Below are 126,051 nucleotides of genomic sequence, written 5' to 3' on the forward strand. Positions count from 1 at the left end.
CTACCATCAGCAAATCGAAGATTAAATCGGGATTCATCTCTGAAGACGACTTGATTCCAATTCCTCTGAGTCCATCGTAAGTGTCGCTGTGCCCACAATTGACGTTGACGTCTGTGTAATTGAGTTAGAATCGGCCCGCAGTATCGCCGGCGTGCTTGAAGGTTTCGAACAGTTTGCGCACTCAGTCTACCCCTAAACAGTTCATTCCTGGTTTATGGAGCCGTCAAAAATCTGTTACGGAGGTGACGTAAGACAATCTGACGATCCTCTGCATGTGACGTCACACTTGGTCGACCTGGCCGAGGGCGATCAGCGGTGGTACCCGTTGCTGTAGACGCGTCTGTAAATCATAGACAGTCCGTCGACTACAACCCATCGTCCTTGCGACCTTAGCTACGGACGTTCCCGTCTGCAACATGCCGATGGCACGTTCACGATGCACATTTGAAAGGCGTGGCATGACAAATGGCCGTAAAGACTTTTGTTTTCTTGTTTTTTTCTTTTTTTGTTAATGACTGACAAGTATGGCTGAACACACGTGCGGTATTATGGCCACGTGACCAGTTGCATGTGAAATTGATTTGAAAATAAGAATAAGACAGACTTTTTACAACAAAATATATAATGGCGTGAATTAAGTAGAGAAATGTTGTTGTTTTTAATGTATTATTTTTATTCATTAATTCTGGTGAAAATGATTGATGGAATTGGTTGAATCATGGATTACGATTGTTAAAGGATACTATCTAAAGCCTTATCCACAGAGGAATGTGCTGTGTCTGTAGCCACGATTCAACAGTGCGAGAATTTGTCTCTACATAAATACCTGTTAAGATAAACTAACAATATCTAAGAATGATAAGCAATGATGACAAAACAATCAGAAAGTGATAAACAGAGGATTTTTTTCATGTAAACACTCGTTCACAGAGAATCAGAAACAAATGACTGTTCAACTATAAAACACAGCACACTTCAACGTATGACATATTCTTATATCGACACCACCACCGTCATGTAACGTATGGATGTGATATTTTAATAGTGTCGTTATCCGCTCGTTTAGACCTTGGCTTTCGCGTAACTGTTCAAGCAATTTCTCCTATCATTACATGAAAGTATTTTATTCGTGTAAACATGGCTACAACTCTGTGCGCGCTAAATTCAATGACATGTAGTTTTTCATTGATGAACATAGTAAACGTCGAGTACTTTCTTCTTCTTTTCATCGTCTTTTATTTGATTGTTGATAGCCTAAATATATAATATAAATTGTTCGCGGATATCATTCAGGCAGTGTTCGTTTATTCATTGTCCATTCATTCATGGAGCTGATTTGTGCAGGGATGAAAGGTTTTAGAGGTAACGTCATTTTCCATTATCGCCCTGAGGAAGCATTATACGTTTTATTGTTGGTTTCTCATTCAGAAACTGTCTCACGTCAAGTCTTGGTCGACTGTTGACTGAGGGTTGGTTCAATAGGATGGTCGTCAAAAAATAGTTCACTATCTATTTGCTGTGAAGTTTTGATTTTCCAATTCGAAATAGTAATCGCGATAGTCAAAATGGAGATTGCTAACATCAGTAAACGAACCAGAGCTCCGACTGCAGCGTCCTTCTTGCGAAAGGGTCTGATACATATGCCTCTTCTACGTTCATCAGCAACTTGACGATTAACCTCAGATCTCGCCAATATATCTTGGACGCACTTTCCATCGGGGGATGACATGTTGTACAATTTTCGTTTTGTTACAAAAACAGGAAGTAAACATGAACCTCAACGGAAGACGATGAATATTGCTTCCACTCCAAGCCAAGAACCAAACTGGACAGATTGTTAACTTTTAAACATAGTATATTTCAATGTCGCTGTAGTATGTTTATATAAAATATACAAAAGATGTGAAAGAAATATATTGCTTCTACTCCCAAGCCTCAGTGACTCATGATTGAGTTTAAATATGGCATAATAGATATAGGCTTTTGTATATCGTCTTCGCGAGAGCTCGTGGAAACTGTGCGCAATTGTTTACCTTGTGCTACATTCCGTCAGCTGTGGTTGTTGGATACTTAACATTTCAATCTAACATTGTTGTCGACACGCGGTTCCTAGTTGCAATACAATTGCAGTCATTCCTTTCAAATCCATATTTCATATTTTTTCTACTACTAGCGGAAGAGTGGCTTGACTATCGCGGCAAACGAGGTAATGTTTTGACTGATTGTCTCAATATGCAGATCAAAGGGATTGTAGGAGAGAAAGGGACGAACCCAATGAGGCTGTATACACTAATTATGTGTAGGACGTGTATCTAGGCTTACACTCAAGACATTGACACTTTACTGTAACGTAGTAGGAGAGATTCAGTGTTATGGTCGTTGAGATAGGGGACAGTGCATCTTCCCGAGGCAAGAGTGTAAACTGACTATAAAAGTCTAGTTTCCACCCTTGCCGAACTAGGCTGGTATTATGGAGTTACATATTGTCTGGACTAACGAGTCTATGCATAGTCCAATCAAAATCTCGCACCGAAATCAAAATCCGGTTTGTAAACTGTCGTGCAGATTTCGATCGATTGCAGTATTTGCAAAGCATGTGCACTGCCAACTCGTTGTCAGCAGATATTTTCCAAATCTTTTGATGTTTTTAATCAAGGTGCTCACGTGATTTGATGCATTTCGCGATGTAAGACCCGTTTTATCACAATGTAGATCTTGATTACCAATCAGATCGTCCTGACTGAGTGCCACCATTTTGTGTGAAGCAAACACAAGTGATACGAGAGGTGGAATCTGATTGGTCCATAGGAGAGGCTTAGAAGGGATATAATTGGTAATAGCCACTGGTGGCGCAACGATCGAGCCCAGGAATTACAGCCTAGTTCGGCAAGGGTGGAAACTGGACTTTTAAAGTCAGTTAACTCCCTTGCTTCGGGAAGATGGGGACAGTGTTGCATGTGATGGAAAAGGAAGATGATAGACAAATACTTAGATAACTGCTCGATGTCTTCATCAGCTTTAAGTTTTCTTCACGTACATAGCTTTTGTTGAATATATCTGTGCACTGAAACTGGGGATACGCATTCCCGACATTCTATAATAAATTAGGTGCGTTAGGACAGTTTTGACAGTTTTGACACTCCAGACATTCAACAACATTCCATAAAAAAACAGACGTGGTATAACATTTCAGACGTTCCATACCCATTCTTAACATTCCATAACAGAACAGATGTACCATACGATTAAAGCGTGAATGAGTACATTCTCCTCTTTGTCTCGATGATGACATTCTACGTATTCATTGTGTAGCTATATCAAGAGATCGAGGACTGTTTTACCCTTTTACGATAGGGTGACATTCTAGTATGTATTTGAAGATATCTACCCCGACTACATTCCAAATAGCTGGCATTCCTAAAGAATTCCTAGGCTGAGCCATTTTAACAAAGGCCACATTCTTCACATTCTTAACATTCATGCATAATGACCCCGTTCTCATTGTGACGTCATGCATGTCTATTAGCATAAAACTAGGCTCATGAATATTCATAGGGCGCCTTCCACGGAAGGCGCTCAAGGTCCACAAAAACATCTACTCTGGTCCAGACTGCGACAATTGCGAGTGAAATGGTATACTTTACAGGTATATCGAATGGTATATTCATAGAATGGTATATGCATAGACTGGTTTATGGAAATGAAAATTATCCTTAGCTTTTGTTTTCTTTGTTAGGAACAAGCAGTGCCTTCCTGAGTTTAAAACCTGAAATATTGGCCCGCTGATGTGGTTTAATGCCCTAACTGATGAGTGAGTGACTTTTGCCTCCCTTGGTATGTATGACAGACAACGCTGGCGATTTGATCCAGAAGAACCAAAATAAGATTTTCTTCTGTGCTCAAAAAACATTTCCCGTAACTACTAGTTCCTATGTTTGTGAAATGTTAGTTATGAAATACATAGCTTTGCATCGTTGCAATTTGTTTACAGTAAAACTTATATCGACTGGTCTAGTCATCGCATCCCAATTGCATGGATCGATGCTCATGGTGTCAATCACTGGATTGTCTGGTCGAGACTCGATTATTGTACAGACCGCCGTCATAAAGCTAAATATTGCTGAGTTCGGCGTTAAACAAACAAACAAACAAACCAAAAATAAGTGTGCACCCCCCTCCTTTAACCGTTCCCTTTCGATTGATAAACACTTGATGCGCACGTAAAATCCCGTCTGTTACTCGCGTGTCCTTCCACCAGTCTCCTGGCACAATCTATCAACAATGATCTGCTCAGTCATGTTCAGTTTGGCATGTAATAAATTCACGTTTACTGCAAGCTTGATCGCAAGTTCAAAATATGTTCATTTTTTATTCATGTGAAAATGTTAATATATGTATATTGTTCGAACCAATTTCTAAAACATGACAAAAGTAAAAAAAACAACAAATGCTTATGGAAAACACATGTAGCACATGTATCAGTCCATGTTTGTCGAGAGCGGCTTTAACACCCATTGAGGACAGGTCTGGGGAGGTATTCATAACAAACTAAAATTATTCTTTAAGTCGTTTTTTTTCACACTTAAGTTGTTTTAGATGTCAATCTGCGTATGCATCGGCGTGAGAACATCAAGGTTAATCGTCGTGGAAAACTCACTAAAGGTATGTTGTTGTTCACCGGGAGAGTGCGCCTGTGTATAGGCCTGTTGTGTTGGAAGAAAGAACTGTCTGACAAGCACGATGATGTCATTTGTGCTGTGGAACGTTTTTATGGCACCAGTGGGAAGTTTTCTGCACCAGTGGGATCCACGCACTCTGGCATCAATGGCAGAAGCGTGTGGAGGTCGGGGATTATGTCGTCAAATAAATATCAACCAACTCCTCCACTCATCCCCGAGTTCACCCCTCATAGTTGAGGTACAGCTACGCCTTGGATGGCGGTGCAACGGTGGATCAAACATTTTTAAAAGGGAGGGGTCCAATCTCATTAAAATCAGATCTTAGTTCTAGCTATCCCATTACTGATCACGTCAGAACGACCTTTCATCCGACCAATCAAAGCGTCGCTTACCAGATCATGAAAGTGACAGTCGGAATGTGTTTTCTAATCATGCAACCTGGAAAACGTTAACACGGGGTATGACAGTTTCGGCCCGTAGTACGACTGATTCCGTCAAAATTCTCTTTCGCTTCCGTGCGATGAACATTTGAACGGAGTCGAGGAGGCGTTGCACACTACGTGGGAAGTACTGCCATACAATCGCAACCATATATAAGACATTCAGAATTATTCGTTTGTTCAGTTTTTGAAAATTTTAATCGAGACTGTGTCAACATATCTAGGCTATTCTCAAACACTCGCGGGCAAACAAACACTCTTGGCCGACACTCGGCGGGAACTCTTGGTGTAACACTTGGAAATGCCGCCTTTGCCGTTGAAGGTTTGATACATCGGTCTCTCCACCGTATAATGTACGCCTGTACTTGTCGTTATCAATCCAAAACTTAATGATAAATTGTCTCCCGAACACTTTTGACAACCTGTAGCTGTGGTAACTTGTGAATGATCAGTCGGAACGAAGCTTTAATGGCGTGCAAGGCATGACGTGGAAGGCATTCACACGGGGCGTACACTACTGAATATCTGACCGTTCAGTTCAACATCCCTGAACATACCCATATCTGCAGCTTGTTTTGTTCTGGAGACAGTAAGAGAAGCACATGGTGAGTGAGTGAGTGAGTGAGTTTGGTTTAACGCCGCTTGTAACAGTATTCCAGTCATATCACGGCGTGAAGCACATGGTGAGTGGGTGAGTGGGTGAGTGGGTGAGTGGGTGAGTGAGTTTGGTTTAACGCCGCTTGTAACAGTATTCCAGTCATATCACGGCGTGAAGCACATGGTGAGTGAGTGAGTGAGTGAGTTTGGTTTAACGCCGCTTGTAACAGTTTTCCAGTCATATCACGGCGTGAAGCACATGGTGAGTGAGTGAGTGAGTGAGTTTGGTTTAACGCCGCTTGTAACAGTATTCCAGTCATATCACGGCGTGAAGCACATGGTGAGTGGGTGAGTGGGTGAGTGGGTGAGTGGGTGAGTGAGTTTGGTTTAACGCCGCTTGTAACAGTATTCCAGTCATATCACGGCGTGAATCACATGGTGAGTGAGTGAGTGAGTGAGTTTGGTTTAACGCCGCTTGTAACAGTATTCCAGTCATATCACGGCGTGAAGCACATGGTGAGTAAGTGAGTGAGTGAGTGAGTTTGGTTTAACGCCGCTTGTAACAGTATTCCAGTCATATCACGGCGTGAAGCACATGGTGAGTGAGTGGGTGAGTGAGTTTGGTGTAACGCCGCTTGTTACAGTATTCCAGTCATATCACGGCGTGAAGCACATGGTGAGTGAGTGAGTGAGTGAGTTTGGTTTAACGCCGCTTTTAACAGTATTCCAGTCATATCACGACGTGAAGCACATGGCCACCAGTGTTGTATTTGATATTCGTGACATAAGAGACAGTTGTGAAGTGTTGCTTATTAGCATGCAAATTTATCGTATGTGTGCTGTACATACATTGAAATACAAATGAACTAATTGCAGCTCAAACGGCAGCACGTGTATTGTCATGGAGTCACAAAGATACACAAGGATTTACAGGCGTGTACAGAGTGTATCAATACAACGTTTTGAATGTGGAAGGGTGCATTATGTTTACCACCTTACCTCTTCACCATCTGACCACTTCACCACCTCTACAATCTTACCACTTCACCTTCGTACCATTTCACCATCTTACCCCCTTACCATCTTTCTCCTTTACCATCCTACAACTTGATCATCTTACTTCTTTTTCATCTTACTCCTTTACCATCTTACAACTTCACAATCTTACCACTTTACCATCTTACCCCTTAACATATGAACACTTTACCATCTTTCCCCTTCACCACATTTCCACTTTATCATCTTACACCTTTACTTTCTTACCCCTCCATCATCTTACCACTTTACCGCCTCCGTGGTCCACTTTACCATCTTGCCCCTTTACTAGTTTACCATCTTTTTCAACTTTCGTAGCATGACAAATCAACATAGTACCATCTTTCCACTCTACCATCTTATCCCTTCACAATCTTACCACGTTACTGGGGTGTGTTACAAAATTTCGTAGCATGACAAAGGAACATAGACAAATTTCTGTACAATCCCATTGATATTATTTTACAAACTTCTGATATTAAGGAATATCCAAATAAACGAACAAAAAATACAATACAAATTCAGCCTGTTTATTCACAAACTTCTGTTCCATCAGACATTTGACACGTGCAGGTTGCACAATGAAATACAAACAATGCTTACAAAACTTCAGTTATTGTACAATATAACTTGAGCCTGTAATGGCAACATTATATTTCAATATTTCTGAATAATTGTAAGTAGTACAGTTGTGTGAGAGTATTCCACGACACGTTTTACACTGTCCCAATCATTAACAAGGTCTTCACAAGTTAAACGTGCTTTCCGCGAAGTAGGGCGTGTTTTATCGATAAAACCCTCCTGATTACATCATTGGACATACACATAGAAAGTGATATTCCTCTTTAATACAACCTTTTCTTCACAGTCTTTGTTCTCTTAAAATACCAACAAATGTACCTGTTTCAACAAATAAATCATGTCAGCTACAACGAAATCGAAAACGGGCTACTCTATAAGTTCGTAAATGTACATTCTACTATCATAGTAGCCTTAAATATAGTGTTTATTGCTTCTATCTTTCATTGCTGTTACACAAGCTGGTGCATCCTATTGATCAACTACCAATGGACATCCACCAACCCCACACATCCCACCACAATCAACCAACTATAAACTACCAATGGACATCCACCAACCCCACACACTGCACCACAACCAACCAACTATAAACTACCAACTGGTTGATATCATGAGCATCGATCCACGCAATTTGGATACGATGACATGCATCAACCAAGTCAGCGAGCCTGACCACCCGATTCCGATTCCGCATGGGTCACTGAAGACCTTTTCTACCCCGGATCTTCACCTTACACACTGCACCATAGTTTACCAACCTCACACACTGCACCATAATCACCAACTATCACACACACACAGACCCCACACACTCAAACACACACGTATCCGTGCACGTTGTGGTTAATCACTCCATTCCTATCCACCCAGGATAGAAAAAATCCGAGTAATCCTTTGAAAACTGCTTCCTTAAACTACTTCCGTTTCTGGCCGGATGTTTGTAGTAGATTGTCTCCCCTCCAGCCAGGAACGAGGCCCACCAGCCGAATGTTCCCACGGACATTATGGAATGATTGCAGTGAGCTAATATAGCTAGATCTACTTCGAATGAGTTATCTTCCATAAACATGACGTCACTTCCGTTAATGTTCTCCTTACACCACGTGACGTGATCCGAGCACACCAGGAACAAGGTTCTGTTGTATTTGTTCCTGTAATACGTCATTGCTGCGGAGAAGTACTGCGGGGAGGCAACCGTATATCCGTAAGCAACAAATTGCTTGTTCTTGGTGATATCCCCTTTACGCACGTGCACGCCCACAATCGTCACGTTGTCATGGTCACTGCCTCTTTGTCGGTTAACAAATGCTTCTCTACTGCCCTGAAACAGGAATACATCCTTTGACTCTGTGTTGCTTATTCATAGTTGTGCGAGGTAGTGAACCTCAGCGCAAACAACAGTTTTGGACTAAATGTATTGGGATTGCCAGAAGTCCGGCTGAGGAAAGTCAGGCCGCGCTAGCGGGTAATACTAAAAACGGATTTCAGACTATTAACGAAAGGTTCGTATCTTGGCAAATATAGATGGGTGTGTGTGATTGTGTGTGTGTTTAAGCGCGCGTGCGTGTGCAGTGATGCACTTAAAACCAAACCAAGGCTACAAAAATGGTGTACGTAAGTGGGGCTTATTGAAAGAATATTCAATGTTTTTTTCAGTTTTGCTTTTTAAATGATTTTGCTTTGGACAAACATGCTGATCACTCCATTTAACGCCGCCACCCACTCACCCATCCAACAGACCCCACCCATTATCTTAAGGCATTATATGTATAGGGAGAGTGTTAATCAAGAATTTGATGTAAAGACAGATGGTAGAGATATTTGTTTAATGGTCAGTCGTGAACAATTAAAAAAATACATATATTAAAGATCATTATTATACATTTTCTTATCACATTTAGCAGTGTCATGTGCATTTGTTTCCATGGAAACTTCAACAATAATTGTTTGAGATGTCCCAGGGTGAAGTATCATGTTGTATGTGTACTCATTACATGGAATATATACATTTTTAAAAGTAATCCCATATATGATATACAACGGACAAATGTATCAGAGAAGGTAATTTTTAATTATTAATGTCCAAAGAAGGATTTTAATTAACGGTGGTAACCATAATTTGTTCCGTGTTCAATGGGATTGAGGTCAGGAGACCTTGACGGCCAGTCCATGACGTTGACTCCCGCATTCTGAAGGAAATTCCTTGTCAAAATTGCTGTGTGGGGTCTGGCATTGTCGTGTTGGAAGATCAAACCGGGTCCATGTGCTGCCATAAAAGGCAGAAGTTCTGGTGCCAGTACCTGGTCGCGGTAAGCAGCAGCGTTGAGGTTGCCACGGATGACAAGAAGCCTGGAACGTGCATTGCCACTGAAAGCACCCTACACCATGACACTTCCGCCTCGAAATCTGTCGACTTCCTGTACACTACATTGGGCGTAACGTTCATGGCGGCGCCTCCACACCCTCGCCCTACCATAAGCAAATCGAAGATTAAATCGGGATTCATCAATGAAGACGACTTGATTCCAACTCTCTGAGTCCATCGTAAGTGTCGCTGTGCCCAAAATTGACGTTGACGTCTGTGTAATTGAGTCAGAATCGGCCCGCAGTATGGCCGTCGTGCTTGAAGGTGAGCAGTTCTCAGACGGTTTCGAACATTTTGCGCACTCAGTCTACCCCTAAACAGTTCATTTCTGGTTGATGTAGCCGTCAAAAATCGGTTACGGAGGTGACGTAAGACAATCTGACGATCCTCTGCATGTGACGTCACACGTGGTCGACCTGGCCGAGGGCGATCGGCGGTGGTACCCGTTTGCTGTAGGCGCGTCTGTAAATCATAAACAGTCCGTGTACTACAACCCATCGTCCTTGCGACCTCAGCTACAGACGTTCCCGTCTGCAACATGCCGATGGCACGTTCACGTTGCACATTTGAAAGGCGTGGCATGACAAATGGCCGTAAAGACTTTTGTTTCCTTGTGTTTTACTTTTTTTGTTAATGACTGCTTACAAGTATGGCTGAAAACACGTGCGGTATTATGGCCACGTGACCAGTTGCACGTGAAAAAACACTTTTGCTACTAAAGTGCTGTGCACATGATATTGATCGATTCACCTGCACAAAAACGGGTGTTATCTGAAGACAATACGTGGTACCCAATACGTGGCCTTTACTGTTTAAATACACAATAAGGGCCCACAATGAAAACTGGTCAAAATGTTAAAATTTTAGGTTTGTGAAGTTTTTAATTGGTTCAGTATATATAGTTTGATTTGTTTTCTATTTAATCAGCAGTATAAGTTTTCGGAACTTTATACACACAGAGCGTTAGAGTATTAAAAAATCAACAGATTGTTTTCAGATACGGGTTGCTGGAACCGTAAATTTAAACATTGAAAAAGGTGCAGCCTGAGGATAAAAAAAACTCGACAAAGAATTATACAGTTCCTATTGTTCCCATTGAGCCAACAGCGTCATATAACAATATAATCTTAGATAGGAATATCGCATTTTTGAAAGAAACAAACATCTCAATAAAAGCGCGTCAATAGGGCAACGTAACAATTTGTAAAACATCGCATTGTTGCGATGTCACGCTTTGGTTAATCTGGTCTGTTTGGGTTTCGTAAGGGCAAAATCGGATTCCATAGATTTCTCTTTCTTTGTTGTTTAACGCCGCATTCAGCAATATTCCGAACAGTGGTCTGTAAATAAAGAAAAGTAACAGAAGCAGTCCACATTCGCCACCACAGGCCTTCAATCAACAGAAATCAAGGTGATTTGATCCCATCCACCTACTATGTACTCATTAAACAATAACCACCACGCCTATGTAAAACTTATCTTGTTTCATAGGCTTCATGTCTCTTTGGGTTCCACCTATGTGTTCATAGTCCATCATGTTGTTGCAGTATTATCCTTCTGCTGTCATTACTTTACCTACTCATGTTATCCGGCTCTTGCATGCAACTGTATGCAATTGTGGACCGACTGCCTTGACTGATCGTGTCATGAAATCTATTTCCTCTTGGCAAGAACAAATCAGAGGATTGGCCATAAACTAAAGTATTGTCCCTCCTAAAAAGACTCGATTATTTACAGACCACCGTCATATAGTTGAGACCCGTGAAGATTCCGGGGTAGAATAGGTCTTCAGCAACCCATCTTGCTGAAAAAGGTGACTATGCTTGTCGTAAAAGGCGACTAACGGGATCGAGTGGTCAGGCTCGCTGACTTGATTGATGCATGTCATCGATCCCAATTGCGTGGATCGATGCTCATGAAATTAATCACTGGATTGTCTGGTCCAGACTCGATTATATACAGACCGCCGTCATATAGCTGGAATATTGCTGACTGCGGCGTTAAACAACCAACCAACCATATAGTTGAGTGCGGCGTTAAACAACTAACAAACAGAAATAATTTATGAATTTATGAATATTTGGTACATGGTTACTTAAATGATGATCTCAGCATCGGTCATGTACAATGACAGGGTCCGGACTGCAGGGGTTCACTGTGCCAGCGTCATGTGATATGATGTTTTCTCCTAACATATGCTTTGACGTTTGCATGTATTTGTTTGCTCATTACATGGACACCTACATATCATCAAAGGGGAAGTAGGTGTCCATGGAATGAGCAAATAAATACATGCAAGCGTCAAAGTTCATGATGTCAATCACTGGATTGTCTGGTCCAGATTCGGTGTTTTACAGACCGCCTTCATATAGCTGGAATATTGCTGAGTGCGGCGTTAAACAACAAACCAAAAAACAGACAAACAACATCAAAGGAGAAGGTTTAGGCCATATTGTGGAACACAGAACTAGACAATACTCAAAAGCTCGTCTTGTTACAATTCAAGTGTACAGGTGCTTGGTTGGACAAACGACCCATAGACTTTGTAAATTTTAAAGCTCCGATTTGTGTGTGTTCTTTATAAAAGAACGATGAACAATGTAGGATATTTTCTTTTGGGACTTTCTTAGGAACCCAATTAGCATCACACAACTTAATTGACATCCCTCAAACAAACTGACATCACGGTACCCAACTGACATCTCACTAAAGTCGGACTTATGTTAAAATGAGGGTAGGGTACATTTATTGAGCAGAACTCGTGTCTTCCTCCCTCTGTGCTGGTTCCTTATACAAAGCTACAACTGCAGAAATAAATTAGATCGAGGTGTCATCAGTTTTGTATTAGATGGTTTTGTTTGTTTGTTTTGTTGTTTAACGCCGCACTCGGCAATATGCCAGCTATATGGCGGCGGTCTGTAAATAATCGAGTCCGGACCAGACAATCTAGTGATTGACATCAAGTCACTGCGAGACCTACCCCTTTAGACAGAATATAAAGCATGGTCGCAGTTACTGCGAGAGATACTCTCGCACACTACTGATATCATAAGTGATGGAACTTAACGTTAATCTGCCTTCCACAAACAGTTTTATGTAGCACATGTATCTCTGAAAGAAAGATTTTGTCAAATTACCTTGATTAAACTGATGGCCTTCTGACGCACATCGTCTTTGAACTTGAACTGTTGGCGTATCTCCTCTGCAACATGTCGGAAGTACATCCATGATTGAAAATACCAGCCAGGCCGATAATTTGTATTTTCACTCAAGTTCAGCAAATCCTTATTAAACTGGCAATGCCGACCCTCGTTGACAAATTTCGCGGTGTTGCATATACAAAGGTCATTGACAACGTTGGCCTTAACCCGGAAGTACTTCAAGAGAGGGTTATCCTTTTGGATCACCACCGACTTGTTGACCTTTGAGGCCATTCCGTACACCGAGGCGTATGCAAACATGAAGTTTCCCAGTCCGCCTTGCACGTGAGAACATATATATCGCTTCTCTCTCTCAAAGATTTCTTTAAAATCATCGCGGCAAGGTTTAGGTGTTGTCGTTGATGTTGTGGAAAATGGAATCTGTTTCAATGCCTGTTCCAGCTGTATCTCTAATTCCGCTACCCGCCTCTTGTATTCCTGAACCTCGTTTAATTGCGTTCTTGACCTTGATGAAGACTTCAAGGTGAAGGTCACCAGGATCATTCCCAGGCAAATGACCGTTACAGTGCCACCTAGATCAAACACAGAAGAACATCAGTGGACGGTGTCGACCATTTGCTATTCAAAGGTTGTTTAAAGAAATATCGTTCCCAAAGCATACTGGAAATAATTAATATTTTCTCAAGGTTCACGACAATATATCTTTCTAAAACTAATGTGGGACAACAGACTTGTTTCGCTACTCCTTGCTCCCACATAACAGCAGGGTTTCCCCTGACGCAGGATTCCTGCGTATTTGACTCTCAATTAAGGAAAAATACGTCCAGAAATAAATGACTGCGTCGTGACTGACGCAATTAAAAAATATCCGCTCGGCATATGGTTTCTGGTTCTTGTTTATCAGCTTTGGATTGTAAATATTACAACTACCTACCTGAACTTATTCATAAACATTTTCCGTAGACAACATATTGTCTTAAAAGTTATGTCTTGTTTTTAATTAATCGTCGTTTTTAGAAATAACATAACTTCGCAAATCACCGCTGCCGCGGGCTAATTTGCATAGCCTATCACATGACCAGACTTTTCTCTCGTTTCTAGACAAACGCTAAAATCAGAACAGACGGGGGCTTTACATATTGTATCACATAATTGTATAGATATGCTACACAACTTTGCGACTGTGAGATACACGACAAAATATATTTGTTCATTAAAGTGATCGTAACACTCACACATCGTGTGGCTTCGATGACAGCACGTGATGTATACTAATCAAAGGAAAACTACGCAAATGGATTTTTTTTTTACGTTTGGGCATATTTTCTCACATGTTTATCTACATGTGTAGACTCGTAAGAACGAAAAAGAATAAAATATTAACATTGGTGCTGTGAATAATGTGTGATGAGTAATGCGGTCATGGTATGTGGTTAAGCGGACCCTATGGAACGGGGTAAATGGAAGTTGTTAGTATCATAGGGACACACGATTTTGCCGAAGGTTAGGTAAACATTATCGAATGAAATTTTAAATAAAATTTATATAATAGATGACAAACATAATGTCAGATATACAGAGAACACATTCTTATTACCAGATATAGTGTAACACCAAGATTAACTTGCGTAATTCAATTCGGATTTGTTATGCTATTTCCGCCTGAAATGATTCTAAAGCCTGCGTGTATTGTACACGAGACATATTTTATCCAGAAGTTAATTGCCCCTAATAAATATGGTATATACTAAATACAAAGCTTCGGGCGTGTTTTTTGTTGCTAATAAACTGTATTCAACCAGAAAATATTACAAGTGTTAAAACGCAACGTCGATTCGCTATTTGGGATTTCCCCGGCCTAATATCAATTCTAAATTAAGCCATTGACCCCTCTAGAGAGTAATATTTAGCGCTATTGATTGGTTGAACCATTGCTTCCCAGAGGGGACAATACATTCGTTGTGTTTGACAGTTCTGTGTGTCGCGATGGCCGACAAAAAGAAACAACTTGGTTTGGGACAATTTCTCAAATTTAGAGAAAACATGAATGAAAAGTCTTCAAAGAAAACGGAAGAGATACGCGATAAAAGCAATTCAAGTACTGTGAGTGACACAGAAGCGGCTAGTCCAAAGAAACCGAAAGTATGTCGCGTTTTCCGGACGGAATGGCTGTCAAAATTCTTGTGGCTAAGATACGAGCGTGGGACAGGTGGAATGACATGTGACATTTGTTTGAATGCAAAACAAAACAATCCTTTTGTGCAAGGCTGCACAAATTACCAACATTCAACTCTCACCCGCCATGAACAGTCGAAAGATCATGTTGATTCCATTAAGATTTTAGAATTGCAAAGACAATTTGAAACCGCGAAAGCAAACGTACAGAATGTTGTGGAAGACAATAGAAATGCACAAACCGAATCACATGTAAAACAACTAAGAACTGTTTATGTGATGGCAAAACGTAACATTTCGTCAGATGCATTTGGAGATTTGATGGAAATGCAAGTTGAAAACGGGATTAGCAATTGCAACAATTTTTACAGAAAGCACGGAATTGTTGACGAGATGGAACAGTGTGTGTTTGATGTGCTAGAAAAAAATCAAATCAAAGCTATCCGAGACAGTCCCTTCTTTGGTGTCATGCTAGATGAAACATGTGATGTGAATGTAGAAAAAAAACTTGCTATCTATGTTAGATACGTTGATGTAAACACTGGCGAAGTTAAGGTTGGTTTTGCTGGAAATGAACACGTTCATGATTGTACTGCTGCAGGGATAGAGGAAAGTCTGATCGAATTTCTTCACAGAAAACATCTAGTAAATGAGAACAATGACAATTTCTACAGAGTAATGGGCCTTGGCACAGACGGTGCCGCTGTCATGACTGGGCGATTAAATGGGTTGGGGGCGAGGCTGAAAAGAAGAAATCCCAAATTGGTGCAGGTCCATTGCGCAGCTCACAGATTAAACTTAGCGGCATCACAAGCAGCTCGTGATGTCCCCTACCTAAACGACTATCACAGACACATCGGCATCTTATACAGATATTATACAGATTCTTCTGTGAAGTATGATAAACTACGAGAGCGGCAAGACCTGTTACATGGTAACAGAAGACAGGTTCAAGAACCTACCTCACTAAGATGGTTATCAGTGGAAGCAGCAGTGAAAATGATTATGCAGACATATGATGCCATTATTATGTCATTGGAAGATGTACATGCAGTGCGAGATCCTAAAGCAGTTGGCTTACATAATTTCATGGCTAGCTCCTTGTTCATTCTTGTAACGGCTTTACTCTTAGATGTCTTGTCCGTAATTGGGATTTTAAGCCTTATATTCCAAAAGGACAAAGTCAATTTGTCTGCGGTTAGACACTGTGTGAATGCAACGATGGAGACATTGGAAACCATGAAACAGGGATCACACCATGTCAATACTGTCCTTCAAGACCTAGGCGCTCCACAACAGGGGCAGAAGACGAATTACAAAAATGTGGAGGTAGTTGACAATGGCCCAATGAGAGACAGGTTTAATTCTCTTCGTGTCAATTACATTAAATCTCTTAAGAATAAACTGTCAGAGAGGTTCCCTCAAGATGATCTAGATATCTTGGAGCGTTTGACATGCTTCTCAACCCTTCAAGATATCCAGACGATCTTGTCACCTATGGTCAGGAACAGCTTGAGAAGCTTTTGGAAAACTATGGAGAACTTTTACAGAGGGACAGAGCCTTGAACCAGTTCCTCTTGTTTAAACATTATGTTAGAGGCTACAAGGGTGTGTTTACTTTTGACCAACTGTGTAAACATCTCATCAGAGATGATGCAGATACATATCCTGATTTTGTGAAGCTAGCTATATTAGCGTGCATTATACCTGTTTCTTCAGCGCCCTGTGAGAGGGGGTTCAGTGTTCAGAATGCCATAAAGAATCCTGTACGCAATCGACTGACTCAACAGACTTATGTTCATAAGATTACAAGGACCGCCACGAGTGACACAATTTGACTTTGGAAAAGCTGTCGAACTATTTCAAACAAGAGAAAGGAGAAAGTAGACCAAGATACTAGTACATGTAGTAGTTAAATACTACTGAGCACTATTTAACACAAATGTGATAATGCTTCACAAGTTCAGTTCAACTTCACTGATCAATGAATGAGTTGGTGATATTATATCATAATCTAAACATGAAATTTATTTTAATAGTTAAGACTGATGTTATTTTTTCGTCCTGACATTACTGTTACTTTAAATTGTTTTATGATCTGTGAAATAATTAAAGATAGTGAAAAAATAAAACCAACAAACTTTGATTTTCATTCATATATCCTTTATTTCTCTGTGGTACAATCAGCTGAGTACACTGACTAGTACTTGTCAACTTAAACTAAAGACTTTAAGTGTAAAATTAACAGTGAACACTTTAAATTTCATTTATCATACAATAAAACATTTGACTCTCAAAAAATATTTTTGACTCCCAAAAATGCATAGGCTGAGTCAAGGTGACTCTCAGATATTGGTGTCTAGGGGGAACCCTGTAACAGTCAGTCCTACGGGTATCGTGATAATCTAGCTCCGTTTGAAGCTGATCCAGAAACTTTTTACCAATGAATGCAAAGACTATCCCATCAGTGGAAAGGAAATGATCTCCGTGTTCTGGGATGCCGAGGGTGTCATCATCTTCCAAAAGACAATACACGGAAGGAGTTATGCTGCAGCTTTGATGCAATTACAGTAAACAATTAAGAGATGGGTCAAACTGAGAGTGTGCTCTTGCATAAGGGCAATGCGCCAGTGCACAAATCAGTCGTAGCCATGGCTGCAATCCACGAGTATGGCTTTGAACTTTGAACACCCATCATATTCTCCCATTTCCAAAACCGAAGAAAAGCTCCATCCTGAATCCATTTCGAATCAAACGATGAGGTCTTGGCAACAGTGGACAACCTAATGGACACCCAAGAGGACTATGAATGGGAGCAAGTGCCTCCAACATGCTCAAATGTCTTTAGGTCTATGTGAAGCTCCGAACATATCAACAGGCCGGAGAAGCTCTAGGTAACTTTTTAAGCAATTGAGTTTTTACTCGACATATCTATTTTTATTGGGTTATTACATTTGTCAATGGGTAACCAATATTTGTTCACTCATCTGTTCATCACTCTTTTGGGTTTTTCCCAAAATGAGTAAACATTTTGAGATTTTAAAAAAAGGAAGTAAAGTTTTGGATGTAATATAATGGTTCTAAATGTAGGCTTGACTCGGAAAGTAAATTAGCTCGTAAATGTGTTTCGTAAATTAGCTCCGTTCTTGCTTGCCGAAAAAGCTTCATTGGGTATTCATGCGTGATGTTTTCAAACAAATGAGTTTTCCATTTAATGCATGCGTTTCTGTACGCAAGTTAATTGAAAATAATTTGGTTTTGAATAGTTTGGAGGGTATTTTACGCAAAAACGCAGCTTATCTGTAGCTCTGAGACCCTCGTAAATACTCCTACATTGCGACGGAAGACAATCTAAAGCCTGTTGACGCTTCATGATCCGCAAGGCTGTTAGATTATTAGTATCAGAGTGGTTACTAATTAAAGAATCTAGTTATCTGTTTAGGGGGACGCCGTACGAGATGCCATAACGTCATAATGGTTGATGTTAATTGGCAGTATATTTTATTGTTTAACAGTGATTGTAACTGTGTTGCGTTGTTTCTGTTGGGAGTCGGAAGATGCTCATTGCATTGTGTTTTGACAGTGATCAGTCGGGAAGTTACTATATTTAGATGCCAGTATAGTGCGTCAATTTCCGGTCCGGTTTCCCGCGGACGGTGATAGTATGTTATGGAAATGTTACGGGGATTTCTATTTGTATTGGGATTAGATATGTTTCAGCTTCAACTGCAAAAAGATTTCGTTAATCCAAAACTATGAGCTGATTTGTCTAAAACAAAACACCTTGCAAGTACTTTTTGTGGCAGGCAACTTCTTTTTTAAAAGGCATCAAGGCACGTCCTGGGCTTAGTGACCCCTGATATGAGGGCGAAAAGGTAGTTTGTTTGTTTGTGTGTTGTTTAACGCCGCACTCACCAATATTCCACCTATATGACGGAGGTCTGGAAATAACCGAGTCGGGACCAGACAATCCTGTGATTAACATCATGCGCATCGATCCACGCAAGTGGGATACGATGACACGCATCAACCAAGTCAGCGAGCCTGACCACCCGATCTCGTTAGTCGCCTCTTACGACAAGCATAGTCGCCTTTTACAGTGAGCATGGGTTGACCTATTCTAACCCGGATCTTCTCGAGGGGAGACAAGTAGGGTTGCTGAAGACCTATTCTAACCCGGTTCTCCCACGGGGGAGACAAGCATGAGTTGCTGAAGACCTATTCTAACCCGGATCTTCACGGGTCCCACCATGAAAATGCTGTAGGTGCAGCATCGTACATATATTGATAGCGTTATTGATGCTTCGCCACTGTGCCTGATCATGTGGTCAAATGTAAAGCATGCTGTCTGTCATTCTCCAGCGGTTCGGGTGTGAATGAACAGTTCATTGTATCCGAACTTTTGTTGGTTAGCATGCTGCACGTGCACCTCGTCAGTTTAGTCCATTGATAATATCTTTGTGACTTGTGGTGTACAACCCCGTTAACCTTGACACACACACATAAGTCATGTCAGTTATTGTCGGGCCCACACCGCCACACAAAAATGTTCTTATGCTGTCTTGATTACCTTATTTTCCAAGTTACAAAATCAATAACGCACCCGAGTGCATTCTTCATGGGGTGTCAAATGACACGTGCTGTTTCTAAATCGAACATAATCTCGCAGATTAGCGAACGACGTATCTATTCAAACTACACGATGTTTTTTTGTCTTCAGAAGACAAGTTGTTGACGCGTAGGAACAAAGCACTCAGTTCACCTCAGGACGCTCTGATATCACCTCACAGCTTGGTTCTGTCTGTGTCCGCAGTAACCCCACATAACAGGTGCGTGTTATCAGCAGAGGGCAGGCAGACAGACGTGTGCAGTCTGAAGTAAAAATGTCAGACTTCTTTATCTTAAACTTTGTTTTGCGGATACTTTTTTTCAAAGTTTTAAAGTCATTTCTGTCATGAATTGGGCTGTGGCAGCAATACAAACACATATTCCTGTACAGTTTCGGTGTCAAACCGGAAAATAGTCTGTAAAAAAAGTTAGTAAAACACGTTATTTATACTTGAGTAACAATTTAATGCTTTATTTGTACAAATTGCAGTAGTTTGGTGTGTTCAGTCCGTCTGGTCTTTGTGTACCGCTCTGGTAAATGTAAAAGTGGAACGGCTCCCAGGCCGAAAGCTATGAATATACAATGCCTATTTGGAAAGTGGTCAAATGTAGCAAATGTTATATTTGGTGTCACCCTTTTTTGGTACAGGATTTTTGAAGGTTGTTAAATCTTTGGCAGATATGGGGTATGATTGGGGTGTTAACCACAGGACAAAAGGCGTCTGAACGTGTAGCTGATAGAGGCTGTTAATCGAATCACAATCCATGAGTACTGTTTTTATCAAATGCTTTCTTGTGGGCGTTTGGGGAGATGCATTGTTTGCATAGATAGAGCGTCTTAACAACGACTTAATGCTTTCATTTTTTTCAACTTCATCAAGAAAAATGAACGATTCTAGACAAAATACAACATTACTTCCCGCGATCTGTTTGTTTTGTTTACTGATGCACTCTGGAGATAATCGAATCTACCCGATCCCGTTAGTCGCCTCTTTATCGTGGCAAGCATGGGTTGCTGAAGACCTATTGTAACCCGGATCTCCAAGGGTATTCTTTTACAATGTTTGTACTATGCTAAAGTATGTTTCAAATATTGTTTTTACATTTAACTTTGATGGCATTGATGACATGGTGTTTTAATTCCATAACTTGTTCTCTGTTCAGACGATATGGCTGAAATATTGCCGACTATAAATCTTAACTCACTAAGTCACTCTCTGTTCAGATGAACATTCTTATTACGGTGATTAATTGATCGTATACGACACAAGCCCCGCCATTCTTTTATCTGGATGAGAGGGTAGTCCTTTAGTTGACGCGGACTGCTATTTAAAAAACTGCAACGAATCACTTGCAATCTATTGTTTACCATATGATTACTGCAAACCGGCTTTATGTATTACATTCATGGGGTGTGAATGGTAAAATGTATAATGTATTAAGTAGTATGTATAGTAAAGTTCAAGCTTGTATTAGAGCAGACAATTGCATGCGGAGTACGACAAGGTTGTATGCTCAGTCCAGTTTTGTTTATCCATACTTGTTTCACAGGACATTGATGACATCTTATCATTGTTGTTTGTTGATGATGTATCTTTACTTGATGATTGTGTTATTGGCTTGCAAAGAAGGCTGGATGCCCTTCATATGTTTTGTAGTAAATGACGCTCAGAGGTTAACATGGCTAAATCTGATAATATTGTCTTCAGAAATGGTGGTTACATCTAGATTTATTTGTGTGAGACATTATCAATACCGGCAAGAAAGGCAGCGTTTCTTGTGTATTCACTCCTTAAAAGATATCAGTCATTACCATTTCACGCTGTTGAGACTATCTTTGATACGGAGAGAGATCCTCTTTTATTGTATTGTTCCTGGGGTTTCGAATAGTTGTCGAAAGAGTTAAAAGCTCGTTTTTCAAACGTTATTTATATGTATCTGAAACAGTTTCAAATACGACTGTGTTTGAAGGGGTTGGACAGGCATTATATGTATGTAAACAAGTGTACACGTTGCTATGAATGGATCGAAAACGATATCCACGCGCGCGTTATGCTGAAATGCTGAAAGTATTTGACGACGATGGTGAAATAACTTGGGTATCCAAAATCAGAATGCTGTTCTTTCAGACAGGGTACTCCTATGTTTGGATTGCTCAACATTGTGGAAAAGTATACCTTTTTATTCATCAATTTGTAAAACGATGTAAAAATATACAGTTCTGGACTTGGCTCGACAAATTTACTAACTCACCTTGTCTCAATACGTGCTCCTGTTACAAAACAATTCTTCAGTCTGAACAATATGTATCACATCTTACAGGTAGAAGGGACCTTGTCCGAATAACATGTAAATTTCATTGCTTGTCAGACAATTTAAAAAAATCAGCAATGTCCCTCAGTGGATATTAATGCACTCATTTTTATGAAGGGGCAATTTGCAGCTTATAAAAGATGAATATCACTTCCTTCTTGTTTGTCCTTTTAATGCAGTTAACCACAAAAAGTTGATTAAAACATTCTTCTCTATCTATGTAGCGGCAATAAAATTTCCGAGTACCGTGATGGGATTCGAACCAAGGACCTTCTGGTCAGAAGTCGGACGCCTTGTCCATATGACCAAAGAGGTTAACCCCGTCAGCAAGCTGACGAGGTAAGGATGTCATCTGTGGGATGACTCCACGCCCTGCTACATCTACCTCACGAAAGATAAATGTCAGTTAATATCTTCGCAAGATGTCAAACATATTGAATGGTTGCGAATGTATTTAAAAAGAAACCTACCTATCTAGAAACACATGTATATAAATGATATTGCTACGTTCTATTTAAAATGATGTTGCTGGGCACATCGCTATTTGTCACATTGCATTTAGTACCATGGGCCACGAGGCCGGAAATTCCAATTTAAAATAAAATTTGTCATTTGTCACTTGACTGCAGAACGGCAAGTGTACTAATCCTATAGTCTTCAGTGTTAGTGTCCCCTCAATTTATGATTGATTAGACATTCCACAGCGTGGGACATTTGATATATGAGGTACTTTTCACGTTACTGTTATTGAAGTCAAATTCGCAACACCATGCAATATACATGTATTTTGCGTTAACTAATCCACATGTATTCCCCAATCATTATCTAGAAGTCTCCTTATTTACAGAATTGGAATGGGGCACGGGTGGCCCAGTCGTCTAAGGCGCCGCGATTCGCTGTGCAAAGTTGCGTCCCTTGGGCACGCCAGAAACCTATGATTGTGGGTTCGAATCCCGGTTCGCCCCGATTATGTTTCTAGGTTTCACCGAAGTGGTAAACGTCTGAGACCTGCATCATTTCGGGCTTTCCTCCAACATTAAGCTGACACGCCGTGATATAACTGGAATAGTGTTAAAAGCGGCGTTAAACCCAACTCATTCATTCACTCACTACAGAACTGGAGGCCACGGGAACAAAATTACAATAAAAATTAATACGCAATATGTGTATTACGTTTCAACAACAAGGATCATAAAGTAGAAGTTTTTATTGACGTTAGTTTGTTTTTAAGGGGAATACCTTTATGTTGTTATAGTACTGAACACATCAGTTCAGTGAGCTTTGGTGGGTAAGGGCAGTTGTGGTGATAATTTGGGATAAGCCTCGTTCTACACTCTGCGACTGATACTCATCTTTCTTACCAAATGATCACAGTTTGACATTTTAAAATATTTTTGTCTTCATCTACTTTACCATTACGCATTTTCGTACTTTTGGATTATAGGCAGGAATACGAAATTTTGTTAAATATGAACCAAATCTGTTCCTACCAAAGGTGATGTAAGATACAATACTGGAGCAAGCATGCACTTAGAGGAATTATTAAGAGACAGAAATAATGAAGTATCCATTTTCTTATCCAACTGTTTCATATTGATACACTCTCGGACACTCCAAACATTGGCATGGACGGTCTGAAACAACATAGTTCTAACATGAAAAACCCAATATGTACGGCCGTGATCATCATATGATGTAAACCTCATGTAACAAACGTGGGAATACCTTTGTGGGTGCAACTGAATCATTGTCCAGAGACTGACCGCAACTGAAGCCACGTCATACAAACTTTCCATGAGTTTCACTCGCCTCTAGTTATATAACAAGCATAAACAGTAACGTAACATACAACCCTGCCAAATACCACTAGAAGTTGTAAAAATAGCTGTTCTGCACACTTGCACGTGCATTTTAACAATGCTTTGTATTAAATGAAACATTTATACATGAAGGCCTTTGTAACAAAATATATTTGAGATTCTGTCCATCAACTTAGTCAAAAGCATATTTAAAATCCTCGAAGGCAGTATAAAAGGTGTTTTTGTAAGTACTTATGACAGGGGGAATATAGCACAAAAATAGTGTCTGTTGTTAAGTGATTTTCTCCGAAGCCTGTTTGAGATTCTGATAACATCTCGTTCAATTGAGTCAATATTCTTAATCTTTTTTCAACAATAGATATAAATATTTTCCCTATAACGTTTAATAGATATATACCCCTATAATTATTCGGAATTGTGGTGTCGCCAGATTTGTATATGGGTATAATTAAACCAATGTTTGACCATTCATCCCGGATGATTTGCCAGATTTGAGATTTGAAAGAGCTTTGCGAAATTCACTGTCTGTCATCTATCTGACTGCATATCCACTATTACATTGATCACACTTCAACAATTGTGATTACGGACTTTTCCAAAATGTCTTAAGTAAGAGCCGAGCTGACGTTGTCAATAGCATTTGGGTTAAATAATTCTTTGTTTCCTAAAATGTCTTTTGGATCCAATGTAAAGATTAAGAATTTGAACATTCCCTGATTTCAGAAGGAGATGTGAGCATATATATTTGAACCAATTTAATTCTCTGCATTCTTTGTCAACATATGGGTTATTTCTTTGAAAATGCGTTATCATGTCTTGTTTTCATAGGTCTTTCAAAATGCAATCCAGCAAAATGGAATAACTTCGTTAATTTCTCCTCGCTATCAAGCCATGCGTTGCCACTACTTGATATTACACAACTTTGAATGTTTTATTGACCGTCTGTACTATCATGCCTATGTATTGGCACTATTTAACACTAGTCATCTTTGTATCTGTTATTGACCAACTTCACTTCAAGCCTATGTATTTTGTAATGTTTAATACTACTCAACGTTGAATGTGCTACTGATCAACGGCACTATCAAGCTATTTATTTTCACTATTTAACTTCCCAACGTTGTACGTGTTAACTGTGACTAACTGTACTATCAAGGCTGTGTGTTTGGACTTTAAACGGAAGTAAAAAAGTGAACTTTATACTTTATTTGTCTAGCGCAAACAAGTGACATATTTAACATACTAACGCCTAAGAGATCTCCATTATATGTTCTTATTATTTCCTTTTCGCTCACTAAAGTGATTTGTAATGGCTATCTGCGTTGCTAAAAAATTGTTGAATCCAGTTTCAACTAATGCGAAATTTAGTGTGACGCTTCAAAGACTGCTCGACCACGCCCCCCGGGTGTGTGACAGATGTAGGCCCATCATGGCGGAGTACAGGTTGATGTGCCTTCCGTGTTCCCCGAGCCAAGTGGCGGATGAACCTACAACCATGTTATCATTTACCCCAATTTGAAATTAACGGAGATTAAGACCGATTTTGTTTGTGGCCATGATTGACGTCAATATTAATATACGATATACACTATATGCGACGGCGGGGTGTCCGTATTCCAGTTGCACACTTAAATATAAAACTGTAAAAATGAGGAAGAGGGGTTGAAAACCTTTTAAATACAAGATATGTTTCACATTTTCTGTAATAATTTTGTTTCAAAACAAGGGGAGTCATTTGGGCCCAGTAGGGAAGTTAGCTGAGTCTAGAGGGAGAGTTGTTATCCTGGCAAGGGGAGTCATGTGAGCCTAGAGGGAGAGTTGTTATCCTGGCAAGGGGAGTCATGTGAGCCTAGAGGGAGAGTTGTTATCCTGGCAAGGGGAGTCATGTGAGCCTAGAGGGAGAGTTGTTATCCTGGCAAGGGGACTCATGTGAGCCTAGAGGGAGAGTTGTTATCCTGGCAAGAGGAGTCATGTGAGCCTAGAGGGAGAGTTGTTATCCTGGCAAGGGGAGTCATGTGAGCCTAGAGGGAGAGTTGTTATCCTGGCAAGAGGAGTCATGTGAGCCTAGAGGGAGAGTTGCTATCCTGGCAAGGGCAGTCATGTGAGCCTAGAGGGAGAGTTGTTATCCTGGCAAGGGGAGTCATGTGAGCCTAGAGGGAGAGTTGTTATCCTGGCAAGGAGAGTCATGTGAGCCTAGAGGGAGAGTTGTTATCCTGGCAAGGGGAGTCATGTGAGCCTAGAGGGAGAGTTGTTATCCTGGCAAGGGGAGTCATGTGAGCCTAGTCACTAGAGTCAAGTTCAGGGGGAGTCGTTTGAGCCTACTACACCGGTTTAAGGACATTTATCAATCATCATATCAAGCATCATTTGCACAATACAATTCAAGTAATTTTACATGCAAGGTAAGGTTATGATGTCGTAAGGGCGATACATATTATAATAAACAGTCGCAATCTAAATTGTACCAAAACAATTCTGGTGTCTGAGCGGAATACAGTCAATGGTAATTCGTTTTACACAATACTGCAGTTAGGAAAGTTAGATATTAGGTTAGGTGTCTACTCACCTCGATAGTGTCTGGATCTCAAACAATCTGCCAGAAACATTGTCCTTGCAGCAATGGAGATGGAGCCTATCTGTAACACTGGAGCCTCTACGTTGTTCTGTAATTGGTCTCCCTGACTGGAGTCTTTCTGTAGTAAGGTAGCTGGCCGCTTGTACCTTTTCGGGTATCTAGCAGTAGAGCCTTCCTGTAACAGTGGAGTCGATCTCAAGTCTTGGAGCCTGTCTGTATTAGGAGTTGCGTCCTCAATCTATGAAGAGACGCCCTACTTCACCAGTAGCTAGCAACACACTAGATGCTGAACATTTGACGGCCAACACCCTCACAGACTACAAAGCTCAATACGCGGGTTTGTTATCTTGTCGGTCTGTAGTTCAGATGTCGATGTGGGTGTTCAGGTGTGGGTGTATGTGTTCAGATGTGGGTGTGTGTGTTCAGATGTGGGTGTGTATGTTCAGATGTCGGTGTATGTGTTCAGGTATCAGTCTGTGAGTTAAGATGTCAGTGTATGTGTTCAGATGTCGGTGTGTGCATTCAGATGTTGATTTGTGTGTTCAGATGTGGGTGTGTGAGTTCACATTTTGATGTGTGTTCAGATGTCAATGTGTATTTTCAGAGGTCGGTGTGTTCGTTTAGATGTTAATCTATATGATCAGAGGTCGGTGTGTGTGTGTGTGTTTTCAGATGTCGGTGTGTGTGTTCAGATGTGGGTGTGTATGTTCTGAAATGGGTGTGTGCGTTCAGATGTTGGTATGTCTGTTCAGATATCAAGTGTATGTTCAGAGGTCGATGTGGGTGTTCAGGTGTGGGTGTATGTGTTCAGATGTGGGTGTGTGTGTTCAGATGTGGGTGTGTGTGTTCAGATGTGGGTGTGTGTGTTCAGATGTGGGTGTATGTGTTCAGATGTGGGTGTGTGTGTTCAGATGTGGGTGTGTGTGTTCAGATGTGGGTGTGTATGTTCAGAGGTCGATGTGTGTATTCAGAGGTCGGTGTGTGTTCAGAGGTCGGTGTGTGTATTCAGAGGTCGGTGTGTGTTCAGAGGTCAGTGTGTGTATTCAGAGGTCGGTGTGTGTTCAGAGGTCGGTGTGTGTTCAGAGGTCGGTGTGTGTATTCAGAGGTCGGTGTATGTTCAGAGGTCGGTGTGTGTATTCAGAGGTCGGTGTGTGTTAAGAGGTCGGTGTGTATTCAGAGGTCGGTGTGTGTTCAGAGGTCGGTGTATGTTCAGAGGTCGGTGTGTGTATTCAGAGGTCGGTGTGTGTATTCAGAGGTCGGTGTGTGTTCAGAGGTCTGGGTGTGTTTAGATGTCAATGCGTGTGTTCAGATGTCGGTGTGTAATTGAGATGTTTGTTTGTTTGTTGTTTAACGCCGCACTCAGCAATATTCCAGCCATATGACGGCGGTTTGTAAATAATCTAGTCTGCACCAGGCCATCCAGTGATTGACAATATGAGCACTGATCCACGCAATTGGGATCGATGACATGCATCAACCAAGTCAGAGAGCATGTCCACCCGATCCCGTTAGTCGCTTCTTACGACAAGCAGAGTCGCCTCTTACGGCAAGCATGGGTTGCTGAAGACCTAATCTACCCCGGATCTTCACGGGCCGTATGTTGAGATGTTAATCTTGTGTTTGTGTTCAGATGTCAGTGTGTGCGTGAGTGTGTGCGTGCGTGCGTGCGTGCGTGCGTGCGTGCGTGTGTGTTCAGAGGTCGGTGTTTATGCTTAGATGTCAGTCTGTGTGTTCAGATGTTGATGTGTATGTTCAGATGTCAATGTGTGTGTATTCAGAGGTCGGTGTGTATGTTGAGATGTCAGTGTGTGTTCAGATGTCAATGCGTGTCTTCAGATGTTGATGCGTATGTTCAGATGTCAGTGTGTGTGTTCAGATGTCAATGCGTGTCTTCAGATGTTGATGCGTATGTTCAGATGTCAGTGTGTGTGTTCAGATGTCAATGTGTGTGTATTCAGATGTCAATGTGTGTGTGTGTATGTTCATATGTTGATGTGTATGTTCACATATCAGTGTGTGTTCAGATGTCAATGTGTGTGTGTGTGTGTGTGCGCGCGTGGTGTGAGTGCGTGGTGTGAGTGAGTGTGTGTGCGTGCACTTTCATTCAGTCGGGGTTATGTCTCCTGGGCAGTGCTGGTGCTGGATATATAATTAGTGTGCGATTCAATTGTTGTGGTATTAATTCAATTGTTGGTGCCTGTGTTCAGTTGCCTGGATGCAGCTGTTCAAGCACTGGATCAAGCTGGCGCAGGGATATAATTTCCTCTCCATCTGAGCCACTTTATAATAATACAAAAGCACGTATTAGTTCGTCTCTTGTTCTTACACAGCACAAGTGGGTTATTGTTATTACTAATCAAACAAATAGGCCTCCAGTTTATGTGAATTGTGAGACAAAGAGATGTACATTAGGACGGTACACAGGGAACGACTCGTTTCAATAACAATACCCTGTCCAGCTGGAGTTATTGAACACTGAGTAGCTAACTCGAGTGATATTAAATTGATGTACATCTACTCAATAAAGAGAGTATCTATGACCACATGTAGTACACACACACCCCCCCCCCCCCCCCATCTCTCTCTCTCGTCAAGGAAGAACGTTACAGCGACGTTACGTTACTCACCATCGTCAGTTTGGGGCTTAAAGTGTAATGGTATGGGTGGCATCACAACACATGGCTTGCGGTATCGTTCAAGGTCATGCTCGGTCCATTGTTGAAATGCAAGGACCTAGCAGCAGTATAATACCTACTAACATATTGCACGTGTTGTAACATACCTTTTTGAGGCAGCATAAGATTGCTGTACTGCAATGATCGGCTGCTTCGCCATATATGTCCCCCATAGAACATGTCTGGGATGAGATAGGTGGACGGCTACGACAGGATCAGAAACACCCATAATGCTAGCTCAGTAGGCCCAACCTTTGATTGACATTTGGAACCACATCCCCTGGGCTTTTTTCAATGGTCTGGTGTTTTCAAAGCGCCGCTGCTGCCTCGTCTGTATCAACGCAATTGGTAGTAACACCCGATATGGACATTGTCAATTGTGGTGGCACATCACCCCTATTTTATGGATCGTCGCTCTGTCTCCTATTAATAGGTTTTGGTTTTGTCAATGAATTTGTTTTGGTAAAATATCAATCAGATGAATGACCAAACATTATGTTGTCAAAAAAATATTTACACCACTTAGTATATGTATCCCATCAACGAAGAAAACTTGTAGAGAGAGGTACATGTATGGATTCGGTCTGTCGTTGGGCTCTAGTTTGAGGACATCCCACATCATCATGTTATTCTGAACGTTTTAAGCAGGAAATTGCGACCTTCATTTAAAATATGGAATATGATCAAGCCTAGAATTCGACAAATATGTCATTTGGCTCACATTACACGAACGCACGAAAAGATAAAAAAAAAAGTAAGTTTGACAACTATTTTTGTTGATTTGTTTATTACTTTATTTAATTTACTGAAAGATTTGCTTGAAAAGTCTATGTTTTGCTTTTTGACATGTTCCATATGGATTTGTTGTCGAAGCATTTGTCCCAGAATTGTTTTTTCAACAACATTGCGGGAAATAGTTAATAAATCTAAATCTATCAATAAAATATGATAAATTGAAATGAAATAAGTAGTTTTAGACATAGTGCAAAGTGATATTTTAATAAATCAATGATATGACGTAGGTTCACACAAGTAAACCTTTTGACGTGGCAACGGCCTGGCCGCATCGTGGTTGGTGTATTGGCCTGCTGAATTGAAAGCGTTAACAGCATTAAGCGTTTATATTAATGATTTGGTGTTAGACATGAATAAGTTAAACTGTGGCATACCTATTGAAAGTTCTGTGTTATCAGTTTTGTTGTATGCTGATGATATAGCCTTGTTAGCTGAAGACGAAGACTCGTTACAGAAAATGTTAAATGTTTTAAATATATGGTGTCATAAATGGCGTTTGGATATTAATTCAGACAAAACCAAAATCATGCATTTCAGAAACAAATCTGTGGCTAGATCTGAGCGAGTATTTGTATGCGGCAAATCTATTATTGATTATGAAAGCTCTTACAAATATCTTGGTTTAACTTTTAATGAGCATTTAGATATGCACAAAACAGTCCAGGTACTGTGTAAATCGGCTAGCAGAGCTCTTTCTGCGTTGTATTCAAAGTTTAAACACGCGGGTGGCATGTCTTACGAAGTATTTAACAAGCTTTATAAAGCTCTTGTAGAACCTGTTCTATTTTATGGTGCTGGCATTTGGGGTTTGAATAAGTATAAGGAAGTAGAAATAATTCAAAATAAGGCTTGTCGTTTGTTTCTAGGCGTAAGAAAAAATGCCCCAGTTACTGCTATGAGGGGGGACATGGGCTGGTGTTCTGTGAAAGTGTCACAGCACGTTGAATGCTTTAGATTATATTTTAGAATTCAGAATATGCAGGCCCATCATCTCCCTCTTATCATTCATAATTGGTCCAAAATCCGATCACAATCCTGGGATAAAAAAATCGTAAACATTTTAGCTCACTATAATTTGTCAAATTTACCTTATTGTGGATACAGCATTAAACAGTGTGTTGACCGTGTAAAGTGTTTCTTAACTGCTGAAGATTGTGATATGTGGTATACTGCGCTATGGAATGACAAGAATAATCCAAATGGCAATAAATTACGCACATACAGAATGTACAAATCATCACCTACTGCTGAGCCTTATTTATGTCATGTACGTTTTAGAGATCATCGAAGACTTTTAGCATCCTTTCGATGTGGTATTTTACCTTTACATGTTGAGACCGGCCGCTACGCCAAGCCACCTACCCCACTGTTGGATAGGACTTGTAAATATTGTCACGCCAATCCTACTAATGATCATGTAAATTATGTTGAAGATGAATGTCACTTTTTAATAGAATGTCCATTTTATGATGATTTAAGATACAACTTAGCTAAAGAAGCAACTTCTGTAGATAAAACATTTCATTATATGAGTAGTTTAGAAAAGTTTATTTTTATTATGAACGAAGAATCGCTCCAATGTATTTTAGCCAAATCAATTTACAACATGGTTAAAAGAAGGCAATTTCATTTTAAGCCAAGTATGTATGTATGACTTGTATGTATGTATGTATGTATGTATGTATGTATGTATGTATGTATGACGTGGTGTGTGGGCGGCGCAACGCTGTGGGGGGAGTTAAGGGGGAGCGCACTGTTTAACTAAGGACTTTCGAAGTCAGTTGCCCTGTATCCTGGCATACTGGTGCGCTCTTCACTGAAACCGCCCACGGCCGTGCTCCGCGCCTGCATCACGAGGTATGTATGTTTTATTCTGTTTCAACTGAATAGTTTTATGATTGATATGTTTTATAGTGTCTCGTAGGTCATATTTGGCCGGATGTTATATTTTACTGTTTTGTATATATCGTATTACGAAGTGTATATAACATGTGACACTTTAATAAACAATATTCTCTCTCTCTCTCTCTCTCATTAAAGTCCGATCACGTATACATGATGCAGAATATGCAAGCTCACTTATTTATTGGGCAGATTTAAAACTAACAGATCGTAGCGCTGAGGCTGATAAAAGACATGTACTAGTAACATCTAGGGGCATCTATATAGAAATGCGTAGTCACTTCATCGTGTTTCAGAAATCGGACAGTTTCAATGGAAATTGCAATGATTTGGAAGGCCTCCACAAAATCTCAAAAATGTGTAACGTATGTCCCCAAATAATAATAAATACGTCTATTGGAGGAAACATATATTGAACCAAATCGATATTATATTTATTCATGATCTTGAAGAGCCATGGACACTGTATGTCATACATGCCACGATAGTTACCACTGTCTGTCATACACGACACCATAGTTACCACTGTCTGTCATACACGACACTATAGTTACCATTGTCTGTCATACACGACACTATAGTTACCACTGTCTGTTACACACAACACGATAGTTACCACTGTCGGTCACACACGACACTATAGTTACCACTGTCTGTTAGACACGACACGATAGTTACCACTGTCTGTCATACACGACACGATAGTTACCACTGTCTGTCATACACGACACGATAGTTACCACTGTCTGTCATACACGACACTATAGTTACCACTGTCTGTCATACACGACAATATAGTTACCACTGTCTGTCAAACACGACACTATAGTTACCACGGTCTGTCAATCATGACACGATAGTTACCACTGTCTTTTACACACGACACGATAGTTACCATTGTCTGTCATACACGACACTATAGTTACCACTGTCTGTCATACACGACATGTTTATCGTGTCGGCCATTTTGACGTCTTGTACTTGATGTAAATATAATGTATTACGACGCTCTGTCATTGTGATTGACTTACTGAGGTTGTTCTTAACAGACAATTGTCAATTGCCTTTTCAGTCATATGCAACTCTTTTCAAAAACGCGAGAACGCGAGATTGCGACCCTTGACCAAGGTCGCGATCTCGCGTTCTCGTGCTTTTGTGCCAATTGGCTATGCAGTTATATGTAACTATTTTCAAAAACGCGAGAACGCGAGTTTGCGACACTTGATCAATGTCGCGATCTCGCGATCTCGCGTTTTTCGGCCAATTACCTGGACAGTCATCCAGTGGCTCAGTCGTCTGAGGCGTCGCAATTCGCTGTGTAGAGTTGCGTTTCTTGGGCGTGCCAGAAACCTATGTTGGTGAGTTTCGTCCCATTTGAAGCTGACAAGCCAGGGTATAACTGAAATATAAATACTGTTCAAAGCGGTGTTAAGCCAAACTCACTCACTTATTCAGAGCCTTGCCGGTCCCTGGATATTGGGGGTACTTTTCCAGTATAAGCATGTCTATCATGTGGATGTCAAGGCCGCAGTGAATTATTAGTTAGAGTTTGATTGAATTTTACAATACATGGGAGACGGAACGCATTTTACTTTTAACATTTTATTGTTTTCTTATCGAACTATTTAGGGCATCTGTGTACAATTGCTGTCGAAGGGTGCGATTCAGATGCATCATGCGTGTTCAGTAGGGCTACGTGTACGGAGTAGGAACACACATATTAGCGATATTTTATTTCTAGAAACTTTGAGGCAATAGAATAATGTAAGGCGGGATGTTTTGTAGTTTTGTAGGTGGAAAACGATGATAATCTATTAATTAAGTTTGTATGGCCTAAAGTTGCGACTATGGTGTCCTGTAAAAACATCGGACAATCTCATTTTAGCCGAATGCTACAAATTGGTCTTTGAGAATTCTGTTTTGATGAATATGCTAGCCGTGTATAATATTGCCTCACTGGCCTGTAACTGACAGTGCAGACGCGAATAGCTGCAATACTGCTGATGTAGCTTTAAGCAATATTTACTCTCTCACTGACAGTGATATATATTGTTTCCAGCTTCCTCACACTTTAATGTTTTCACTATCACTGGACATTCATGTACACAATTTCTTTTGTTAAATTATAATGAGCACGTTGGGGTTTTTGTTTTAAAGTACATTGGAAACTGAACCAAAGAGAAAGGACTCTACGATACATGGGACTTTGTGTTTGTAAATTACATGATAGCATTTTCAACCTCAAGTCATTAGTTTGCTAAATGCTGCTTGGAGAATGAAGAGCATGAAAGAAGCATGACCACCGGACTGCTAATGTGCGCATGCGCCTTGACCTCATGATATTACGCATGCGCACGGACAGCGTCTAGCACAAGGGAAAATTCCAATATATACAAAATATACAATTTTGTATATTTGGTATTTCCAAAATATACAATTTTGTATAGTTGGTATATCCAAAACTATACAATTTTGTATATATGGATAGATTTTATCTCTGCTTCATTGAATTCTTTGAGCTCGTAAGAGGTATTCTTGGGGTTTGAAAATACTACTAATGTTACCGAACAGTATTATTGCACGTGACAATAATACGTTAATACTATTTTCATTATGGCAACTATATTTGGAGTGTTATGAAATAATTTGTATTTCTTTATGTTGACAGCATTTTACATAAGAAATAGAACATTTGTGCAGATTTTAGTAACAGATAATGTAAATAATACTGCTGTCTTAATTAGATCGCGGTTTGAAAAAAGCACTGTTGGTATAACGAAGGCTGCCGCTGTTTTAACTAGGTCGGGGTTAGAAAAGCACTGTTTGTATAACGAAAGGCTGCCGCTGTTTTAACTAGGTCGGGGTTAGAAAAGCACTGTTTGTATAACGAAAGGCTACCGCTGTATAAACTTAATTGTGGTTAGAAAAGCACTGTTTGTATAACGAAAGGCTGTCGCTGTCTTAACTAGGTCGGGGTTAGAAAAGCACTGTTTGTATGGGGAAAGGCTGCCGCTGTCTTAACTAAATCGGGGTTAGAAAAAACACTGTTTGTATAGCGAATGGCTGACGCTGTCTTAAATAAATCGGGGTTAGAAAAGCACTGTTTGTATAACGAAAGGCTGTCGCTGTCTTAACTAGGTCGGGGTTAGAAAAGCAGTTTGTATGGGGAAAGGCTGCCGCTGTCTTAACTAAATCGGGGTTAGAAAGAGCACTGTATGTATAACGATAGGCTGCCGCTGTCTTAACTAGGTCGGGGTTAGAAAAGCACTGTTTGTATGGGGAAAGGCTGCCGCTGTCTTAACTAAATCGGGGTTAGAAAAACACACTGTTTGTATAGCGAATGGCTGACGCTGTCTTAAATAAATCGGGGTTAGAAAAGCACTGTTTGTATAACTAGAGGCTGTCAAGTTCAAGTTCAAGTTCTTTATTAACTCAAACCGCCGACCGGTGGTATATGAGCAACATAATAGCGTACATATATACAAAAATACAATGTGATCAAGTGGCAACAGTGCTTTACTTTAGTGCAGAAAGTAATATTTTTACAAATTTAGACAGTTTTTTAAGATTGTAAGTTCTCATATGTGACATCAAATGCTTAAAGGAAATAATGTTTGACCAGTTTAGATATCTACTATCAATTAATGTTTTTCTTTGCTGGTCAAAATATTCACATCTAAAGAGGTAGTGGAACTCGTCGGCTATGGCAGGGGAGGTACAAAGCTTACGTGTGCGATATTCGCGTGGGATGCCCTCCCAGCGGCCAGTCTCAATCTGTCTGTCTAAACTAGAATAACCAATAAACGGAATAGCAAGAGAGCAGCCTTTTAGCGATTGTCACGATCATTGCAAAACAATAGATAAAAAGTCCATGAATTTAAAATTGTACAAGGAAACATATATATAGGAAACACCTTGTTGGAATAAATTCCTATTATATTACGTTCGCGACATTAGTTCTGGAGTTTTGAAAGTAAAATTTATTATATATGTTTCTGTGATTTCATGTAATGGTGATTCTAAACATAAAATATTGGTTGATATTGTTTGACAAACAGTTGTACACACCGTCCATTGTGATACTTCTACTTAAGGATGTTTGTTTAGTCAATTGACATGCGTTCATTGTAAACAAGGATCATTAGTGTGAAAGGATTACTAAGTTTGTCATCCAGTATAATGCACTTCCACGATTAGCATAATTAGAACAGAGTCTGTAAGTAGTTACATCCGGACTCCAGTTAATCAAGGCAGCTACATCAGTTGAGAGTGTGAGCAACTAGAGAAGAGGCGAGCAACTCAATGTGATTTTTGAATTAAGTGGAATTTTAATAAATACGAACATTGAACACGCACAATCGCAGATTTCCATCGTACATTTGAGGGTGAACGTGAACGAAGCCGTGCAGGATGCCTAACAGCGTTTTGTCTTCAGAACACACAGTGAGCTCAGGTGAGTTTATTAATGATGATATTTTCATTCATTCATAGATATGGCGATCATGAGCGCTGACACTATATATGGTCGCAATAGAACATTTGGAAGACTAGACACACATTGATTCACTATATGACAACATCAAATCCAGTATTTGTTTAATCAAACAGGTTTAAAGCATTCAAAATTGTGCATTATTATAAAATACAATGTGTGTCGCTTCGTCTGCCATGTCAAATACATTAATGATTTGTTTTAAGTCATAATTTAATATTATGACTTTTACATTATTACTAAAATTATGGAGTCTTGCATGTCGAGCCAACAAAATATTGTACATATTATTCACATTGGAATTTCTGTTTACTGTGTTTGTGATGGGGTCCAGACAATTCCCCAAATGGACAAGTCAAAATACTACTGCGTAAAATATTAATGCTGATTTGGAGAAAATTACCAAATGGATGAAAGCAAGTAAAATTGAATCCAGAGAAAACAGAAACCATTCTATATCACGTTTCACTATTTCAAAGTAAAGTCTTCCCAAGTCCAAAACCTAATCTAAAAATGAAAGGAATTAATATTTATGACTTTGGGAATAATATTTCAGTCAGATTCTGATATTGACGATGGAGTTAAAAAGGAAATCCCTATGATAAATTGCCTTAGAAGTCTTAGATACCTTTCTGGTGTCCACCACCGTGAACCATACTCACTCACTCAGTTAAATAACTCATTTCACATAAATCGTTAGAAGTTATGAACAAGCATATAATGCCCATATTTGGGATAATTGTACCGAGAACAAGAATTAATCCTAGAATGTTTACACTAAGATTCATTTCGGACGCTGAAATAATGCCGATGAGACGTTAAATTTTAACTCACTCACTCAATACGGACTATACGGACTATTTGTGGGGCGATAAGGGGTACAGGCCACGAGAAAATTTATAGAGAAACTAACACAGTCATTACACCTTTTTACAAGATGGAAAACATCTTTGCTGTTAGTAATTATATTTATAGAAATCGAACCAATATACAGGCTATATGTTGTAGAACAGAATGCTATGCCAAGTTATTCGTACCTGATACCATTTATAATTGGAATAGTCGTCTGATATAGAGGATTATTAAACTTGGACAGTGTTACTTATATTATAAACAGTTAAGCCATGATACCAGATTTTGTCACATAATCCTTTATCGCCTCGGACTCGGTTGTAGTGATTTAAACTTCCAATGGCTTATAAGACAATATATTAAGAAACGATTCGCCTTTCTATTCTAAAGGCTAAGTGAGTTTATAATCAGTGGTTTATGGGAAACAATTTGTCAATTTAGCTATTTTGAAATCAGTCCATGTACATTCTATGTTCGGGTGAATTTGCACTAATGTTATAACTTAAAAATTAATTCATATTTAAGACACGTATTAAGTATTAAACAGTTAAATAGCTTTTCTTAGTAATTGAACACCTTTCCATCGCCCGCACAAACTGTTGACCAATCGTTTTTGTTCTGTTTTAATGTATATATGTATTATTTAATACAATTTGTATATAGGAAGCTTGGTGGGGACTTTTGGGATATAAGAAATGAATACAGACTGCCATATTGTCTGAATGTCTTAACAATCTCCGGGTGTGACCATGTAGACAGGATATTATCCGGGTTTCTGATAATTACTCCATGAGCATACTGGGTATTGGTGCTTGGGGATATTAAATGTAACAGTTTGTTATCAGAGGAGATTGATAGTGAACTTTTAGTACCAGTTAGATATGATATCTATATGACTTCTTTCTGTTTGACAAAGGATATATAAGGGTTTATGTGTGGGAAATCCTTTCACACTGATGGACGAAAGTCACTCAACAAGTTCATGTATTCTACGTCAAATAAGATCAGAACACGTGTATACATCCTCAGGATACCAATAACAACGAAATGTACAAATTAACAAACATGACCAACATTATTATTTCAGGATAATGTAGGTGTCATGCATGTAATTATAGCTATATAAACATATGTTTAATTATTCAGTTTGTGTGAAGTCGGTCATAAATACAAGAAACAATTGATTCTGAAATTCTTTAATCATGTACTTTTAAGTATATTTTCCCAATATTATATTATCCCCAAAAGGGCAATTACATTCATGTTCTATTTTTCCAGTCAATTTTTGAATACGAATTACGTAACATTTATGCTACTTTGAATTTATAAGACCAATGTTGTTGTTACAGACTATTATGTCATAAAAGTGCCGGGACATAATGTGGTGGCAATACATTCTCTAATTAACACCTGTCACAAAGGGACGGGCCATTTGGGTTTGTCCTCAGGGAATGTGTGATGCAATTTGTGTATTCACGAAATAACATTCAACAAACTATGTACTTAGTCGGGTGATTTAGGATTGATGCATTTGTCTCGTATAAATAAATGTTTACATTATGTTCTTAATCGTGTGCGAAATACGCATAATGTCGGAAAGCGCAAGTTTAATCCCCAAATACTGACTTCGTTCCTAAATAAATCACAACCCTCACTTGTATCACTGTATCACTTTAAATTTTAATGATGTAAATCACGTATCTGTTTTAATGTAGAATACGTTCCACCTCAACCAGTTCCACTATTATTTTCCCAAAAGATCAAAGATTAAAAACAGTTATCAAGATTTAATTTCCATATCTTTAGAAATACTTAATCTTAACATTGAAACTGTCATCTTGATGTATTATTCTGTATTGAATGACATTAGATATATGCTCCTATACCGCCGCTGGTGTCTTAATTTGCGAGAATTAAAAATTTGGTTTGCATCCAACCATGCGCGTGCCAAATTATACAGCGTCAAGCTTTCAGAGCGCCAAATAAGTTTTCCAAAGTAGAAATTAAACAAAATGAATATCTATCAAGTTTCCTTTTGCTAGAACATATGCATGCTGTTGTGGTTTTTCAAAAAAATCTTCGTTCTCTCTGTTGTTAACAATATTAAAACAACAAGTACTATAAAATATAATACGGAAATATATTACATATTATTTACGCATCCGGCTGCTCACAATACAATGCTAGAAAACAATATTTGTCCCAGGGACTGAATACCAATTAGACCAAGCCAGCTCTACAGACACTGACTCTCTCAAAGACAGCAAGGTACATTATACAGTTAATTGAAAACTGTAATCTCAAACATATCCAATGCTACTTCAACACTTTATCATATACTTAGCAGTTGAATATTCTGTAAAATTGAAATTAATCCTCTATTAGTTTACAGTGACGATTCTTGCAGGCTATATAATGCAGGCACGGCCCGTTATGTATCATTCAATCTTTATCTTTCTCATATTCTTATAAAGGCATAATGATCGATAATCTCTTCTGTTGCAGTGTGAAATGTTAATTTATTGTGAGTAAGGCTAATCCCTTTGCGAGTCGACGGAACTGCAGATGGCGAAGAGGCTCGCAGATGAGACATACATGAATAAGCTGGACAGTACAGCAGCAGCTGGTATAAAATCTCTTGTACAATACAATAACAATGAATCAGCCTACTTCAACTGCAATATTGGTGTTAGACAGGGAGAAAACTTATCTCCTTTACTGTTTTCAATCTTTATTAATGACATTGAAAATCACCTTCTGGACTCTAATTGTAATGGTGTTAAACTAGATTGCTCTGAAGACAACTATATTGAACTATTCATACAACTTTTGATCTTACTGTATGCAGATGATGCCATTCTATTTGATGAATCACCGCAAGGATTACAGAAAGCATTAGACTCCTTCGAAATATATTGTGATAGATGGAAATTGTCAGTAAATATCAGCAAAACTAAAATTCTTATCTTTGGGAGTGGACCAGCAAACACATCAAAATTAAATTTTTATTATAACAACAAAAGACTTGATATAGTTAACACATATAACCTAGGCATAACATTTCATATAAGACTGGTTACAAGTATTAAAGATCTCGCTGATAGTGCTACAAAAGCTACTTTCAGTCTGTTGAAAAAATCACGAAATATCGATTTGCCATTGGATTGTTGACTGTATGCCTTTGATACAATGATATTACCTATTCTAATTTATGGGTCCGAAATTTGGTGTTTTGAAAAAGTTGAATATCTGGAAAAAATCCATCTAAAGTTTCTTCGACTTGTTACAGGATTAAGGAACTCGACCCCTCGTTTTATGCTCTATGGTGAACTCGGCAGATTCCCTATAACGATAAAGATGTACAAACGTCTCATTTCCTTTTGGCATAAATTAACCTATCATAACGGTGTAAATAAACTTTCAAACCTTGTCTATATTTACTTGACCTTGAATAATGAAAAACTAGAAAACCCCTGGTTGTTAAAGGTTAAAGACATTTTAGATGGAACTGGTTTGACGTATGTATTCAATAGCCCTAGGTCATGTACTACCCAATGGCTAGCTTCACTGGTGGAACAAATACTTAAAGATCAATTTATCCAAAAGTGGAGAAATGATGTTGCCTCGAGCCCAAAAGGACTTTATTATAAATATCTCAAAACGTATCCATTATTTTACGCATATCTATCTTTTCCAAAGCGATTCTATATTCCTTTACTAAGATTTATTACATCTAATCATAATCTACCGATAGAAACTGGCCGCTGGGAGAACCTACCACGATGTGAGAAAAATTGCAATCTTTGTAAATCTTCTTCTATTTCTGATGAATTTCATTACATATTTTACTGTAAAACTCTCTGTGGAGCAAGAAAAATGTACTTACCATCTCTCATAACAAAATATCCAAGTATACCAAACTTTGTTAAATTATTTACAACCAAAGGCGACAAAGAAATTATTAATCTATCAAAATACCTCTCGAAGGTATTATCTCTTACAAGAACAGTAGAATCTTAACTCCAGCCATCTTGTATAATATCTTGTATTTATTAATTCTGTATTCCATCATTGTGTATTAATTAATTTTTCATTTGTCTTTGTATACTGTATATGCTCTTGTACCACCGAACGTGGTTTTTGAGAATAAATGAACTTGAACTTGAACTTGATAAATATAGAGCTGACTTGATACGTTAGCCACCTGAGATTGTCTGGTGGACACGGTTTAACCTTACTGTGCCCTCACCCTGGTTGTTGTTGTTATAAGGGATTAAAAGCTACAGCTCATTGCATTTTTTGGTTACAGTCTGTCTGACTAAAGTGGACATGTGCAGGTGAACTCTGTTCAATTAGTGTGTGAAATGCCCAAAAATGTGAACTCCAGACAATAATAACTTATAACCTAATAACAATAATAATCCACGTGCGTCTGCCTTGCCCCCCGTTCACCTTCGGAATCCTTGATCATTCCAGAGTTCTGAAATTCAGTGACAATGTTGCTGAACAATAGAATCTGATGGACGTATTGTGCAGAACCTGTTTGACACTATGGGTTCCAGGACCAATAACACTGGGAAGAGTGGCACTCTAAGCTGAAAAGTTTGGTCCTAACTGCCCCAACATCTCCACGTTTGAAAGCTTGTAGACATCATTAAGAAGAAATTAACAGTCCCATGCTGAGACCTTTCTCAAAATTCAGGGAATTTGTTCTTGCACTGTAGCATATCGTGTATTTCATCTGTATATGTGTGAGGTGTATATGTATAAATGACTACACTTTTACCGCATATTCTGCAACAGAGTATAATTATCAACCTATTATTGTCTCTCCTTTTACCATGGCTGACTGCACTAATACCCTTTTAACAGTGGACACCGGTTACAGTATACATGTAGGCTTTTTGTTCAAAGAGGAATATGCAGGAAATTATATGCAACAATTAACTGTGTACTAATTACATGTTTGAATGTTATCAGTTTTGCGTTCTGAGATACAGTGATGTAAGCATCTTCTACAATTAACAATACATGTATATAATAAAATACAGAACTCTCTGCCGGAATGTTTCGTGGAAATCATTCGATCAATTAAAAATGACTGCGTGACAAGACGAATCAACTATTTATACCCGATAAAAGAAACTACCTTATTTTAGGAACAGTGCCATAAAAGTACATTTCTAACAAGCAGATACATTAGCGACAGTGACTACATTTACGTAATCCGTATCAATCAAAGGTGTAAAAAAATGAAAATCATATCTGTCGGAGACCTACCAAATTACTTAGTTGTATTAATACTATATTTATTACAATGCAAATACTTTAGTGATACATTTTTCAGAGGAGAGGGCATACACACATGTATATTGCTTCCGTGTGTGAATTCAGGTTATACTTGGCATCTCAGTTCCCAGTTTCATACCGGATGTATATCTGAATTCGTATATGGAACCATGCGTACAGCATGACAATTACTTGCTAGTCCTCAGTCGACAACACACATAACACGGTCAAACAATTTGGGTACAATAATGTTTTATTAAAATCTCTTTCAATTTGCTTTCACCATTTTCCCTATTCCATTCCATGCCTGTTAATGTAGCTACATCCTATTGCTCATGTTCCCAAGTATTATAAAACACTTTAATGTTTCTCCTTCCTAATCTAACGTTATAACATTTCAGGTCATCACCGTCATCTAATACACAAGCGGCGATACCAAGACATATTTTATTCGGTTTTATGGTCTATGCGTTCATACAATTGACTTTATTAGTCTTTAAATCTTATGTCTAGTACATATTTTTACAAACAGGGCTGTTAGCTGATATAAGGAATGTAACATCCAGTTGAATTCCCAGTTGACGTGAAGATCCGGGGTAGAATAGGTCTTCAGCAACCCATGCTTGCCGTAAAAGGCGACTATGCTTGTCGTAAAAGGCGACTAACGGGATCGGGTGGTCAGGCTCGATGACTTGGTTGATACATGTCATCGATCCCAATTGTGTGGATCGATGCTCATGATATTAATCACTTGATTGTCTGGACTAGATTATTTACAGACCGCCGTCATATAGCTGGAATATTGCTGAGTGCGGCGTAAAACAACCAACCAACTTTTTATCAAATAAGAGGACTGTATACGACATACGTTAGTCTTAACGAACTTTCTACAATTAATATTTTGAATAAGCCGTTAATAAGACAGTTGTGACAGGGATGATGGGAATATTGCTGAGCGCGGCGTAAAACAACCAACCAACCAACCAACTTTGTTATCAAATAAGAGGACTGTATACGATATACGTTAGTCTTAACGAACTTTCTACAATTAATATTTTGAATAAGCCGTTAATAAGACAGTTGTGACAGGGATGATGGTATGGTAGCTGTAGCAGACAGATTGACAGTCGTTGTTACGTGCGTCACTAGGTTATTGGTACGGCATTGACCTTGACTGGGGAAAAGATAGGAACCACATTATTGATATATTGATGACACGAAGCTCGCAGATGTCACTGCATGCATGAAGCCATGCAATACAATACACGTTTATGTATACAGCAGCTGTTCAATTTGGGAAACGCCTTTGTTCATGTTCACAATTCATGTCAAAGATTTTAGATGACGTTTCAGAATCAGTGAGGTTAATTGGGGTGTAACGTTCCACTTCACTAGCGACGTGCTTGTACGTGCGTGTGTTATTGTGTGTGTGTCAGCTTGTACTAGCCCGGACCGATGCCGATTTATAGTGCTAGCTCACTGAGGTGAATCTGAAGATTGTGACAAGTTCAAATTTTGAATCTACTGTCATCACTCCACAGGTTTCTGAGTGCGGTGACAAACGTTGCCTTACTTGCAGCACTATAATTGAAGGCTGTTCAGTCCAAATTACAAAGGACACTAAATTTACTGTAAAACAAAATATGACTTGTGATACTAGAAATGATATTTACTTGATTGTTTGTAGTGGATGCAATGAAAAGTATATCGGGAAGACAGAACATAAATTAAAAAGAAGAATGAATCTTCACCGTTCACAAATAAAGCAGCCACAAAACCGCACGATTCCACTCAGTGAACATTTAGATACATGTGGAAGCGGCAACATTTTTAGTTTTCCCGCTTTAACCCTCTGGATGCCGAGGTTATTTTTCTGGCGCACATTTTCCTAAGATCACTTTCATTGGGACTGGATGCTTTGCACAATAGCCAGAGTATCTCACTGTTAATTATATTTTTATCATTTGCATTTACATAAGTAAAGAACATATCAATTTAATCTGAATACGTCAAGGTGTCAATTTCTTATTCTTAAAAGTACAGGTATAAGTATTCATATTCGACTTCTTATCGTTTGTATTTGTAAGAATTTTTTAAAATTTTCTTGCGCCTGTTGTACATTACATTTATGGTCGTAGTTTGTTGACTTTGCTAACGATATTAGGCTGAGCCCCAAGAAATGTTTTGAACATTTGATTGCATTTTAAGCAATTTTGTGCCGTTTGGACAATATTCATACCAACAAATTAAACAGTGGCAAAAGTCAAATAAACAAAGATGGCGGATGTAAAATTTCGGAGTTAAATCAGTACTTTTCAAAAATCGGGAATAGTTTCTGTGCACCCGGCCACCTGGGTTCCAGCCACTAATGCCTACGTCCACTTTTGCCTACAGTTACTATTGCCTACAAAAAAAATAAAGCAGTGTGGAATAATGCCTACACAGTGAAAACAACATACCCATACTAGGAATGAACTCTTTGGAATTTTTTTGAAATCATCAAATATCTGCTGGTGTATACTATAAGAACTAATGCAATGATGCAGAAATGATGCACTTATAGCAGGTGTCGCTGAAAATCACTGGTGCATGACTGTTTATTGTAGACCGTAGGCATTAGTGGATGTAGGCATTAGTGGATGTAGGCATTAGTGGACGCCGCCGCCACCTGGGAGCAATACTGCCAAAAACGTGCAATGTCCCCTTTCCCATGTTGAAGCATATTGAGAAAAGCATACCTTTGTACTTACTTATCTTTTGTAAAACATAAGACATTAATACAACATATATCCCCGTGTTATGGGTTTTCGGACGCTGAATAAACATTCATAGTTTTTTCACATGAACAACTGTAAAACATCTCATTCACTTATAAAAGACAACTTTATCATAAAAAAAGTCATTATTGGAGTATTAACAATTTCTGTGTGACCTCAATCGCTTACCCGTCAATATCATTGCAAGGAGAGTATGTACTCCCGCTAACAGTGTGGAGTACTAATTAAACATTCCAGTAATGTTACACGCCACAAGATCAGTTTTTTGTAACTTGTTGATACTATTTTGCACATACAAAACAATTATAGAACAATACATAGCAATTATCCTCCTTTACCAACATATACAAAGAAACACAGTGCTCAACTTAAAACACCTCAATTTGCACATATATAATAATTATACACAAATACATAAAAATTATCTCCCTTTACCAATATATACAAAGAAAACAAATTCGGATACACCATATATACAAATTTGTATATTTTTGTATATGTCGTATATACAAACTTGTATATTTTTGTATATATCATCATTCCAATCTTGTATATGCTTTGGAAATATCATCATTCCAAAGCATATACAAGCTTGTATTGATGGGTTTTTTTTGCAGTGGACGTTTTCGTGTTTGCAGTGTCTGTCATACACTGTACGTTAGTTACCGATGTCTGTCACACAGGACACTATAGTTACCACTGTCTGTCATACACAACAATATAGTTACCATTGTCTGTCATACACGACACAATAGTAACCATTGTCTGTCATACACTGTACGTTAGTTTCTACTGTCATACACAACAATATAGTTACCGCTGTCTGTCACACAGGACACGATAGTTACCACTGTCTGTCATACACAACAATATAGTTACCACTGTGTCATACACAACAATATAGTTACCACTGTCTGTCATACACAACAATATAGTTACCATTGTCTGTCATACACAACAATATAGTTACCACTGTCTGTCATACACAACAATATAGTTACCATTGTCTGTCATACACTGTACGTTGGTTTCCACTGTCTGTCATACACGACACTATAGTTACCATACCAAACCGGAAAGACAATGTGATGGATGTACAGTTAGTCTGTCTTACAGTGGTGTACAGTCAGTCTTATAGAGTTGTACAGTCAGTCTTACGGGGTTGTGCACTCAGCCTTACAGGGGTGTACACTCAGTCTTACAGCGGTGTACACTCAGTCTTACAGGGTTGAACAGCCAATATTTCAGTTGTGTACACTTAGTCTTACAGGGTTGTACACTCAATCTAAAGGAGTTGTACACTCAGTCTTACACAGTGGTGTACAAGTAGTCTTATAGGGTTGTACACTCCGTCTTACAGGGTTGCATGGTCAATATTACATGGTGGTGTACAGTCACTCTTACAGAGTTGTAAAGACAGTTTTACGGGGTTGTACAGCCAGTCTTACGGGTTTGTACAATCATTCTTAAGGGTTCTACAGTCAGTCTTACAGGGGGTGTACAGTCAGTCTTACAGAGTTTAACAGTCTGTCTTACAGACTGTGTGTACAACTCTGTAAGACTGACTGTACACTCATGTAAGACTGACTGTACATCCCTGTAAGGCTGACTGTACACCCATGTAAGACTACGTGTACACCAGTGTAAGATTGACTGTACAACCCTGTAAGACAGACTGTAAAACTCTGTAAGACTGACTGTACACCCCCTGTAAGACTGACTGTAGAACTCTTAAGAATGATTGTACAAACCCGTAAGACTGGCTGTACAACCCCGTAAAACTGTCTTTACAACTCTGTAAGAGTGACTGTACACCGCCATGTAATATTAACCATGCAACCCTGTAAGACGGAGTGTACAACCCTATAAGACTACTTGTTCACCACTGTGTAAGACTGAGTGTACAACTCCTTTAGATTGAGAGTACAACCCTATAAGACTAAGTGTACACAACTGAAATATTGGCTGTACAACCCTGTAAGACTGAGTGTACACCACTGAAAGATTGGCTGTACAACCCTGTAAGACTGAGTGTACACCGCTGTAAGACTGAGTGTACACCCCTGTAAGGCTGAGTGTACAACCCCGTAAGACTGACTGTACAACTCTGTAAGACTGACTGTACACCACTGTAAGACAGACTGACTGTACATACACCACAAGGGTCTTTCCGGTTTGGGAAAAAAAGACCCGAGGCTCAGACTAGGCGCCGGGACGAACCAATCAGCACGATGCGTTTTCGACCAATCAGGAAGCAGGGTTTCAGTGCCTCTCCTACAAAACAAGGGCGAAGCCGCGCACACCGTCACAGTCCGAGCACTGAAGGAGAGATCAACCATGTCACCTCGATGCAACTGTCTGACGTGTCAGACCAACAGTCAACAATGCCGGCGGAGGAGGAAAGTCTATTCGTGGACAAAATAGTGGCCTACCCACGGGGTGAATCGGAGACGATCGTATCGCAGAGCCCACACTGGTTTAAGAACAAGTCTGAGGCTATGGCAGCATTACAACGAACTATTCAACGCGGAATTGAAGTCCCCGACTGTTGGGGTTGGTCCGTATTATTATCTAGTTTCGAGATCAAGGAAAGTAATGTAATCAAGGAGACAATCCTTGTCCAGCTTGTTTCCAGTTTGTTTCCAACGGCCCTTTTCAGGGCCACCCATCTCACCCGAAAGAACGCTTTCATCCTTTGCTTTGACGACCCAAACAACAATCCAAAACAAAGAACCCACACCCTCCCCAGTCCTCTTGGAGGTACACGCCTATGCGTGACACCATGTTTCAAAATATGTTTGTATGTATGGTGGTGTACACGAGTGGCATCACGTGTGCCTGGAGACAGGAATCAAACACCACGTATGTCTATCGATCAGTAACGTCTGTTTGAAGACACGCGCGTTGGAGACACGCGTGACACTACGTTCGCATGGCGACACGAAGTACATCACGTTTGCAAACGTCACGCATGTGTATCGATCTATACTTCTAGTAACGTGTGTTTGTAGTCACGCGTGGTACAACGTTTTGCATGGAGACACGCATGACACCACGTTTGCATGGAGACACGAAGTACGTCATGTTTAATGGAGACACGCGTGACAGTACGCATGTAAACATACACGAGTGCCAACTCCTCAGCAGGGATGAGCGAGTGACAACGTCATCATCATATGGATAAAAGTTTGAAGACACGCGTGGCACCACGTTTACATTGAGAGACTTGGTACATCACGTTTGCATGGAGACACGTAGTACAGCATGTGTGTTTGAAGACACGCGTGACAGTACACATGCAAACATACACGAGTGCCAACTCCTCGGTATAAACAATAATCCTATGGATAAACGTCTGTTTGTAGTCACACATGGCACCACGTTCGCATGGAAACACGTAGTACATGACGTTTGCATGGAAACACAAATGGTAACAGACATTTAGACATACACGAGTGCCAACTCCTCGGCGTGGATGAACGAATGACAACGGCATCATCCTATGGATAAACGTGTGTTTGTAGTCACGCGTGACAGTACGTATGTAGACCTACACGAGAGCCAACTCCTCGGTATAAATGAACGAGTGACAACGTCATCATCCTATGGATCAATGTCTTTTTGAAGAGACACACACGACACGACGTCTTGCATGAAGACATGAAGTACATCACGTTTACATGGAGAGACGTAGTACACCATGTGTGTTTGAAGACATGAAGTACATCACGTGTGCATGGAGGCACGCGTGACAGTACACATGTAAACATACACGAGTGACAGCACCTCGATATAAATGAACGAGTGACAACGTCATCATCCTATGGATAAACGTACACGTGTGTTTGTAGTGACGCGTGACACCATGTTTGCATGGAGACACGACATACATCACGTAGGCATATCCCTACATCACGTTCATGTCTGTGCCTGTAGATTCACCTTTAGAACTCAGGCAACACCTTTAGAATTCCACAACATGATCGTAGCGCTAAGGTGATCGCCACTCACCGACTTTTAACTTAGACGAACGGCTGTCATAGTGGGCTACAATACACGATCGCCTTGTGGAACGAGACCTTGCACCTCAAAGTTTACAATCACGTCATCATAGTCGATGACATGATTTGTGGAATGCTGTTGCAAGATCCTTCGCCGATATGACGTCAACCTAGCAACAAAGTGGCAGAGTCGTCGACTGTGTATGATAAGCTCGTCTCAGTGAGCTATCATCTCCACATTGGAACGCTTTCATCCTTTGCTTTGACGACCCTCAAACCCAAACAAAGAACCCGCCTCCCCCTCCTCCACGTCTATTTTTAGAACAACAAAAGAACAACCATGTCGATCTTGTTCACCTTTTACGACCGCTTCTCTGGGTTTTTCCCTCCTCCTCCAAGGGGATGGTCAAGGGGATGTTAGTTATAATATACTAAAAAAATCTAAAAAATTAGGCATAACCCATTTCATTCAGATTCCGCTTTACGACCATCTCTGGGTTTTTCCCTCCTCCTCCCCGGAAACGGATGCGACGCCCTCTTGGAGATGCGCACGCCACCGGAGACGGATGTGACGCAATCTTGGATGCGCACGCCACCGAAAACGGATGTGCCGTCATCTTGGTTGCGCACGCAGGACCCATCATGCACTGCGCAGGTCACGTGACCGGAGGTGACGTCACAGAGGTCACGTGATCCTCTCGGCCAATCAGAAGCCAGGAGCGGTACTGTACCGCTGCCATCAACTACTAGTAACCTTTGTCTGTCATACACGACACTATAGTTACCATTGTCTGTCTTACACGACACTATAGTTACCATTGTCTGTCTTACACGATACTATAGTTACCATTGTCTGTCATACACTGTACGTTAGTTTCCACTGTCTGTCATACACGACACAATAGTAACCATTGTCTGTCATACACGACACAATAGTAACCATTGTCTGTCATACACGACACTATAGTTACCATTGTCTGTCATACACGACACTATAGTTACCATTGTCTGTCTTACACGACGCTATAGTTACCATTGTCTGTCATACACGACACTATAGTTACCATTGTCTGTCATACACGACACTATAGTTACCATTGTCTGTCTTACGCGACACTATAGTTACCATTGTCTGTCATACACGACACTATAGTTACCATTTTCTGTCTTACGCGACACTATAGTTACCATCGATGGTCTTTAGTCGCAGGGCACGCATCTGGTACTGGGAACGTGCCCTCCTATCTGAGCATGGTCACGCCGGTTGATGGTCGATAGTTGCAGCAAATGTTGCTCCACATGGGCAGAGAGCGCTTTGTAACCACTATAGTAGCAGTTAATTTCACCTCATCCATATAACCGAATCCTGTTAGAAGTTGGACAGTATGACATCAATTTAAGAAAGAAATACGGCACAGGAACAAACACCCAGCTGGAGATGATTACATTTGTTACAGCAGTTCTGATTGTAACTACATTGTCTTCTGAAGTGGGATTAACTATCATCGGCCCAAAGAAAATCTTAAGATTCATTAAGTTTAGATTTTAAAGTAGTTCGAACATGTGTGTGGTCAAAGGGGTGTTAGTTATAATATATTAAAAAAATCTAAAAAAATTGGCAAGTGGACAGTGGACGCCGAGCAGTGTGGACGTGTTTTCGAGAGCTCTGCTGAGCTTTGATGTACCCCAAGCTTACTAGCTTACTAGCATTTTTAGTGGAGATAAACATACTGCAGAATGAAAATGACATCATCACATGTGTAACATTGGACAACAGCTACATTTCCATGTGAACTTTATTCGATAATTGTCGAATACAGCCCAAGGAATGAGTGCTGGTAGTTTGAGCGGAAATACTACTGGCCTTGACTGGCTCACCAGGTAATCTTTTCTTCTTCACCCTGCTGTGTTACCCAGATTTGTCACTATGAGTGAATCATCGCCTACATATTGTACTCAACCCCCCGATTCCACTGATTATGCCATACTCCATGAACTTACTGATATCCTTGCTGAACACGACAAAGTAACATGTGAGAACAAGCTCATGGATGCTTACAAAAATGATGAAAAATACTTAAGTGACGTCAGATTCTCACTCTACGATATTGCAAAGAAAGAAAATAGTGATTTTCCAGAAGGTATACTTGCAAGACGTGTGCATCGTGGTGGACAAAAGGTTTCCCAGAAGTATGCATCTGACATCTATCTATTGTACAAATATATCAAAAGATGTATCCCTGGACATGTTGTTCAAAATGAAGTTCTCAGTCGTGTGAAACATCATGTACGCTCTAAAAGTATAAGCGGAGAACACCTTGTCGGCAGCGATAGTGTGTGTGATGATCGGTCAAATAATGATGTAATGTGTGACATTGTGAGCAAACTTATTATGTTTCATGATGATCTGAAAGAACAGATGAAGTGTGTTAATGGTAAACTACAAGATTTTCAAGAGAGGTATGAGAGTGATATGAGACAACTAATAACAGCATGGGATGAGAAAAATAACGAAGTCAAAACGTATGCAGTAGAAGTGCAGAAGTTGACCTCCAGTCTTGAACGACAGAGCAGTGAGATTACATCACTAAAACGTGAACTGAAGGACAAAAGCTGTGAAAATATCTTACTGAAAGACAAGCTGTGCGAGACAATGTCATCAATCAACAAGCGAACAAGCGCAATCGATGGTAAAATAGACTGCATGAATACGAGGGATAAGCTACTCTACTCAGAAGCTGTGAAGAGTCCACCAGAAACTCGAATATCCCGCCATGAAAGGGAGATAACTGTTGACATCCACGCCCCAGCTGAGCGCCTGTCTCCATCACCCCACGCACCAGCCCACAGTCAGTGTCCCCCGACTCAGGCCTCAGCTCAAGCCAAGCGTGTCACTCAACCCCCACAGACCAGGCACGCCGACACCCTGCAGATAACAAAGGATAACCAGTCCATTGAGGAACACATCGACACCAATGAACAGCGCACAGTTAACTTCTCCCAAGAATGGAAACGTGCATTTTCGGGGGCATCACGTACCAGAACTAAACGATTTGTATTGTCATATATTTGTGCGAAACAGTCGTTTGATATTGTCCAAGATGCCATTACTAACTTTGCCAAGGAGAGGGGTGTAATAATCCACAAGATCTCCCTACTGAAACACTGGCAGGGATATAATCCGACTTACACAATATCAATCAGTGTGTCGCCTCAGTGTGGAAAAATCATTCTTGATGATGATAGGTTTTGGCCAGAAAATGTAAACTGCCGCGAGTGGGTGCCAAGGAAATACTGGTATGGTCAGGACGAGGATAGTTCACGCACATTCCATAGCAATAAATAATTATGGGGAAATGTATTAAACTTCAAGTGATGCTACCATTACTTCTAATAATGCTCATAAGCAGACTTGCAACATGGAATATACGAGGCATCGTTAAAAGCGAGCATGAACTGTCTTCCAGATTAGACCACTGTGATCTAATGTTTGTGTGTGAAACATGGCTTGATAGACAGAATGAAGACACCCTGTATCACATTAACGACCAATTTGCAGTATTTACTAAATGTTCTGTGGGTTATCCCCAGGGTCACAGAGGCTTTGGGGGAGTGGCGATATTCGTCAGAAAATCAAAACAGTGCAAGGTCACACTTCTGGATACCAATAGCCAGGACCGTATGTTAGGTATAAAACTTAAAACGAATGAAGAACTGATCTATGTCATTGGAACACATCTGCCATCTTCCAATGTTTTGGATAGTGTATATATAGACGCTCTTGACTTTATCATGGCGATGTATGATCAATATTCACACGAAGGTGACACTATTCTCCTGGGGGATTTTAATGTAGATCTGCGCAAACATCTTCAACCCACAAGAAAACGTGCGTCATATTTGCAGAGAGCACTCACTGAAAGAAATCTTATTTCTATTGTTCCTCTGGATGATCAGTCTCAATATACATTTTCAACAAAGAATAATTCTTCGAGAACTCTCATTGACTATGTTTTTGTACATAAAGAATATCTCCCTTGTGTAACTGGACATATAATTGACACTAGTGTGCCCTACAGTGGGTCTGATCACTTGCCTATAATTGTGTATCTAAATGTCGCCGGTTCCAGTAAACACTATGGTGGTGACAAGATTGACTGGAAAAAAGCAAGTGAAGTTGACTTGATGCTCTACCGGTATGAGACTGAGAACCATCTCCGAGAGACGTGCGTTGATTTGTCATGCTACTTAACTCCTGCAGAATATATCAACTCCTACAACGACTTTATCGTACAGGCACTCATAGATTCATCAAACAACAGTATACCATGCTCCAGATATCGCTCGTACCTGAAACCATATTGGAAAAGAGATTGTTTGAAACCTCTCCATAATGAAATGAGACGATGTCGCGGACTCTGGCGTGCCTCGGGAAAATCTCATAATATAGACGATGAACACTATAGAAAGTACAAAGACGCTAAACGTGAATTTCGAAAACGCCATCGCAGATCAAAACAACGCAGTCTTGACGATAAACTCTGCGAAATATCGAAAGCTGCTGAAGTGGACATTAACGAATATGTGAAAGTGACTAAACGCTTATCGAGACAGAATGGACAAATGTCAAAATTAACTGTTAATGGGATTTCTTCAACGACGCCAGAGGACATATGCTCAGCGTTTGGCATGTATTTTGCTGATTTAGCTACACCTGTAATATCTGATTGTTTTGATGAATCTTTTGCTTCTCATGTAACGGAAAGAGTAGAATTAATCGAAAAGATCTATAAAAATCCTGATGTGGAAAAGCTTAATTCACCGCTATCCGATCCTTTTACCTCCCAAGAGGTTTGGTGTACTGTCAAGTCCTTGAAAATGGGAAAATCCCCTGGTCCAGACTGCCTAACTAATGAACACCTTAAACGTGCAGGTAGATCATTATTTGGCCATTTAACTACAATGTTCAATGCTATAATTAAATATGAACATATACCATCTTCTTATCACGTAGGCAAGATCTTACCAATTCACAAAGGTCATGGTAAGAGCAAGGCTGACCCAAACAATTACAGAGGGATTACCCTAACATCTGTCCTCAGTAAGCTTTTTGAACGCCTCCTGCTCTTCAGAATTGAAAAGTGGGTAAACAGAAAGTGTGTTTTTCCGCATCCGTTACAATTCGGATTTCGCAAAAATGCAGGGGCTGAAACAGCCTGCTTCAGCCTCCTCGAAAACATTGCATACCATACGGAAAGAAAATCAGTTGTTTATGTGCATTTCTTGATAACGCAAAGGCATTTGATAGAGTATGGCTTGATGACTTATTCGTTAAGTTATATGACATGGGTATAACTGGTAAAACATGGCGTCTTTTGCGTAATGCCTACTCGTCCATGCAATCATATGTTACATACGCAGGCTACAACTCAGATGTATTTTCTATCTATCAAGGTGTTGGTGAAGGACGTGTATTATCCGCCTGGCTCTTCACAGTGTATATCAATGATCTCATTTGCAAGCTTGATTGCTCTGGCTACGGCCTCCGCTTACCTTGGGGTCACTATCCGGGTCAACTGCTAGCAGACGATACAACCATTGTCAGTAGCTCTCCATCAGCACTGCAAAACCTGCTAGATATTGCTCACAACTATGCGTGTAGATGGCGTCTGGTTTATAATGTGAATAAAAGTGCAGTCGTAGTATTTTCGCATTGTAAATATAATGTACCCGACCCTCATGTTTCCTGTGGAAGGATAGAATTGCCACACAAACATTTTGTTACGTATGCTGGTGTATGCCTAAGTGACAGTATCTCAACACTCGAACGCTCGCGTATTGCATGTGAAAAACTGAAAAGACTTATTAATGTAAATCATAACAATGGCTTGTATTTCGGTGGGTTGAACCCAATTGCAGCTGTGCGAATACTACAGAGAGTTATCTTGCCATGTGCCTTATATGGATGCAATGTATGGGGGCAACTTACTGGTAGAGAGTATGAATTGCTGGAAATACCACAGCGCTACTTCAGTAAAAAAGTACAGGGTCTACCAAGACTTACATCAAGCGAAGTTGTATTGGATAGTCTAGATCTTATTACCATTCAGGCATACATTGATAAACAAGCTCTGCTCTTTTTTGGTAAACTGTGTCGATCTAGCTGCGACTTCTATTTCAAACAACTGTTTATTGGCAGACTTGGGCAATACAAATGTCAACCAGACTTTGACAAAAGATGTTATAAATCTCCCTGTTTTAACATGCTGCGCCTTGTACATAAATACGATCTTTTCCATGTCTTGAATGATTACATAGATAATTGTAATGTTCCCAGTAAATGTAAATGGACTAGTCTTGTGAATGAAAAGATAAGAAATGTAGACTCTGTTAGGCTATTGAAACAAATGTGTGACCGACAGGACCTGTTAAGATATACTGGTATCAGATCAGAAGGTCAACACAGGATTTGGCAACTTTCATTACGATTTCCTTCAAAGTTCTATGTTCTGTCTAATATGGTCAAAATAGGATGCTCCAAGATAGAATCGCGAGAATGTCACTGCGGAACTGTAGCCCATGACATAGTCAAACACATTTTTATGTCATGTACTATAAATATGCAAGAAAGAAATGAAATGTTCGAAAATATCTTTGATATCACAGATGCGAATTCCTTTGTTGACCTTTGGTCAGATGATGATGATGTTATCATGTCTTTCCTCTTAGGTGGGCTGCCTGATTGCATGAAAGACCTTGAGCTTGAGATATGGGGCGAAACTATGATACTAGTCTCTCATTACGTTAACAAGTGGCAACACTTGTTCATAGCTCCTTCACCATGACATGTAACTACTTTGTTTAGTTTTAATCTAATTCAAGTATCTACGATGTATATTATATAATGTATCTTCAGTACTGGAGGAAATAAAGACAATCTATCTATCTATAGTTACCATTGTCTGTCTTACACGACACTATAGTTACCATTGTCTGTCTTACACGATACTATAGTTACCATTGTCTGTCTTACACTGTACGTTAGTTTCCACTGTCTGTCATACACGACACAATAGTAACCATTGTCTGTCATACACGACACTATAGTTACCATTGTCTGTCTTACACGACACTATAGTTACCATTGTCTGTCTTACACGATACTATAGTTACCATTGTCTGTCATACACTGTACGTTAGTTTCCACTGTCTGTCATACACGACACAATAGTAACCATTGTCTGTCATACACGACACAATAGTAACCATTGTCTGTCATACACGACACTATAGTTACCATTGTCTGTCATACACGACACTATAGTTACCATTGTCTGTCTTACACGACGCTATAGTTACCATTGTCTGTCATACACGACACTATAGTTACCATTGTCTGTCTTACGCGACACTATAGTTACCATTGTCTGTCATACACGACACTATAGTTACCATTGTCTGTCTTACGCGACACTATAGTTACCATCGATGGTCTTTAGTCGCAGGGCACGCATCTGGTACTGGGAACGTGCCCTATCCCCATCTGAGCATGGTCACGCCGGTTGATGGTCGATAGTTGCAGCAAATGTTGCTCCACATGGGCAGAGAGCGCTTTGTAACCACTATAGTAGCAGTTAATTTCACCTCATCCATATAACCGAATCCTGTTAGAAGTTGGACAGTATGACATCAATTTAAGAAAGAAATACGGCACAGGAACAAACACCCAGCTGGAGATGATTACATTTGTTACAGCAGTTCTGATTGTAACTACATTGTCTTCTGAAGTGGGATTAACTATCATCGGCCCAAAGAAAATCTTAAGATTCATTAAGTTTAGATTTTAAAGTAGTTCGAACATGTGTGTGGTCAAAGGGGTGTAAGCTATAATATATTAAAAAAATCTAAAAAAATTGGCAATATTACCCATTTCATTCAGATTCCGCTTTGAAATGTGATTGTACAGGCGTTATTCCACTTGTGGTCAAGGAGATATATATGTGTAATAATATAATCACATTTATCAAATCATGTTCTGAAGGTTTATTGATTTAGAGGTGTTATGCCATTTTTAGATTTGTGTAAAACATAGTGCATATTTTCTTTAACATAAAAATCAACACTATTTGCCTCAAAACTATGCTCAGGGACTTATACTGTTAACAATTAAAGAAACAAAAGGAAATTGAAGAGTTATCTTACTTTTTATTTTAAAGGCATTATAGCATTCATGGCTAGGTGGTATGCATAATAAAATGCTAGATATATTTGATAAATAGCAATATTGTCCTGTAGCACTGACACTTTGCGTCCTAGTTTGGACTATAAACATAGTCAGTCAAATGATCTCAATCACTGGACCAGATAATCTAGTGATTGAGACCATCCAGGGGGTTAACGCTGCTTTGAATAGTATTCCAGGCATATCACAGCAGGGCAGCTTAATGTGGGGGGAAAGCCCGAAGTGTTTACCACTTTGGTGACACCCGAGAACACGGGTATGATGTTACAGCACTGATCACCGCGAACAGGGATTCGAACCCACGGCCACAGGTTTCTGGTGTGTTCAAGTGACACAACTCTGCACAGCGAATTATGGCGCCTTAGACAACTGTGTCCCCGGTTGAGATCATAACCCTCTCGGTGCCACGGGACCATATATGGTCCCTCACTTTTCAAACCCGCATAGTGCCAGGGGACCATATATGGTCCAGAGAAAATGCCCCTTTTAAACTGCGAATTTTGATATTTAACACTGAGTGCGCAAAGTCAAAACTATAACCATCATCACCCGAATCACCTTAGCTTTCACATCGTGTAACCCATACTTTATACAATGCTACGGATTGCGAAATATGGCGAGATTAGTAAAGTCGCTATCGCTCTTCTCGGCCTTTTTCTGCCATGTTTGAACACCAAGCGAATGACGGCGAATTTTGATTATGCACCCATGTCACATACACGTAAATATTTTCAGACAAAATCCTTTTTCATAAGAAAAAATATGACCTGAGTGGTCAGAAAGACATATTTTTCCCAACAGTATACTTATTCACGTAAATACAATTCTGTTCACTCCTTTACGAACAAGTTTATTTACACGTTTTGTGTATTTTTATCGACTGTCGGTAATGGCGGAATGGTCGGTACACATGAGAAAAAGACAGCTTATATTTCCATTACATTTATGACGTTCATTGAATGAAATTATGACCATCATCACCCTAATCATCTCAACGTTAATATCGTGTAACTCATATTTTATGCAGGGTTGCGAAATATGGCGAGATTAATAAAGTGGTTACCGCGCTTCTCGATCTTTTTCTGCCATGTTGAACTTCATGCGAATGAAGGCAATTTTTTATAATTTTTTAATTTGAAGTTTACACGATATACGGCTTTTCCATTGGACGAGAGGTCGGTCACGTGACCGCAAAATTGACGTTCATAAGTGTATGAACGACACAATTTGACGTTCATACGTTTTTCACGAGATCGTGTTCTTGAAATGACGTAAACACTGACGGACTACTTCCACATTCCTGGGGAAACCCACACATAAGCGTTCTTTCTGACCATTTAGAACCTTTATTCTTGGTCTCAGCGTTTCAGTATACATTGAGAAATGTCAGAGAGCGTGACTGCATGATTGTTCACGAATATCCTCGCTGCGGCGTATCCTAATGAACAAACGAAGAAATGCACATCTAAACTATCGTAGTATCGACTCAATACGTGCCTAGGCTGACATTGACCGTCTCCAGCAATCTATGAATTTACCTTAGTGTCTGTTTGACGAGTCTTTATTCACCTTTCAATGATCGGCCAGTTGATCAATGATGACTAACACATGTAACCGCCACATGTTCATTAAGAACTTCGGAAATCTCTCCCGTCACGTTTATCGTGTCGGCCATTTTGACGTCTTGTACTTGAGGTAAATGTATTACGACGCGCTGTCATTGTGACTGACTTAATGAGGTAGTTCTTTACAGACCTTTCTCATCCAATGAGGATATGATTTGAACACATGTGCTGCGTAAGATGTTTCTGAAGAGCAAGTTGTGTATCCATACGCCCATGTCACCTCTTTTTTTTAGGAACTATTTTACTCCGCGATATAGCTGGTTGTTGTATGGCTGTCAGTGTAAACATGAAGTCACACGTACTAAATAAATTGTGTTTAGATTTTGGCCTACATCATTTGAGGTAAGAAATTGTGATAAATGTTTTATAAGAATTGACTGAAGGGCCAAACATTGTATGAATCGCAAGCTCCGACGTTCATACAGTTTGGCCCTCACTCTATGAAGGTTCATACTCCAATGAACTCACACAAAGTGAAGGTCAATTCTTAAATGTATGTCACGTACACGTAACTATTATTATATCAGACAGCCAATTTGAAAAAGAAATCTGATCGGACTGGTCAGAAAGATTTACTTGTCCCCACTGTACAGTTATTGGCGTAAGAGTTTTGTTCAAATATTGCACATGTTTATCGACTGTGTGTCATGGCGATTTAGCACGGGGCTACATACCAACCGACAGTGCAGATTGTCTTTTTGTTTATGATGCTGATTTACAGAAAATATTCAAATCAAAGATATGGAAAGAAAGATATAATCGTTAATATTAAGGTGGTATAGTGTATATTTATGGGCAAGAAGTTCATGATCAAAACCTAAACATTGAATGGCCAAGCCCGAAGTGATCGACAGGGCACGTTCGCATATCTGTGCCGCGATTTCTTGTTTACCGGTTGTCCTACATACTCGCCCGTTCAGACAAATAACTGCTAATTTTTTCATATGAAACGACTAAAAGACCTGTGTGATTGCTCCAACTACCTGACCGTGTGAGTGACTTGCCCTAACTGTTTCACATTTTGTTGCAAATGGAGACTTCAAAAGTGTGGCCACGACATCTAACGTGAGTCGAGGCCATATTGTAAACAAATTGTGTCAAGGTCGGTTCCACATGTGGTAGCTCGGCCCCCGTTTCTGTCGATGGTACAAGCGATACAAACATAATGCAACTACTGAAAACATCAACATAACTTCTACAATGATGCCAGCAATACCTTTTTGTATTTAGGTTAACCGCTTATGGATACGCTGTGCTGTTAAGTTTTATTTCGATTTGTTTTTCCTTTCATTGAAAATGTGATAATGGCGCTGTGATTGGTTTGCTGAAATAGTATTTTCCATGAGTCTAATTACATGGTACATGCTGTGATTGTAGAAGATAATTGATAACCAATTGTGTATGCATATATATAATCAAATACACATAACTAATCTCTTCAGAAAATGGAATATATTATAGCTCGTTTTCAAACATTCTGCCATGGATATTAGATCTAATATTAATATTAGATTTACAAATTATTGATGTACACTGTACTCTCGATTAACGTATGGTAATCTATTGCAAGCCTTCAACTCTTATTTGATATGTCATCTGAAATGTCAGCAATGAGTAAACTTAATTTTATTTCGCTACAATCTGCAATTTTATTCGAATAGGCTAATAGACGGTCGGTGATTTCCCGCCGCTGTGAATTTGTCGTCTGGACAGGTGCGCGTGATTTGACCTCGCGTGTTGTGACGTGGATGAGACGCTTATCATTTGACTAACAGTGTTAGAATATTTGGCGCAGTTTTCTAATTTTGGTATGTTGACATGTGATTTTCATATCTGTTTGAAGGCTTGATATTCCCCAAAAATAATGTGCATTTAGTTGAGTACAGTGCGAAAGCTGTCAAAATGGATCCAATATTAAACAACCTAGATTTTTAATATTTTAGCTTCATCTATTGGAATCTCGAATGGTTCAATTTATAACATCAACAGTAAAAGTAATTAGATCTACTCACAATATATAGATAATTGATTTCTGAAAGACAAAATGATTTCAGTGTAAATGTGATTTCGTTTTGATGTTTTATATAGTTTCATTTATGTCTTTTTTCACTCTGCATTATCTAAATTACCAAATACTTCGACCAGTGACATAGTATTAATTACTTTGTTTTGTATCCTTAGTATGAAATAGATTTTTAAAAATAAATATTTATATAAGAGCAAAATCAATGCATTCTTGTGGGGTTTTTTTCACCATTTTAATTTGTATATCTTCCCTCCAAGCTGTAGTTTAGCCATGCCAAAATTAAGAAAAAAAGGAAAGACATAATAACTGAAAACCATTTAAATTAAAGATTTTGCTGGTTAAATTTTCGAAGTTCAATACCAAGAATATATTTTTCCTTTTATGACAAATAATTCCATTACTTTCAGTGACCTACGATCACAATCTATTTCAAGTTTTTCCTTTAGTAGAATGGGATGGAATGGGAAACTAGTGGAAATAAACTATCACGTATGTCCTTAGATGTACATGTACATACCCAGCTTTGTGTAAATACACTTCTAAAGTCGTATTTATCAATCAAACGAATAAATGAAAGAAAAAGTGGTATTTCATGGACTGGCCATACAAGTATATTTTGAGCAAAGGTCTTAGTAAGGCAGCCAAGTGCGAAATACGAGCTGAGACGAGGATGTATTTTTTCTGGCGGTCATAGTGAAACAATGAGTTGCCCGAGTTGCGAGTGATAGAAAATAGGTTTGTTGAATAGATTTGCTGTCCATGAAAACGTTTCAACAATTTTGATTGAATCTACATGTACTTACTCTTGGGTGGTATTACGTAAGTATAATCTTGTTAATTATTAAGAAATAATAATGATGCCCGATATTGAGCGATGTCATTTTGAGTATTGTTAGGGCTGTTTAGCTATCTTTCACATGTTGTCCTTTGAAAATGTACGATGTCAATTACCCCCGAAGTTGTTTTTATCACTAATAAAAGAGCACGGTCACTGAAACATACATGTATGTAACCGGGATTTCTTCAAGATACACATTCTAAACTGTCATTCGTTTTGTGACATAATCTTTGAAACAGTCTGGGTATGAATTAATCACGACCACTTCCGTAAATTTTGTTTTGACGTCAAATACACGCACAATTTCATCGGGATTTTTTATCGGTAAATATAACTCACGGAAAATACTCAGTGAATGTGTACTTCAACATAAATATCATATGTCTATCACTGTTAGGACATATACTTCAAACTTCAGATTTCAAACAAGGGCGCTTACTTGACTTTGCTTGCCATACTCGGATGCGTCCATATTACGATTAATGTGGAAAAGTAGGAAACTTATAATACCAGCACTTTTATCGATGGCTGGGCAGTGCATAGATCTTTTGGATTTGGTGACTTTAGATACTGATGGAAAGACAATCAACTCGAGTTGCATGTTATACAATTTGGTTACACTGTGTGAAGAAATAAAGACGTTGTAACACTTTTGATACAATGTATACGTTTTTGAAACAGCGACGTCATCACAGTGCGGCACTGTGCGGTATGCAGGCTGACTGACGTCCAGGCACCATGAGGGATAAGCATCGATCAACGCAAATAAGATACGGTGACGTGCCGTTTATTAAATCACCGAGCCTGACCACCCATCCTTTTTGTCTCCTGTGATGACAAGCATGCGGTGACACAGAAATCACAGGCAAAATGTAAAGGTTAAGGCATAAACACTCACGTTGTCAGTTTCATCTCAGGAAATTCATCATTTCTCAGAAAATTCAACCTTCTAACACATGCAGACGACCATTTTGAGCATGTTGTTAAGGGGGGACAACTCTTACTGTTCCTTAGACCAGCAAATAATATTGTTAATGAATTCACAGCATCGGGTAACAAGTTCGATTCTCCATTAGGTAAGTGGTTTTAAAAATCTAATTTATATGTTTTGTTAGTATTTTGTAGCTTTTCTAAACATTACAATTATATCAATTTTTTTAATTTAGATTCCAGGTTTTTAAAATTTATCTTCCAAGATGTATATTTTACAGTTCTACTTCGTGTCTGCAGTCCCACTTATGTCATAAGGCATAATTAGCCGCATTTATAATTGTCACCGGATGGGGGATTTTTTTCTAGAAAGACTCACGAAGTCCCTGTTATACTGAATAAAAAACTCACAACATGTGCCTCTTATTGTAGGAATATTATAATGTTCCCTTTTCTTGCAGACGGTGTCTTGCGTCCAGTAAGAACTCGGCGTGGCAGGCCTGAAAAGCAGACACCTGGACAACATCGTCACATTACATCATCTGTGTCCTGGTGCGCTGTGAAGGGCGTAACGCTAACAGCTCAGCATTGGCAGCAAAGATTGGGGAGGGCTAGGCAGCACCAGGGAAGGGCTCTCTGGCAATGGAGTTACACCATGTTATAGACGAATCAAGGTATTGGCGACGTAGGGCAACAACTCTAGACCATGATCCCTTAGGGAGCTGTTGTGTCATGGTATGGGGCGGTATCACACATGACAGGAGAACTGAATATTGCGAAGGAACATTTGACTGGCCAGCGAAGTGTTGAAATTTTGCGTGGTTTTTTTGTTTTCGCTAAAATTATCATCAGCAATTTTGAACTACAAGATGACAATGCCAGACCACATCGTCCCCAGGACGTTACCAATTGTGTACGACCAAGTCTCGAACCTCCATCATCGGAGATTGCCTTTAGAGCAGCGCGACCCCATCTGCACCCGAATATCCCCGCCAAATGGGGCATGTGACCCCGCCCATGTATACCGTTTTGCGAGAAGAGAGAGGGTCGTGAATGTAAACGCTGTCAGTGACCCAAGTCTGACAGATTCTCCAGTTTCTAGGTTCCTGTGTGTGGTATCGGCGCAGCGGTACGAGGAGAGAAGCAATAAGGTTGAACGCTCTACAGGGGACTATAACAACAACAGCAATAACCGTAAGGATATAAAAGCAATAGACATTTTACAATTGTTAGCAAAAAAACAGTCTGACATCTCAAGCATATTGCACAATTTCATTGCAGAGAAAAAAAAGAGTATGAAGTGGCTCCCCACAATGGAAATAAGATTAATTAGATTAATTAAATATTATGAAAATAATGATAGTATTTTGGCAGAGTCCATCCACAGAAGCACAATTGCTTTTGCCACTGTGTCTGAAGTAGGAGAGGCCTATTAGAAACTGTACACCGCGTCATAGGAATTTCAGCCCGAGGAGTGTGATTGGTAAATGAGTTCAAGCCGGTGTAGCCCCGTAATTTCCGGCTACCATTTTCTCAAAGCTCAAAGCTGAGATTTGATGGTTGTTTTAAAATAAATACGAGGTAAGGTGACCACAGATAAACACGATTGTGTAGCCTATGGTTTGTTTAGCAAGTACCAATAGGTTGAGATAAGTGGCATTCATAGTTCATGCATATCCAACTGTGATTCGAACTGAGTGCGAAATCTTGAATGGCGGGTGTCACTTCTTGTCTATATGTATATAGAAGGGTGTGTTTTTTTCTATACGAATATATTATGCTATACACGCTGTCATCGAGTTTCTGTGATTAGATCATATTATTTAGAAATTGAAACAATAGAATATCGTCCTCTCTCAGCTAGCAGGCAATTGGTGCACATGGGGACGCTTACATCTTGCCTAAATGTCTTGCCCCATACATTATTTACGTAGATGTTATCAATGAGGAAGTCCAGCATTTCACATATTGTTTTCTCAGTATACTCCAGGTAGCATTTCATTTTTCACAAAGTGTCCTGACCCTCTGAATATAGATAGTCACTGTATCTGTGGTCACCACGTGTTGTAACAAAAGCCCCTTGGATCAAGGAATGAAGTTTTTCCTTAAGTTTGTCATGTGGTATAGTGGTGTATTAAGTTGAAAAAGCAAATGTTTCGGCAGAATGGAACTTGGTTCTTTCCTGAGTTTGCAAAACGTCTAGCAAATCCTTTGCGTTTTTGAGAATCCACATGATATTCGTTTCCTAAGCAAGACAACTCGATCTACGTCATAAATTAATCAAAGAGCTGTTACCAAGTGTTTTAAACTTTCAAATATAACTTACATAATTTGCAAAAAAAAGTTAAGTTAATAGTTAAGCACAGAAAAACCTGTTTTCATGGTGGATGTTATTCGAACAGTACGGGGCAGTGAATTCATGCAATATTGCTTTTCCATTGCCACCCGAGGTATTTTGAAGTTAGCGGGAAAAGCCGAGTGGATCCGAGTAGCATCGCGTGAAGCGCGAATGGCTGCGTGTTCTTTTTCCCTGGGTAGATTTATGTGGTCGATTGTGTAATAAAGTGTGACGGCAAGAGAGGGTAATGTTTTGTTGTGTAGCGGGTGCTTCAAGATCAAGATCAGTATGCTTTCATCGTACTACAGGCCTCCGGCCAATTTGCAAAACTAAAAATATTTTTTCGCCGGAGGCATGTATCATGATAACGACCCTATCACGAATGTAGACTCAATGACTGTATGTCTCCAGTGTGGAACCCAGATCTCTGCTGAGAGGATGATTTGTTCCATGGCGGTCTGGTCAGGAGCATGTATTCGCGTTGTGTTATTTGTTCATATAAACGCAAAATAAGATTCGCCAAAATTTAGTCGTTTGCCAGAATTAACACAGTGGTCCTTGTCAGCTACATCTCGAATGCAAATGTGAACAAAAATTTAGAAAAAGCCTTTTTAATTCAAATTCATACCATCTATGACGGCTGGTTGTTTAACGTCGCACTCAGCAATATTCAAGCCATATGGCGGCGGTCTATAAATAATCGAGTTCTTCACTAAATAATCCAGTGATTGACATCATGAGCATCGATCCACGCAAGTGGGATACGATGACATGCATCAATCAAGTCAGCAAGCCCGACCAACCGATCCCGTTAGTTGCCTCTTACGACAAGCACAGTCGTCTTTTACGGCAAGCATGGGTCGCTGAAGACCTATTCTACCCCGGATCTTCACGGGTCCGCATACATGTTCCCTCAAACCAAACCGTCAGGATACAGGAAGGAACACGTGACTTGGTGAATGAGTCCTTTAGTCAATCATGAGCGTGAAATGCTGCTTCGGTGTGGGTACCATAGAACCCTTTGGCTGAAAACACTTTCAGCTATATTTGCATGCAGGTATGGTTATGTGTTTATGTGCAGCTGTGAAAGGGGGGCCTCTTATCATACACATAAGTACTTTGAGATGCAGGTTCGATCATTTAAATACTGTCATGACCTGTATTAGGAATAAACATTGTATTTAGCAAGTCTTGGGCTGTATACAGCCTTGAGCTTAAAATGAACAATTTGACAGCATGAACATTGTTTATAACCATAAGAAAGCTTTTCATGATGAACTATCGTCCTAAGAACAGATGTAACTTATTGAAGAGTAAGAATGTATTTTCTGAGAAAGCAAGTGACAAAATACAGGAAGTACTAACAGTTTTGTTATAAACTTAGCTATTACTATGGGAATATGTGGTTTCTTATTAAGTTTATATGTCTTGTCCGAAACCGGAAGTTAGTATTTCTTCAAACAAACTGAGCTACATAATATTTATCTTTTTCTTGATCTATGTGCTCTGACAGAAGGTATCATTTGATTTCCTTAATAAGGCCAGGCGTATTCACACCTCCAGGCTGTAGCTGGGCAAACACGGTGAAGAACATGGATTTATTGCTGTCATCGCTGGTGATCTCGGGTTGGAAAATGCGTCTGGGCATATATCTCAACATTGATAGAGCAGTAAATAACAGTGACAAAACCCTTTTCCATATTCACAAGAAATCTCGATGGTATGATACAGACTACATCATGAGCACGTGTTTATGAATCACTCTCATGCAGTGATGATATCAGGTGTTGGCGAAAAAGTTGAGCGTATCCTGCCCCACCGGGGAATTTAAACGGATTGTATTTTTTTCAGCTCACATTTGTTTATCATTTTTCATTAATTAGTGAGATATTTTATAACAAATTTGATCTTGAATAACGTAGTACGAATCCATTAGATTGTGTCTGGTGAAGGTGGAGAGGACTAAAGCTTGACTGTGTATTTTATTGAAGATATTTTTACACAAATTCACAGTTGCCCAACTTTCCTGCAAATGATCCAACATTGATTCTTTATATTTAGATAACTGTTGTATACATCCCTAATGACATACTAAACAAACAAATATATTTTCATCAAAGATGGAATGGCAAAGTCAAAACAAGGTAATTTGGCCAAAAAGTTCAACTTAAGCTTCAGGTATATCGATGATCTGATATTGTTCAATAAGCATCAAATAGCCAAATCACTTCCACTGATTTACACACCTGAACAAGAAATAAAGGAGACCGGTGAGACCATCTACGTTTCATATTTAGAAACTATGCATAAATTTGGTACATACAAAACAAACAAACATATTTCCATCAAACATGGAACGGCAAAGTCAGAACAAAGTAACTAAGCCAAAAAGTGTAATTTAAGCTACAGGTATATCGATGATCTGGTATTGTTCAATAACCGTCAAATAGCCAATTCCCTTCCATTCTCAAAAAGACTGTATGACGAGAGGGATGACTTCAACTTTCCAATAGTCAACTTTCCCGTTTTGCCGAACTATATTCCTGCAGTTCCAGCCCTTGTGTATCAACATTTCTTCCAAAATACGACTCTTGCTCAGACTTTGTTTGAGCAAGGTTACAACATTCAAGGTTTTATGGTAGATATGTGGAGGACATTTCCAAATTTGACCCATCAGTGCCAAAAACGATGTCTGATGCAATTTCCTATTTTGACGTACCACATGTTCTCGTATCTTTTCAGGTGAACAATTGACTTGGCTTTGCATGTGTTTGTGACGGGTGTCACTGGTTGGGCAGGATACGCTCCACTTTTCGCGAACACCTGGTAACAACACTTTTTTTAGAGTGATTCATAAACAAAATTTCATGATATTGTACAATCGACTCTGATTTCTGATGAATATGGAAAGGGTTTTGTCGCGTTCTTGTCACAATCATAAACAATTGACAACAAATATATTTTATAATTTATTCATCTTCCTTATTCCATACCAATCCATCCAGGATAGAAGTAGTCCGACATGTTTGCTGAAAACTGCTTCCTTAAACTACTTCCGTCTCTGGCCGGATGTTTGTAGTAGATTGTCTCCCCTCCAGCCAGGAACGAGGCCCACCAGCCGAATGTTCCCACGGACATTATGGAATGATTGCAGTGAGCTAATACAGCTAGATCCACCTGGAACGGGTTTCTCTCCATATATATGACGTCATTTCCTGTAACATTTGCCTTGCTCCATTGGAAGTTGTCCGAACACACGATGAACAGGGTATGGTTATATTTAGTTCTGAAATACTGGATCGCCTTTGTAAAATATTCCGGTGGAGCCAAACCATACCCATAGTTCACAAAACCCTTTCGTCTAGCAATATCCCCTCTCCGCACGTGCACACCCACTGTAATGACCTTCTGTGGCGTCACACGCACGTGTTTTTCGGACTCCCGTTTAATGTATGCTTGTACCTGGGCCTGAAATGACCAATAGGATTGAGTGTTGGCAGGAATTAGGAAGCTAGCTGTGTCATTCCATACCTTCTAGCGATGTAAATATTTGCAACACATCAAGATGGAGCATTATCCCTAACGAAATTAGAAATAATATAAAGCTAAACATATCCATGGTGAAGCGATAAAAGGGTTTACAACTAAACAGAAATGGGGTTACTTATTTTGTTAAAGTACCCCGTCTAGAATCCTCTCTCACGCGACAGCCATTAAAAGCGAGAACAATGCTTGGTATACATTATCCATTTCCGGTTTCGCCGTCTGCTGAAAAGTCACACGGACCAGTGGACAAGAAGTCGGAAAGCTTTGCCAATACTGACGTCATCTAACAGAGATACCTGGGCCAATGAGTGTCGGGTTCCACGCGCCAATTTTAAGAAGGGATATAGCAATTTAGTGGAATCGCACGTTCACGATGAAGAATAAAAAATGTAAGCAAACACCTGTCTAGGCTACTCCACACTGAACGACTGAAGAAATATAAATCATACTCGTATAATTTTGTCTCAAATATTATTATTAGAACTACTTGATAATTAGCTGATCATGAGGCACTTAAATATTATTAATTCATCTCACAATCTGGTGCAAAATAAACATTATAGGCTGCCTGAAAACACAATAGCCCCGCCTTTTTCATATTGAGTTTCCGGCTCGCGTCCTGGATGTCAATAGGCCAGACCTCCAATAATATCAGCAATATTACGATAAACAACCAAGGACAATAGTATGGGGAAAAGGGTACAACCAAAACTGATTTTTCAATAATGTATTACTTGTGATCACTTTGAACTTTTGTAAAATTTCATATTTGCACTTGGGATTGGCTGAAACTGTTTTTTACCTCAAGTTTTTTTTTTCAGTGACAAGACATTTTCCTCCCATTTTCGAAAGTTCGAGTTTATTATTCGCAATTACAGTTTATATGATATCCAAATTGTTATGCAAGAATTTATTTTTTATCTCGATGGGAGCACATTTGTTTTTTTCTAAACAATTTCCATCGCTTCATCTTGGAAATGGAATCAGATAAATATTATTCTGAAGTTGAACATACTCATGGCCAAATCGCACTGACAGGATGCAAATGGTGCGACGTTTTCGTCATGTGCAAACATGACTTCCATTTGGAGAAATTAGATCTTTTCTGCTTCAAGTTTTACCTGCCCCATCTGTCTCTGTGAATGAACTGATATCACGGGATTGTTTGCACCAGCCATATTTGTATTCATTTTGTACATTTGTAAGAGAGATATGTGATACTATTACTGTATTATGACTCAAAATAATGCAGATTAATGTTAACACCTAGCTTCAGTAGGCGGTGGGGTAGTCTGGTGGTTTAGGGGCACAATGGAACCACGATGTTAATCACGATGTAAACCACGTTGTTAATTACGATGTTAAAAACGATGTTAACCATGATGTTAACCACGATAACCACGATGTTAATCAAGATGTAAACCACGTTGTTAATTACGATGTTAAAAACGATGTTAACCATGATGTTAACCACGATAACCACGATGTTAATCAAGATGTAAACCACGTTGTTAATTACGATGTTAAACATGATGTTAACCACGATGTCATCACGATGTTAATCACGATTTTAATCACTATGGTTACTGTACCTTCAACAGGACCAATGCTTGCGCGCGCACATCTTCCACGAATGTGAACTGTCGCCGTATGTCGTCTGTCACGTCCCGGAAGTACATCCAAGATTGAAAGTAGAACCCAGGGTTATAGTTCCTGAACTCTGTCAGATTCATTAACTTGTCGTTGTAGGAGCAATGTCTGCCCTCGAAGACAAACTTGGCTGATTTGCAAATGCACACATCACCTACCACCTTGGCTGACACATTGAAGTACTTCAGTAACGGGTTGTTTTGCTGAATGAGGACTGACTTGTGGGCTGCAGACGCCATACCGTAAACAGACGCAAAGGCAAACATGAAGTTCCCTATGCCCCCGCTCGTGTGGGTACAGATAAAGCGGTTCTCTGTCTCAAACGTCACGTTAAAGTCATCTCGGCAGGGTTTGGGGGTTGTGGTTGTGGTTATGGTCGTTGCAGTAGTAGTCGGAATCAGTCTCATAGCCTGTTTCAACTGAGCCTCAAGATCGGCGATCCGCCTCTGGTATTTCAAAACACTTTCCAGCCTTGACATTGATGGGTAGTGGAAGGTCAAGGCCATGAGCAAGATCCACGTGGACGCAATGCACGTTACGGTAACTGAAATCAACAAGAACACAAGTGAATGAGTGAGTAAGTGAGTTTTGGCTTTCCATATTTTCCATGTTTTGTTAGGTGAATATTAACTTCCCTTTGCGTGTATTTGTGACTGGTGCCACCGGTGGATCTGATCAGTTCTCGTTTACAGAAATAATGTTAATGCTGTTCTGTCACCAACCAAATCACAATTTATTAAGACACAACAGTGTCCGACCGTTAAAGGACTGCTTTACTCATATTGCAAGTCTTGATCACTCTTTTCATCTTCAGTATTATCAAATTCAGAGTCACTTTCTTTCTCTGGCATATCACCATGAGATAATTTTTTTCATGACTGGTCCATTATTTAAAACAAAGCCAGCCTCTGAGAAATTGTGAAGTCAAAGATAGAATTCAGTTGATTGACAAACATGTTTTCCCATGTTCTTTTTGTTTCCTTGCTCTCGATACTTTTTCCCGTTTAAGTTTCATGTCCTCTCGATAATATTTTAGACGCGTGCACACGCGCCCTGCAGGCCAACCTCTCACCATTCATTCCCAGACAGATTCTGTTCAGTTTGTACCCTGCCCACGTCTTCATTGTCGTCGCTGTCCTCGTCACACCTGGCACGTTGTCGTCACGACTTATTCTGAGGATTCCACGTCCTGATGGGATGTTGTAGGTCTTGAATGTTGCCCATCTAGACTCCACGTCCTGATGGGATGTTGTAGGTCTTGAATGTTGCCCATCTAGACTCCACGTCCTGATGGGATGTTGTAGGTCTTGAATGTTGCCCATCTAGACTCCACGTCCTGATGGGATGTTGTAGGTCTTGAATGTTGCCCATCTAGACTCCACGTCCTGATGGGATGTTGTAGGTCTTGAATGTTGCCCATCTAGACTCCACGTCCTGATGGGATGTTGTAGGTCTTGAATGTTGCCCATCTAGACTCCACGTCCTGATGGGATGTTGTAGGTCTTGAATGTTGCCCATCTAGACTCCACGTCCTGATGGGATGTTGTAGGTCTTGAATGTTGCCCATCTAGACTCCACGTCCTGATGGGATGTTGTAGGTCTTGAATGTTGCCCATCTAGACTCCACGTCCTGATGGGATGTTGTAGGTCTTGAATGTTGCCCATCTAGACTCCACGTCCTGATGGGATGTTGTAGGTCTTGAATGTTGCCCATCTAGACTCCACGTCCTGATGGGATGTTGTAGGTCTTGAATGTTGCCCATCTAGACTCCACGTCCTGATGGGATGTTGTAGGTCTTGAATGTTGCCTGTCTAGACTCCACGTCCTGATGGGATGTTGTAGGTCTTGAATGTTGCCCATCTAGACTCCACGTCCTGATGGGATGTTGTAGGTCTTGAATGTTGCCTGTCTAGACTCCACCCCACCTCCTGATGGGATGTTGTAGGTCTTGAATGTTGCCCATCTAGACTCCACGTCCTGATGGGATGTTGTAGGTCTTGAATGTTGCCCATCTAGACTCCACGTCCTGATGGGATGTTGTAGGTCTTGAATGTTGCCTGTCTAGACTCCACTCCACGTCCTGATGGGATGTTGTAGGTCTTGAATGTTGCCCATCTAGACTCCACGTCCTGATGGGATGTTGTAGGTCTTGAATGTTGCCTGTCTAGACTCCACTCCACGTCCTGATGGGATGTTGTAGGTCTTGAATGTTGCCCATCTAGACTCCACGTCCTGATGGGATGTTGTAGGTCTTGAATGTTGCCCATCTAGACTCCACGTCCTGATGGGATGTTGTAGGTCTTGAATGTTGCCCATCTAGACTCCACGTCCTGATGGGATGTTGTAGGTCTTGAATGTTGCCCATCTAGACTCCACGTCCTGATGGGATGTTGTAGGTCTTGAATGTTGCCCATCTAGACTCCACGTCCTGATGGGATGTTGTAGGTCTTGAATGTTGCTTATCAAAACTCCACGTCCTGATGGGATGTTGTAGGTCTTGCATGTTGCCTGTCTAGACTCCACTCCACGTCCTGATGGGATGTTGTAGGTCTTGCATGTTGCCCATCTAGTCTCCGCGTCCTGATGGGATGTTGTAGGTCTTGCATATGCCTGTCTAGACTCCACCCCACCTCCTGATGGGATGTTGTAGGTCTTGCATGTTGCCCATCTAGTTTCCGCGTCCTGATGGGATGTTGTAGGTCTTGCATGTTGCCTATCAAGACTCCACGTCCTGATGGGATGTTGTAGGTCTTGCATGTTGCATATCAAGAATTCACGTCCAGATGGGATGTTGTAGGTCTTGCATGTTGCCTATAAAGACTCCACAATCCCCACAAACAGTCGTCATGGTGTGGAAAGGTGTGTCGTCAAGAGTCGCTCGTTATATTATCAAAACTATCACTCTTGAAGTGTTTGCTGAAATGAGCGTGCGCCTTGTGCTGCGGCCTGATGATGGGGAGAGGCATGGGTAATGGAGGAGCAGGAGGAGGAGGGGCATGAAGAGGTGGAGGAGAGGCATGGGGAGGAGGAGGGTCATGAGGAGCAGGAGGAGAGGCATGGGGAGGAGGAGGGGCATGAAGAGGAGGAGGAGAGGCATGGGGAGGAGGAGGGGCATGATGAGCAGGAGGAGAGGCATTGGGAGGAGGAGGGGCATGATGAGAAGGGGCATTAAGAGGAGAAGGAGAGGCATGGGGAGGAGGGGCATGAAAAGGAGGAGGAGAGGCATGGGGAGGAGGAGGGGCATGAAGAGGAGGAGGAGAGGCATGGGGAGGAGGAGGGGCATGATGAGGAGGGGCATGAAGAGGAGGAGAAGAGGCATGAGGATGAGGAGGGGCATGATGAGGAGGGGTATGAAGAGGAGAAGGAGGGGCATGAAGAGGAGGAGGAGAGGCATGAGGAGGAGGGACATGATGAGGAGGGACATGAAGAGGAGGAGGAGGGGCATGGGGAGGAGGAGGGGCATGATGAGGAGGGGCATGAAGAGGAGGAGGAGAGACATGATGAGGAGGGACATGAAGAGGAGGAGGAGAGACATGGGGAGGAGGAGGGGCATGATGAGAAGGGGCAAGAAGAGGAGGGGCATGATGAGGAGGGGCATGATGAGGAGGGGCATGGGGAGGAGGAGGGTCATGAGGAGCAGGAGGAGAGGCATTGGGAGGAGGAGGGGCATGAAGAGGAGGAGGAGGGTCATGAGGAGCAGGAGGAGAGGCATTGGGAGGAGGAGGGGCATGAAGAGGAGGAGGAGGGGCATGAAGAGGAGGAGGAGAGGCATGGGGAGGAGGAGGGGCATGAAGAGGAGGAGGAGGGGCATGAAGAAGAGGAGGAGAGGCATGATGAGGAGGAGGGGCATGATGAGGAGGGGCAAGAAGAGGAGGGGCATTATGAGGAGGGGCATGGGGAGGAGGAGGGTCATGAGGAGCAGGAGGAGAGGCATTGGGAGGAGGAGGAGAGACGTGGGGAGGAGGAGGGTCATGATGAGGAGGGGCATGGGGAGGAGGAGGGTCATGAGGAGCAGGAGGAGAGGCATTGGGAGGAGGAGGAGAGACGTGGGGAGGAGGAGGGGCATGATGAGGAGAGGCATGGGGAGGAGGAGAGGCATGAGGAGGAGGAGGGGCATGATGAGGAGGGGCATGAAGAGTAGAGGCGTGGGGAGGAGGAGGGGCATGATGAGGAGAGGCATGGGGAGGAGGAGAGCCATGAGGAGGAGGAGGGGCATGATGAGGAGGGTCATGATGAGGAGAGGCGTGGGGAGCAGGAGGGGCATGAGGAGGAGGAGAGGCATGGGCATCCATTGGATGAGAGGTCGGTCATGAGAGGTCCATCGATTCCCTGCCATGAACAAATCCAGAAGCGTTGTTTCTTATCACGAAGACCCTTTAATCTTGAACACAGCGTTTTAGCATACATTGGATAAGTCGGAGAATTTAACTGCATGCCCGTTCAAGAATACGACCCATCCTAGTGAACAAAACGAAGAAATGCACAGCCAACCTATTGACCCGATTCGTGTCTAGGCTGACAAGTGACAGTCCACAGCAAACTATAAATTTACCTTAGAATCAACTTGACACATCTTTATAATCACCTTTGAATGATCGGCCAAATGATCAATGCTGACTAACACTTGTAATCGCCACAGCTACAGCTAGGTTTACTGTAAGTTTCCATTGATCTCGAAACTTTTCTTAGATATTCAGCTGATTTTGAAACCCTGTCACAGTATTTGATACAAGTATATAACATCATCAGCAAACAGTAGCATGAATAACTCGAAAATATATGGGTACATTTCGAGTATTAATTTATTAATGAAAAAAAAGAATATCAAAGGACTTAATAAACAGCCTGGTTTCAAAACAAAAGGACAATTGAACAGTTTGTTAACTGACCATCACATCACACACACGCTCTTACACTAGGGTACGGATGGAAATGAATAAGGGACACTTAGATTCATTCATTCATTCATTTATTCATTCATCATTTGATTCTGACGTGTTGAATTTGTATGCGCGCTGTTTCAAATGTACTGACAGTAATGCCTATTTCCCTATTTGTTTTTTTGTTGCCTTAGTCGTTGCCATTTGTATACTTTCAAACATTTCCCAAAGGTACAATTACAGATTTCGACCACATATTAGAGAATATATCTGATTAAATTATTTCGACAAAAACGGCAGTAATATTTCTTCAGAACATTTAAGCATTTCATCAGGAACGTTCATGGCGTCAATAATTTCCTCAACAGTGATATTGGCATCCAGAATACATCGATCAATAGCAGTATAATGCTCATGATAACTGTATCTGTGTCTGTATCAGAACTGGTCAAGTACTCAAACATCTTGGAACTGAGTTATCCATTCGGTGGGATTTGATATTGAGTTACTTTTTCGGATATTTTTTCAAAATTCTGAAAGGTTACCCAGATATTTGCATAATGTATCAAATTTATGTTGCCGAACTTGAGATTCACACCTCCGACATGTTTGCTTATTCCCTACCGTACATGTTCAAGTCCATGCTGTCTGCACTGTAGACGTCCTCTCCTGCAGGCACTTTTAGCAAACCTACATTCGCCGTTTGATATCATTCTATCAGGTGTATTACGAATATTTCATACACATGTTTGGATACAATCAGCAGATTGTATTATAGTTTTGCAAAATCGTTCAGAGATTTATCTTCATTTACATCAACAACTAACAGACACGGAATATCGTTAACCGCCTGGAGACAGAAGACTGTGGTTGTCATTCCAAATGTACTCATCACGATGTACATGACTAATTCCCTGCTGCTGGTCTTCTACCTCATCACCATTTCTACAACTGAGTTCCTGGATAAAGTTATCAGAGAGAATCTCTGGAACAGATGAGCAGATTGACGTATGTTCGCCATTAGTGTCGCCCTCCATTCTACAGCTCACAATACACACATCAAACACATAATATAAGTTTAACAACGTGCTGCCGAATCTGTTAATACTGGTATCTCCTGATGTTTCTATCCCTAAATGTCGGCGAAAGGATCATCTATTCTGTATGCAGTCTTGGTTCTATAGTTATTATTATTATTATTATTAATTTTACCACACCGCGTTCATGTCTCCACACAACCCAATACTCCTGCTGATCTATAACACATGTTGGCTTATTATACTTTGGAGAGGCATGTGGAGGAATATAAACACAAACTATAATAATGTCAATATCGAATTTTAGAATATATTTTTATAGCGTGGTTATGTTATTTACGTTGGTTCGTATAACTGTGCAAAATCCACAGTAGTCTGCTTTATACACGACCACAACATCGACGTATTTAGGTAAATATTGATGGTCGATGAATGAAGACCTACACTTCCAGGTAACCAATCATTAGGTCATTCGCTAGACAAACATGTACCAACAAGACAAAAAAATTCAATTGTTTGTAGATATTTTTAAATCACGCTTTTGGAAGTTTGCTGAAGAATCCAATAATATCATAAGTTAGTAAACGAAGAAATGTAGATAATTTTAAGGTATTGTCAATTTCGCGACTGTAGCTTGTGTTGTCAATTATACCGAGGTATCCTGGTAATTGCTCCAGTCATCTATAATAAGTGTATTTCTGTGTTGTAGGCCATCGGCCCATGAACGAAGTTGTCATACATACATAACACACACACACACACATACATACATTGCATATTTGTTAAGTATTGACACATCATTAGAAGTTAGTATTTATGAAATTTACAGCTATTTGATATAATATGCCACTTCGGTTTGTACTTATTTCTCAACATTACATATGCCTCGCAATCAAATATGAAATGGAGTACATCTTCAGTGCTATTAGTATTAACACCCTACAAATTCGGTTAACATTTATAGCTTCTTTACATCTGATATTACAACGCAACGGCAGTTCATGCAATCAAACCAAACATATATATATTCTTAATTCCCTAACATTGATATTTGTAACATAATATTCAACAATCAGCAATGACTTAATATTCGTATAATGTGCAAGTCGTTTTGAATCATTGATATCACTAGAAATATTTTGTTTTCCACAATTCTTCTAAAATATGAAATATCTTGACTAACCCATGCATATCCGAAACCATACGTGCATAACAACAATCTTACACAGGATGCGCATGTCTTCCTTCCTGCTGAATCTAACTTCTTAATAAGCAGGTAACAGTGTCTTGGATAACGATCATCTGACATCTAACAATTTACACCAGTACTTTACTCATGTTTGGTAGTAATCTATATAAAGTCCATGTCTACCGCAGTCGGCTAAAGCTGCACTACTCGGTACATGTTTACCAACAACCAATACATATTTACAAAAATTATTATGCAATCTATCAATAACAGCTCTTTCTTGGAAGCCCCATACCTACGCCCCATATAACAAAATAAGTTACATTTTACAATCAAACAACTTAAACAACATATTTACAGGAATAGTTGGGTATTTCTGCTGTAATTGCTTAATAACAAACAGAGCTTCACTGGCTTTTGAAACAAGAGTATTTGTACACACTGTCCATGACAACCAAGTAGAACACATAATACCTACATAATACCTACATAATAAGTTAATGTCTTTAGTAGCTCTCCATCAAAATATCACTTCTCATAATGTCTTAAATTACCCTCATTTCGAAAAATTAATATTTCTGTCTTATACATATTTATCTGTAAGCCCCCCGATTTACAATATTTACATAAAATGTCAATCTGTCTTTGCAAACCAACCCATTCCATCAAAAATACATAAATCACCAGCATACAATAATAACAGAAGTTCCAAATATTCTACACCTATAAATATACCTCTTACATCTGCATCTTCTACCATGGATTGAAATTCTGAAATAAATATTGCTAATACAAAAGGGCTGATAACACAACCTTGTCTGACTCCACTTAAACTATCAAAACATTCAGTAATAGTAGCGGTGGGTACTCTTACAGCTGCCTTTATATTTGAATGCATATTTCTCAGTACAGAGAATTATTTACCATGAACGCCTTTATTCATTATTGAATACCACAGTAATTTCCTACTAACGGAATCAAATGCTTTCTTGGAGTCTACATGAATACAGCAAAACGTCCGCCACTTTTAGAAGAATACTTTTGTACAAGGCAAAGTGAAAATATTATCCGTTTTGCAATAGCCTTTCCTAAATCCTGCCTGGGCCTCAGGTATACTATTAAAGTGATCAGAAAAAACTTTGACGACGTGCATTTAGAATAGAGAAGAATAACTTCCCAAACAAATTGCTTCCCTGGAATAAAACAAGGCCTTGACGCTGTCTCAACTGGTTGAAGTGCTGTCGGTTAGCCGTCTATCAAGTCGAGAACTGGCACGTGCGAGTGGACGCCGGGGGCCAGTTTCCCTGTCTCATTCCTTCAGTAGAGGGGTGGCTTTTAAAGTCTCGACCTTTTTAATCAGGTTGCCGATAGTTCATTGTTAAGGGTCGTAGTTGAATCAGATTACCACATTGGATTCCTTGGCGGTGAGCAGGAATAACGTCAGATTTTTCCTACCTATTTTCCCGCTGTCACTGAGTAGTAATATGATCTTTTCTTTTCACAATTATGACGTCTCATCTGGCGATTCTGGCACGCCATAGAAAATAACACTGCCTCCACGGCCGAACGCCTCCAGCCTATCGCGTTCATCGTCGACATCTTACATCTAATGTTGTATCCTGTTCTGTCAGAGCATCTATGTCGCCATGCATGTTACTGTTTGTTTGTTGAAGAGCGTTCAAGTCCGACTGGGTAGGGACTAGTTGACTTTCAATCTGTCCCCACTTGTATGATAATGTCTGACTGCCAGACGTGACTGAACTGGGTCCGTGTTAACAGTACGAAGCTCTGATGGTACGGCACGCATATCTTCGAGAATAGTGTTGTGAAATTCTTCAAGAGTAGGTGGACCAGGGTTAGCTTCGATGTCTCCTGAACAAATTAGCAAATCTGATACAACACCGGCTGGCATAGAATGTCCCCCGAAGTCGAACCTGGCGCACGAGAAAAGTGCCCCGTTGTTGACACAAAGGACTTTTTCTATACTGATGACGTCACGTACATCAAAAACATGAAAAATGTTTTCTGCTTGTATGAAATTAGTGCAATCTAGAGCCAGAATGTTGACGATACCAAATGAACACAGAACTTGAACCGTCAGTAGAAAAGAGCGCAAAAAACTCAGTATATCCGATCCTGATGTGTACGGTGAGTACAGTAATTGCTGACTTCGATTTGCCGGGTGCCCCTCGGGTTGGAGAAAACGACCCGATCCTTGCCCTGCATATCTCGATCGACACCATGCTTCGTTCGTTCTTCACACTATGTACATCGCAAAGGTGCAAATGATGGAGTTTCAGCCTCAAATTCACATATACAGTAAACTACTTTTATAACGAACACGCTTATAACAACCTGACGGATATAACGAACTTATTTTTTGTCCCGGTCACTGCTGTATCTATGCTGCTCATATGCTTACACCGAACTACGGTTATAACGAACTAAATTTAGTGGCACCTTTGAGTTCGTTAAAACCGTAGTTTACTGTACATTGCAACGACAATGAGCTATTTTTGAGCTTCTCTCTAACGCACGTCCACGTTGATCAAGGCCACGTAACTCGCACACGCACACGCACACGCACACGCACACGAACGCATGTGTCACATATTCAAAGAAAGAAGTGAAGTTACAAAGGTTCCCCTCTCATTGTAGCGACTCTTGGTGGATTTTCTTTAATAATAATAACTACAGATTTATATAGCGTTGGTATCCAGTTCGAAGAACTGCTCAAAAGCGCTTCATTTGAGTCTACACAAAAAAGAGACATTTCACAGCTAGGAAAACACAAAGCCTCAATACTCCAGGAAAAGATTTGGTGAAAAGATAGGTTTTGAGTCTTGATCGGAACAAAGTAGGACTGTCAATGTTTCTGATATCCAATGGCAGCCTATTCCATAGCTCAGGGGCAACTTTGGCGAACCGACCTCCAAAAGTCGCCGTTCTAACACTAGGCACAGAGAGTAGGGACTGGCAGCTTGATCTGAGACTTCTCCCAGGCACGTACTCTTCAAGAAGCTCGCTGATGTAAGTTGGTTTTTGATTGTGTCTCGCATTGAACACAATCAGCATCACCTTATACTCGATTATCCCATTGATTTTCAGCCAGTGGAGGTTCCGTAAAATCGGTGTGATATGGTCAAACTTTTTGGATTTAGTAACAAGCCTGGCAGCACAGTTTTGAACTCTTTGAAGTTTAGTCACAAGGATAACACTGAGTTCATGTTCACAACCAATTTCACGTTAAACAAAGATGATAAACAAACACGATTAAAATGTCAGTGAATGTGTTTCACAAAGCACTTACAAGCATCGCCCTGGCAATTAAAAACATATCATCTACAGCGAGAATATCACCTTACACCTCACCTGCTTTAAGGAATATTCTCATGTCGTTCGCCAGCGTGTACAAGCCTTGAGTGATACAGGTGTTGTAGTGTGAAGGAGGCGGGAGACAAGGATATCGATGTTGTCAGCAATCTTTAACATCCTTTTCCCGAGGCAAGGTGGTTAATTGACTATAAAAAATTCAAGTTTCCACCCTTGCCAAACTAGGCTGGAAATTCTGAGTATTAATACTCTCCCACAAAAGAAACGCACAGGGAATTTCCCTGTCAAAATTCTGCATATTTCGATTAAATCCTTGATAAAGTTACTTATTTCACAAATGTTACCGGACAAAGTTTTCTGGATGGCTTCATCGCCAAACCACAACTTGTGTTAACATTTTAAACGGATTTTTCGAAATTGTCACGAAATAAGCGAAGGATAAAATCTGCATGCACTTCGTACGTGGCTTTCGGGGAGATAGAGGATAGGGGTGTTGGGTATAATAGGGAGGTTATCTGTCGGTAAACAGTCCACTGTAGCATGAACAGAGAGTAATTTTCGAAAGGCCACGACTAGGCCCATCGGACGTACATGTATATAGGCTGGAGGGTCATACAATATCTATTCGTGAGGTCAGACTTCGAGCCTGAAGGCCATATAGCGGTGCAACTCTACGACGTCAGAACCAATGTTTGCGTGTTCGATGTTGTGATAACAATGACATTGATGAAATAACATGGCATAAATATCTATATCAAATTATTAATATCCTAAACAACGTGTGGTAATATTACCAATATTTCTCACTTTTATCGCCTGTAAATATGCGGGGCAATGATATATACTGGTATGTGTTTGATTATTTTGTTATTCAATTATTTAATTACATAATTTTGATGTTTTGAGAATCTTCGGATTTATCTTGAGGAAAAAAGGACAATAAAGGAAATTTCAGAACTCGGACGTCAGTAGTGTTAAAGTGACATGTATCTAACCATGACGACCCACAAGAACACGGGTAATCTACGTGACTGCTTTGTTAATGTTAAACATAGGTGATGAAATTGTATATTTTTTCAGGTAGAATTCAAAATACATACCTTGCCTTAGGCATGATAGGACTACTTGATTCAACGCACACACCGTGCCTGAAGTACAATGACCGACACACAAGCAGCCCCTAAACATGAAGGTTGAGGACAACAACCTACTCGGTGTGACGACAACTGTTTCTTGCATCACGTGCACAAAGTCATGTGGGCGGTCGGGTAGCCTAGTGGTTAAAACGTTCGCTCGTCACGCCGAGGACCCGGGTTCGATTCCCGACATGGGTACAATGTGTGAAGCCCATTTCTGGTGTCCCCCGCCGTGATATTGCTTCAAATATTGCAAAAAGCGGCTTAAAACCAAACTCACTCACTCACTACAGAGTCATGTGGGCCCAGAATATCATGGTGTGACACATATTACTGTACAGTTAGTATCGAAGCTACTGTGATAAAGCAGAGATTTCAATGTTGTCAAAACAAGAGTCATGCAGGACTGGTGGAGTAAATTACAGTATTATCCTGTGCCCCGTCCACGCTCCTGTCTTGGTAGTCCTCACCCTTCTCTATATTCCTGTAATACCTCTCAGTGTAGCTATTGATTTTCCCCCTCTAAAATTTAAAGGAAACCAATTTTGTAATCTACGTTACATGATAAGGTAATCCACGTTACCAATGAAACGGTTGTCATACACTTTTATTTATGTTATTGCTAAATTCAGCAACCTTTTTTCAAGATAAAATGTGAAGAAAATGAACCGGGGCTTCCCTAATTACAAGTAAATATTAATAATCACACAACTGCAACAATTTAGACATTGGTAAATTTGTTGTAATCTACGTTACCATGGAACAATCTATAACACTAATTATACAAATCTTCCAGCTATATTGAAGCATAAACTAGTCAAGAAATGTTCAGGTTCATTCTTCGATAGTAACAGTTGTCGCTTCCATTAGGCTGGATGTGCAAATAAGTGTGTAATACCAGGATCACGCTCAACACGCCACAATAGAGAAATACCTCGCGGAGATCAAACAATGATCAAGCATCATACTGAAGACATTAACATTCCCCTGATATTATATATCCTCCAAATCGTGGATTAACATGTTAATGTTTCATTCATTCATCACATTTATCCTTAATACCTGATTGTCGTAAGAGGCGACTAACATGATCGGGTGGTCAGGCTCGCCGACTTTGTTGATACATGTCATCGTATCCCAATTGAGTAGATCGATGCTCATGATATCAATCACTGGATTGTCTGGTCCATACTCGATTATATACAGACCGCCGTCATAAAGCTGGAATATTGCTGAGTGCGACGTTGAACAACAAACAAACACACAAACAAACAAACTTAATACCTGACAAGTCAACAGATTAATTGGCTTTCACATGGCAGTGAACTTTGGTTGCGTGTGTTTCTTCACAGTACCGGACAGCACGTGGTTGTCAAGGGAAGCACATGGTTGTCAATGAAGGCACGTGGTTGTCAAGGGAAGCACGTGGTTGTCAAGGGAAGCACATGGTTGTCAATGAAGGCACGTGGTTGTCAAGGGAAGCACGTGGTTGTCAAGGGAAGCACGTGGTTGTCAATGAAGGCACGTGGTTGTCAAGGGAAGCACGTGGTTGTCAAGGGAAGCACGTGGTTGTCAAGGAAGGCACGTGGTTGTCAAGGAAGGCACGTGGTTGGCATGAAGTAATCCCGAAACCGTTTCCTGACATGCAGATTCAGACTGACTTCATCATGGCTATCTTCGGGAAAACATGGTAACCTACACTACATCTAGTAGATTACATCAACACTTTCACTGCCTCAAGAAAATGTGGGTTTGCTGACAGATCAGGCATATTCATTGACAGAGACCGTGCATGATTGAGGCTTCTCAGTCGGTCGTGGGTGGGAATGTGTGAGTAGCAGGAACGTAGCTTACAACCATAACACATCTCTTGGGACTTTCTGACATATTAATCGCACTGGGACGCAATTTGTATGTTTTTTCCATGCCACGTCTTTCTATTTATTTCTATGGAGTTTTGAGCTTTAAATACAGGGCAAGTTCTTTCCATGTGGGTACAACCTATGTCACGTGGTATTAAAACCCTGTAATGTAGATTGCATGGTATTCAGCAACATTGTCCCAGGTGTTGGAACAGCAATAGATCAAAGCTTCCAGATGCGATTGGAAACCAGTTTGGTAATCTGACACAGGAAAACTTATATTTTAACTTCATGAAAACGTCATTCCACGATACGTGGGGAATTGTCACTAAACGTGACGGCCATAGATATTGTTACATCTCTATATTCAGAGATCCAGGACAATTTGTCAAAAAATGAAAGCAAATGTCATGTGAAGTTTACTGAGAAAACAATATGTAACATGCCGGACTTCCTGATTGATAACACCCGTGTCAGATGTAGGGGTAAGACATGTAGGCAGCAACTGTTTCTTTGTTATATGGCGGTGTCATTTATTGTTGAACAATGATTGTTTCTGTTGCGATTCAGTAGAAGTTCATTGCATCGTATTTGGACAATGATTAGTTGTCAGGAATGTAGTACTGTTTAATGCTAGCAGTGGTGAGGGAGTTATTATATTAAGATGCTCGAATTATCTGTGAATGGATTGGTGTCAGTGTAATAGAAACGTGGAATATTCTGTGATGTTCTAGTGACATTTGACTGGTCAAGCACTGTGTAGAAAGTGTTGGAAGCTGGTTAGACTATATAAATAGAGCGGGTGCGTCCCTGTCTCATTTCAATAAAAGTGACCAGTGCAACCGCCTCATCTTTTTCATATTTGGATCTATGCATGAAGATTCAAAATGACAAAAGTCTATCACAAGACTGTATTCCACTTTCCAAGAGTCAACTTTCCCGTTATGCCAAGCAATATTCCAGCAGCTCTAGCCTTTGGTGTTTACATTTCATAATCATGGTTACAACATTCAAGGTCTTAGTAATACTTTTTTTTAAATGTTTTACAGGAGGAGATTTACAAATTTCAGGTGAACAATTGACGTTCCCGTGCATGTGTTTGTGACGGATGCCAGCTTGAGGGAGTGAGTATGTTTTTACGGCGCTTTTAGCATTATTACAGCAATATCATGGCGGGGCACACCAGAAATGGGCTTCACACAATGTACCCATGTTGGGAATCGAACCCGGTTCTTCTGCGTGACGGGCGAACGCTTTACTGGGCTACCCGACCGCCCCGGTGCCAGCTTGGAGGATACGATCACCATTTCACGAACACCTGTGTCATCACTACTTGATATTGTTCCCTAAACACATGCTCATGATAGAGTCGGTATCGTACAATGGTGCTGCCAACACCTGTCATCACTACTTGATATTTTTTCCTAAACACATGCTCATGATAGAGTCGGCATCATACATAGTGCTGCCAACACCTGTGTCATCACTACTTGATATTGTTCCCTAAACACATGCTCATGATAGAGTCGGTATCGTACAATGGTGCTGCCAACACCTGTGTCATCACTACTTGATATTGTTCCCTAAACACATGCTCATGATAGAGTCGGTATCGTACAATGGTGCTGCCAACACCTGTGTCATCACTACTTGATATTGTTCCCTAAACACATGCTCATGATAGAGTCGGTATCGTACAATGGTGCTGCCAACACCTGTGTCATCACTACTTGATATTGTTTCCTAAACACATGCTCATGATAGAGTCGGTATCGTACAATGGTGCTGCCAACACCTGTGTCATCACTACTTGATATTGTTCCCTAAACACATGCTCATGATAGAGTCGGTATCGTACAATGGTGCTGCCAACACCTGTGTCATCACTACTTGATATTGTTCCCTAAACACATGCTCATGATAGAGTCGGTATCGTACAATGGTGCTGCCAACACCTGTGTCATCACTACTTGATATTGTTCCCTAAACACATGCTCATGATAGAGTCGGTATCGTACAATGGTGCTGCCAACACCTGTGTCATCACTACTTGATATTGTTCCCTAAACACATGCTCATGATAGAGTCGGTATCGTACAATGGTGCTGCCAACACCTGGTGCCATCACTACTTGATATTGTTCCCTAAACACATGCTCATGATAGAGTCGGTATCGTACAATGGTGCTGCCAACACCTGGTGCCATCACTACTTGATATTGTTCCCTAAACACATGCTCATGATGGAGTCGGTATCGTACAATGGTGCTGCCAACACCTGTGTCATCACTACTTGATATTGTTTCCTAAACACATGCTCATGATAGAGTCGGTATCGTACAATGGTGCTGCCAACACCTGTGTCATCACTACTTGATATTGTTCCCTAAACACATGCTCATGATAGAGTCGGTATCGTACAATGGTGCTGCCAACACCTGTGTCATCACTACTTGATATTGTTCCCTAAACACATGCTCATGATGGAGTCGGTATCGTACAATGGTGCTGCCAACACCTGTCATCACTACTTGATATTTTTTCCTAAACACATGCTCATGATAGAGTCGGTATCGTACAATGGTGCTGCCAACACCTGTGTCATCACTACTTGATATTGTTCCCTAAACACATGCTCATGATAGAGTCGGTATCGTACAATGGTGCTGCCAACACCTGTGTCATCACTACTTGATATTGTTCCCAAACACATGCTCATGATAGAGTCGGTATCGTACAATGGTGCTGCCAACACCTGTCATCACTACTTGATATTTTTTCCTAAACACATGCTCATGATAGAGTCGGTATCGTACAATGGTGCTGCCAACACCTGTGTCATCACTACTTGATATTGTTCCCTAAACACATGCTCATGATAGAGTCGGTATCGTACAATGGTGCTGCCAACACCTGTGTCATCACTACTTGATATTGTTTCCTAAACACATGCTCATGATAGAGTCGGTATCGTACAATGGTGCTGCCAACACCTGTGTCATCACTACTTGATATTGTTTCCTAAACACATGCTCATGATAGAGTCGGTATCGTACAATGGTGCTGCCAACACCTGTGTCATCACTACTTGATATTGTTCCCTAAACACATGCTCATGATAGAGTCGGTATCGTACAATGGTGCTGCCAACACCTGTGTCATCACTACTTGATATTGTTCCCTAAACACATGCTCATGATAGGGTCGGTATCGTACAATAGGCTCTGCTTTCAGCAGCGTTTCTAGTGATAATATACATAAAGTCTTTGAAAGGCATATAGAAGTGATACACATAAGGAACAGAATTTATGGATGTCAACGTCCTTATCATAATTAATTCTCTTCCTGATAATAAACATTATATAATATACATAATGGCAGATAAGCAGATACGTTCTTGTACATATGGTTAACATGCCGGAAGGCGAAACGTTTTGACAGAGTTAAATATTAGTGAACAGATTTAAATATTTTTAAAAAATATTGTGAGATAAAATAGAACGTCTACAGAGTACTGTGTTGACATATGTTAAAACCACTTGACACAAAAAGTAACAACTTGATCTTATAGTCTCATAGCTATAACTAGGACATGCTCCATATTGCTTAAAAAGGATTTCGTCACTTTAATTTTATTAAAAATGCTCACATTTCAGGTGACGTGAGCTAAGTGTTATTCTCAGATGGTGAGTGTTACGATACTGTCAATTATTACACAGCAGTTGTTGCTGAACGAAGCTATGCAGGTTTATGGTTAAGTAAGAAGATAATGATAGTTCCAACGCGTATTATAAACTATTTCGAGGCGTAAAGATGTGAGTACGGAATCCTAGAAGGGATAATGTCGCAGTGTCGCAGTGTCGCAGTGTCGCATTGTCGCAGTGTCGCAGTGTCGCATTGTCGCAGTGTCGCAGTGTCGCATTATCGTGACAATGAGTGGGGGCCAGTTTTGGATGCTAAATATACATCATCTACCTCTCAAAGTCACCTGACGTTACCAAGAAGAGAATCTCCATGAATATGGATAATATGGGTGATGGTGATTTTGTCAAATGTGTCCAAGCTGTTTAATCATGTGGTAGGTCTGTTGTGAGGTCAGCAGTCAAGATGGCCGCTATGCAGGAGTCCAGGAATAACCTCATCTGCCTCCCTAGGTTGGGTGAATTCCACAGAGGGAAAGTCTTGGGAAAGGAGATGGGAGGTTTCATACTCAACAGAGAAAAGACCGTTCATAAGAAATTAAATTTAAAGTCAAATGTTTATTGTATGAAAGGTCATCGGACCGAATACACGAAGTGAGTACAATGCAGCACAGGGTCATTGTACAAATATCGTCACTTGTTTCATGTCAGTACGTGTCTGCCCCTGAAGGCAACACAGAAATGCTACATACACTGCAAACACGAAAACGTCGTTTTTTTTCGTATATGGTCATTGGACGGGAAAACGACGTCATTTGGACGCTTTCAAACCATCGTTTTTCCGTCCAAATAACGTCGTTATTTGACATCGGAATTTACTGGGAGAGAACGATATCATCAAGCTCCTCCCTTTCGTGACTGACATTGTCAATCAAGCAACAGCGTCGACCGGTATTCCTACTTCTCAGATTTCATTGGTCAGTTCTCACGTCTTAGATTACAGGCCTGAGTTTGACGATGTACTCGAAGCGCTTAGCGGAAGTACTGAAATCAATCGTTCTGCGCATGCGGATTGCTTAATGCCTTGTCCTAATTTTCCGTTCTTTGCATGCGCGATTTGGCGTATTGTTTCCACTATGTCACCAATATTTGACAATGATTCATAAACACTGTCTCGTGATAAGTTCGGAATCGTACAATGACGCTTTAATTTATGGCACGTACGTGATCGGCATGCGTTTCCCATTAACTAATACAATGATAACGGTAATAATTTTAGTCAAAATAATTAGGAAAGCGCAAGGCTCAGGAACGTTTGAGTATAGGAAAAGGATTGATAATTTCGAAAGTTATATAATCGTCAAATACGCAAACGAATATCAACCGGCTTTTAAAACTTATTTGTGTAGAAGGTGATCTTGGTGTATATTGCCAGATATTATATGCATATACATTTTTCCGATATTGCTTATTTGTAAAGTACAGATTCTCGTACTTTTTATGGTTGAGATAAAAAAACGTTGATGGTTAATTATCAATGGACAAATTAAAGCCAAAACTTATCTTATGAAATATTGGTAATGGGCAATGGACAATGGGCAAACGGGAGGCCGGGGTAATTAGCGCCAATTACCTGTTGGCTTCCCTTGTTACGTTTCCTCCTTTGCTATCTTCTTACTTTTGTTGTTCTTACAGGTACATATATATCTTCTCTGCCTCATAGCGTTAATTCACCTGATGAAGGAGTAAGTTTTTACTCCGAAACGTTGTGTTCCTCATAATAAAGACGTTGACATCCATACATTTTCTTCCTTATGTGTTTCACTTCTTAATGCCTTCAAAGCCTCAATCTAGCTTTGTTTTTAAATGTGGAGATATCTGCGTGGAATATAATATGGTCATGCCTATAAACATTTGGGTCTTTGTCTACATGAGCATTTAGATATAAATTTCATAGCTAAGGAAATTGCTAAATCTGCAGGGATGAAGTACACTTTATAGCAAGCTGTGATCCTTATTCACACTTTAGATATTCGTAATGGAGATCTGTAACTGAAGTTTATCGTTATTTTCCCCAACTCTCACCTCCTGACCAGCTGAACGTCTTACTGCATTCTGATGCCATTGTAAAATGCCAGGCTGCCCTTCTTTCTGTGATGTTTTGACGGATGAAATCTATTGCGTTATAATACTCTCTGTTTGCTGATATTTAATATGTACATATTGTAAAATATTTACGATATTTTAAACGTAGAATTCGATGTATGCAATGCAATCTGAACATGAGTGCGGATGCATGGAGGCGTTTATAGTTATAGTGCGATGGATGTAGGGGAATGGTAGGGGGGTGTATGTATGTAAGCACGAATACCGATACATGAAGGCGGATATAGTTATAGTTCGATGGATGTTGGGGAATGGTGGGAGGGTGGATTATGTATGTAAGCATGCGCATGTATCCATGATGGCTGACGTAGACACAATGAGATGGTTGTAGGGATAAAGGGGAAAGATGAATGCGATGTGTGTGTGCGTGCGTGCGTGAGTGTGTGCGTGCGTGCGTGCGTGCGTGCGAGCGTTGTGATACGAGGGTTGGCGAACATGTAGTGAGATGATTGTGTAAGTAAGTTAAGTGGTTGAGGATGTGGCAGGTATGAGCATTGATACATGCAGACTTGGGGTTGGGGGACTGGATGTGCCTGTACTGATGTCTTTTGTTTCACTCACTTATAGTGTTTTCTTTTACTCAAAAAATGTTTTACGCATTTTAATGAGTGAAAATGTGGTGTCTCAAAGGTCATACTGGCCGGGCATTCTACATATCTACCCGAACTACGTAGCCATTTTTATGCTGTAGAGTTCTTCTTCACACACACACACACACACACACACACACACACACACACACACACACACACACACACACACACACACACACACACACACACACACACACATATTAATTGTTTTATTAAATGTATCCTCGAGAGTCAGTAAAAAACTAGAAATAACTGCCTTTGTTCTGTAAATCTCACCAAGTTTCAGCTTTCGCCTCTTCCTTTGTGGAATGAGGTTTCTCATGTGTAAAATGATCTCTCTTATCTGTCTGTACCATCAACTTAACCGCCCTCACCCCCTGCAGTTTTCCCGTCACATATTGCCAAGCAGGTGACCCACAAGGAGGAATACGTCCCTCCCTCAGTCCAGAAGCATGAGTTATACTGTGCCTACCACAATAAGTTGTGAATACGTAGCCTTGTTGTGGCCAAACATTTTGCAACAATTTGGCAAACTTTGGTATGTAAACAGCACATATAATTCAGTTTTATTTCATCTTAATATATCAGTTGAATCCCACTTGACCTTTGAAGATCCAGGTTAGAATAGGTCTTCAGCAACCCATGCTTGCCGTTATAAGCGACTATGCTTGTCCAAAAACCAAGACATCTACGCGATAAATGCAAAGAACAGAGAAGAAGGAAGCGATATATATTTCACGATAAAACATTGTTCTATCATGACGTCATTTATGGAGATTCGAACATGCACTCGCAACTTGAGGACGTCGTAGATTTGACGTTTTTTGTGAAAGGGAAGTGTCTAGTGAGTTGTTCCCAATAGATGTAGCTGGGGAATGCCGGAACAATCGCATCCGAAAGTGAGAGCGATATGACAATCGGTATTGGGAGAAAAGGTACATATAATCGACGAGAAAAGTGTGAGAATATGCGGGAAAGACCAAATTCAAACCCTCCTGTTCATAAAATGGATTTATCTGGCAATGACGCGGTCGGATTCTATTCAGGGAGTCATCATAATTTAAGTACGGGTAAATATTTTTAAAGCATGTACTTTTTCCTAATATAACACCCTTAAAGAGGCTGTACGAAATGTTGATATCTCATATAAGAAATAAACGAGTCGTGGTCGTTGTTTATCGTACAATTGTTGTTTCTTAATTACATGACCATATACACTGACATTATATCACATGTTTATCAGTTGACGAAAACGACATAAGCCGTTCCATCATCACAAGAAACCCTTGCCAAAAGTAGCGCCAATTGCACGATCCCGACAACACCAGGAGCATGTTTCATTATTCACCATAAACAATGATGACACTGGGTGATCGCATAAAGGCGAGCTCATCCCGATCCACTAGTGGCACCCGCCACAAACACACGCAAAGGCAAGCCAATTGATCACCCGAAAAGGCACGGAAACACACGGTACAAGTCAAAATAGAGAATTGCATCAGACATCATTTTGGTCATTGATACGTCAAACCTAGAAATGCCGTCTACACGTCCAAAGCAAAGCCCAAGCCAGGACCCGAATCCTTTGAACCCGCCCAAATAATCCCCTGAGCACTAAGCTTGCCGAAATCCAAAGTTCTGTTAAAAAAATACAATTTCCCCTAACCTAAAGTAATCTATACTAGTTCTGAAGTAAATCGAATTTACCGGCATGAATCGCCTGATGTCATTTATTGCCGATAAACAGAATATGCACACTTTCTGACAGTAATGTGTGATAAGTCACGCATCAAACCTTTACTCTCGATATACATGTTGCTCTTACTTAAAACACTATTGGGCTAACAACGTATATTAAAGTGCCATGTTTTCCTGATGTGCTGTCATTCTAATTTGAAATGATGACATAAATAGTTACCACTCATCCTTCAATATTTTTCAAGGTCGGTTTAATCACAAACATATTTGAATATATACAACAGCTATACTTACTTATCTTTATACTTAAAAGCATTAGGTTTGTCTGTCATACAGACCCCGAAAGAAATATGTCAAATACAGCCCAAAATTTGACAAAATGAAGAAAGTCTCTTGGCTCCTTCTTATTATATTTTATAACTATTGTTTAACAACTGGATTTATTCTGTAAAATATGTTCATTTCAGAGATTAGATGTTATTCTAGCATCAGGTCTGTGGTACGTTCACTACATCAGCGTTGACATAACAACGATATTTACATATATAGATACATACAGAGGAAATGCTTAGCATTTATCTTTTAAGGAAAAATGTGGGACTTTCTTAATACATATGTATGTGGACATATATGTATGGACATTTGGATGAATATAGATATACCTCCTTATAGATAGTGATCGTAGATGATTGTAGAAAGTGCATGAAGAAAATGGAATAATTATGTGAGTAATCAGGTAAATACCACGTTTAGCAATATTCAGCCCTATTGGTTTCAAACATACAAGACGGACCATGAAATTATAACTTGAATTTGGACCTGGCTTTCTGGTGTGATGAAACACCCCATAATCTCCTGTAGAAAAAGAGCTAAACACACGAATATAGATCACGAGATGAAACTGATGTATACATCTGGACATATATTTGCGTAGTATTACAACGTTAACTCATCAGTATACATGTATTTTGCGCAAAAGGATATTGTAGGATCGACGCTTACATGCGCATTTAACCTATTCACCTGTGCTGTAATGTTTAATTTATTTGTCTTTTGATACATATCGATAGGAACATGGAGAGTCTCTCTGAAAAAATATAGACATGCTTTGGATCTTTTGGATAGTTGTACTTCACGGTTAGACTAACGCTTAGTCTCTGAAAATATATTATTTTGGTTAAAACGAGAAACTATATTTAAATTTAAAAGGAGCCCAAGTGAGATGGAAATTTCAGCCTGAACCTGTTGAACATCTAGGCTTGTTTCATTTGGGGCTATAGCATTGCAGTGAGGCCTGGGCGGAAGGGAAAATAATATGGTTCAGGGACTGTGAGACAAACTACTTTACGATCTGTATCGCCGTCGTGATCTTTAGAGCTACGAAATTAGAGCCATCTGAGACAGCGACTCGACACCTGTTTGCACCCATCAGATACCAGTCACTACTTCTCTCTCCAAACGAAAAAAATACGAAAAATGTCGGAAGTGTATAATTTTAATCCTTCTAACTTACTATTTAGATACATGATTTAACTTTAAAGTAATTATATGTATATCATGTTCAAAAATGTATTATAGGTATCTGTGATGCTGGTACCGTTTTGTCGCCATTGTGTAGCTTTTGTGGAGTTATTATGAATATCAACTGCATGTCTGCGACTTGAAATATAGACTTGTAAAAGAGTTCATCAATGAACCATATGCAGTCTAACCCATTTAATTGGCGTGTATGGATATATTATCCATTTACTTATACACACTTATTATGGACAGAATTTCATTGTACCTTATTATTAAAAATAATACCCGTGAAGATCCGGGTTAGAACAGGCCTTCAACAGCCCATGCTTGTACGAAGGCGACTAACGTAATCAGGTGGTCAGACTCGCTGACTTGGTTGATGATGTCATCGTATCCCAATTGCGTATATCGGTGCTCTTGATGTCAATAACTGGATTGTCTGGCCCAGACTGGATTATTTACAAACTGCCGTCACAACAAACAATCAAACAAAAACTATTATTAAACACCTTCCAACAATGAGAAATTAAACTTTTAATTTCTATATAGTTAGTTTTATTTATAAAATAATTTGATTCATAATCTAATCATTGTGTTGCTTTCTTGTCTGTCATTCAATGCACATGTTCAAACCCCTAAACTTTTAATATTTGATTTTTCACAAATGGTTACGTCAGTGAGTTGCCTCGATCTTTTGTTTCCTACTCACACGAACAGATTAAAATAATTTGTACTATCATATTTCAATTTATTTAACTCATAATACGAAATTAATAATTCATTTATCACAGTATAGATCATATTCGTATATATTACTGATGTTAAGGTTTTATTGCAGAAATAATAATGAATTCAAAATGTGGAAAGATACACAATTTGCCATGATTTGAAATGCAATATTTCTCAATTTTTAAACTATACAAAGCATAATATAATGATTAGAATGCCTGTAATGGACAGTGTTTAAGAAAGAAATATTAGTCGATTAGTCCATTTTTCAGATATGCCCTTCTGTTGTATTATTGTATATCTCCAGATAGACGTTCACATTGTAGTTCTCATTATTTGTGGATAATTCAAAAGGCAACATAGAAAATATATATTCTACCATGACGAAAGAATACAGAGTATACAATAACTCGCAATTATCCAAAAGAATATTTCAAATCACAATAACATATCTGATATAAACAGAGGTGGTGATGCTTTAATCTCTACATTGTGCCCTTGTTTGTGAGCCACTGTTCTATTCAGCAAACAGCCCAAACCAGAAACTCCACAATATATCCCATTACACTGACCCAGGCTGGACGCAAACGTCAGTTCTCAATGCGATACTGGCATCCTTGTATGTCTCCCAAATCATAGAGAATAAATTTAAAAGGAATCGAGCTCAAGTCTAGAACGATTTGGCAAGCCCAGATTGCCTCAATTCTATCCATGGAAGTAAGAATTAATAAAACAGTATTGTTCTTGGCTCCTTTAGATTATATTTTGTAGATACATACATAACTACGAAAATTTTACTGACACCGGTACTGTCCTTGTTGAAGCTATTTATAGCTCAAATAAGAATTTCGAATTATCGTCCATTGTTCGATGCCAATACATCGATGACAAGTGAGAATGTATAGTAATCGTTGATGCCGCGCTGCGCTATAATAAACATTATAATCAAGTTGGAATAGTATGTACATTACTACAGTGAACATGTACCTGATCATGCCCTTCGTAATATCAAATACTAATATGTTATTGTGTGATGAATTTAACTGCATCATTGGTAACATGTGATATTGATATTCCATCAATTTATTTCCTGGTTGGTCTATCCATATCTACAAAATAAAAATTAAAAATTAAAAAGGAGGATAGAACAATTCTTAATTTCAGGCTAGAGCTGTGGAACTCTAAACTTTCCCAATGATTGTAGATTTGCGTTGGTCTCATTTTTTACTTTATTCTCTTGGGTCTACGTCACAGCTCATACCACACAATAACAAGACCAGTTTGCCCCCCGCCGGAGCTCCTGGATTTTGGTTATATCATCTAACATGGCCAACTCTGCTCTTAAGTAAACAAGAACCTAATCAGTGAGGGGTCCTTTATCATCCCTATTTGACTGCTTTTAAAAATGTTATATCTCTCCTCACAGCTGGTTAATATATAGTTTTGCTGCTGAATATTCGAAACAGAGTGATTGAGTTGGTACTACGCATGTATACGGTTCCATTTTAAATTACTGCAGCGCTCCATTATGAAAACAAATCGTTTTAACGCCGCTCTCAGAAATAAATGCAAATTGAATCTTGAATCTTGAAAGTTGTAGCTTTTCCGCAAATCAGTATCACATGCAGTATACAGTATATCAACTGCAATATACTGTATACAACATGCAGTATACAGTGTGTCGCGAGCAGGAGCACACATTTCCTGCCCCTCTCCCTTCGGCAAACACCTCATGGGGGGTGTAACGAGGTCACAGGTCAGGCGTGCACTCGTCAGTTGTCTGATACGGTCAAGAGTAAGATCTTCCAGAATGTGGATTGTTGATGAGGAACAACGTGTTTGGAACTGGGAGTTGACCACTAAGCACTTCTAGAGAAGAGCTCACCATAAAACGTTATGGACTCGCTGACGGACTTGTGTTTTCAATTCAAGTCGCACATGTATCAGGTTGAACTTCTACCACAGATAAAACTTGGTTACCGCTCCCTAACTGTAACATTAACTTTACGCTTTTTATACATATTTGTGATGGGGCGACAATGCGACAACGAGACATATTTTTACATTGAAAAATCTCGCGTTAAGGCATTGTCGCCCTTTTGTAAAATATAGAAAAAGATTATTCAAAGAGGAACAATGCGACAACGCGACAATGCGAAAAATGGCCAAAATGTTGCGTTGTCGAATTGTCGCGCTTTGCTTAATTTTGACACGTTTTGCTTGTTATTGCAAGGGCGTCAATGCGACAATACGACAGCGCGACAACGTCCCTTCCAAAATTCCATAGTGATCCGTGCAAATAAAACTGAGTTATGAAATAGAAGTCTAACATGCCAATTAATAGATAAAGTGTAAAAATGCGCTGATGAGTTCATCTGCATGCCGAGTCTATACGCTGTGATTAACAATAATACCCTGAGTCAATACATTTTGTCAAATGTATGACATATATTACCTATGGAATACTGTAAGAGACATTCTCGCGATCTCGACCATAGGAAACGAACTAAATATGCCAAAAACACGAGAATGCGAAATCGCGAGTACGCGAGATTTGGACAAAATATCTCGTTCTCGCGTTCTCGCATTCTCGTGTTTTTGATACATAGCACTTTTTGTCAAAAGTCGACAACGCGAGAATGCGACATTTGGACATGATGCAAAATCTCGCAATCTCACAATCTCGACTTGTCAAATTAGGCCACAAAAACACAAAATCGCGAGAACACAAGAATGCGACATTTCATTTTCTCGCGATCTCGCTTTCTCGTGTTCTCGTTTTTTAGACGCTGTCCGTGCGCATGCGTAATATCATAAGGTCAAGGCGCATGCGCACGTTAGCAGTCCGGTGGTCATGCTTCTTTCATGCTCTTCATTCTCCAAGCAGCATTTAGCAAACTTATGACTTGAGGTTGAAAATGCTATCATGTAATTTACAAACACAAAGTCCCATGTATCGTAGCGTCCTTTCCCGTTGTTACAGTTTCCTATGTACTTTATATTAAAACCCTCAACGTGCTCATTATAATTTAACAAAAGAAATTGTGTACATGAATGTCCAGTGATAGTGAAAGCATTAAAGTGTGAGGAAGCTGGAAACAATATATATCACTGTCAGTGAGAGAGTAAATATTGCTAAAAGCCACATCAGCAGTATTGCAGCTAGTCGCGTCTGCCCTGTCAATTACAGGAATAATCACAGGCCAGTGAGGCAATATTATACACGGCTAGCATATTCATCTAAACAAAATTCTCAAAGACACCGCTTTGAACAGTATTTATATTTCAGTTATACCCTGGCTTGTCAGCTTCAAATTGGTCAAGTGTCGCAAACTCGTGTTCTCGTGTTTTTCAAAATATTTACAATGAACTGTATAGGCAATTGACACGAAAACACGAGAACGCGAGATCCCGACATTGGTCAAGTGTCGCAATCTCGCGTTCTCGCGTTTTTATAAATAGTTGCATATAACTGTGTTTAAGGCAATTGACACAAAAGCACGAGAACCCGGGATCGCGACATTGGTCAAGTGTCGCAATCTCGCGTTCTCGCTGTTTTTGAAAATAGTTGCATATGACTGTATAGGCAATTGACTCAAAAGCACGAGAACGTCACTAAAGTACGCAATAACAACTTTATCGTCAGTTTTATCAGTCAGTGAGATTATCTGTAGTTGCTAGAATAGGTATAAATACTGACGACAGACAGTCACATATCATTCTGATTCCCCAACTCTCGTGTTAATAGTACCATCATGTTTCCGAGGATTGACATGTCTTTGCATGTGTTTGTGACGGGTGCCATCGGTTACAATGCTGTGACTGGATAAAGTCGATATATTTAATTGAATATCATAGATACAAATATGAAATTTTGGACCTCGATAGTCACATATTGTCGTTGTACAAAGGCATTGAAAATTGTTCATTGACATGTCACATAAGGCCACAACGTTGCACTAAAATCAGTATCTCATGTGACCGCCCGGGGCAGCAATCACGGTTCTGCATTTCCTCTGCACTGACTGGTTAAGCGTACGAATTCTGTCCTGCGGAATTCGGCGCCATTTTGCTTGTAACGCGTTTACCAGTTGTGGAGTGTCTGCGGCGGTTCTGACGTTGACGTACACGTCGATCGAGTTCATCCCAGAGTTGTTCCATTTGGTTGAGATCTGGAGATCTCGACGGCCAGGGCAAGACGTTGATGTTGGCATAAGGGGGTAGTCTACCGTGACACAAGCTGAGTGAAGTTGAGCGTTGTCCTGTTCAAACAGCTGCCTCTGGCGGTCAATGATTGGAAGAAGGTGAGGTTGAAGAATTTGATTCATGTAGCGATTTGCTGTCAACTTTCCCTGAACCACAACCAAGTCAGATCTCGTGGTGTAGGATAGATAGATAGATAGATAGATAGATAGATAGATAGATAGATAGATAGATAGATAGATAGATAGATAGATAGATAGATAGATAGATAGATAGATATTGTATTCAGTTCCACTCATGGCTGTACACAACATTTATATATTTTACATGTATACGACGGCTACATGGGCAAGCATAACGGTAAACACAAACGTGTGTTTATTTAACATTTTTGTGTGTTGAAACACGTATTATTTTAAAGGGAAATATAAACATTTAGTCTGGTCGGGTTACTAACTCTGACTATTCTTTCCTGAATAAAATATTATTTACTTCAGATATACCTCTGATGTTTTGGTATCATGTGACACCAGATGTTGTTATCAACCAATACTCCTGTATAGAAATATGAAACATCAATGCTTGAGAATGCTAGTGAATAACCAATTTCCATTTGCCAACAAAACAAATTCACCTTTGACAACGTTGACAATAGCGGTAAGAATATATTCATGGATCAGTGAGAACCCAGTTGTTTGCAAAAAGGAGCTGTTGCCCCAGATGAATAGATGAATTTATGCCGAAACAGTAAGCTCTTCGAACACTTGTTTGCCAGCTGGGACCATGTCAATACATCATGTATGAAATGTATTTACATGTTGAACGCATTGACAGAGAGTATTATTATCTTGAACGAATTCTGCAAACGAAGTAGACATTTGGGATTCCATTTATTCACACGAAGATGTTTCATTTATCAAAATATGCCTATGTTTGTTTGAAGGGAACGTGTTCTTCACCGACTTTGCTGCAGGCTTCAATGCAGGGTTGGAGTACACAAAAACTATTCAGAGACAATCAATTCAATTAATTAATCAGTGTAACTACCAGTGTTATTATAACATGGCATTGTGTGTTTATGCGAATTCTGATTGGCAAGCGCTGCATGTTTCGACTCAAACCGTAATAAACGCGAGAATGCGAGATCACGACACCTGACCAATGTTGCTATCTCGCGATCTCGTGCTTTTGTGTCAATTGCCTTTTCAGTCATATGCAACTCTTTTCAAAAACGCGAGAACGCGAGATTGCGACCCTTGACCAAGGTCGCGATCTCGCGTTCTCGTGCTTTTGTGCCAATTGGCTATGCAGTTATATGTAACTATTTTCAAAAACGCGAGAACGCGAGTTTGCGACACTTGACCAATGTCGCCATCTCGCGATCTTGTGCTTTTGTGTCAATTGCTTATACAGTTAGGAGAACGCGAGATTGCGAAACTTGACCAATGTCGCGATCTCGTGTTCTCGCGTTTTTCTGCCAATTACCTTGACAGTGACCTAGTGGCTCAGTCCTCTGAGGCGTCGCAATTCGCTGTGTACGTAAAGTTGCGTCCCTTGGGCGTGCCAGGAACCTATGATGGTGGGTTTCGTCCCATTTAAAGCTGACAAGCCAGGGAATAACTGAAATATAAATACTGTTCAAAGCGGTGTTGAGCCAAACTCACTCACTTATTCAGAGCCATGCCGGTCCCTCAGGCTGGATATTAGGGGTACTTACTCAGTATAAAGATGTTATTGTTTTCTTGTCGAACTATTTAAGGCATCTGTGTACAATTGCTGTCGAAGGATGCGATTCAGATGCAACATGCGTGTTCAATGGGGCTACGTGCACGGAGTAGGAACACACATATTAGCGATATTTCTATTTCTAGGAAGCTTGAGGCAATAGAATAATGTAAGGCGGGATGTTTTGTAGTCAGGTGGGAAAGGATGATAATCTATTTATTAATTTTGTATGGCCTAAAGTAGCGACTATGGTGTCGTGTAAAAACATCGGACAATCTCATTTTAGCCGAATGCTACAAATTGGTCTAGGAGAATTTTGTTTAGATGAATAATAATGTGATTATTTCTGTAACTGATACAGCAATACTGCTGATGTGGCTTTAAGCAATATTTACTCTATCACTGACAGTGATATATATTGTTTCCAGCTTCCTCACACTTTAATGTTTTCACTATCACTGGACATTCATGTACACAATTTCTTTTGTTAAATTATAATGAGCACGTTGAGGGTTTTAATTTAAAGTACATTGGAAACTGAACCAAAGGGAAAGGACTCTTCGATACATGGGACTTTGTTTGCACTATCCATGAACATTCATGTACACAATTTCTTTTTTTAAATTATGTTTAGCATGTTGGGGTTTTTAAATTAAAGTACATAGAAAACAGCACCAAAGGGAGAGGAGTCTACTCTACTCTACATGGGTCTTTGTGTATGTAAATTACATGACAGCATTTTCAAGCTCAAGTCATACATTTGCTAAATGCTACTTGGAGAATGAAGCATGACCACTGTGCAGGACTACTAATGTGCGCATTCGCCTTGACCTTATGATATCACGCATGCGCACGGACAGCGTCTAAAAAACTAGAACGCGAGATCGCGAGAAAATAAATTTTTTTATCATGTCAAAATGTCGCATTCTCGCGTTGTCGATTTTTGACAAAAAGTGTTATGTATCAAAAACACGCATTCTCGTGTTTTGGGCATATTTAGCTCGTTTCCAAAGGTCGAGATCGCGAGAATGCGAGATCGCGAGAATGTCCCTGTCAGTATTATATAACTACCTGTAGGAACATATTGTTTATACTCGTCCATGTTTAATATATATAATTTACATGCTCGGTAATAGTGAGGACGGGCATCATTGTGTTTCCGTGCTTTGTTCAGGTGAACAATTGACTTGTCCTTGCATGTGTTTGTGATGGATGCCACCCGTCTGGCAGAATACGCTCACCTTTTCGCGAACACCCGTTGGATGGCCTGAACCACTCAGTCTGATACACCGTGATATAACTGAAATACTTTTCAAAGTGGTGTTTAATGCGATCACCGTAGTGTGTTACTGCAACTTTCCAAATTTGGTGTAGTGATGTTATGTAATATGTAAAATAAAGCATATTCAATTATCCAATTGGTTAGAATATACTTGCGTCAGTGTATTTTATGAACTCCCCAAACCGTGTTTGTTAAACACATATAATAACAGATCATATACGCGCATGGTGCCTTGACCTACTATTAGCTTTAATAGGCCATTCCGGAATAAAATAGTTCCCCCCAAAAAGCGAGGAACATCTGTTTTAGTTTGTTTACAAGAAATATATTCCAAAACATATCCTCATTAGATGAGAAGGTCTGTTAAGAACTACCTCAGTAAGTCAATCACAATGACAGAGCGCCGTAATACATTATATTTACATCAAGTACAAGACGTCAAAATGGCCGACACGATAAACATGACGGGAGATATTTCCGAAGTTGTTAATTAGCCTGTGGCGATTTCAAGCCTTTGTGATCACTGATCAATTGGCCGATCATTTAAAGGTGATTGTAAAGATGTGTCAAATAGATACTAAGGTAATTTCATAGATTGCTGTAGATTGTCACTACGATAGTTTGGATTTTTGGGTTTTATTTCTCTAGGATGGGTTGTAGCGAGGGTATCCTTGAACGGGCATGCAACCAAACTCTATGAATAATCTCAGTGTATGCTAAGACGCTACGTTCAAAATTAAAGGGTCTAAATGATGAGAAACAACGCTTCTGTTTGAATTCGTACTAGGGAATTCCCAGGGCTTTCCCCAGGAATGTGGAAGTAGTCAGTGCTTACGTAATTTCAAGAACACAGTCACGTGAAAAACGTCATGTGACCGACCTCTCGTCCTATGGAAAAGCCGTATATCGTGTAAACTTCACATTACAAAATAAGTTACTGTTATAATCAAATGAAACACAACCCAATATCCGATAGAGGTAACTGCTCATAGCGGAGGGATATGTTATCTCAATAAACTTGGTACATGGTTTGGTTTGACTTCTTGGCGCGTGTCTGAATTCCATTAACATGTTACATATCCTAAAATTGACTAATCAGCAAATCTCGCTGCGCGCGACAGATACTAGAGCAAGGCATGCCAGAAATACGAAACCTAATGCTTCCGAAAGAAAGCCTTCTGCATCACGTGCGTCGGGGGACCGGCGCCATCTGATTGGCCGTTAACAGTTGTACAAGGCGGAGCAAAAAGCATCGTTTTTCCGTCCATTTTACGCTTGAAAAACCTCGACGCTTTTCCGGACACTTTCTAGACGCTAACCAATTAATCAATTTTAATGAATTTTTAGTCGTTTTTCCGTCCAATGACCATATACGGAAAAAAACGGCGTTTTTGTGTTTGCGGTGATAGCAGATTATAACTCTCGACTATTTGTGGCTGCCGTAAGGGGAATGAATTGTCAGACTGAAGGTCAAGTTACATATTTATTTGGTATGTGTTGCTTTCGAATGTCTTTCAAGGATAGACCTATAAAGGGGAAATGATACTGTTTTAGATTACAATATGCACATATTGTTTCATGTTTGGGAATTTTATGGTGTCTCCGGAATCAATATCAAGCCTTGTACAACTCGAACTCGAGCAAAATCCGTAACAAATGTACTAAGGGGTCGAATCGATTAATTATTTCTCTGCTTCTAGGTTTATCTTAAAATGTGTATAACATTCATATCTAGTACTAGATCATATTACGTTCGTCCAATCTTGGCTGTACATATCTTTCAATGTGGCTTGCAGTAGGTTAGGAAACCGACTATACATCCAACATATAGGTGAACACAAGCCTAGCCAACACCTGAACTATATAAGTCGAACATTATTTGCCCAGTTCTGTCCACCTACTGGCTGGCTGGGCTGCCACGTGCTGAACACTGACCAGCTCAGAAGGCTTCAGTGACAAAGACAGTGACTAAATGCACCTTACTGTAGTGGAGAAAAATATTGTATTTCTTAATGAGTTACTGACAATATTGAAGCAATTGCAGATATATTCTTCACATTGATACTGAAAAGTAAGTCAGTAGGATCAGGCATTACAGTATCTAACATCTGAGATAATTATCTTCTATATGACAATGACATGTTAAAATGGACTTCCTGCATTAATGTCTCATAATTCAGAAATGAAGTTGACATTTTGTCCTGTTCATGTATTGGCAGCCATTTTGTTCACCATATTTTGGATAAATCAAATTTCTCCACATCATATATGGAAGATCCTTGGACAAGTTACTGCATGTTGTCATAGTTAATGTAAGAATTGGTTTGGATTGGGATTACATTTACTAAATTTTCAGAAATTTATTATACCTAAATTAATTGTGGATTGTCTATAAGCTCGTAAAGCAGCCAGGCAAATGTTGATACGAACGGCGTTCAATAAGTTTTGCAACTTGGGTATTTGTGTTTACACAAACAATGTCAACTTGTGGCAGGTGTGACACTAGTCATAACATCAGGTTGACACGTGTAATAACAAGTTCCAGACACAACAATAAGTTAGATGTGATGGCTTCATTCACCTAAGGGTGGTCACAATCATGGACTCTCTCAAACATGAACAACGTGCTGTAATAAAGTTCCTTACCAGGGAGAGATGCAAAGCAAAAGAAATCCATGATCCCATGTGTAAAGTGATGGGTAAGGTGCTCCTGACTATTCCACAGTTTGCCGTTTGTCTCTACAGTTTAAAAGGGGTAGGGTGTCCATAGAAGATGACCCAAGGTCCGGCGGGCTATCAGATGCCACCCAACCGGAAACTTTCTGGGGAATTCCAAATATCATTTGGAACTGTAGTAACCATTATTCATGAGCATCTTGGTATGTCCAAGGTATCTGCAAGATGGGTACCTAGAAACCTCAGAGCTCAAAATCGCTATCAGAGAACTGAAAGTGTCGAGACCTCCTGGATATCTATACTGCTGATGACGCCGGATTTCTTTCTTATCTAGTGACAGGTCATGAAACATGGATCCACCACTAAATTTGAATCCATGCAATGGAGGCACCCCAATTCTCCGCCTCCGAGGACGTTTCGCACTCAACCATCGGCTGGCAAGGCAATGGCCACCATATTTTGGGATGCAAGAGGCATATATATTACTGATTGATTACATGCCACCAAAAACTACAATCAATGGACAGTACTATGCTAATTTATTGAATGAATTGCGAAAATCTATTCGCCAGAAACGCCGTGGGATGTTAACACGTGGTATTCTACTTTTGCATGACAACGCTTCGGTTCACAAGTCGAGAAATGCACAGGCCGCCATATGTGAATGTGGATTCGAACAGTTAAATCATCCAACCTACAGCCCAGACTTAGCCCCCAGTGACTATTTCCTGTTCCGTAAAATGATATCTGCCCTACGTGGAAGACGCTTCCAGGATGACGAGGACGTAAAGGCTGCCACAGAGGCGTGGTTAGAGGGCCAATCTGCGGATTTCTATAAAAGTGGTATTAAAAGCTTGAAGGACAAATGGAATAAGTGTAATGAGGTAAAAGGAGATTATATTGAAAAATCAAAGTGCAAAAGATATTCTGCGACTTGGTCTTATATTGAACGCCCCTCATCTATCATACGACATGAGTGACACATAGAGACGTAACATTATTTTCAGATTTTGTACTAATTTGAAAATGAAAAATAAAGATATTTTTTCGACACATTTTGGCTTATAACTCGATTTAAACAATTTTGCTTATTGTTTATTTATTTTAGTTCTAGCATTCCAATATTCGAACTGACTTGTTATAGCTGTATATTTGATGTACTCAATCACCACAACCATCACTTTCTTATGTGCAGAAATATGTGGTTGTGCTTTGTTCTACTGTGGGAGGGGGTCACTGCTTAAATAACCCTCCTTTCAAGGATTGGCCTCTACTCTATAAACGTTATTAAAGAAGCAGAATTTTCACAGTTTATGTAAGTTCTCGCCTGGCCTCCAGCCTACTGTTATGACATTCATTATTACAACATTCGTCCGTTAAGCATCTCTGAGCAAACCTTATATTTCATTTAAATGGAGAGGCAGTTTGTAACAAATCACGAGAAAATACTGCTGTTTATAAAATCAGTAGCACAGTTCAGGTCTTGTTTACAACCGTCAGAATGCAGTCTGTTACAGTACACCTTCTCACACCGCCACTCGTCCCGTATATAACCGTCAGAATGCAGTCTGTTACAGTACACCTTCTCACACCGCAACTCGTCCCGTATATAACCTTCAGAATGCAGTATGTTACAGTACACCTTCTCACACCGCCACTCGTCCCGTATACAACCGTCAGAATGCAGTCTGTTACAGTGCACCTTCTCGCACCGCCACTCGTCCCGTATATAACCTTCAGAATTCAGTATGTTACAGTACACCTTCTCACACCGCCACTCGTCCCGTATATAACCTTCATGATGACTAGGAACTGTTTGTACAGACTAGGGGCTGGCGGGTAGCCTGGTGTGTAAAGCGTTCACTCATCACGCCGAAGTCCCGGGTTCGATTCCCGACATGGGTATAATGTGTGAAAGTCCATTTCTGAGGTATCGGTGCAATATTGCTAAAAGCGGCGTAAAAACTCACTCACTTGTACAGATTGCACAGATTATGCTGGAAATGATACGTACAGAGGAAGGTGGGGTGATTCTGTTCTGCCGTGAATTTGACATGATTTATAGCAAGAGAAAAGGTTTCTGGATAACAGACAATAATCTGTCAAGCTTGCAACATTGTGACAAAAAATATATTTTCATCAATGTAACTATTAATCACCACAACGACCATTCATAATATGAATATGTAATTGGCCGACCAAACTTATCCAGAATGAAGTCTGTGATAGGCATTTAGAAGTTGGAGGAACATGAATACTTTTATGGATAACAACTTTTCTTTTCTTTGTAACAACGTTTCAGAGCTACTTCTTGTCACTTCATCAGGTTATTCAGTAGTTGCCAAAACCTTTTTGTTCATTTGAAGAGAGGCCTTCAAATTTGTCGAACTGATTTTGTTCATGTAACCGTTATTTTCTCCTGATTGACATATAATGCATCGCATTTTAGAGAATGTTCAGAATCTTGGATGAAAGGGACATGAGATTCCTCCATGGTTTGTGCTGCAAAAATTGTAGATTTAACATCCGGATACTGAATACTGAAGCATTTGCATCAACATGTTTGTTAGAGTGCCAACTTATTTTACCTCTGTAATTTTTGTAAGTCAGCATTTATACTATTCCTATGATTGCCAATTATTGGAACTGCGAAGTGCTTGTGGTTAATTTAGCTTAAATAATGAGCACAACATATCATGCATATACACTAGTACCTCTCATCACTTGGTTGTTGTCACTCCGTGTAAGATCTTCATCGAAACGTCGCTATATCAATGAACGAAAAGTGTTTATCCATAAAGTTGTACCTTTTCTTATTTGCCGGAGGCGAGTGGTTAAAAACCTAACGCGGAATTCATAAAACCCCATGTACCCCGAGTGATCCTGTCACAAAGAATTTATCTTTCCGACATGTTTTAATATGGCGTTGTAAAAGAATTTTGATTGAAAATTGATTTGAAAACAGCTGTTCAGTTCAGCTGAGGTGAACTTGTGCCATATCACACGACTTTCATTGATTCTGAAAACGCGTGCGGCCTTTTGCTTCGAAGCATGGTATAAGGGATTTATTCTGCCGCTGAGGAATTTATTTCCCTCCAAGGCGGGATATACAGTATTTTATCAAGATCACGTGGACCAATCAGATCCCATCCTTCTGACATGGAGTTATGATAAATATGTTTATACAAACTCCTTGTGTGTAAGTCTACAAAATAACCACTGTTCCGTAATGGAATGTTTCTTGTAATGAATATATCTTATCTTATCTTATCTTCTCAGTGTTATCTAAACGAGCTGGAAGGTCCTTTAAACGAGATAACGATTTTGCAGTTTCCACAAAATTCGTTCTCTTAAACTTGGGTATAATTATTTGCATTGATGTGTTCATACTTTGATGTGTTCATACCTTGATGAGTTCATACATTGATGTGTTCATACCTTGATGTGTACATACATTGACGTGTACATACATTGACGTGTTCATACATTGATGTGTTCATACCTTGATGTGTTCATACCTTGATGTGTTCATACCTTGATGTGTTCATACCTTGATGTGTTCATACCTTGATGTGTTCATACCTTGATGTGTACATACATTGATGTGTTCATACCTTGATGTGTTCATACCTTGATGTGTTCATACCTTGATGTGTTCATACCTTGATGTGTTCATACTTTGATGTGTTCATACCTTGATGTATTCATAATTTGATGAAAACCCCAAACAAACGTACAATGCTATTCCTCGTGTTCACTGAGCACCCGTGGACACTACCACTGACAATAGAATCCGTGCTGATCTAGTTTGACCGACAACCTGCCGTTGTTACTCTGTATGTGAAGATGTAACTCACGGTGGCTACAGTCAAGACGGCAGGACGGCGTACAGCCTCAGCCGGACACACACATGTCACATTTGAGACATTCAGACTGAATTCCATCGATGGGTGTTCGGAACGTTTCAACCAATTAAGCAAATCATTAATTATGGAAAGGTGATATACACAACCTTATATATACTACCCAAAGTTTGCTGAGGATCAAGTTTTGGTGATATACAAAATTATCCAACAAATAAAAGTTAAAATATCCCGGTACTCTATAACTGGGTATCCTCTGTGGGACCTTCATTTGATGACCGTAGTCAGAGATGCAGTGATGGGCACGACATGCACGAGGTGCTCGAAAACCTGTGTCTGGGGGCATCCTGGCAGAATCGTTGCACCTCAGTATCAGAGAGGACTACAGGGGTGACCTGACTAATTATTGGTCCCGTGGTGTTGGTTAGCATTTATGTGGCACATAACAACGGACTTTTGTTCATTAAACATTTCTCCGCGCAATATTGTCTCGGGACATTTCAACAGATGCACACACTTTGGCGTTTTACCTTTTACATTTTTGTGATTCTTTGTGAAGTTTGAGTAGTATACATTGCATGTGTGGCATTGACTGCCTTTCTGTATCACACTAGGTTTTGAAACCTCCCAGACACTAGAGAATACATGTGAATCTAAAAATGGTTTTAACACAAGTCAAAAATGATTTGGCATTGCCTCAACACAAGGAATTTAAGCATTGTTCTAGGACCCTTTTGAATTGTAGTTTGTATTTTGTAAATATATATTTTTAAATAAGATACATATGACTTTATTTCTGGGACTATATGTTGGTCTACCACGGTAATAACGTCAATGATATGCGTTAACCAAGTCAGCGAGCCTGACCTACCTATCCCGTTAGTCGCCCCTTAAGCCCCAGACTCGATTATTCACAGACAGTCGTCATATAGCACAAACAAACAAACAAACAAACAAACAAACAAAAAAAAAAAAATTAAAAGTGTTCCAGCGAATAACTAAGTTCCTAATTTATTCAACTGAAACAGTTCCTCTAGCAAAATAAACAACAGATGTATGTGAAGTAAAGAGTACAGTCGGTAGTTACTGATCCACTCCCCAACGCCTTACCCTGATTCAACCAGTAGGGTACGAAGTTACACAAGCAATCTAAATCTTATTTTTAGTCATACATTTGGAAGCCGTGCCCTGATCATGTATTGTAGATGATTTAGTTACAATGTCGGATCATGATAACTCACATCCATTAAGTAAAATGTGTAACTTGTGAGGGTTCAATATCATTTGTTATTACTTGCCGGGAACGTATGAAACATAATCCAGAGAGAATACCGAAATAATGAGAAAATTGTACAACGAATTACATGATAGCATCACAATAATTACATTTGCCCTACAACAGAACAAATAACCACGACAGATCAGCAATCCGGTGTCCCGGTATAAACTCTCCCCCGTACAAATTCTCCCCCCGGACATTTTATACCGGTACAGATTCTCCCCCGGCGAATCTGTTCTGAAATAAAATCTCCCCCGGGCGGATATATTTCGCGCCCCCCTCAGTATAAAGTCTCCCCCCTGATTATTCGGTTTGTTGCAATGTCTTTAAGTAATATATTCTTTAAATAGTTATCTTTAATGTAAGGAGGGTTACTTTAAAAAATAGATTATGAAATATGGTCATAATGAATTGATATTTCAGAATATTTTATTTGGTAACTGTACCTTCCATCCTAAAATAATTATAAGACATAATCATACCAAACAAAGGATGGGAGACATGAGTCTCTACAGAACTTGTTGTTTCTAATACAGTTGTTGTTGTCTGTATACATTTTTTTAATATACCAGTTTGAGTCTACATGTGAACACAATCGATGGTTGAAATGTTAGTCTAAGAACAAAACATGAACTAATTCGAAAGAACTCTGATGTATAAAGTTACCTTCATCTTTGATTGACTGATGTATTTTCAATCTTTATTCAGCACTGAAGAGGCCACAGGCCTATAGTACGAAGCATTAAGTTTATGAATAAACTGTTATAAAGTATTCATAAAGTATCAGGGGTCATTTCAACTTGCAAAATGATTGACATAGTCCTTTATAGAGCGAGGATTTGGCTGTTTTCCCACCCGATTGACTGACATACAACATTCACATGGTTTAGAATGGTACAATGAATGGTAAAGCATGCAAATTACTCTATTACGCGATATTTCATAAGAAAATATCATATCTCCGTTAAAACATAAAACCAATATTTATGAGTCTACATATTGATATAAGACTTTATCACTGTATCCAATTCCAACATTTTAGATATAAACTTTCGGACAGTTCAGTTAAAAATTCTTCAACCTTTAATACATCACAGGGATTTGTAGCTAGACGACGGGAATCTACAGTCTTGACTGTGTGTGTGTTTTTTTATGAGAATGTTTCTCACCGACCTTAGCGTGTAGGGGTGTGATGTCCTGGGCAGGAAATGACAGTGTTTTGACTACTCGTCTTTCATTAATTAACGTTATGGGCATCCCTAATTAACATTTACTAATTCATGTTAAACCAACACAGGATGTTTTCTGGAAGTGGACAATCGCGAATGTAATAGGGCTGACACGACATGTGTTAATAACTGTCCTAGAACTTCTTAAGTTACTAAAGATTCTTTATATCTAACGACTAATATTATATCCACCTATATACCACTTTATTGTCTCATATTGCGATAGTAAAGAAAACACAGTGCTCAAAGTGAAGCCCTTTTCACTCCACATTCTCAACATCGTCTCTATCAGAAGTGTTTGGCAACTATTGAACTGCATGGCAAGTATTTATAAAACGACCCGGGGAGGAAATATTCTGGGGGGAGATTTTATTTCGTAGGGTGGGGGAGAATTTATTTCGAGAGGGGCGGAACTGTACCGGTATAAATGACACCGGCCGCATGGAACTCTGGGTTGTAAAGTGTAGTTGTCGCAGCGCGCATTGATCTGGGAACCAGACCGGAAGTGACAGTTTGGACCGTCGCTTATATCATTTCAAAAGGAGAGTTATTTCTCTTTGGAACAAAAAGATTGCCCAATAGTCAGTGTTGATAAGTCAATAATGATCGGTTAATCATCACACGAACAGTGGTGATGGCGTTGAAATATGAGCACATACAGGCGTGCTGTGACGTGTTTGATTGTATTTGTTGTTATTTATTGTCAAAAAAGAAAGACGATATTTGCAATTGCAATAAGCTCCCAATTTATGCATCACACAATATGTTATTGCAAATTTTCATTTCATCTACCCTGAGCCTTTTTCCAATATTAAATGTTCAGCTCTTACAAGGAACGTCACAGAAAGTAGTATAGGTAATGGTGATTCTGCCGCAACCCCACTGGAGCCAGATTTATATACGTATACTGCTACTACAGGGGGAATTTTTTATGTGTAAACGCTGATGCGATTCAACGATCGTCATGAGATTAAGTTAAATTGACTCTAGCTCACCACTACCTTGAGTCAATCAATGATACCATAGAGGGAATTTTTAGCACAAAAACGATGATGAGACTAAACTAAATTGTAATGAAAATATTCTCTATTATTTTTACTCATACGCATACCATAATTTTTTAACAAAGTGATATTCAACATTTTTACTAAGTTCTTCGTTCATTTTGCTAGGAGACCAGACTATATACTCTTCTTGGTAATTGGAAAGAAACAATTGATGACCGTATTTGGTTGGTCTGACATCATTGATATAATATATACCTTGTGGTAATTCTCTCCATTTGATAATTTTGTCCCTGAGCATAAATGCTTCGATAGCTTTTTCGAGTTCTTCCTTTGTTGGTTTGTAATTCTCCATTATTATATATTTATGTAAGCATTCGTTTAAATGAATGTATGATTTGTTATGCGGTGCGATCCAATGATAGGAAACAATCTATTTTTAATCTCCAACCAGTTCTTTGGTTTTGGCATGGAATAATTGACGCGCTTGTGTCCCCTGTTCTATGTACTTTTTTTCTCGTCTTCGCTAATACCACTGATCTTACGATATTAAGATCGAATCTCCTGCTTTATTGTGTTGTATTTGGTGAGTTCTGACAACACTGAACGAAAATCCTCCTCGGATATCTTACAATCAGCCAGTGCTGTTGAAATATGATCCTCAATGCTGTTCAACTTTGCTTCGGCGAGTATCAGGGGCACGGGTGGCCCAGTCGTCTAAGGCAGAGTTGCGTCCCTTAGGCACGCCAGAAACCTATGATTGTGGGTTCGAATCCCGCTTCGCCCCGATTATGTTTCTAGGTTTGTCAGCACCATACCCGTGCTCGTGGGTTTCACCGAAGTGCTAAACGTCTGAGACCTGCATCACTTCGGGCTTTCCTCCCACATTAAGCTGACACGCCGTGATGTAACTGGAATACTGTTAAAAGCGGCGTTAAACCCAACTCACTCACTCATTCGGCGAGTATCCGAATATTATCATGTTTTAATGCTTTCTTTGGCAACTTACGAGAAATAAATTTTATCGCTATTCCTGCCAGTCCAGAGACTCCAGCGGCTATTTCCATGTCAAGTACGATAGGCGTGGCGATTATAGTTGATAGTAAACCAACACCGGCTACACCGAGTCCCCTGCCAGCCTTTACAAGCATACGTTATCAATGTACCTCGAGTACAAGCAAATAATATCCATGTACTGGTACAGCATAGCATTATTATGAATATGAAATCACAATAGCACATTTTCTTTTTAAAACAGACAAATTGTGCGTTGATAATGCTTTAATCTCTACATTAACAATCCCGGAAGAAAACTAAGCCCTTTATTGCACCACTGTGCCCAAGCTTGCTCTATTATGCCAACAGTTCAAACTCGAGACCTAGCAACATATCCGATTACACTTGGTCCAGGCTGACGCTAGCGGGATTCCGTCAGTTCTCAATGCAATACTCACGCGGTAGTCTGTCTCCTAGGCCTGGTCCTGCGCCATGACTGTGGAATTTATATTTTTTAGGTATTCTGTTTTACTAAATTCCTAGGCAAGTCTAGATCATACTAACCAAGTCTAGTTTAGTTGATTCCATAACAGCAGAAGGAGAAGGTTCTTCCGAATAAAAAAAATATATTTTAAAGAAATGTTTTCATTGACTATGTGTTACTCTATCTGTCCCCAGATCCTAGAGAATATATTTGAAACGGACTCCAAGTAAAGAATGATTTGACAAGTCTAGATTTCCTAAGTTCTGGTCCTGAAATCAAGCATCGTTCTGGGATCCATTTGTATTCTATTGAGTAGATTTATAATTTTAACTACGTGAAATTGTATTTCTGGGATGTTGGTTGATTTTAGATGTGGGTATTTATAGATAACAAAAAAATATGAAATATATATATAATTTATGATGTAGCTAAGGTATGTGCACGTGTAAAAACTGTAGTTTGTAGTCAACCAAAGAAGATAATCAACACTTCAGATTGTATATTGTTTTGAAATGTCTCGCCTCATGAACACGTTCCTTATTTCAATATTGTATTCAATTCCACCCATGACTGTACACAACAGGGGGGGGGGGGGGGGGGGGGTATATTCTGGGGGCGAATATATTTCGTGACAACGGAACTACTGATGTAACTGATTTCAGAGATCTTATTAATCCTCGCAAACATTCGGTTTTAACACTAACTACGTAAAAACTGTCAACATATCCACGCCGTTATACTCTGATTAAAGATCTAAAATATATTCCTTAATACAGGCTACCATTTGAAAATGGTATCAGTGTAAAACCAGGGGCTAGAATATCATGGTGCAACCAGGTTTCTGTTAAACATACAACATCATAACTATCTAATTCAGCACTGATTAAATCTACTTTAAAATCTACTAAGACTGCGTACGTTTACATGTATAATCTTTATAAGCAAAGTAACCCAAAATATAGATAATGTGTATCATCTTCCCGAAATGATTAGCATGTAGAATAGATTCAAAAACACCTGTATTGAACAACATCAACCGGCATCGTCAAAGCAAAGTGTACATGTAATTGTTACAATGGGGCTGGCGGTGAATATTAATGAAGAACATCTTGTTAAAAAGACACACCGAAACTGATTTGCATAACTGATGACCACAACATATTGCAAAATATCAAAATAGTAAAAATGATACAGTTTAACCTCACACTGAAGAGAAAACAAGAACGACACAGAAAAGTAAAATAGTACGTAATATAGAACTGAGATAAAGTAATCTGAGAAGGGATTCATACGTTATATATACAACTTAAAAATATAATATTATGAAAAACGAAAGGAAAGGTGGGACACCCCCCACCCCCCACCCCACACCCCACACAAGTAACTAAATGTATAATTCAGAAAAAATAAAGGAGATAAAAAAAAAATGAATAAAAAAACACATAAACAAATTAACATTAAAACTATTGGCAACTGCATGGCAAGTATTTATAAAACGACCTGGGGAGGAAATATTCTGGGGGGAGATTTTATTTCGTAGGGTGGGGGAGAGTTTATTTCGAGAGGGGCGGAACTGTACCGGTATAAATTCGCCGGGGGGAGATTTTATTCTGGGGGCGAATATATTTCGTGACACCGGCAGTCAGCAGTCTCCCAGCGGCGGCCTGTACATACTAGAGTCTGGGCGAACCTCACAGGAATCCTTCAGGAAATATTTGCAACATTAGGTTTACATTTCTTGATAGAGGGTAAAGAAGGATATGCTTACATAAATAACAGTTTCACTACAACAGAACATGATTATTTCACAATAATGGCATTAGCATGGCTATGAATGAAAGTGTACGAAAGCTTATTGACACCACATGCCGACAGCACACCAGATACTATCATGATTCCTGCATACATGTTGAAAAATGGCGAATAATGGCGGACAAGGCGGCCATGTTTAACATTGGATCGGAATTCTGTGAGCAGACACCATAATGAGTGAGTGGGTTTAGTTTAACGCCGCTTTTAACAGTATTCCAGTTATATCCCGGCGTGTCAGCTTAATGTGGGAGGAAAGCCCGAAGTGATGCAGGTCTCGGACGTTTACCACTTCGGTGAAACCCACGAGCACGGGTTCGGTGCTGACAAACCTAGAAACATAATCGGGGCGAACCGGGATTCGACACAGACACCATAACTGGGATGACACTTTCAAAGTTAGGCATCACAGGCCTTGTGGTTTCATATTGGAATATATAACGGTTCATGATGGTCGGACAGACGGACGGACACAATCCGGCGTGAACTCTCAGGTCAGGTGAGCTAAAACGAATTGTTTACCTTCAGGCTTGGCGGCAGCATGAAACTAAAAAGAGTGTAAACGCAATGTAAAAGTAACGTAGAAAATATTAAGTGTATTGTAGCTAGCGTTGTGTTTGACTTATTACAACAGTAAATGTGTTGTAGCTAGCGTTGTGTTTGACTTATTTACAGCATTAAAGGTGTTGTAGCTAGCGTTGTGTTTGACTTATTTACAGCATTAAATGTGTTGTAGCTAGCGTTGTGTTTGACTTATTTACAACATTAAAGGTGTTGTAGCTAGCGTTGTGTTTGACTTATTTACAACAGTGAATGTGTTGTAGCTAGCGTTGTGTTTGACTTATTTACAACAGTGAATGTGTTGCAGCTAGCGCTGTGTTTGACTTATTTACAACATTAAACATGTTGTAGCTAGCGTTGTGTTTGACTTATTTACAACATTAAATATGTTGCAGCTAGCGTTGTGTTTTACTTATTTACAACATTAAATATGTTGCAGCTAGCGTTGTGTTTGACTTATTTACAACAGTGAATATGTTGGAGCTAGCGTTGTGTTTGACTTATTTACAACAACGAATGTGTTGCAGCTAGCGCTGGGTTTGACTTATTTACAACAGTGACTGTGTTGTAGCTAGCGTTGTGTTTGACTTATTTACAACATTAAATATGTTGCAGCTAGCTTTGTGTTTGACTTATTTACAACATTAAATATGTTGCAGCTAGCGTTGTGTTTGACTTATTACAACAGTGAATGTGTTGTAGCTAGCGTTGTGTTTGACTTTTTTACAACAGTGAATGTGTTGCAGCTAGCGTTGTGTTTGACTTATGTACAACATTAAATATGTTGGAGCTAGCGTTGTGTTTGACTTATTTACAACAGTGAATATGTTGTAGCTAGCGTTGTGTTTGACTTATTTACAACAGTGAATGTGTTGTAGCTAGCGTTGTGTTTGACTTATTTACAACAGTGAATATGTTGTAGCTAGCGTTGTGTTTGACTTATTTACAACAGTGAATATGTTGTAGCTAGCGTTGTGTTTGACTTATTTACAACAGTGAATATGTTGTAGCTAGCGTTGTGTTTGACTTATTTACAACAGTGAATGTGTTGTAGCTAGCGTTGTGTTTGACTTATTTACAACATTAAATGTGTTTTAGCTAGCGTTGTGTTTGACTTATTTACAACATTAAATGTGTTGTAGCTAGCGTTGTGTTTGACTTATTTACAACATTAAATGTGTTTTAGCTAGCGTTGTGTTTGACTTATTTACCACAGTGAATGTACTCATGGGGTTCAGATTCAAGAGCCACACTTATAACAAAATATGTCTTCCGACTCGCTTGACGGAAATATGCATGTGTATCCTAACTGAAACTTGAATAATATTCTATTCTCATTCATATCTCCAAACATCCTGTTTCACATCAATGTATAAAGCCACAGCTTCCCTGTCCAAACTAAACTGTCTTTGTGTGATTTTCATATTCAAGCAAACACATAATAATATGTAAAAGAAAATTGGGACAATATTATTATTGTAACGCGGAGGTCTTGCATCCTGCAGAGACGAACGACGGACGAGACCTTTGACATCACATCAAGGAATGGCTACCGGAAATAATTACTGAGCGTGTGTACGGTAACAAGGTGGTAGACAACACGATAGTCAATGAGGCATGACGTCACGCTGAGTCGATGAGGCAGAAAAAGTGAAGAAGAGTCGTGGATGCGCAGATTACCAACATTACATCGTACATGTATGTTATCTCGTGTATTATCACGCCGCGTCCAACGTTGCCTTGCGTCATGCGTTGCTTTGCGTCATGCGGTGCTCTGCGTCATGCGCTGCGTTGTGTCATGCGTTGCGTTGTGTCATGCGTTGCGTTGCGTTATGCGTTGCTTTGCATGTTGCGTTGCTCTACGCCATGCGTTGCTCTACGTCATGTGTTGCGTTGTGTCATGCGTTGCGTTGCGTTATGCGTTGCTCTGTGTCATGCGTTGCTCTGCGTCATGCGTTGCGTTGGGTCATTCTTTGCCTTGCGTTATGCGTTGCTTTGCATGTTGCGTTGCTCTGCGCCATGCCTTGCGTTGTGTCATGCGTTGCGTTTTGCGTTGCTCTGTGTCATGCGTTGCTCTTTCGATGAGGCAGAAAAAGTGAAGAAGAGTCGTCGATGCGCAGATTACCAACATTACATCGTACATGTATGTTATCTCGTGTATTATCACGCCCCGTCCAACGTTGCCTTGTGTCATGCGTTGCTCTGCGTCATGCGCTGCGTTGTGTCATGCGTTGCGTTGCGTTGCGTTGTGTCATGCGTTGCGTTGCGTTATGCATTGCTTTGCATGTTGCGTTGCTCTACGCCATGCGTTGCTCTGTGTCATGCGTTGCTCTGCATCATGCGTTGCTCTGCGTCATGCGTTGCGTTGAGTCATTCGTTGCGTTGCGTTATGCGTTGCTTTGCATGTTGCGTTGCTCTGCGCCATGCGTTGCGTTGTGTCATTAGTTGCGTTCCATTATCGCCAGGGGGCACGGGTGGCCCAGTCGTCTAAGGCACCGCGATTCGCTGTGCAGAGTTACGTCCCTTGGGCACGCCAGAAACCTATTATTGTGGGTTCGAATCCCGGTTCGCCCCGATTATGTTTCTAGGTTTGTCAGCACCATACCCGTGCTCGTGGGTTTCACCGAAGTGGTAAACGTCTGAGACCTGCATCACTCCGGGCTTTCCTCCCACATTAAGCTGACACGCCGGGATATAACTGGAATACTGTTAAAAGCGGCGTTAAACCCAACTCACTCGCTCACTCTATTATCGCCAAATGTTGAAGACAACGCGGTTCGCCGCGTATGGTATGGGATTGAGGACTTTCTTCTCTCTGACACAAATCACTGTCCTCGTTTTGTTTGGGTTCAGTAGTTGTCATTCAGATGAGATTTCTCATGACCAGGGAAAGGGTGCTGTCGCGTTGCCCTTCGGTGAAGCATCGGGGAGGTTACGTAACGTGTATAGAAGATCGCATGCACTGAAATGCTTTTTCGCACTATCGTTTTATTGAAACATTTTGTTTTTATGACCTTAACTTTACTGACAAATTTTACCAGAGTATTTTGTCTCCAATATTTCTCAACTGATAGATTGAAGTGTTATTATTACATATTTATTAGTACCTTTTTATAGTTATTGTTTTATTTCCATAATTGCATTGTGATATCCGTGTTATTTACATAGTTACATAGCGATATCAGTGTTATTTACATAGTAACAAAGTAATATCCTTGTTATGTACCAAGTTACAAAGTGACGTACGTGTTATCATAGTTGCTGGTTTGTGTTTGGGGTGGATATGAATAAGCCTTTAAGCTACTTACCAGGTACCCGGGGTAACGAAGTAACCTTTTCCACCCTCTACACTACAGAAAAGTCTGCATGAAGTAGATCTACTCACCCAGTTGTCTCCTCCGTGACATGATGTACAGTGGTGCTGGACTCACACACGGGACACTGTTTGTTTCAGTTCTCCTCATACACATGACCGCGTCAGCGGATAGACCCTGTGCAACTTGACACAGTGTGTGTTTCATGCATCCACTATGCAGCTGCCCACGCATCCCGACAGCGTGCAGACCGGTTCATGGTGACACACCCGCGAACACTCATACGTCTCGACAGTGGTAGGGCCAAGGGCTAATACATATAATGTTCTCCCATGTTAAGCCAGCTTATCCACCCGTGGCCTACACGCGCTGGTGGTTGTACAGAGAGCGTAGTAATGTATTGATTGCATACGTCTATGTACTGAGTCTGTTTCCGACATCCCACAGTCGTGGACGCAGCCATTGACACGTGGAAGGATCAAGGCCAAATGATTCTATTCGTTTGGGAGATTTGTTGCCTTTCCTTCAGGAACCATTGGGTCTACATAAAGTAAGAACAAGACTGTACTTTGTGTCATGGAAGGAATACACGACTCCAGCAACTTTTGCTAATGGGTGGGTCTACAAACAGTAAGAGCACACTGTATCGACTAGAGAGAACAGTTCTTTATATTTATTTTTTTGCAGTGTAAATTATCGTTAAATAATGATTATAACTATTAGATTGGTTGTGTTGAATTATCTCCGGAATAGGATGCATAGATGTCAAGGTGAAGGAAACATGTGGAATAGTATGTGATATTCCAGTCACACTGGACTGGTCTGGCACTGTGTGGAAGAGTGCTGGAAGCTGCTTAGACAATATAAATGGTGCGGGCGCGTCCTTGTCGCATCTTACATTTCATCTGACATTACGTCAAAACCAGCTTTCATGTGAAGATCACTTTTCACCTTGGTGTCCAGTCTGGGTCTTCTCGGAAGCTTGACCACTGGTCAGCAGAAATAAAAGAAGTGCAATAGACAGGCAAAGACACTAATTTATTTACGATGGTTTTATTACAGACAAGAATTACTGTTGTACTTCAATTTACATTTACAAAGTTTCTTCTTTTTTTCCAAATTTCTATTATTATCCAGATCACTAAATGTCTGTCGAACGGTGTTGCCTATCCTAATCCTAATGCCAAACCGAATTACAATGACATGGTTGTCGACACGTGGCACACATGCATGCTTTTTAGATCTATTTCCGCGAAGTAAAGCAGTGTGTGCGCGAACTGCTTACACACAGGAACGACCTGTTCGGAAACATGGCATACTCACATCTGTGATGACAATTTCCTTATGTCCAACCACTGTTGCGGATAGGTGATTTTTATTATCTCTGAACTTTTTGATATCGCCACTGCCGTCCTATTTTGTATTTGATACTGGCATTGAATGTTGTACTACCACTCAAACATTTCATGGAGGTGCGTGAAGTTTATTTCCGAGAACGGTATTGGAAATTTCAAACTATTTATAAATTCAAAAGTTTGTTATTAAAACATCTGCAATAGTATGTCTAGTGTGCATTCGAAAAACCAATACGACGCTAAAAGTCCATGTACTATGTTTACCATTGTATCAGTGGCATTGTAGTTCTTGTATATGGGCCAAAGACCTTCACACACATACACTATTCTGACTAGATTTGAGTGTCCGCTCGGTGTGCGACAAGGGTGTGCATTAAGTCCTCTATTATTCTCTATTAATCTCAATGAATTGAGCTTGAAACCAGTGGGGTAACAGCAGGACACCTCACCCTGAAACTTGAAAGTCCTGGTTATTGTAACCAGGGCCTTCTCTATAATAATGCTCTATATCCTCACTCAAGAAACCAACTCAATTATCACATTATTCTGACACACTTCAGGGAATCAGCTGTTCCCGACTGGCACGACCAACTCCGTCCAGTGTGTACTATTGTGACGGAAGCACGTGAAACGGGCAACGTGTTCTCTGTACAGGTTTCAGATGATGTCGGTGCTTGCATCACAATACCATTGGGGGACACGGGTGGCCCAGTCGTCTAAGACGCCGCGAGAAACTTATGATTGGGGGTTCGAATCCCGGTTCGCCCCGATTATTATGTTTCTAGGTTTGTCAGCACCATACCCGTGCTCGTGAAGTGGTAAACGTCTGAGATCTGCATCACTTTGGGCTTCAGGCGGTGAGAGAGAGAGAGAGAGAGAGAGAGAGAGAGAGAGAGAGAGAGAGAGAGAGAGAGAGAGAGAGAGAGTTTAATTGCAGTTAGAAATATCCCATCATGGACTATGGAAACACATGGCAAGCAAGGTGTCTTTATGTCTTATTAATACCTTTGCAGTTCGACGTGCTTAGAGTTTTGTGGACGTCAGTCAGTGAAGATTTGAACACATGATGCCAATAAGATGGATTGTCTGGTCCAGACTATTTTTTAGACCGCCTTCATATACCTGAAATATTGCTGAGAACGGCGTTCAACAACAAGATCAACAAAAAGAAGGAAAATTTAGAGGCATATAGCGGAGATGTTCCCGAGTGCGGTGTAAAACAACAAACACTAAATCCGGTATACAAGATGTGGTCAACTGCAGACAGGATCCTCTCTTGTTTGGATCATTCATGATTGTGGAATGTTAAATATAAAGTGTCAACGCCAAAGAAAAGGCAGTCTCGATTATCTGCTTAAGCAGATATATTTGGGCGTAAAACGCAAATAGCGGTGAAAAGTATATGAATTGATCACTGAAAATCAGCGAAGACTCCAGGTGTTCTCGAATAGTGTAAACATGTCCTGTCCCACCGGTAGCGACCGTCACACACACAATGTGCACTAAAGGGTAAACCAAGATGAAAAGGTATATAATGTGACAGCTGCCCCGTACCTGTACACCTCTGGAAAACCAGCAGATCTACACATGGGCGAGAAAGGAATGTCTTCTTATCAGTGTCATAAGATCATTATGTACCAGCTTGTCAAAGCAGACTTCAGGAAATTCAGCAGATGAGCTTAACACGAATATCACTTTTAATCCATACAATACAATGTGTGAGTACTGTTTTACGCCGCTTTTAGCAATATTCCAGCATTTTCAAGGCGGGGGACACCAGAAATGGGCTTCACACATTGTACCCATGTGGGCAATCGAACCCGGGTCTTCGGCGTGACGAGCGAACGCTTTAACCACAAGGCTACCCCACCGCCCCACTACAATACAGAAGGCAGAACACTGCCCACCCAAGGTATGTGTAATTGCACCCAGCTGGTACCAGCAAGTCACGTACATAAGGGTTGTCTCCAGTTTAGTTGTAGTTTTTGTTTGGCTGTCCGTTGTTTAACGCCGCACTCAGCAACACTACAGCTATATGACGGCGGTCTGTAAATAATCGAATCTGGACCAGACAAACACATGATTGACATCATGAGCATCGATCCATCAACCAAGTCAACGAGCCTGACCACCCGATCCCGTTTGTCGCCTCTTTCGACAAGCATAGCCGCCTCTTACGGAAAGCATGTGACCAACACACACACACCCTACCAACTCACTCACCCAGCCACTCTCAGGCAGGATTTGGGATTGTTCGTGAAGGAAGACTAAGTTTCTGGTAAGGAATGCTGTCTGAGGTCAACAAGAGTGTGTACTCAATGCAGAGCCGAGTCGACGCACAGTGTCAACACGCAGCACACAAGACAGTGAACAGATTGAGGACACCCTCCACTGATTGCTGCAGCCCTTTCAGTGAATGTTTACACAATCACATTTGTAAACTCACAATTATATAATGACGTCCTCCACAGGGGAATGTCGTGATATTTAAGGTCTGTAAACAGGACTGGAGGTATATAGTGAGTAATATTACATCCATATGACGGAGATTTGCAGGAAATATTATAACTTGTAGCAGTATCCCGAGGAGTACACGAGGTTTAATGTCTCCCGCGTTAGGTTATCAAACGAAACGAGGGGCACATAAAAAAGCCATATACCCCGAGTAATCCTACGACAACGAATTTCTCTCACCGACATGTTTTCGTATGACATTGTAAAATAATTCAAACAAATTCCAAATTGATAGAAAACAGCTGTTTGATTGAGTGGAGGTCAACTTGTGCAATGTCACGTGACTTTCATTCATGCTTCGAATATGGGTATAAGGGATTTATTCTGGCTCAGTAATCTACGCGCAGCCTGTATTGTTCATGGCGGGGTAAGTAGTATAGTGTCACTAGGCAGGAGCTGGTTTTGGTTGAGGGAGGTTGAGTGAAAATAGGGAAGGTGATTGGTTGATCCAAGTCACGTGTTCGGATAGGATGACTCATGCATCAACAGCGCGTCGGGAAAGGGTGGGGAATGAAAGGTGTGTGTTTATAAGGCAGAAAAGAATTCATAAGAAAACCAAAGTAAAAGGTTATGAATAGAGCTATGCGTATAGCGTGCTGCCCTAAATAGACAGACCGTACCCGTCAGCCCAGTTTGAATTGAGCGCGCTTGACAACTCACGTGGACATATATTCGAATAACCCGCGCTCGCTAGAGCGTGCGACCTGGTTTGATGAATACAGGGTGTGTGTTGAAAGTACATTATACCACAATAGAGACGGGTTATGTCAACACGATATACGCCGGGTAATGTAGGAATAAAAAATGTACGTCTAGCTGGATCAAATTCAACTTGTACGGTCTACACGTTGTACACCATGAACGTTAGACAACCTGTATAGAAAAAAAAATATATATAGACAAAATAGATAAGACTTCGCAATCAGCAAGCTAGCAGTGTCGTTTAATTACATTTAGCGCGCAACAACGAGGTAGTCACGTCACCCTGCATTGACTATAACGCTGAAGGCAACCGGATTTCGAATCACCACGCGCTGCATAATATTGTGAACCATTTGTAAAGAATTATTCAACCCTGTCCCGACTTGCATAGTTGATATTTCAATGCTAGCTTTTCCATTTAACGCAATGACAAATAAGCCCTACGGTTTGAGTTTTAACCGTGTAACATGATGTGCACAGTTTTACTTCAGAACGTGCTATTTTGAAAATAGATAGAAAACTGATAAGTACATGTACTCGTGTGACGGCACGAAGCTAGGTTTGTTGGGAAAGTGATGGAAGCAATCTATAGGACATTTCCATGTTTACAATACTCACGCTTAATTCGAAGAGAGACAGAGTTTATCATGGAAAATTGTTTGACGAGGAAAATGTTTTATTGGAAATATATGTCGAAGCAGTTTTATTCATAGCTAATGTATAGCAGAGAGACTAAGCGACCGACCGCCCATAACAATGTCAACATACCCCAGCCTTACAATTAATGTCAACATACCAGCCTCGCCTGAAGCTTCCCATTCATAAATTGTGTGAGCAGTGTCCCGTATTCATGATATGTCAGGGAAGATGTGTTGTACATTTGTTATTTTTAAAGGGAGTTATTTCAGAGAGGGCGGGACTGCCCAACCGATCCCCGTCAGTCGCCGATAAGCATGGGTTACTGGGCCTGCTGCCTGTGGAAGCCAAAGGTGAAGACCATCAAGGATTATTTACCAGTGTGTATTGTAAAACCAAATTAAAATACACATACTGATCGCTTTTTTAAAATACTCACAAGTGTGCTGTGGAGAAAAGAGTGTCTTCCAAGATTCGCTGCACGTGTAAGACAGTATAAACTCTACAGTAGTGTAGCCCGACAAACAGTTTTACTCTCGCCAGCAAACGTATTGGACGTGAACAACATGAAGAACATCAGAGATTAGACTTGACCCTAGGGATATATTTAGGAAGACTACGTTGAGAAAATCACAACAGAGAAAGAAACCACAAGCAGCCAAGAAGTCGACGCTGAAGACAAAGAAGAGACAGGTAACACCTAAAATGAAAACGATGACAACCAAACAGGTATCGAAGACAACACCCCAACCCGTGAAAATACAACATGTGTCGGAGGTGAAGGCTGTGGTGGAACAGGCACTTGCTGCCTTGAAGCGTCAACAGAGTCAAGGGTATAAAAGAAAGCTTCATACCCTCTAATCGCACACCTTATTGGATCACCATGGGGGTTGCCACCTGTCCAGTCTGTGAAAAAATGTTTTCGAGGAGAGATGTCATGTTACGACACAGGAGAAATAAACATAGCATACCGTCGCCGCCGTTAAAAGCCCACCCGCCGCCGCAAGTCCACTCACCATTACAAGCCCAACCGCTAACGCCGCCGCCGCAAGCCCATCCGCTACCGCTGCCGCCGCCGCCGCCAATCCACCCACCATTACAAGCCCACCCGCTAACGCCACCGCTGCCGCAAGTCCACCCACTGCCGCCGCTGCGTCAGGCCAACCCGCCGTTACAAGCACATCCACCGCCGCCGCCGCCGCCATCGCAAGTCCACTCGTGGCTGCCTCATTTACCATGTATATCTGATCTTCAAGAACAATTCAAGTTCCTGATTCCCTCAAATGCGCTTGTTGTGGGACCCAGTGGTTGTGGAAAGTCTGTGTTTACCTCTCATGTTCTCCGGCATGGCCTGATCCAACCCCAACCTACCCGCATCGTTTGGTGTTATACTCAATGGCAGCCATTATATAAGGACCTTGGTGAGCACCTGCCTCAGCTGACCTTTGTAAAAGGAATTCCCTACGATATCTTGGACGAGGATTACTTTGATGCTCGTCAACAGAACGTGTTGGTCCTGGATGATTTCCTGGCCGAAGCAAAGCACGACAAGCGTATTTCGCGGCTGTTTACTCAAACCTCACATCACAAGAATGTATTGATCTTTCTCTTGATACAAAATCTGTTTCCGAGAGGTAAGGAATCGAGAGACATTGCTTTGAACGCGCATTATGTCACCCTGTTTCATTCCCCCATAGATAAACAGCAAATCAAACTCTTCGCTCGTAGAATTTTCCCCGAACATATGGATCACTTTATGGCTATGTGTGAAAAGGTTGCTGAAACACCCTATGGACAACTCACCATCGATCTAAAACCTACCACCAAAGATAAGGATCGACTGCATGTTAACCTCATAAATGAGGAAAACAGGAGAACAACAGCACAGCCTGAACCTGATCTGCGTAGGGAGAAGTTGACTACAACAGAATCTCTGGATCGTCCTCTGAGACAAGAAGAGAGATTGCCCCAACATCAGCTCACGCCAATTGAAACCGATTCAGACACGAGTAGTGAGACATCATTGACTATGGCCATGGCTTGCGCAGATTGCGGGGTGCTGATAGATAACATGCACGATCTACAGCGACATATCAAACACTGGTGTCCGGCCAATAGACTTCAACCTAAGAGAAAGCGTGCCAGACTCGAGAGTGATGACGATGACAGTGACTTTGACGACCTAGCCTCTTCCCAGAAAGGCAGTGGCCTTGCCGTCAAACCTCCACGTGGGAAGTCAACATTCACTAATATGGAAGCCGAGAAGTGGCAAAATGTAGGCTTACAACGCATCTGGAAGCAGGTGT

General features: G+C 40.1%; 2 protein-coding genes across 5 annotated transcripts; both read right to left on the reverse strand.

The window, feature by feature from the left end:
* Nucleotides 1-7,281: 7,281 nt before the first annotated feature.
* Nucleotides 7,282-62,827, reverse strand: LOC124145594 (galactoside alpha-(1,2)-fucosyltransferase 2-like). Of its 2 annotated transcripts, none has more exons than XM_046515422.2 (4): nt 62,763-62,827; nt 26,342-26,525; nt 12,836-13,431; nt 7,282-8,654 (listed from the first exon to the last, which is right to left on the reverse strand). In XM_046515422.2, exons 2-4 carry the CDS (start codon nt 26,379-26,381, stop codon nt 8,181-8,183), a joined length of 1,110 nt encoding a protein of 369 aa, XP_046371378.2. In that variant the 5' UTR covers nt 26,382-26,525; nt 62,763-62,827; the 3' UTR covers nt 7,282-8,180. The 2 variants fall into 2 exon arrangements, with proteins under 2 accessions (XP_046371378.2, XP_046371377.2); XM_046515421.2 differs by lacking the exon at nt 62,763-62,827 and adding an exon at nt 32,991-33,165.
* Nucleotides 62,828-68,088: 5,261 nt separating this feature from the next.
* LOC124145593 (galactoside alpha-(1,2)-fucosyltransferase 2-like) lies at nt 68,089-118,953 on the reverse strand. Of its 3 annotated transcripts, XM_046515418.2 has the most exons (4): nt 118,610-118,953; nt 99,802-99,936; nt 70,271-70,872; nt 68,089-68,600 (listed from the first exon to the last, which is right to left on the reverse strand). In XM_046515418.2, the coding sequence occupies exons 1-4, from the start codon at nt 118,770-118,772 to the stop codon at nt 68,115-68,117; spliced, it is 1,386 nt and encodes a 461-aa protein (XP_046371374.2). In that variant the 5' UTR covers nt 118,773-118,953; the 3' UTR covers nt 68,089-68,114. The 3 variants fall into 3 exon arrangements, with proteins under 3 accessions (XP_046371374.2, XP_046371375.2, XP_046371376.2); XM_046515419.2 differs by lacking the exon at nt 99,802-99,936 and having other exon boundaries at nt 118,610-118,941; XM_046515420.2 differs by lacking the exons at nt 99,802-99,936; nt 118,610-118,953 and adding an exon at nt 80,808-80,892.
* Nucleotides 118,954-126,051: the final 7,098 nt, after the last annotated feature.

This window comes from Haliotis rufescens, unplaced genomic scaffold, assembly GCF_023055435.1.
Source record: "Haliotis rufescens isolate VD_foot unplaced genomic scaffold, xgHalRufe1.0.p SCAF_8, whole genome shotgun sequence".
Classification (NCBI taxonomy): Eukaryota; Metazoa; Mollusca; class Gastropoda; order Lepetellida; family Haliotidae; genus Haliotis; species Haliotis rufescens.

Bases quoted from the DNA above. Each gene is read 5' to 3' on its own strand.
- LOC124145594 (XM_046515421.2), bottom strand. The intron at 13,432-26,341 runs GTGAGTAGACAC...TGTTTGATCTAG, and splicing joins GAGATCCAGACACTATCGAG to GTGGCACTGTAACGGTCATT. The intron at 8,655-12,835 runs GTAATTTGACAA...TTCCTGTTTCAG, and splicing joins AGGCCATCAGTTTAATCAAG to GGCAGTAGAGAAGCATTTGT.
- LOC124145593 (XM_046515418.2), bottom strand. From the start codon at position 118,772: ATGCGTGGGCAGCTGCATAGTGGATGCATGAAACACACACTGTGTCAA. The intron at 99,937-118,609 runs GTGAGTAGATCT...TTTATATTTCAG, and splicing joins GTCACGGAGGAGACAACTGG to TTATTCCCTGGCTTGTCAGC. The intron at 70,873-99,801 runs GTAATTGGCAGA...TGTTGATTTCAG, and splicing joins GCCACTAGGTCACTGTCAAG to TTACCGTAACGTGCATTGCG.